Source organism: Syngnathus typhle, linkage group LG2, assembly GCF_033458585.1.
Source record: "Syngnathus typhle isolate RoL2023-S1 ecotype Sweden linkage group LG2, RoL_Styp_1.0, whole genome shotgun sequence".
Lineage (NCBI taxonomy): Eukaryota > Metazoa > Chordata > Actinopteri > Syngnathiformes > Syngnathidae > Syngnathus > Syngnathus typhle.
The window spans coordinates 5,986,423-6,126,475 of record NC_083739.1 but is presented as its reverse complement, the minus strand read 5'-3'; the positions used below and the strand labels follow the sequence as shown (position 1 = coordinate 6,126,475).

The 140,053-nt window shown below is 42.8% G+C and overlaps 11 protein-coding genes and 1 long non-coding RNA gene across 30 annotated transcripts; 7 read left to right on the top strand and 5 right to left on the bottom strand.

Moving 5' to 3' along the window:
• Positions 1-4,224: 4,224 nt before the first annotated feature.
• LOC133150163 (sodium- and chloride-dependent GABA transporter 2-like) lies at positions 4,225-12,937 on the top strand. Of its 4 annotated transcripts, none has more exons than XM_061272512.1 (15): positions 6,043-6,578; positions 7,281-7,522; positions 7,686-7,820; positions 8,160-8,300; positions 8,385-8,475; positions 8,549-8,681; positions 8,757-8,891; positions 9,064-9,167; positions 9,482-9,606; positions 9,853-9,965; positions 10,043-10,180; positions 10,309-10,390; positions 11,202-11,302; positions 11,484-11,654; positions 11,736-12,937. In XM_061272512.1, exons 2-15 carry the CDS (start codon positions 7,306-7,308, stop codon positions 11,862-11,864), a joined length of 1,815 nt encoding a protein of 604 aa, XP_061128496.1. In that variant the 5' UTR covers positions 6,043-6,578; positions 7,281-7,305; the 3' UTR covers positions 11,865-12,937. The 4 variants fall into 4 exon arrangements, with proteins under 4 accessions (XP_061128493.1, XP_061128496.1, XP_061128494.1 ...); XM_061272510.1 differs by having other exon boundaries at positions 10,288-10,390; XM_061272509.1 differs by lacking the exon at positions 6,043-6,578 and adding an exon at positions 4,225-4,402 and having other exon boundaries at positions 8,160-8,475; positions 10,288-10,390.
• Positions 12,938-14,946: 2,009 nt separating this feature from the next.
• LOC133149909 (A disintegrin and metalloproteinase with thrombospondin motifs 5) lies at positions 14,947-25,534 on the top strand. 2 transcript variants are annotated; one of them, XM_061272143.1, is made up of 9 exons: positions 14,947-16,302; positions 20,006-20,138; positions 20,350-20,517; positions 20,697-20,980; positions 21,061-21,244; positions 21,722-21,897; positions 21,973-22,148; positions 22,745-22,881; positions 22,946-23,157. In XM_061272143.1, the coding sequence occupies exons 1-9, from the start codon at positions 15,211-15,213 to the stop codon at positions 23,011-23,013; spliced, it is 2,418 nt and encodes an 805-aa protein (XP_061128127.1). In that variant the 5' UTR covers positions 14,947-15,210; the 3' UTR covers positions 23,014-23,157. The 2 variants fall into 2 exon arrangements, with proteins under 2 accessions (XP_061128127.1, XP_061128126.1); XM_061272142.1 differs by having other exon boundaries at positions 14,952-16,302; positions 22,745-25,534.
• A 2,454-nt stretch (positions 25,535-27,988) lies between these two features.
• Positions 27,989-34,310, top strand: LOC133148029 (A disintegrin and metalloproteinase with thrombospondin motifs 1-like). The gene is made up of 8 exons (XM_061271369.1): positions 27,989-28,963; positions 30,157-30,497; positions 30,583-30,715; positions 30,802-31,259; positions 31,332-31,518; positions 31,603-31,781; positions 32,259-32,434; positions 32,702-34,310. Exons 1-8 carry the CDS (start codon positions 28,333-28,335, stop codon positions 33,435-33,437), a joined length of 2,841 nt encoding a protein of 946 aa, XP_061127353.1. The 5' UTR covers positions 27,989-28,332; the 3' UTR covers positions 33,438-34,310.
• A 1,187-nt stretch (positions 34,311-35,497) lies between these two features.
• Positions 35,498-41,193, top strand: LOC133148045 (A disintegrin and metalloproteinase with thrombospondin motifs 1-like). Its single transcript, XM_061271370.1, has 8 exons — positions 35,498-36,206; positions 37,609-37,949; positions 38,035-38,167; positions 38,254-38,711; positions 38,784-38,970; positions 39,054-39,232; positions 39,494-39,669; positions 39,924-41,193. Exons 1-8 carry the CDS (start codon positions 35,588-35,590, stop codon positions 40,642-40,644), a joined length of 2,814 nt encoding a protein of 937 aa, XP_061127354.1. The 5' UTR covers positions 35,498-35,587; the 3' UTR covers positions 40,645-41,193.
• Positions 41,194-43,069: 1,876 nt separating this feature from the next.
• On the top strand, positions 43,070-64,582 carry appa (amyloid beta (A4) precursor protein a). 2 transcript variants are annotated; one of them, XM_061266209.1, is made up of 17 exons: positions 43,071-43,244; positions 53,584-53,751; positions 54,380-54,509; positions 55,030-55,142; positions 55,244-55,434; positions 56,138-56,403; positions 56,614-56,781; positions 58,083-58,216; positions 59,047-59,121; positions 59,204-59,362; positions 59,742-59,870; positions 60,026-60,125; positions 60,663-60,875; positions 60,950-61,003; positions 61,535-61,626; positions 62,106-62,252; positions 62,351-64,582. In XM_061266209.1, the coding sequence occupies exons 1-17, from the start codon at positions 43,185-43,187 to the stop codon at positions 62,450-62,452; spliced, it is 2,301 nt and encodes a 766-aa protein (XP_061122193.1). In that variant the 5' UTR covers positions 43,071-43,184; the 3' UTR covers positions 62,453-64,582. The 2 variants fall into 2 exon arrangements, with proteins under 2 accessions (XP_061122201.1, XP_061122193.1); XM_061266217.1 differs by lacking the exon at positions 59,742-59,870 and having other exon boundaries at positions 43,070-43,244.
• An 856-nt stretch (positions 64,583-65,438) lies between these two features.
• Positions 65,439-66,972, top strand: atp5pf (ATP synthase peripheral stalk subunit F6). The gene is made up of 4 exons (XM_061272225.1): positions 65,439-65,529; positions 65,999-66,168; positions 66,449-66,573; positions 66,878-66,972. The coding sequence occupies exons 2-4, from the start codon at positions 65,999-66,001 to the stop codon at positions 66,904-66,906; spliced, it is 324 nt and encodes a 107-aa protein (XP_061128209.1). The 5' UTR covers positions 65,439-65,529; the 3' UTR covers positions 66,907-66,972.
• Positions 66,973-67,736: 764 nt separating this feature from the next.
• jam2a (junctional adhesion molecule 2a) lies at positions 67,737-76,889 on the bottom strand. 3 transcript variants are annotated; one of them, XM_061272222.1, is made up of 11 exons: positions 76,510-76,889; positions 73,098-73,163; positions 72,871-72,981; positions 71,787-71,936; positions 71,523-71,710; positions 71,259-71,361; positions 70,890-70,997; positions 70,713-70,728; positions 69,494-69,565; positions 69,308-69,341; positions 67,737-68,626 (listed from the first exon to the last, which is right to left on the bottom strand). In XM_061272222.1, the coding sequence occupies exons 1-11, from the start codon at positions 76,556-76,558 to the stop codon at positions 68,588-68,590; spliced, it is 936 nt and encodes a 311-aa protein (XP_061128206.1). In that variant the 5' UTR covers positions 76,559-76,889; the 3' UTR covers positions 67,737-68,587. The 3 variants fall into 3 exon arrangements, with proteins under 3 accessions (XP_061128206.1, XP_061128207.1, XP_061128208.1); XM_061272223.1 differs by having other exon boundaries at positions 70,713-70,725; positions 76,510-76,888; XM_061272224.1 differs by lacking the exon at positions 69,494-69,565 and having other exon boundaries at positions 70,713-70,725; positions 76,510-76,887.
• A 3,622-nt stretch (positions 76,890-80,511) lies between these two features.
• Positions 80,512-85,035, bottom strand: mrpl39 (mitochondrial ribosomal protein L39). The gene is made up of 10 exons (XM_061273218.1): positions 84,886-85,035; positions 84,382-84,582; positions 84,168-84,307; positions 83,930-84,029; positions 83,664-83,731; positions 83,476-83,588; positions 83,326-83,391; positions 82,283-82,436; positions 82,049-82,096; positions 80,512-80,655 (listed from the first exon to the last, which is right to left on the bottom strand). The coding sequence occupies exons 1-10, from the start codon at positions 84,920-84,922 to the stop codon at positions 80,581-80,583; spliced, it is 1,002 nt and encodes a 333-aa protein (XP_061129202.1). The 5' UTR covers positions 84,923-85,035; the 3' UTR covers positions 80,512-80,580.
• A 1,097-nt stretch (positions 85,036-86,132) lies between these two features.
• On the bottom strand, positions 86,133-93,696 carry LOC133150574 (ras-related protein Rap-2a-like). The gene is made up of 2 exons (XM_061273219.1): positions 93,054-93,696; positions 86,133-87,199 (listed from the first exon to the last, which is right to left on the bottom strand). The coding sequence occupies exons 1-2, from the start codon at positions 93,365-93,367 to the stop codon at positions 86,962-86,964; spliced, it is 552 nt and encodes a 183-aa protein (XP_061129203.1). The 5' UTR covers positions 93,368-93,696; the 3' UTR covers positions 86,133-86,961.
• On the top strand, positions 87,195-88,824 carry LOC133150575 (uncharacterized). Its single transcript, XR_009713798.1, has 2 exons — positions 87,195-87,593; positions 87,953-88,824. It is a non-coding gene; the product is annotated as an uncharacterized LOC133150575 (long non-coding RNA).
• A 721-nt stretch (positions 93,697-94,417) lies between the features above and the next one.
• Positions 94,418-123,615, bottom strand: LOC133150572 (muscleblind-like protein 2a). 12 transcript variants are annotated; one of them, XM_061273208.1, is made up of 10 exons: positions 123,388-123,615; positions 115,888-116,554; positions 106,278-106,442; positions 105,971-106,174; positions 104,899-105,144; positions 102,001-102,054; positions 101,497-101,647; positions 100,731-100,766; positions 99,920-100,014; positions 94,418-97,283 (listed from the first exon to the last, which is right to left on the bottom strand). In XM_061273208.1, exons 2-10 carry the CDS (start codon positions 116,059-116,061, stop codon positions 97,269-97,271), a joined length of 1,140 nt encoding a protein of 379 aa, XP_061129192.1. In that variant the 5' UTR covers positions 116,062-116,554; positions 123,388-123,615; the 3' UTR covers positions 94,418-97,268. The 12 variants fall into 12 exon arrangements, with proteins under 12 accessions (XP_061129192.1, XP_061129196.1, XP_061129188.1 ...); XM_061273212.1 differs by having other exon boundaries at positions 99,920-99,972; XM_061273204.1 differs by lacking the exon at positions 99,920-100,014.
• A 6,457-nt stretch (positions 123,616-130,072) lies between these two features.
• LOC133149875 (zona pellucida sperm-binding protein 3-like) lies at positions 130,073-138,959 on the bottom strand. Its single transcript, XM_061272073.1, has 12 exons — positions 136,583-138,959; positions 136,391-136,493; positions 135,531-135,649; positions 135,338-135,456; positions 135,138-135,241; positions 133,780-133,957; positions 133,595-133,712; positions 133,046-133,137; positions 132,861-132,955; positions 132,641-132,754; positions 132,468-132,562; positions 130,073-130,192 (listed from the first exon to the last, which is right to left on the bottom strand). Exons 1-12 carry the CDS (start codon positions 136,919-136,921, stop codon positions 130,073-130,075), a joined length of 1,596 nt encoding a protein of 531 aa, XP_061128057.1. The 5' UTR covers positions 136,922-138,959.
• Positions 138,960-140,053: the final 1,094 nt, after the last annotated feature.

Genomic DNA, 140,053 nt, shown 5'->3' with positions numbered 1-140,053 from the left:
AAAATATGCATTGTATACCTTCTGCAATTGAATGACCTCACTTGGACGTACTGGTGACTGAGTTCTTTTATCCATTCTTTTCCTTTTGAACGGAACCTTGTACAGCTGTTTCATGTGGATCTGATGTTTCGTCCAAGAAATGGAGGTCATTTGTGACACTGATTGCATTGATGTTTCAAAAGACCTCATCGTCTTCCAGAACTCTTGTCTGAATTTCCTTGAGTTTGATTTCATTGTTGGCCACCAGCATGGCCATAATGGCCGGCTCCTGCTATTCAGTCAGGAGCCTTGCCCTGCCTCCTGAGCGAGGCAGACGTTGGATCCTCACAGGAGCAAAAAAGCTATTTGGGATGAGAACCACAAGTCATATGACTGTGAAATTCCATACTGTAAAAAGATCTATAGGAGACACATTTGCCTTACTGGATGGTTTCTCAAAATATCCGGATAATAGTTGTCATAGTATTCCGGCTGAGATTGGATTGTTTGTCCAGCTTCTCTGTATGAAAGGTCAAGATTGATGGTCAATTATGGTTGCCCAAATTTCCACAAGGAACCTGAAGCCCAAAAAAGCGCTTCTTTGAATGCCACTACATTCTCAAAACAAAGCCACATGACTTGGCTTGCAATGAAACCGAGGAAGCAATAGTCCCCCTAAATATTTTTGTGAATGTGTGAGAGACGGAAATTGCTCTTAGTGTACAAAGGGTGCACGGTAATTGTATATCCATGTGTGCACAGAAGGACTTGTCTGGTTGCAGCAATAGGTGAAGGAGCCATCCTTTTCAACTTTGTTTCCTTTGTCTCACACCCTTTTGGATCGCCACCTAGGTTTCTGTTGGAACGATACAGGCATTTCCCTGATTGTTCCCCTGTGTTGCTCCGTCACGGTTCTTCCTCTTAGAGAGCCTGGCCAAAAAAAGCATTGCACTCACTGCTTATATCAAGGGCGAGTGTTTTTGCTCTGCGGCCATGAAGGTGTGTCAACTCCCACTGGTGCCCACTGGCAGGAAGAGAGCAAGGAAATGACCCTCATCTATATGTCTTCGTGTGCAGATTTATTAACCCATTGCCCTTTCATTATCAAGCTTCAAACACTATTTTTTCAGTGTTACTTATCGAGAAAAAGCAAACCCAATGTTTTTACTGTCCCAATTTACAAATAATTATATTGCATTATGAATAGAATAATACAAAAATTATTATTAATTTCAGTTTTAACAGAAATATTTTTCTTTATGTAGTGATGGCAAAATGAAGTTTAAAATTTGCTTTATGAGCCACACGTATTCATTTCTGCTCTGTCTGCTCTGTAGACTTTAAATCAGCCTCAACATTCCTTTATTCTTAAGCAAGAAGTACAAATCAAGACTCTTTCTGCTGCATCCTCACCTTGCTGTATTTTCAGTTCTTTTTGAATTCATTTTGTCATTCTCTTTTAATTGTCACAAGCCTAGGGACTTATAGGGCTAAAGTTTGGGTATTGTATTTTTCCCCATGTAAAGTGGAAGCTGAGCCCCACTGAGCGTCTCAGCTTTTTCTCATGGCCGATGAGTGATCCGTTCATGCATGCAGACTCGTGGTATTTACCATATAGGATGATTGTTCACTTGGCTTGTCAGGTGATGCATGATGCCAACTACCTGCCGTGCAGCCCAGGAGGTGAAAAAAAACACTCCGATCTTTCTTCAGCAGAATGAGGATGCTAGATGTGTGCACTTAATTAAGTATAGGACAGCTCGTCAAGAAATCGTGTGTGTGTGTGGGCCTAAGAGTTACGACGTGCGAATGTCAATGATTTAATGTGATCAGTCACTGTCATTAGCGCATTTTTGATTCAATGCCATCATCTGTGCCTCATCTAGGAAACCTTCAGTGCCAAACCTTCACTCTTCCTAAATGGCTCAACTCCACCACTGGTGTTCCAGATGCTGCCTTGCGATCTTCTAGAAACTCGTTCAACTCTATTTAGCCACTCCTCCATGTAGCTTTATTTCATTCTTTTGCGATTTTTTTACTTTGCGGGATACATTTTTTTCCGCCGTTGTTTGGCTTCCCATTATTTTCTAGAATGCATATCCTGTTCAGGGCTACAGAAAAGCTGGAGCCTTTCTTAGCCCGCTTAAGGTGAGAGGTCGAGTACACCCTGTACTGATCGCAGGGAGACAGACGACCATTCACACACACTGGACACCTATCAAATAGTCTCCAATTAACCTCACATACATCATTTTGAACTTTGATAGAAAGATGGCGGAACTGGAGACGATCCCCACAACCACAGGCAGTATCCAACTAGTCATTTTATAGTCACAAAATGCTGATTTTTAAAAAATGAAATCACACACGTACTGTATTTATTTTGCTTTCCCTTCATTCATCTGGATGTCTGGTCTGGGGTAATATGATACAGGTCACACAGCGGTGTGTTTGATTTTCTCTAAACGTTACCTCGGTCGAATTTGACCATACGTTTTTTCACATGGCATTCCGTGCAATCACTGCATTAAGGAAAATTAAGTTCGTCAACAAGGAGAGAGCTCATGTGTTTCAGTCAAGATTGAGATTTTGAAATTTTGCACGTGCATGTGTGAGCAAATTCCATGAACACAATACATTACAATTCCTTTTCAACGATACATCTCAACCTAATTTTTTACGAATTATAAAGATTTCTATTTCTGTTAAGTAGCAAGATATTCAAATAATAGCACCTCTCTGAATGTACTAACCTAATAGTCCTAAATAAAAGTCATGTTTTAGTTTTTTGCCCTCAACTTCAGTCTTGCTTAATTAAAAGGTGATTTAAACCGCATTACGCATTGTTTGTGTTTTAGTTTCAGTACATATTGACATACAGAAGTGCAATTACAGATTTTCCAAAGAACATGGACTTGTGTCTTAATGTGAACATATATTGTTATTATTGTTTGGGACTTTGAATCAATTAAAATAGTAACATCTTGTCCAGGTGTTGCTGTACATTTCTGTTTCGATAAAATATCTGAATAGACAAACTCAAAGGCATTGTTAAAACTACAATATAAATCTGCGAGCACCTTGAAATATATGTTTTTATTAAATTGTACCAAATGGTGATGCTGCTTAGGAAAACCATCTCAGTTGACAAATGATATTTTAGAAACCCCTCCGAAGCCTTTTAATTTTGCTCCTTTTTTTTAAGCAAACACATACAGTACCTTACCGAAGGCCAACTTGTTCCGTTATTCTTGCCTCCCTGTGCGTATTTCATCAAGCAACCCAATTTCCTGCATACTTTCCATCTCTCTCTCTGCATGTTCAGTGGGGGAAAAAAATAACTGAGGGAAAGTGGAAAAACCTTAAGAAGAGGGATGAGTATCGATACAATTTTATCAACACCACTCATCTTAAGGTTAATCTTTATCAGTCCGGTGCCTAATTCATATTGGTACTTTCTTTCTGTAGAGAAACACCAAAACAAAAATAGAACATTTAAATAAGTGTCTTACAACTACATTAATGTCAAATACATTTTGAAAAGAAAATAATTGATCAACTCACTTATATTTTTAAACATTCATTCATTCAGCTTCCAAACACTTATCCTCACGAATTGTACATAAACGGTTACACATTCAACTGAAATCTGTAAGACTTCATTTGACTTACCTTTGTCCTGAAGTCAAGATTGGGACATATTCCCTCCCTGTGCTTTTCAAGTGGTCACACAGAGCTGAAGGGACAGTCGGCCTCCTCGCTGGAAGTCTGATGCTCCAAAGCTTTCCCAAGTCTTGCAGTTGTTTATCCTCCTGCTCTGGCTGGATAAATGGCGGGCAGCCGTAACAGTGTGGTCTGGTGAACAATGTGCCTCACCGGTGGCAAACACAGTTAGTGGTGGGTAAGAAACTTTTTGTTTGGGGTGTCGGCAACACAAATCTGGCTGGTGAGTTGAAAATTGTGTGTTTTGCTCATAGGAGCTGAAATGAAGTAAATCCAGAATATTGTGTCCAACGCTTTCATATTTTCACAGGTTGATGGAAACAAGAGTAGCAATGCACAGAATAAATTTTGGTGGCAATTATTTAACATTTCAGACACTAGGTGATAACAGAACATGACAAACCAAGCCAAGAAATACAATGTTTGCCTCCCTCCTGGGATGAAAAAAACAAAACAGGAAGTCGAGTTTCAAAAGTGGGTGGGCCCGTTTGCTAGAAATTGGAAAAAAAAAAAAGCCGTGTTATGTCCCTTTAACCTCCACAATGAATGGGAAAGATTACTATATAATCACAAACAAAACAGGATGTACAGAATTTTTGTCCGGTAAATGATTTCAGAAAAGTGGTTAGAAAAAGTAATCCATATCATTGAAGTGCAACCTTTGGGACTCATTGGGACTCGACAGGCACAGAAAACAGAGGTGGGTGGCAACTGAGAGACCGAATGTATGTAACAAATCTGAGAAAAATAGCACATATTAAAAAATGGCAGAAAATGATTTGTAATATTTAATAATGCATTTTCTTGCTTGTTCCAGACACATTTTAAGAGACATTTTTTACTCTTTTCAGTCTACTTTGATCTAGTGAATCATGATATATTGCAATGCTATTATTGAAACCAAATCGCATTATCATGCTGTTACATTATTTATTGTTGATGTTTCTATGGAAATCAAACAGCTAATGAATGAATGACATGAGATTTAAAATAAAATTAAGACAGGACATGTGTTGTGGTTGATAATAATATTAAGCACACTTTATTTAAATTGGGTTAAATTCAACAAAAGAGTCATATAGCTGATTGCTCATAAAATCTTTATGAAGGAAAATCAGGAACAAATAAGTGCTTCACCAAGAGTCTCAGAGGCGATATATGCAATGTGTGGATGATTAAGTGATTTTTGTTTTAAATAAAGCATATGAGTTTCTAAAAGAATAAAGAGGAAGGTGAATGCAGCCATAAATTTTACTCGTGCCCATAAAAAAAAAAATCATGACACATCGTGACAAGGAATGTTGTAACACAGTTTACGGCAACTGTTTCATATATCAGAATGTCAAATTTCTGGCTAACGTAATCATACATTTAAAGAGTTTTGTCAGAATTTCACAGTTTCTGTGAGCTGTTTTATTTTTCCTCAATGCTCACCTCTCTTTGTAATGACTCCTAGATACCCGACACTAATTACAAAGTCCATAAAAGCCAGCAGAAGTTGTGTTGCGGACTTTGCCTGGTCTCCATCGCATATATTGGCAGCACATTAACAGGAGACGCACATTTGTCTGTGCAAAACAGTGAATCTTAATGCTGGGCTATTATTTGGCTCCCGAGGGAAGGAAAGCCTCATGCAGCATGTACAATTGAATGTGTGTGTTTGTACTAATCGTATGTGCGTAGTTGAGGAATTCGGGCATTGTATAACCGCCAATTACTCTTGACCTGTAACCGTTTTATTTTCTCCAGGGAATTTGTGTCATTAATGAGGGAGACTCAAGTACGGTACCTAGTTGACGACTAAATCTAGACAAAGAACACTACGGCTTACAACACAGTCACCCTAATTACCTGGGTTGATGTTGCTATTCACTTTAAACCGTGTGGTTTGCATATTTGTCAAGACAAACCATTGACAAGAGGCTTGTCAGAGATCAGCTGTGAAGTCTTCCTACCCAATCTTTCATGGCCCTATGTGACCCCCACCCCCTTCCAGTATGATGCTAGAATGATGAGGGTTTATATGAATACTTTCAAAGCAGTACAACATTACTTTTCAGAGCCATTTATTTTGCAGAGATTGGGTATTTAATGTTTGCCTTTCTTGCAACTTCCAAGGTGTTTGCAACAATGAGTGATGTATAATTTCAGCAACAATCATAAAAGTATACAGACATTATAATCCTTTTTTTTTTTTGCCAAATAATACTGTATAATAATACTTCTAAAAAGAGTGCGTTGCCCATTAAACATGACTCCACTCTCGGCTGCACCAACTTGATCCAAGGGAACGCTGCGCATTACATTTGGAGCTGGTTTAGCTGCAGGAGCTGCCGGAGAGATGTCGACGTCGACTATCCAACCGTCTTCGGGGCTCCACTCCGGATTTTTCCTCAGGGTTGTCTCCCAAAGCCTTTCCCGAAAATAGGTAACCCACAAGGCAGTGGGGGTTTGAGAATCAGGGTTTTCCGTCCCCTAGATGGATTGCCCTCCCAAGCTGACGAGCTCCATCTACCCGAAGCAACTGGTTTTGAGGCGCCAGTCACACGCCTTCGCCCCTTCTCCTGTTAGTAGAAGCAGTTCCGCCAGGCTTTGAGTCGAAGCCAGGCGTGCAGGCCAGGAGTTGGACTTTGGTTGTCAGAGGCTCTTTGAGACGCATGCCTTATGGGAGCTTTTTATAGGCAGTGGGAGCTTATCCCCACCACCACCCCCTTTGGAACTGTTACCCAATATCTGCCCCCTAAATAAACTGTCCTGATGGTGTGACGTCCTGTTCTCTCTGCAAACGTGCGCGTGTCACTGGAATAAGCCATTTTGTTGATAGGAATTGGAAGTACCTGCTGTGTGAACTTTGGAGCCTTATAGTGCACGCAGAGGTAGGCACAAGCGGTTTACGAATTTACATGTCAGTTTATTATAGCTCTTAACCGAGCAAAGGACTTAAACTCAGTCATGAATTGTAGATTACATTTCAATTTGGACTCAACGAGGACGTTCCCTATTACCTATGTGCGTGTTTGGCTTTCCGTTATCAGTAGAGGTCATTTTATGTCACATGGCTCCCCCCCCCCAAAAAAGAACAAACATTTTGCACCGCAAAATGGTTTTCTATTATTTGCAATATCCCTGTGTGCGCAATCCGGGGTCGCGGGCATGCTGGAGCCTATCCCAGCAGTCATAGGGAACCCCATTGTGTGCGGCCATGTGTGTTTTTTGTTTGTTTGCTTGTTTGTTTTTAAAGTTGAATGGTGCTCGTTGAAATTGAATCATTTCATTCATTTTCTACCGGTCAACCTTAAAGCTTCACACCCGTCCCGTCGTAAGACAAACATCAGCCTCAGTTTTATCGTTTTTTTTCTAGATCGTGTGTGAGGGGCAGATCATTGTCCCCATAAAACTGCCCGCCCCATTCCCAGTGTTATCTACACCTATGCTCATAAACTCCAGCACGGACAAATAAGCAATAAGAAGAATGGGAGAAAGGACAAAAGCTCAAAACGCCCTCATTTCACTTTGCCCACAACTACATATGTAAATCTTTGGATCCACCTAGCTTACATTGTTCTGTATCTTTCAAGGGGCTGTGTGTGTGTGTAACCAACGATGACGTCCCAGTCGCTGCCACCTCAAATAGAGCCAGTCCTGAACAACGTTGAAAATAGAAGAACCTCAAACAAGACAACAGAAATCAACAAAGTTGACTTGCATGCCAGGGGCCAATGGGCCAGCAAATCTGAGTTCCTTCTTGCCGTGGCAGGCCAGATCATTGGCCTGGGGAACGTGTGGAGGTTTCCGTACTTGTGCTACAAGAATGGAGGAGGTAAAATAAATGCAAGTAATGAAGCAATAGAAATGAGCTTCTTCTACTCACATCTTTTGCTTTATTTTATCTCTTGCTAATCTTTTTCCATAGCTTTCATAGACTTTACAACATCCTCTTCACAGAATGAACCACGGGAAGTAAATGTTATCTGTGTGTCCAGGTGTGTTCTTTGTACCTTACCTTTTGTTCCTGGTGCTGTGTGGCATTCCTCTGTTCCTCCTGGAGACTTCTCTGGGCCAGTACACGAGCCTAGGCGGTGTCAGCGCCTGGAGAACCATTTGCCCAATATTAGGAGGTACATTTGTATTGTACTTTATACTGTATTTAAAAGCTAGATTCAATTATATTAATCAATTGTATCAATCAAGCAAAACAGTAAGACTGCATAAACAACATTTGTCGATCACTTGCTTTTCTTGGTCCATTGAGTGAACTAAAAGGGAAGAAACTAAAAAAAAATCTAAATTAATAATTACACAAGATTTATGTAAAGCTTTTTCTACACCATATTTATTCCATTGCTCTCCAAGGTTGGCAAAAAATACTGCATAGTAAATGCATTGCACTTCAGGTTTCTGGTTGCGGTCACCAGATAGCATCAGTAAGATTTGCTTGTTCTCTTGTCTGTCTGCAGGGCTCGGCTATGCAAGCCAGATGATGATCCTGCATGGATGTGTGTACTACATCGTCATACTGGCTTGGGCTCTATTCTATTTATCGTATAGTTTTCAGGAAGAACTGCCCTGGTCACACTGTAATAACTCGTGGAACACTGGTCAGTTAGTACAGTCGCTGCAATCAGGTCCACGCGGAAGGCATGAACTATATATAATACACGTATTTGTGTGCTTCCCTGTAGATGCTTGCTTCATGTATGACCATCGTAACCATACAGCCAATGTAAGCAGCCTGCCTGAGAACACCACGTCACCTATCATGGAATTTTGGGAGTCAGTGCATCCTCGGATTCATTGGTAATTAATTAATAAAGCTTATTGTAACAACTCTCTTTGTATGCTGTAGGCGAGAGGTGCTCCAACTTTCCGATAGCTTAGACGAGCTCGGTCCTATAAGCTGGAAACTTGCACTGTGTCTTGCCCTTGTCTGGTTCGTTTGTTACTTCTGCGTGTGGAAGGGTATTAAGTCCACAGGAAAGGTAAATATATAACGATGTCATGTTTTTCCCATTGTTACTAATTGTCATTCTTCTCGTTTCCTTTGCACTTTCTAGGTTGTGTATCTCACAGCCACCTTTCCATATGTGATGCTGTTTGTTCTGCTGGTGCGTGGTGTCACTTTGCCTGGAGCAGCCCAGGGAATCATCTACTACCTCAAACCTAACCACACTCGCTTGGCAGACCCGCAGGTGTAGACAGACAGTCGTGTCCGTAAAATATCAACTTTAGGTTTTGGATCAATATCAGTTTTTAAAGGTTACCGACAGAATTTAGATTAGATCAAATTCCTAATCTGTTTTAAATTATGGTAAGAAATGCTTGAAGCTTGCACTGTTTCTTTACTGTCTTCTTTTTTTGCAGGTATGGATGGATGCAGGAACCCAAATCTTTTTTTCGTATGGAATCTGTTTGGGGAGCCTCACAGCCCTTGGCAGTTACAACAAATATAACAATGATTGCTACAAGTGAGACATTTTATCACACAGGCAGCCACTCGAACCACACTGTGTGAAAAACTAGAAGCTAATGGTCAGATGGGTTCCAGAAAGAATGAACGGAATGGCCCAAGAAAACATGCTTGGACACAGCCACACCTTCAAGAAAAGCCTTAGCAACCCAATTTCCCACACTCAAGTCAGTCATGCCCGAAAACAATCAAGCACTTAGCTTTTGGCTTCAGCTAATGCAGAATGCAAGGCCATCAACTACTGCCAGATGCACTTAAATACACGACTCAGTTTTACGTCAAATATGATTTCTTTTCCTTTTGTGCATACAGGGACTCGTACTTTCTGTGCCTCCTGAACAGTAGCACCAGTTTCCTTGCAGGCTTTGCCATCTTCTCAGTGCTTGGCTTCATGGCGGAGGAGCAAGGAGTGGACATCGCCACTGTGGCTCAGTCCGGTAAGAACACATTCGATACAAATATCCCAAGATTTTTGATGAACCTTTCTTTTGTTACTCCACTGGTGGGCAGTTTTCATTCTAGTTTACGTCATGTTTGTAGAACAAAGATCTATTTTCTTCAAAGTAAACTATTTTCAGCCTCAGCAGACCTCATTTCGGCTACCAACGGAGGATTACCACTGACTCTTTGTTGCTTTGGATTTACTTTTATGTTTGATACTCTTGCGTTTTTTTTCATCCCAGGGCCTGGCCTGGCCTTCATCGCCTTCCCCAGAGCTGTAGCCATGATGCCCATTCCTCAACTCTGGGCCATCTGCTTCTTCCTTATGATCATCATGCTGGGGCTGGACACACAGGTTGGTAGCACAATATGACATATTACGTGAAGCGCCATGAATGAAAAAGAAACAGAAATCTTCTTTCTGTCTTGCAGTTTGTGAGTCTAGAGGCGTTGATGACATCTGTGACCGACTTGTACCCCCATCTGATCAGACGCGGCTACCGCAGAGAGCTCCTGCTGCTATTTATCTGCGTTGCATGCTTCTTGATCGGGCTGATTATGGTGACGCCGGTAACATGACCTCTGTGTGAACGCGTTGAACTAACCACTCATTTTGGATTTCATGATATCGAGTCGTCCACTTTGTGTGTGTCTTTGTCTTGCTGCTGGCCATGCAGGGTGGTCTGTATGTGTTCCAGATATATGATCATTTCTCCTGCAGTGGAGCCAGCTTATTACTTCTCTCCATCTTCCAGTCTATTGCAATTGGCTGGATCTATGGTAGGAAACAGTCACATGTTTTTAGCACTCATGCGTTTGAGATTAAAAGGAAATTGTATTAGAGCAGGGAGCAGAATGACATAAAACCAGTTTTGGTTATTACATTACTCACATACTTTAGCTTTTCTCCCACTCATGGTCAGTAGACCGAACATGGCCGCAGCTTACCCTCTGTTGCAAGAAGATTGGCTCAAAGCCAGGCTCTTGTCTGTCTCCTCTGGACGCTCAATCAAGACCCCCAGCCTCTCGCCCTCACAGTCTGTGTGGCTCGACATAGCCACTATTCTAGCCCGACCCAGCCCGGAGACAAAGGCATTTAAAAAAAAAAAACATTTACACAAAGACTGTTCCATGCCATGTCAGCTAAAAAAAATGCAATAAAGACAGAAGAGACTTTGCAGGTAATCATGATTAAGGGAAAAATATAGATCCAACTGAATACCAAAGCAACTTTTTTATGACTCTCCCAGTCGGAGGTGAATGTTTAGGAAACGAAAAAATCTGAGGGGGAATTTCACAGGAATATCAACTCCACTACACGGTTTGCTCCTCATTTGACTTTTTTCCTTCATGACAATGGCTGTGACAGTCAAGAATTAAAATGTCTGGTTCATTTCTCATGTCACCCTCAAGTGAGTTTATGGCCATGTGAGCAGAATAATAAAGCCAGAGCTTACTCAAATTACAGAATCTCGTTAAAGAAAACTACGTCTCATTTAGAATTGTATATAATTGTATATCTGCTTAAAAAGGACTTTTTTTCCTATCATTGTAGCAACAAAATAACTACAACCACTTCTTTTGCGCAAAGGTGCCGAGCGCTTTTGTTCAAACATTAAGGACATGACGGGCCACAATCCCCTGCTTGTCTTCAAGCTGTGCTGGAAGTATCTGACGCCAGCCGTGTGCACAGTAAGTGAGCTGCCATGAAGAAAATGTACGTAGATGTTTCCAGAGATGACCACTTTACCCCATTTATTTTAAGTCCATCTGTCCTTTTTTAAAAAAACATCTTGTCCTCCATCCTCAGCCTACAAAATGGGCGTGGGCATCTGTCTGGGATATGTGAAAACTTCTTTCATGTGACTTGTAGGCTACCTTCTTGTTCTCCTTGGTCTGTTGGTCTCCATTGAGCTTCGGGAAAGGCCTGGTCGCTCCAAGTTGGGCAACAGCACTGGGCTGGCTCCTCACCTTATCCTCTGTGTCTCTGCTTCCAATCTGGGCCATCTATGCACTCGCCATGACGCCTGGCACCCTCACACAGGTTCTGACTTGTCCTTCAGTCACTTTGTTCTTCTTGTGTCCACTTCTTGACACGCATTTAACTTCTCTGTGTGCTTCACAGCGTTTTCACACCTTGTGCAAACCCACCATAAATTCTCCACAAGCCTTCCATCCCGGCATCCTGCCCGAATACAGATCTGCAGTTCCCCTCAGCGAGAAGCCAAGGAAAGTAGTTGACGACGTCATTTGAAACGACGTGGCTAAGCATCAATTTGTGATGCACGTAAACTATCCAGATGTGATCAAAAAGGGTGGAGTTGCTTTGGATCTGTGACCTCTCCAGCTATGCACGCCAAGCAAGTACAGTTTAGTTCAATTTGTTATGGCAGGATTGTTTTTTTGATTCTTTCTTAACGGTACATTTTGGTGCGGGATTCTCAACGATAAACGTTTACGATACCAGTTTCCTAAACTTTACGTTGTAGTTGTGGTGGCTACAAATACTACGGTTAAGTGATGAGTTGATAGTCTTCACTTCTGCGCAAATCAAATCCTTTTATGTTTCCTGTTAAGGGAATGGCGGGATGTTAGCATCACTGTACTGTCATGTTTTTTTATTTTTTAATATTGAACAAATTGGTGGGTAACACTCTTGCACAGCTATGATTTACATGGCACATTGTAGTTATTGCCATATTGGCTGCAAGCTCAGCAGTTGAGAATCAGGTAAATCGATTTTAGGACACAACAACAAATCATTTCTTTTCTTGACCTCCATTGTATCTTAACATACAAAGTATCCATTGCTTATTAATTCTTTGAGTTCATTTCTACAAATTTGGTTGTGAAGTGGGAAATGATACCGCCAAAAAAATCTCTGAGTTTACATATCAACAGTGTCTATTTAAGAATTGTGTCTCCTCCTGTATTTGATCATTTGGTAAATGTGTCTATGTGTTTCCTGGCTGGCATCCAGTTTACAATGTACCCCGCTTCGGCGCCGACTGACCAAAGTCGTGAGCGGCTCAGATAGTCGCTGGATGGATAATTTTGTTTCACATAAATGTGTGGGGGAAAATTGTGATTGTAAAATATGTGATTCCTATTCAATTGGTATCGAGGCAGCTAATAGCAAAACTTTCTATTATTGTTAATTAATACTGTACTGTAACCAATTGTGACTTTGCAAAGTAACTGTACTTCAATTATTTCGCTGAGACATAGAACCTAGTTGCAATATTAGGGCAAGATATTTCTGGCATGATTGATATTTACTTAGCTGCATACACGATGTGAATAAAAGAGTGTGCACATGTTCTTTTATTCATGGAAGTGTTCCTGATTCGACATCTAATTTCACCTGTGCTCTGGGCTAGAAATAAAGCCTACACAAATTTACTTAAGTCATTCCATAAGAAGCAAAGTGAGTTCCCCACCTTCCATTTTGATCTTAATCGAAATTCTGGTTTTAGCAATGATGAAAGCAGGATGGAGAGCATCCATGTGTGCATTCCAAAGTTGCTGGCGGGGGTTAGGGGGGGTTCTGACAGCAACACTTAGTAACAAAGCTTGGCGGTTACGTAAAAGGATCGGCTTGTCAATGAGCCGTATTGGATTCTCTCCTTTCCCAGTCACGGTAAGCGGCGGGCTGGTTCCATACACGTGACGTGGCACGTGGAGGCCTTCCATAGTTGTTTTGGTGATGTTCTGTATGCAGCATGTGTGTGTTGGCAGGGGGGGTTGGCGGTTTATGTCCATATGGTTGCTTTGGCATACATCTCCGTCTCAGATGATAAGGATTAAAATCATCCAATGGGTGAATGTGAGGTATTCATAGAGGGAGGGAGCGACCATTGGAGGGATTCGAGCCAAACTCTGTGTACTTCTGCACACACACACACACACACACACACGCGTCTGCCTGACATCATAGCAACCTGATCAAACATCCTGTATCACACAAAAGGTTTTATTTGCTTTGACTTTACAGACTTTTTTTTACTGCCGTTAATACACTTGACAGTTTGGTGTGATGATCAAGCATCCGGCAAGACAAGGCAGGAGAAAAAAATAGAGATGGGTAAGGGGGAGGGCGGGGGGCTATATTGCATAACAGCTCAGTGAAGTGGACATGTGTTCTTTTTGAAGGCATCACATTAAAATGAATAAAATTAGCGCAAGAACATTGTGAGCCCTAATTGTTTTGTTTTACAATGCGTCTGTTTGTGCAGGAGGTTAGTTTGCCGTCACCACCCCCGCACACATTTAAAAGTTCAACAAAATCACAACTTCCAAAAAGGAATAGTAAGAGAAATCTCCACAATTCCACACTTTAGAGACCTTGTAAAGAAGAAGAATGCATTCTTGGAGGCTTTGTTCTCGCTCGGCTAGGCTGACAGCGGCAGTGTTCCATGTTTGCCCATTCTTCGCATCCTCTCTTACACGCTGCACCTCTCAGTTAAGATATGCGCCGATGAGAATTCAGATTAGAACGCCAACCTGCATGGGCTCTCATTACTAAGGTACTATGTGATGCTTCCAGGGACTCGTCACTCTGCATGGTGCAGGCTTCCATTGGTGACTCTGTCAATACGACAATATAAAATGGATGTTTTAATTACTTGTTGAAGTATAATTGGGTCTCTGGAGCATCGAGGCTATTTTGAGCATGTTATTCAAACACCTGGGGTTTGCTTCAAAAAAAAACAGGTGGTGCTTTGTGTCTTCTTTAGGATGATTTAGAAACTACCTGAGCTCCAGTGAAGCATGCACAGACTACACCTAAAGCTCTGACCACAACATGTTGAACTCTTCCTCCTTCATTCAGACATACAAAAGCCACAGGGTGTGTTAAAGTCACATTCTCGAGTGGCCCTCTCTGACATTGGCCCTATGCCATTAACATCTCTCACAGGAACAATAAGTTCTTATTCATGGGACAAGCATAAATTATCTATCGCTGCCTGGTTTGCTGAAACTCGCCACTTAAATCCTGTTTGAACAGTTTGAATTATTGAAATTGCCAAGCAGCAAAGGCTAAAAGCGACAGGGACATTTTTATTTTGTTGAGTTGAAACAGGGTGGCGAAATGGCTTTTTCCGTGTGCGCAAAAATTATTACACCCCCAACCAGGTTTTTCATTTATTCATCAATTTGTCAAGGTGGGTGACGCTTGCGCTGATGAGGACGGAGAGTTGACCTGAGAGAGACACTTTTCTCCTCAAATATTATTCAGGTTCCTTTTCTATCTCTCCTCGCAGCACTTAAAAGATTTGAAGAAGCGAGCTAGAAGAAAGGGGGTGGGGGTGGAGGAGTGGTGATTGAGCGCAAAGGGGCAGGACTTTTTCTCTCTGGGTCCTATTAAGAGCAAACTTTGTGATTTGTTCTCCAAGTTCAGCCCAGACTGCGCACAGTTTCTCTGTGCTACGCCTTTCCCCCTCCATCCCTGCTCCTCTCTATGATTTTGTTGACGCTGTTTTACAGGACATGGCAGGATGCGCTTTTGGGAACAACAAGTAAGTTGTCTCCTCAAGCTTCGCTCCTTCGTGTTTCAGACGTCATATAATGTTTACATGCTGCCCTGTGTGGAATGAACAATGGTGAGGCTCCTTGGTGCTGCGGCAGGCGGCATGTTTTGGTTCCCTCTACTGTTGCTGTGTGTGCTGCTGGAGACGGAACTCGGAGCCGGAGTCTCCGTTTTCCAGGGTTTCTATCTTCCACCTGCAAATGGCTCGCTGATCACACCAGCCAGGAGGACAGATGGGGTCGTACGGACTATTGATCGGATTTATAACGGAGGGGGGAAGGCGGGGTACTTGATCTACCTGGATGGGAGTCGCTTTCAACTGGACATGGAGCGTGATGGGACCGTGATGTCGCATCACTTCAGCCCTCAGTATGTACTCGCCATGATGGGAGGCAGCTCGGAGTCTTTGCAGCGGGACTGCGTGTATCGCGGAACGGTGAACACCAATCCGGAGTCCCTGGCTGTTTTCAACCTTTGCGGTGGAGGTTTGGAGGGCTTCTTCGCCGTGCACGGTGTGCGCTACGCGGTCACGCCGATCGTCCGAGCCAAGGGGCACGAGAATGACGCGCGCGCTCTGCAAGACAAGGACGCGGAACACGCCCTCCACGTCTTCACGCGTGAGAGCTTCACGTTTGAAGCCGCACGCGACGGCCGTGAGAGCTGCGGGACGCGCGATCGTGGCAGAGGGCGCCGGGACGCAGCGCGGAAAAGTCGGCGCAAGGGTCGCTCGGGCAGAAAGAGGCCGGACAGAGAGATGCATGATCTGGGAGCGCGCGGGCGGAGATGGTGGAGCCGGCTCGTTCCAAATGCAGCTGCGGACAGCCACATGCGACGCAAAAGGTCGATCTCTCGCTCCAGACATGTTGAGCTTCTTCTGGTGGCAGATGAGACCATGACCAAGAAGTACGGCAAGGACTTAAACCACTATCTCCTCACCCTGGCCTCCATCGCTTCCAAGCTGTACGGGCACGCCAGTATCGAGAACCCCATCCGGCTGTCCGTGGTGAAAGTCACCACGGTCACCGACAAAGACAAAGGGCTGGAGGTGTCCAAGAACGCAGCGGCAACTCTCAAGAGCTTCTGCAAGTGGCAGAACCAGCAAAACCCGCTGGGCGACGACCACCAAAACCACCACGACGCCGCCATCCTCTTCACTAGGCAGGTAAACAAACTTCCACGCTCGACTTCCCGTCTCGAGGCGCCGGGTCGACCGCTTGTCCTCCAGCCCGCACAGCAGCTTAGCGCCTCGGTGCGATGCCAAGGCAACCGAGTGACGCCATCGCTTGTTTTGATTTCTATGGCTTCTCGTTGCGCATTTAAGCACACGTGAAATTTGCTGACATGTTAGTTTCCCCGTGACTCAATGCGTAAAGGACACACATGAAGACCAAAGCAAGTCTGGAGAACCTCATGCAATTGCTACCACCACTTTTCTGTCTTCCTCTATGTGCAGAAAATTGCGTGCGTAACACTGCTCAGCATCTGTGAAACAGCCATAAAAACTGTATTTCCTGCATGTGGTGTTTTTCTGGGCAAGTTCTTCTGTCTCCAGCCTACCCTCCCAATCCCTTGACAACCTTCAAGCCTCAGAGGCTGAGACCTAATGCCTTTGCAGACAAATTCTTCCCAGGAATGTTAAAATTAACTCGAGGGTGCACCCCAGAAACATCCCTAAAAATTCCTATGCGACTAAATAAGGCAGTCAACCCCAGCCTTGTATTATCCTCCTATCACTCCAGTCTGCACATTTTTCCAAGTTCATTTTACAGCATCTGTCAGCTGAGGCTGTCAGAAAAACAAACAGTCTGTATGGAGACCACACGAATTTAGCCTTTCTTTCTCTCTGCCTTATTTTAGACTCCCTCTTTAATGCTCTGCTGCCTGCACCACAGCCACACCTTTCTGCTCTTCATCCTGACTTTGGATCTGTAAAGGAGTAATCGTTCATTGGCAGCTATGTCAAAAGTAGTTGGCAAAGAGTCCCAGACCATGCGTGCCAACCACCTACATTGTTGACACTCCACCTGCTTGGGCAAATCCGCAGAGTAGACTGGTGACCCATCGCCCCACAAAAAAAAGGAAGAAAGAAAAAAGGGATGCCCTAAAGCCAACATCAGCAGATAAGACCACAAAGTCAAACTACTACGTAGAAAGCTGAATAGCAGGTTTTATTTGCTTTTTGAAAGTAAGTGTAAGTTACATGACCTCATCTTTGGGGTCATGCCCTTCATAAGCCCGTAAAAGCAGTCACCAGTTTACTTTGAGTTTGACCCTTGACCTATTTTGCGCTGTAAGTCCATCTTTAGGATTCTTAGCTGAGCACTAAAATTGATGTCACTTCAACCTGTCAATCAACGTGATGGGCAGACGTGCACATCTAAACACTGCAGGAAAGTAGAGAGTGAAACAGGAATGCACAAGCATAAGGTTACGGTTTCCCTTGAAAGAGCACTGCCGGGAAATAACTGCAGTTGGCTCAGGTGTCTTGGATGAAAAAAAAAAAAAAATCAAAGAATTTCAGCATGTGTCACAGTTATTTGAACCACTTCTTAATACTCTCCCTCTGGACATTTCGTTTTCTTCTAGAGTTTGGCTTTATTGTTATGTTCTGTTTCAACCAAGATTTTTCAAAATTAGTGATTAAAACAACCAGGAAAGAAAAATAATAATAATAAAAATCCTGTCGGAAGGCAGCACAGTGTTCCTGTGGTTGGCATGACATTCCTTTTTTTGGAATCTAGGCTCCGGTGGGCTTCTTGTCTGGAGTTTGCATGTCTACCTGAATGTTCACAACATGCTTCATGGAGCAGACTAAATTGTACATAGGTGTGAATGTGTGCGCAACTGTGAATGTCTGTCCATATGTGCCTCATGATTGGCTGCTAGCCAGTTCATAAAAAATAAACTGGATGGACGGCGAGCGCATCATGTCAAAGCGACGACCTCTGTTTCAAACTCAATAAGGTTAGATGTTGCAAAACCTGGACAGACACCAAAGTTGCTCCTGTTTTCACATATTGTTTCATTATTTGGATCGACATTGCAAATCATCCTAAAATGAGTTTTGACCCATCTGGTTTGTTTTTAGATGTTAGCTCAATAGTCAAACTAATTGGGATGTATGCTAAATGACAATGTGATATTCTGGGATGCCTTGGGTGCATACCGATCCTTAAATGTACAAATTCCTACCCTGCTTTGCACGTCTGCTGACTTTATCCACATAGTTATGTCATTTAACCTTTTACATGGAATTTGCACGTGTGGCGGCGACGCCTCCCTTTTCCTGTGCACTTGACAAACCCACAACCCAGCACGTCCATGACTTTTTGTCTGCATCACAGTGTACATTTCCCAGCTCCCGCCGGCGTCGCAGACGGCTCTTCTATTTGTTTTAGCCGTTCTTGATATTTCACACGTTATACTTTGTCTGGCATCCGTCGACGACCTGGAGACAGCCCAAAAGTCTCGACCTTGGCCGGCGGGCACAGTGCGTGGCATCGATCGGTGGATGTTGGCTGTTCTTCTTTCATAAGTTCGTTTAGCCTCTCGATTTTTCTTACCCGCGACCATCCCGGTGCATTCTTATCGCTGAGAAAGTTTCCTTGCACTTTAGCTTGTTAGCCAAGACAAACTACTTCTCTGCTAAAACTCGCATGACTCTTTAAGGACAACCTTTTCCACACATGCTGTACATGGTTTATGCAGATCCAACGGGTTAAAGTTCAGCTTTGGTGGTGGTCTCTGTTGAGTCATGACATCAGATGTGTAGTTTGTTTTCAGTGGGAGCTAAACTAGCTTACTCAGACTTTTAACATGTGTGTCTGGTTGGCTGTTTGTTTAACTCAAATCTTGGCTAAGACCGGTCAGGCTCTCACGCGTCGGCACACCACCCGGCTGACTTTTTCATCCAGTCTGCCACCTGTTCCCCTGTTAGTTCTGCCAATACCTCCGTAACTCTACGCCCCCCCCTAACCACACCCGGTTCTTCTCTTTCATTTCCGGCATCTCTCCATCGCCATTTCCTTTGTTTGTTTCTTCTTTTTTTTTTACAGCCATCTTTCTTTTCTTACTTGAAAAGAAAAACAACGTCGGAAGAAAAACAAGCAAAGTTTCTATTATTCCTCCTTTGATTCACACTTTTCTGAAAACACAAGCTTTCGCACCAGGGTCCTGGATGGGTTTGGTGAAGAAACAAATACAAAAGGAATGGGTTGACAGAGTGTAAGAAACTTTCTATACACTCCCACTGTTAGATTCAAGACAAACATTGTACTTGAGAGGAGAGGCCAGCGTTTCCCCTCACTGACCGTGTGTGTGTTGACCCAAACCAAGTCACTATTTTGTTGTATGGGCCATGTCCATCCTGTTTGTTTCCTGTAAGCACATACGCTGTATTTATTTGAATGAACGGGAGTGATGTACATCTACATGTGCGTGTGTGCATATGGTTCCACCCAGTCAGTCAAGTGTGAGTGCATAACACAAGGGAGTTTGTTCCGAACTGGTCCACCCGGAACGGGTAAACACGTTCCCCGTAGAGTCTCTCCCCTGAAACCCAGCAAGCCTGTCAGCACCACTTAGCATGATGGTTCATCTTCATGGGACATGCTTTTCCCGTTTTATGTGCACATGCAAGGATGTTTGTTTGTTGGTATGCAAACATGCCCTTTGCTGTCTGGCATGATGGGTGCAATCGATTTGCCGTTCCGTGGCAAGACACCCCGAGGGCTCGTCTGCATGTACGTGCAAGAATCAATTATCATGTAACCACTGGCAAATGGTGGTGGAAGAAATATTGACAGAACACAGTAAACATCAAGTCCTTGGGCTGATTTAAAAGTCTTTGTTTTGCATCTTTGCAGGACCTCTGCGGCCATCACTCCTGTGACACTCTAGGAATGGCAGACGTTGGCACTATCTGCTCTCCGGAGAGAAGCTGTGCTGTCATTGAGGATGACGGGCTTCACGCTGCATTCACAGTGGCACATGAGATTGGTAAGCATGGATTCACTTGTTAGGACGTAGAGAAACAGACAAGCTTGGGCTGGCTCATCTGTCAGCACCTTTGTGGTTGTTGACTATCACATGAGTATTACCTGAGTGTTGATTGTGTTTTCTTTTCTCAATTTTGCTGCATGTGTAAACCTGTGGCATCATTTCTTGTCTCCATGGACCGTAAATAATGTTTCAATTATTTCCACCTCAGGCCATTTGCTGGGTTTGTCCCATGACGACTCCAAATTTTGCGAGGAGCGTTTTGGAGTGAACAGTGACAAGAGGCTCATGTCCTCCATCCTCACCTCCATTGATGCATCCAAACCTTGGAGCCGCTGTACCTCGGCCACCATCACAGACTTCTTTGATGATGGCAATGGTGAGAATTTTAAAACAACTTTATGAGTGACCGAAAGCAAGCATTATGAACTTCTACAGTATCCATCACTGAGCAAGGAATGAGTTTGTAGCCTCAGCCAAAGATCATATAACCTTCTTCAGCATGGTCATAAAAGTTAACCTTCCACCAACATCATCTTCTACTTGCCCTTTTTGCAGCCGAGTGTCTTCTCGACTTACCTCGTCAGCCCCTATTGGGTCCTGAAGAGCTTCCGGGGCAGAGTTATGACGCCGTGCGCCAGTGCCGCCTGGCTTTTGGGCCAGAATACACCGTGTGCCCCGGCATGGATGTGTGCTCTCGGCTTTGGTGCGCAGTTATTCGCCAGGGACAGATGGTGTGTCTGACCAAAAAGTTGCCAGCTGTGGAGGGAACACCCTGCGGGAAGGGACGCATCTGCCTGCAGGGCAAGTGTGTGGACAAAACGCGCAAGAGACATTACTCGGTAGGAGGTGATTCCACTTTCCGTCTTTCTAGCAGAGCGGCGAAAGCTTGATGAGACTGACCCTTTCCTCTGTGCCACAGTCATCCAACCATGGCAGTTGGAGCTCTTGGGGTTCTTGGGGTTCATGTACCAGGACATGTGGTGGTGGAGTGCAATTCGCCCAGCGGCTATGCAACAACCCGCCCCCACGGAACAACGGGCGTTACTGCACTGGGAAGAGAGCCATCTACCGGTCTTGCAATGTTACGCCATGCCCACCATCAAGTGAGTGCAGCATCGTGTACAGCACAGGTGTCAAAGTCAAGGCCCGGGGGCCAGATACGGGCCCCCCACATCATTTTAGGTGGCCCGCGAAGACAAATTGCGTATTGAATTCATGTCAATTCTAGAATTTCTAATTGTTTTCACTTTTTAAAAATAGTGATAGTGTTAGCAATTCATTTTTTTAAATAATTTTAATTTTTAAATATTTTATTTCAATATTTCACTTTTAAATATTTGAACAGCTTTTATTAGTCTCGGTTTTGAAAACTAGTTATTCATCAGTTTGTTGTGTAGCCTACACTATATATAAAATATGACACGTTCATACATTTATTTGGGTTGACAATTTTAATGGCCCTTTGAAGCAAACTATGATTATGATGCAGCCCGCGACAAAAATAAGTTTGACACCCCTGATGTAGAGAGCATCATCACAACCCAATACAAAACGTTTCTTCTCATGCTGTTATCCTCCAGATAAGAGTTTCCGGCAAGAGCAATGTGAGGTGCGCAATGGCCCGCAGACAGATCCTAAAGGGGTGAAAACCTTTGTTGAGTGGGTGCCCAAATATGCTGGAGTTCTCCCAAAAGATGTGTGCAAACTCACCTGCAGAGCGAAAGGAACGGGTTACTATGTGGTGTTCTCACACAGGGTGAGTTATTGCCCCCCTAAAAAACGTGTCCTGGAACATACTAGTGGAGAAGTTAACGAAACTCTCTGTGTTCAGGTGACAGACGGGACCGAATGTCGTCCTTACAGCAGCTCGGTGTGCGTGAAGGGGAAATGTGTGCGCACAGGCTGCGATGGCATCATAGGCTCCAAACTTCAGTTTGACAAGTGTGGAATATGCGGAGGCGACAGCACAGGATGCATCCGAGTTGTGGGCAACTTCACCAAGAAAAGGTACGAACAAAGACAATTTACTTTTTGTAGACATGTTTGTGTAGAGAAGAAAAATTCATTTGCATGATGTAACAAGAAACCTGTGGGATACCGTGTCCTTATATCGATGTCAAACAACCCTATCGCATATCGCATGATTTTCCAATATTGTCCAACGATATTGTATATCGTCATATCGTCATCTTCTGCCATTTTACAGATTTTGCACATAACGATGAACATCGGCCCAAAATGCACATCTGCTAAATTTTTACTAACTCCAAACATTTTACTCATTGATTCAAACAAGTTTCTTCCAAGTGGCATCTAGGACTCGATGATACCAAAACTGCCTTTTTTTTCCCAGCATAATACAAGTAAAAAAAATTATGAATGTAGAGCAGAAAGTAAAATAGACGACAGAATGTGGTAGCCAGCCTAAAAAAAAATTAACTAAATTAAGTGAATAGACATGGAAAAGCAAAAGTTGTCTGGTGACTTAAATATGCTTGCTGGTTTTGAGTTTACATTACCACAAAAACTTTTTTTCTGTAGCACATAGTAACATCTGCTTCCTGCTTAGCTAACCCAATCTCTACTTTCACCCTGACAAACAGTAAGGGCTACACTGATGTAGTGAAGATCCCTGCAGGCTCCACCCACATCAAGGTTCGTCAGCACAAGGCCAAAGACCAGACCCGTTACACCGCCTACCTCGCCCTCCGGAGACCCAATGGGGATTACCTCCTCAATGGCAAGTTTATGATCTCCACCTCCGAGACCATCATTCCGCTCAACGGCTCTGTGCTTAACTACAGTGGCTGGAGTCAAAGGGATGAATGGGTCCACAGCATGGGCCCCGGGGCCCTCCAAGAGGCCTTGGTAGTCCAGATCCTTGCGACAGACGCTAAAAAAAACCTGGATGTTCGTTACAGCTTCTTTATGCCACGCCGAGCGACTCCACACCAGCCACCGCTACTGCTTGTCCAAAGTCTGAATCTGGCCCGTTTGCAGGGCACGACAACTGACACCAAAACCACCACCACTAGCGCTACGACGTCCTCCCCCACTCCCACTATTCCGGTCCCTTCACCAACGATAGTTCCCAGTTTGTCTACACCACCGCCCGGACCCCAATGGGTGACAGGAGTATGGATGAGCTGCTCCAGGACTTGTGACACTGGTTGGCAGAGCAGGACAGTTCAGTGTAAGGACCAGGGCGGGAAGCTGTCCAAGGGATGTTTGCTGAATTCCCGTCCCTCCGCTTTTAAACACTGTCTTGTCAGAAAATGTTAAAATAGCAGAAGGATGGGAAGAAGACTTTGTAGGACAAAAGAAGTGGTCCGATAAAAGTGCTGCATGTTGGAATATGGACCAATGAATTTAAGACATAATCGAGAACCCTAATCAGGACTGTGAATGTTGAAGCAAGTCTCACAGAGACTCTGCTTAAAGAATGTCTCAGAATCGTAAATCGTTAAGAGAGGACCCGTTTGTTTTCCAGTCAAGGACTTTTGTTGCATGTTGACGACTCAACCTGTTTCAGCATCCACATGTACTTTGTCTTATTTTGTGTCTTTGTTTGTGTGAGTGTAGAAGTCCTGTATTCTCCTAATTAAGGGAGACACGTGTCTTTTGCCCTCCAGCTTACTGCATTGCTTTGACCATCCAATTATCCAAGGATGGGGGCAGACGATGACCAACAATGGACGGGGAAACCCGGACGTTCGGTGTTTAAATGGTGCTTTACACTCTGTCCATTATGCACAATAATGTATTACACAAAAGTAGGGGAAACAGATATACTGAGGTTGAGACTTGCTCAGGCTCTCAAAGTTCCTTGCCTCTGCAACAACTCGGGAAGAATGACACAAGTGTTGATTGCATCTTCTCAAGAACAGAACAGTGTCCTTGCCAAGTCAGCTATCAGAGGGGTAAAGTAACTACGACTCCATGATTGTCCTTAAACTGGAAGTCAACCCCAACATTTTCTTTGGGATAATATCTTCCGTGCAGCCCAATTAGCCAAAACACGGTGCTCCGATTCATGTTTCCTTTGTGGAAAATGAATTAAACAGGCAAAATCCATCTGTTTTTATCGGTCGCCGGGGGCGGCCATTTTGCCACTTGCTGTCGACTGAAAATGATTCGCATATTCTCAGGTCTCAGTTCATAACCAATCAAGGCTCAGCTTCAGGAAAACTGGTGAGCCATGATTGGTTGTGGCGACTGTGATGTCATTTACACTCGACAGCATGTGGCAAAATGGCCGCCAACTGAGATGGATAAAAACAATCGGATTTTACCAGTTTAACTCATATTCCAAAAATGCAATATTTATCAGAACGTTGTGGGTAGACTAGTAAGGGCACATGCAGCATATTACTGTAAAGAAAATTTAGGGGTTTACTTCCTCTTCAAGATTGACGTTCTTGGAGGTTAAAGATGCATCGCTTATTTTGCTTCATTTTTGAAGTGTGTCTGTGTCTGTGTGTTTGTGCGTCTGCTGACTTGCATTGAGAGTGACATTAAAAATGCAAACAAAGACAATACACTGGGAAATTTCCATTGGTGTGCACTGCCTTTAAGCGGGGTACACACATACTAAAAAAATGGACCGAATATTTCCCACCACTTTTAATCAGTCAGTGAAATCCCAATTTTCAGATCTCACTGAAAGATCCTGACCAGTGAAGAAATGATTTTATGTGTGGTGTGCTGGCTTGGTTATCTCAAGTACGCCACACGATGATTTCTTTCCTCATCGAGTAGGACCCCTCATATTTTCAAAATCGGTCGAGATTTTCAAAATCTGTGTGTGTGTGTCCCGCTTTACATGTTAACAACTCAATGTAAACCATCTTGAACAGTGAATGATTTCAATGTATGTGTTAGTATTCCAAACAATTTGCAGAGCCATATGCACATTGGTACACCTCATTGAAACACACGGCTTCTTCCTCTGAGGAAAGCCCTCTCGCTGAACAGCAAAAACGGCACTGAGCTTGTAATTTATTCTTTGTACGACTGCTATGTGTGAATAACAACGCAACGAGATGAGGTTTATTTATTGTAGTAATTTTGTATCAGATTACTATTTAATTTAGGACTATGCAGAATCCTCAGTGTCAGGATATAGTGTTTCTTTTCCAGTCGTGGGATGTACATAAAATATCTATATTTAAAAAAAAATCTCACTGTGTGTGATGTTTTTTTGTTAACTATCAATACAAACTTTTTTTACAATTTATTCTCTATTGACTCTAAGGACGTAAAGTAAAATGTATATGGTTGCTAAACAGCAAGTGCTACAAATCCAAGTATGTCCCAAATGTACTGAATTTGATGAGGTATGGAGAAGTAAATGTTAAAGATGAATGTACACAATAAACTACAATGTTGCATTACTTATTGTAGTCTCCATTATAGTGAGCCCTGTTTGAGCTTAAAAATGACCAACTGCAGCTGCCTGTTTGCGCCGAGTTCACAGATTTGGATCTCAGCTTAGGCTTCCCTGTTTGGTATTTGAATGTGCTCCTCTAACTCGTATTTCACCCTGCATACCAAAACAAATTCCAGGAAGACTAAATTCTCCATAGGTGTGAATATGAGTTTGAAGGCTTGTCAATATCTGTCCTATGACCTGCTGATGACCGGTCCAGGATGTAACCAACGTCTCATCTAAGAGTTATCTGGGACTGGCTCCAGCTCTAATGCAATCATAACAGAGTCATCCTGTCATAGGTATGTGGTATACCCTGAACTGGTCACCAGGATATTAACATAGCCAACTGTTTCCCTTTATACAAAAGAGCCGTCGTGTAAAAAGTACCTGAAAGCATCACTTGATCCAAAAAAAGAAAAAACCTTGAGTAAAAGTTAAATTCCTTTTGTATAATATTACAGGCATTTGTTCTGCTTGGATATCAAATGGCATGTTCAAAGATTAAATGTATTGGAGTAAAATTATTTTTTTGAGTCAGTTATTACAATTTTGACAATGTGCTTATTTTAATCGAATTTGATTTATTTAGTTTACTTTATTGGTGGTTAAAAAATTGTGAGATTCAACATGAGTTACCAAATGGACTAAATGAAATACAGGCGTCTGTTGGCCTCAAGCTGGCACAGAGAGAACGAGACAGACACGCATTAGCAGTGCACACATAGGCAAGGGCCTCTTTGGAATGTCGAATCTCCTAACCTTTACACCACATTTCCGTAACCTTTATGGAAAATATCATTGGGTCAAGGAGAGATGAACTGCTGCCTCCTTTCAAACACAGAAAAAGACAGCACTGTTTAAAATGAATTTGCCTAAACTTTTCCTATGATGGCAAGTAATAATGACACTAGCGTGAAACCACCATTTTCTGAAGATGGACTACACAAAGTTTTCCTTGGATCCATGCATGCTTGTCATATTTATTGGGTTGTCGATATTCCCCATAGTGTCAAAGGCAAAGTGACGTCAGGCAGCACCAACAGTGACCAGACTCAGTCTGAAAGAAACCAGGGAGCGAATTGTGCATTGGGTCAATAAAGCAATAAATCTTGGCTCCAGCCTTCCTGTTTCTCCAGGTTATCCAAGGACAACACTCCCAGAACATATTTTAGCTTAATTGACGACTACATTAGTATATATAGGTGTGAAATTGAGTGTGAATGATAGTCTGTATGTGTCCTGCAATTGGCTGGCTACCTTTCCATATCCATATTCCAGGTCACCTGCCATGCCAATAATAAAAAACGGTGGAGAAAATAGATTGGTGGCGAGCCTGACTGCCAGAAAAGCGTTAAGCTTCCAATGTAATACAATGTCGCCATCTTGTGGTTTAACATTGAATTGCATTAAAAACCGTTAAGACGTTATTTAGGTCGTTTCTGACATCTCGTGGATATATGTTGAATTACAGTCACTCTTTTTCCTTGCTCTTATTTTTAAGGTGGACTAATCAATTAGGTAGTCGACACTTAGTTTTACAAAAGCTTTGCTATGACGATAAAGCAATGGACGGACAGATGGATGGATGGATGGAGGATAAGGAATATATACCAACATTTTTAGTTGCATTTGCGAGAATTCTGTTCATAATGTTAACCTTGCTTTTATAAAGACAGAGAAATTGTTTCTAACAGGCCAATGTGATTTTATATTTGGAGTTAGGTTTAAGTGATAAAGTTGATGAGAGAAATGAGGTTTTTCTTCAGAGTGCTGAAGTAGTTATTTAGGTGAAATCCTAGGCTGCTCTGCTCGCCGACCATGCAGAGGAGGACAAATCTGGGCGGGAGGGGAAAGAGATCCACGGACGGGGGCTGAATATGCTTGAGTTACAATGCAGGAGCTGCCCCGGTTTTAGAAGCGTTCCACCTTAAAAACTCAGCGGCCCCTCTCAGCTCCCTCGACCCCGAAAGTTGCACTCGCTCACTGCCTGGCTGCGGCTCAACGCTGTTAACTTGGCCGGGAGAAACTGAGCAGTGAGTGTGAGCACGCCACTCGGAACCCTGCCGAGTGTGATGGTTACCATTTTTTTTGTCCATTTGATTTTTTTCTGTTCCCTAGTCGCACACTGCACAAGATTAAGAATGTACCTCGGAATTCTTATTTTAATGAGTCTCAGTTACTGGAAATGCAATATGGGAAGGGGGGTAAACTGTTTATATTTTGGGTTAAAACAAACGAAACTCGGGGCTCCGCTGGTGGAATTTTCCTTTGCTGCCCTCAGCCCCTTTTTTGTTAACAGTGATTGATTATTATGACAACGTGAAACGTTTGGTTGCGCACATGACTTGGCCCCGAGAGGGCCCTCAAAAAAGGGGGTGGGGCACCGTGCCGGGGCGTATTTAAGGCCGGACAATTCTGATTGCCCGTCAAAAAGCAGCGAATCCATCTGGGGGTCAGCAGAAGCAAAAAGAACCGCTGCATCTTAAAGACAAAACCAGGCGCTGATATTTGCTCAGTTTGGGAGAAACAGGGAGAGCGAAAGACCCGTTGGATTTACTACTGAGAGTCAGTTTTTATTTTCCCTGACTCAAATAAGCTTTTTGTCAGCGTGACAGTTAACTTTAAACAAGATTTGCACTGGATTTCTTTTTTTTCTTTTTTAGCGCAGTGTGACGAGATTTTTGGAACTTTTAAGTTAGTAGGACTTTACTAACGTCATCACGCGAACGTTTCCATCTGCTTGTTGGATTCCACTTCTGTATGATGTGGCTTGTCTGTGTTTCTATTGGTTTCATGGCTGGTCTGTGCACCGGCTCGACACAAAGCCCTTGGGAAGAGAGTACCGTAGTGCCTGTCAGGCTTGACCCAACAGTCCGGCTGGCGAGTGACACCCAACCGAAGCGAACCTACTCCCCTGAAGAAAAGCAGAAAGTGTCGGAGATGAGAGTGTACAGGCTGGACGCGTTTGGTCAAGCGATTATCTTGCAGCTGGAGCCGGATCAGACGTTCCTGTCCCCGGGATTCGTCTTCCACATTGTGGGGACTCCCGAATCCGAGCTGAGTCAGGAACCCAAGCGCGCAGACGCGCACGGTTGTTTCTTCTCGGGCACGGTGAACGGAGAAGAGCACTCCGCTGCTGCGTTAAACCTGTGCCAGGGACTGAGTGGTGGATTTTACTTTCAAGGGCAAGAGTATTTCATCAAACCTCTCAACACAAGTGACTTTGTAAATGATGAGGAAAAGGACGAGGAAGTCCACCTCATCCGCCGGAGGGCTCGGGCAGAGGCGGGTGAGAGCAGCTCCAAATGTGGGGTCAATGAGGACGAGGATCGAGTGCCAACAAATCTGGAGAAAGAGCCTGAACGTGAAGCCGTCAAGAAAGACCAAACAGGTAGCGTTTGTACACACACTCACGCGCACACATATAAAATTGTATAAAATCTCCACGAGCATTAAAATCTGTTTATAGCTATGAAATCTTTCTTTCTTTCTTTCTTTCTTTCTTTCTTTCTTTCTTTCTTTCTTTCTTTCTTTCTTTCTTTCTTTCTTTCTTTCTTTCTTTCTTTCTATACACAGATTTAGTCTATTCACTTTACAAAAACGCTGTCACATCAGTTTCTTTTTTTGTACGTTTGTGTATATATATATATACAACAAAGTGTGTGTGGGATGAAATAATAGTTCTATACAATAACCGTGCGTGCATGTGAGTGTACACGCAAGTGCAGATATTATTGACGACCCATCAACAATTTGACAGCACCGTACACGCTGTGCCAACAGGGGCGGAGTATGGGCGGGAGTGGGTGGCACAGGTCCTTCATTCTCATGAGGAAGGAGGGAGCAAGAGCAGGCAGGGGTTTAAGCAGAGCCAGTCGCAGCCCGGCAGCGCTGAGACGTGCTAACTCACCTCCTGGTACAGAAATGTGTCCCCCTACAGAGGATTTTTTTTCCCCCCGTACAAACTATGTCAGAATTTTCCAGCAGAAAAGGTCATTTTGAGAACAAGAAGTAGGAGGAGGAGGAGTCATGACGCTAAGTCATGGCATCCTGCCTCCACCCCCACACACACACATATACACTCACACACACTTTCACATACACACACACACAGAAAAAAGTCTCTTTGGAACTTAATATCCATTCAGCCATCTGCTTTTCCCAGCATCTTTGATTTTTTGCTGATGCAAACGTGCATGAACGGGGGAGGAAGTTGGAGTACTGTGCCCACACAAAAAAAAGGGGAAAAAAGAAAACCCACACAAGCGGAGAGAAAGTTCAAATTTCACACAGTCGGACCTCAGCCAGGGATTGAAACAAAGAACCTCTCTGCCATGATGTGCTTACTATTGGCCACCATGCTGCTTTTATTAACAGCAGATTGTTAAACACAAATCAAATGCAGAAAGCGAGAAAGACCATTTTGATTTACTTGAGTGTTTTTCTGCCCCTGCTACTTTTCACATTTGCGTACAACACTGAATTTGACCTCTTTGCAAAAAGTATCATTAGGAACATCTGCACAAAAAAATGACGACAGAACACATTGTAACAAGTTTTCTTGACCCTCATCCCATCCGGCAGGCCACCACAGGAGCAAGCGTTTTGTTTCCACTCCTCGCTATCTGGAGATTATGCTGGTGGCTGACCAGTCCATGGCCGAATTCCACGGTGCCGGGCTCAAGGCTTACCTCCTCACCATCATGGCGGTGGCATCTCGTCTGTATCGCCACCCGAGCATCCACAACTCCATCAGCCTAGCTGTGGTGAAGCTGCTGGTGGTTTACGAAGAAGAGCGAGGCCCTCAAGTGTCGTCCAATGCTGCAATGACCCTCCGCAACTTCTGCCAGTGGCAGCGGCAGCACAACCCCCTCAGTGACCGCCACCCTGAGCACTATGACACAGCTATGCTCTTCACCAGAACGGTAGGTTGGAGGAGGATGAGAAGAATTGTGGGGAAGACGGAAAGAAAAAATGAGCATGTTTTGACTCCTTGGTCTGTTTCTTCAGGACCTGTGTGGTGCCCATTCCTGTGACACTCTTGGAATGGCTGACGTCGGTACGGTGTGTGACCCAGACAGAAGCTGCTCAATTATCGAAGATGACGGACTCCAAGCTGCATTCACCGTGGCACATGAACTAGGTGAGTAGAAAAATGCTCAGCTCTGATGTGTGACAATGATACGTCGTGAGCACGACTAAGTGTGGTTTTGTTGTACTGTCCCGCAGGCCATGTCTTCAACATGCCTCACGATGATGCCCAGCTATGCTCTGGGGTGAACGATCCCCACTGGGGCTCCCACATGATGGCCTCCACCCTGTCCAATCTTGACCAGCAGCAGCCATGGTCCGCCTGTTCCGCACTCATGGTCACCACTTTTCTCGACAATGGCTACGGTCAATGTCTGCTTGATAAACCAGTCAAGTCTCAAGCGCTCCCTCAGCCCCTCCCCGGGACAGTCTACGATGCAGACCATCAGTGTCGGCTGACTTTCGGCGACGACTCCCAACATTGCCCTGACCTGAGCACTACTTGTGCAGCTCTGTGGTGCACCGTTACAACAACCAACGGTTTGCTGGTTTGCCAGACCAAGAACTCCCCATGGGCCGATGGAACGTCCTGTGGGCACGACAGCTACTGCCTGGCAGGGCAGTGTCTCACAAAGTCTCAAGCTTCCAAACATCAGGTAGAAACGTAACTTCTTTTCTTCTCATGCCTCGGGTATAAATCAGACCGTAACCCTGTGTAACATTTCCAGATTCCTGTCAACGGTGGCTGGGGCGTGTGGGGTCCCTGGGGTGACTGCTCTCGGACATGCGGGGGAGGGGTGCAGTACTCCTTCCGTTCATGTGATAACCCTTTGCCAAAGAATGGAGGCAAGTACTGTGAGGGCAAGAGGATCCAGTACCGCTCTTGTAACACAGACCTCTGCCCTGACACCAATGGTGAGTCAGCAAAAAATTGTCACTTGAGTGGGAATTATTCAAAAGGTGCAAACTCGATCACTGAGAATTCTCTTTGCTCTTCAGGCTTGTCATTTCGGGAGGAGCAGTGTCTGGCTCACAATGACATGTCAGCCCAAATGTCTCTTGGATCAGGCGAGGGTGTTGAATGGGTGCCCAAATATGCCGGTGTTTCACCCAAAGACCGCTGCAAGCTTGTGTGCAGGGCCAAAGGAACAGGATACTTCTTTGTCCTCAAATCCAAGGCAAGGATTTTGAAAAATATGTTTTTTTTTGTTATATTTTGAACGTCTTGACAAATCCTAATTACCCTCGTGCTGACATGTAAGACGAATGATCAGGTTTCGTCTTCCAGCACCCTCACTGCCAATGTACTTTTTTTTTTTTGAACATGCAAAAAAATAAAAGTGTAGCAAAATATAGTTACTCGTAGAAAAAAAACCTGTCAAATTAAAACATTAACAAATAAAACAAGAACATAGATTAAATTTCAACGTATCTCTTCCGACACTCATATACAGTATTTCTTTCATTATTAGTCGTGATGTTAGGTACTACACTATGAAGCTGATTTAATTCCATCAAACCAACTTTTTGCTTCCTTAATTCTGAGGTCATTATCCCAATACTGACATCTGACTTTCTACCTCTTGACATACTGTTCTTAAATAACTCATTCAAGGCAAGATTTTAATCTTGAGATTTTTGTCTGTCGCCCCCAGGTGGCGGATGGAACACCCTGCAGCCCCGATTCCACCTCAATTTGCGTTCAAGGCCAATGTGTCAAGGCTGGATGTGATCGTGTTATTGGCTCCAACCAGCGCTACGATAAATGTGGAGTATGCGGAGGGGATGGCTCTACCTGCAAAAAAGTATCAGGCTCAATGGAGCGTGCCAGGTAATAATCCAGGATACTTTTTGTTCTGAAAAATAATAAAGATAGGCAGTTTATTTACAGCCAGGTCAAATTAAATATCAAATCACTGATGGAATATCTTTATGTGGAGTTTGCATTCACTCCCCGTGCTCACGTGAGCTTTCTCATGCGTGTTAGGTTCATGACAACTCTAAATTGTCCATCATTGTGATTGTGCATTAGCGATTGGCCAGCAACTAGCGTAGTATAGTTGTAGCCTAAACTAAACAATTGTTGTCTTTGTTACAGGCCTGGGTACCAAGACGTGGTGACAATCCCAGCAGGCGCCACCCATCTTGACATCAAACAGCGTGCCCCTGGTAACGGTCGTCATGACAACAGTTACTTGGCAATGCGCCGACAGGATGGTACCTACCTGTTGAATGGTGATTATAAGCTAATGACCATGGAGACGGACATCACTCTGCGAGGGGCGCTACTACGCTACAGTGGTTCTTCTGCCAGTCTCGAGCGGATCCGCAGCTTTTCCCCCCTCCCCGAGCCTCTCACTATTCAGGTGTTGTCTGTGGGAGAAGCCCCAAGGCCCAGAGTGAAGTACAGCTACTTTGCCCCCAGACCCAATAACGCTGCTTCTTCCAACAACGGAGGTCGTCGGCATTCCATCAATGCTATCCGAGAGTTGGGTGTTGCTGAGTGGGCTCTAATGGAGTGGGGTCCCTGCTCCCAGACTTGCGGAGGTGGCATGCAACAGAGAGAGGTGGTGTGTCTGGATCCCCAGGGCCGTCCATCCAAGGATTGTCCAGAAGAATTGCGGCCTTTGGCCTCACGATCCTGTGCCTCTCAGCCTTGCCCCTCTTGGCTTCTCGGAGAATGGTCCGCATGCTCAAAAACCTGTGGCAGAGGTTTCCGAAAACGCCAGCTCCGATGCATTGGCTATGATGGCCTCACACTGACCCATGACAACTGTGACTCCAAAAACCGCCCGCGACCCCTCCTGGAGCTGTGTTATCAAGGTGCCTGCTAAGGACTGCTTTGACAATCTGACCTCCTTTTTTTTTTTTTTTTGTTCTTTCACTCCCCATGTCAGAGACTGCATCAATACATTACACAATGTCGGAAAGCACACTGACTGTGTCAAACACTTGGAGCAACAAAGTCTGCCACCTGTCTTTGGAGTGAGGCAGTGGCATCTCAGCAAGCATCATGGACATTAATGAGTTTGAGCACGCTGTTTACAATTGCAATAGTATGCTTGCGTGTGAAAGTATGTAAAGATTTGAAACATATATGTTGTTTGTCCAAGCTGGGCTGGACAGATTTTAATGCTCGTGGAGATTTTATACAATTTTATATACAAAAATTAGCTCATATTCTACTTAGTCACCCCATCAGGTATGGAAATTGAGATTTATTCTGAACGATCAGTCAGCATTTATTTATCACAAACCTGTAGCACTTCACTTTTGTTTTTACCAGTGGCACATTGTTACACTCATTTTCTCTCTATGAATACCTTTTGTTTTGTCATTTCGCCATATGTTGAAAACCAAAGAATTTGTGAGCGCTCGTAAGTGTGTGCGTATGAGTGTGCTTTTTGTGTACGTGGAGACTTAACGAGGGACTTGTCTCCTGCTACTACTTCATAAGTAAGTCTCTCCTGCCTTCTGCGAAGGCATCTTGTTTAAGCAGTTTTTCCTCTTTTGTACAAAATATCCAAACATTATTTATTTTTGTACAGCCTGTTAAATATAATCATGTGGCCATTTTGATATTATTTTTATTTGTTAATGAGATCACAGAAGGAAGTATAGACTATAAAGAGTATTTATGCAATGTTTTATATATGTATATATATATTTGTTTCTTGGTTTATGAATAAAATATTGACTCTGGAGAAGTTTGTCATTTCAAAGTTATTGCACATGGGTATTTGACACACTTGTGAAAACACACTTTTGCAAGCTTCTCGTCTTTTTATGCCACGGCATCATTACTGCTAAAAGAAACATCTGGAAGTCATTACGGGTTATTATTACTGCACTGTGTAGGTGTGCATGAAAAATGGACATGCGGTGTGGAATAATTCACGACGCGATTGTATTTTAAAACCTGAAGTCAAAATCATATGAAATAGTAATTTAGGGTTAGGGTTGCACTCGGGTCGCTGCCTGGTTGCGGCTCAACTCAGTAAACTTGACTGGGAGAAACGGAGCAGCGACACACGGAACCCTGCCGTGTGATATGCTGACCATTTTTCGTCCGTTTGATTCTTTCTGTCCCTTAGTCGCACATTGCACATGATGAAGAATGTACCTCGGAATTCTTACTTTAATGACTCTCAGTTGCTGGAATTCCAAACCATATATGGGAGGGCGGGTAAAGTGTTTATACTTTGGGTTAAAACAAACGAAACCAGTCGCTCCGCTGGTGGAATTTGCCTTTGTTGCCCTCAGCCCATTTTTTGTTAACAGTGATTGATTACCATGTGAAACGTTTGGTTGGACACATAATTGGCCTTGACAGGACCCTCAAAAAATGGGGTGGGGCACCAGGGTGGGACACAGGGCAGGGGCATATTTCAGGTCGGACAATTGTGACTACCAGTCAAAAATCTGCAAATCTTTCTGGGGGTCAGCAGAACCAAAAAGAACCGTTGCATCTGCTTGTTGGATTCCACTTCTGTATGATGTGGCTTGTCTGTGTTTCTATTGGTTTCATGGCTGGTTTGTGCACCGGCTCGACCCAAAGCCCTTGGGAAGAGAGTACCGTAGTGCCTGTCAGGCTTGACCCAACGGTCCGGCTGGCGAGTGACACCCAACCGACGCGAACCCACTCCCCTGAAGAAAAGCAGAAAGTGTCGGAGATGAGAGTGTACAGGCTCGACGCGTTTGGTCAAGGGATTATCTCCGCTGGTGGAATTTCCCTTTGTTGCCCTCAGCCCATTTTTTGTTAACAGTGATTGATTACCATGACAATGTGAAACGTTTGGTTTCACACATAATTAGCCTTGACAGGACCCTTAAAAAATGGGGTGGGGCACCAGGGTGGGGCACAGGGCCGGGGCGTATTTAAGGTGGGACAATTGTGACTACCAGTCAAAAATCTGCGAATTTTTCTGGGGGTCAGCAGAACCAAAAAGAACCGTTGCATCCGCTTGTTGGATTCCACTTCTGTATGATGTGGCTTGTCTGGGTTTCTGTTGGTTTCATGGCTGGTCTATGCACCGGCTCGATGCAAAGCCCTTGGGAAGAGAGTACCGTAGTGCCTGTCAGGCTTGACCCAACGGTCTGGCTGGCGAATGACACCCAACCGAAGCGAACCTACTCCCTTGAAGAAAAGCAGAAAATGTCGGAGATGAAAATGTACAGGCTGGACGCGTTTGGTCAAGCGATTATCTTGCAGCTGGAGCCGGCTCAGACGTTACTGTCCCCGGGATTCGTCTTCCACATTGTGGGGACTCCCGAATCCGAGATGAGTCTGGAACCCAAGCGCGCAGACGAGCACGGTTGTTTCTTCTCGGGCACAGTGAACGGAGAAGAGCACTCCGCTGCTGCGTTAAACCTGTGCCAGGGACTGAGTGGTGGGTTTTACTTTCAAGGACAAGAGTACTCCATCAAACCTCTCAACGCAAGTGACTTCTTGATTGATGAGGAAAAGGATGAGGTAGTCCACCTCATCCGCCGGAGGGCTCGGGCAGAGGCGGGTGAGTGTGGGGTCAATGAGGACGAGGATCAAGTGCCAATAAATCTGGAGAAAGAGCCTGAACGTGAAGCCGTCAACAAAAACCAAACAGGTAGACACACACGCATACACGCGCACACACACACGCACACACACAAAACACTCTTTGAAACTTAATATCCATCAAGCCATCTGCTTTTCCCAGCATTTTTGAATTTTTGCTGATGCAAACGTGCATAAACGAGGATGGAAATTGGCGCACCCACACAAAAAAAGGGAAAAAGGAAAACCCACACAAGCGCAGAGAGAACGTTCAAACGTCACACAGTCGGACCTCAGCCAGAGATTGAAACAAAGAACCTCTCTGCCATGATGTGCTTACTATTTGGCCACCATGCTGCCTTTTGTCATGGAGTGAATGGAGCTGGGCGACCAAATGCAGCTTGGACCAAGGTTTATTGAGAGACCTCCAAAGACAGACTATAGAGGCTCGAGTAGGGATGAGAATAACTGAACAGAAAAACAAGAAAGACGAAACCAGAAAAAAGACGAGAACTGACTAGTGACTAGAAAAACAAGAGAAACAAGAACAACCCGACGGGGTGTGACAGGCAGGCAAGACTTAAATACATGATAGGTATGGAGAGGGAGGTGACATAGATTGTGAGCAGACACAGGAGGGGAGGGGCTAACCCTACCCCCCCCCATGGACAGTTCCTGACACCCCAAAAAAGAAAAATCAAAAACTGTCCAAATAGGGGCGGGAGGGAATGGGGAGGCGGTCATACGTCAAACGCCGCCGAAGGCCGACTGGTTGACGGCAGCTGGATCCCCGCTGTCGGAACTGGGTTGGGGGGCGGTCGTGCGTCTTGCCTCGCTGGAGCCCAGCTCTGTGGCGTCCATGCCGCAACTGCGGGAGCCGGTAACCGTTGGTCCAGGCGCTGGTCACTGAATTGGTCGGATTGTTCTGTCAAGGAGTGAATGGAGCTGGGCGACCACAAGCAGCTTGGACCAGGGTTAATTGAGGGAACTCAAAAGACAGACTATAGAGGCTCAACCAGAAAGACAAGAAAGACGAAACCAGAAACAAGACGAGAACAGACTAGAAAAACAAGAGATACAAGAACAACCCGACAAGGTGTGACAAGCAGACAGGACTTAAATACTTGACAGATAAGGAGAGGCAGGTGACGGCTATTCTATAGGTTGTGAGCAGACACAGGAGGGGAGGGGCGACACAAACAGAAACCATGGCAACATTAAAACAAGACAACAATCGGAGACGGATCGTGACACCTTTATTAACAGCAGATTGTTAAACACAAATCAAATGCAGAAAGCAAGAATGACCAGTTCTATTTACTTGAGTGTTTTTCTGTCCCTGTTGCTTTTCACATTTGTGCACAACACTGAATTTGACCTCTTTGCAAAAAGTATCATTAGGAACATCTGCACAAAAAATAACGACAGAAAACATTGTAATAAATTTTCTTAACCCTCATCCCATCCGGCAGGCCACCACAGGACCAAGCGTTTTGTTCCCACTCCTTACTATCTGGAGATTATGCTGGTGGCTGACCAGACCATGGCCGAATTCCACGGTGCCGGGCTCAAGACTTACCTCCTCAACATCATGGCGGTGGCATCTCGTCTGTATCGCCACCCCAGCCTCCACAACTCCATCAGCCTGACTGTGGTAAAGCTGCTGGTGATCTATGAAAAAGAGCAAGGCCCTCAAGTATCGTCCGATGATGGAACGACTCTCCGCAACTTCTGCCGGTGGCAGCAGCGGTACAATCCCCCCAGCGACCGCCACCCTGAGCACTATGACACAGCTATGCTCTTCACCAGAATGGTAGGTTGGAGGAGGATGAGAAGAATTGTGGGGAAGAAGGAAAGAAAAAATGAGCATGTTTTGACTCCTTGGTCTGTTTCTTCAGAACCTGTGTGGTCCCCGTTACTGTGACACTCTTGGACTGGCTGACGTCGGTACGGTGTGTGACCCAGACAGTAGCTGCTCAATTGTTAAAGATGACGGACTCGCCACTGCATTCACCGTGGCACATGAACTAGGTGAGTAGAAAAATGCTCAGGTCTGATATGTGACAATGATACGTCGTGAGTACAACTAAGTGTGGTTTTGTTGTACTGTCCCGTAGGCCATGTGCTCAACATGCCTCACGATGATGCCCGGATATGCTCTGGGGTGAACGGTCCCCACTGGGGCTCCCACATAATGGGGTCTAAACTGAACATTATTGACCAGCAGCAGCCATGGTCCGCCTGTTCCGCACTCACGGTCACCACTTTTCTCAACAATGGCTACGGTCAATGTCTGCTTGATAAACCAGTCAAGGCTGAAGCGCTCCCTCCGTCCCAACCCGAGATAGTCTACGATGGAGACCATCAGTGTCGGCTGACTTTCGGTGCCGACGCCAAACATTGCCCTCACACTCCTACTACTTGTGCGGCTCTGTGGTGCTTCGTTAGGGCATTCAACGGTATGCTGGTTTGCCAGACCAAGAACCTCCCATGGGCCGATGGAACGCCCTGTGGGTACAACAGCTACTGCCTGTCAGGGCAGTGTCTCAAAAAGTCTCAAGCTTCCAAAGATCAGGTAGAAACATAACTTCTTTTATTCTCATGCCTCGGGTATAAATCAGACCGTAACCTTGTGTAACATTTCCAGATTCCTGTCAACGGTGGCTGGGGCGTGTGGGGTCTTTGGGGTGGCTGCTCTCGGACATGCGGAGGAGGGGTGCAGTACTCCTTCCGTTCATGTGATAACCCTTTGCCAAGCAATGGAGGCAATTACTGTGTGGGCAAAAAGATCCAGTACCGCTCTTGTAACACAAATCTCTGCCCTTACAGCAATCGTAAGTCAGCAAAAATTGTCACTTGAGTGGGAGTTGTTCAAAAGGTGCAAACTCGATCACTGAGAATTCTCTTTACTTTTCAGGCTTGTCATTTCGGGAGGAGCAGTGTCGGGCTCACAATGACATGTCAGCCCAAATGTCTCTTGGATCAGGCGAGGGTGTTGAATGGGTGCCCAAATATGCCGGTGTTTCACCCAAAGACCGCTGCAAGCTTGTGTGCAGGGCCAAGGGAACAAGATACTTCTTTGTCCTCAAATCCAAGGCAAGAAGTTTGAAAAATGTATTTTCGTTATGTTTTGAATGTCTTGACAAATCCCAATTACCCTCGTGCTGACATGTAAGACGAATGATCAGGTTTCATCTTCCAGCACACTGAATGCCAATGTAGTTTTTTTTTTTTCTGAACATGCATGTGTAGTAAAATACACTTACTCGTAGAAAAAAAACAGTCAAATGAAACCGTCAACAAATGAAACAAAAACATAGCTAAAAATCTTAATCTCAAGATGTCTATTGCTCCCAGGTGGCGGATGGAACACCCTGCAGCCCTGATTCCACCTCAGTTTGTGTTCAAGGCCAATGTGTCAGGGCTGGATGCGATCGTGTTATCGGCTCCAACCAGCGTCACGATAAATGTGGAGTATGTGGAGGGGACGGCTTCACCTGCAGAAGAGTGTCAGGCTCACTGGGGCGCATCAGGTACGCCATGATACTTTTTGTTCGGAACATTAATAAAGATGGACAGTTATTTATTGCCACGTCGAATCAAAGATCAAATCACTGATGGAATATCTTTTTGTGGAGTTTGCATTCACGTAAGCTTTCTCATGCGTGTTAGGTTTATGACAACTCTAAATTGTCCATCATTGTAAGTGTGCATTAGCGATAGGCTAGCAATTAGTCCAGGGTGTAGTATCATTGTGGCCTAAATTAAACAATTGTCTTTGTTACAGGCCTGGGTACCAAGACGTGGTGACAATCCCAGCAGGCGCCACCCATCTTGACATCAGACAGCGCGCCCCTGGTAATAGTTACTTGGCAGTGCGTGGACAAAATGGTACCTACCTTTTGAATGGTGATTATAAGCCAATGACCATGGAGACGGACATCACTCTGCAAGGGGCCCTACTGCGCTACAGTGGCTCTTCTGCCCGTCTTGAGTGGCTTCGCAGTTTTTCCCCCCTCCCCGAGCCTCTCACTATTCAGGTGTTGTCTGTGGGAGCAGCCCCAAGACCCAGAGTGAAGTACAGCTACTTTGCCCCCAGACCCAATAACACCGCTTCTTCCAATAGCAACGGAGGTCGTCGGCATTCCGTCAATGCTACCCGAGAGTTGGGTGCTGAGTGGGCTCTGACGGATTGGGGTCCCTGCTCTCAGACCTGTGGTGGTGGCATGCAACAGACAGAGGTGGTGTGTCTGGATCCCCAGGGCCATCCATCCAAGGATTGTCCAGAAGAATTGCGGCCATTGGCCTCACGATCTTGTGCCTCTCAGCCTTGCCCCTCTTGGCTTCACGGAGAATGGTCCGAATGCTCAAAAACCTGTGGCAGAGGTTTCCGAAAACGCCAGCTTCGATGCATTGGCTATGATGGCCTCACACTGACCAATGATAGCTGTGACTCCGAAAACCGCCCGCAAACCATCCTGGAGCAGTGTTATCAAAGTGTCTGCTAAGGACTGCTTTGACAATCTGACCTCCTTTTTTTTTTTTTTTCTTTTTCTTTCACTCCCCATGTCAGAGACTGCATCAATACATTACACAATGTCAGAAAGCACACTGACTGTGTCAAATACTTGGAGCAACAAAGTCTGCCTCCTGTCTTTGGAGTGCGGCAGTGGCATCTCAGCAAGCATCATGGACATTAATCAGTTAGATTTCTTCTGGACTATCAGTCAACATTTATTTACCACAAACCTATAGCACTTCACTTTTGTTTTGTATGAGTGTGCTTTTTGTGTACGTGGAGACTTAACGAGGGACTTGTCTCCTGCTACTGCTTCATAAGTCTCTCCTGCCTTCTGCAAAGGCATCTTGTTTAAGCAGTCTTTCCTCTTTTTTCATTATTAATTTTTGAACTGTTATATATATAGTCATGGGGCCATTTTGATATTTTATTTGTTAATGGGATCACAGAAGGAAGTATAGACTATAAAGAGTATTTACGCAACGTTTTATATATCCACACATATATTTGTTTCTTGGTTCATGAATAAAATATTGACTCTGGGGAAAATTGTCATTTCAAACTTATAGCACTTGTGTATTTGACACACTTGTGAAAACACACACTTTCCACATCCCATATGGGAAGCTTGTCGTCTTTTTATGCCACGGCATCATTACTGCTAAAAGAAACATCTGGAAGTCATCACGGGTTATTACTGCACTGTGTAGGTGTGCATGAAAAATGGACATGGCGCCAGGGTTGGTGTGTTCAGCACATCATACTTTGACGCTCACATGTGACACGGGGCTACCCAAATTTGTCCCCACTCAAATTACAAATGGCCTCTGTAAAGGGGTCTGTTGAATGGCTCAATGGAGTTAGACGCCATAGTCTCCACTTTGCTGCACCATTTAATGGTGGTCTTTTAAAAGAGTGATGAACTACAAAGCTGCTCTTTTGATATTCTAAAAATATTATATTTTGAGCAATCAGAGCCTTTAAGTTTGAGCTGGAGCTTTCTTCCTTCCTTCTCAACGACTTTGATAGTTAAAGTGGAAAGGATAATAACGTTTGCGGTGCTAGCATCCTACCACTAGAGGGCAGAAAAGGCTCATCAAACCCATTAAGTGGATGGGTATTTTAGAAGTTTATTCCACAATAATTGAAATTAATCATACGAAAGGCAAGTTCATTGTGGTGACGTGATAGCTAACATGCTTTTAGGAACACAAATGTTCCTTATGTCGGACATTTTCCGTATCAAGAATCAAATTAATTTATACTTGAAAAACATTATACTTAAATTATTGTGCATCCCTAAATTTTCTACAGGATGACTCAATTCAGCTAATGCTTTGCCTTAGCTCGAGATGCTGCAATATTTTTTGCAACATTCCATTTTGTTAATATTGTAATATCCCCTCCCACTCCTTACCCAAGGTGCACCAGTAAATGATTACATGGATCTTTCACTGGCAGCAGAAATGAAGCTCTCCTGGCCTGGTTATGTAGGCCAGAAAATCACCTCAGGTGTATTAAGCAGGGCCCAGCACAATAATGATTCAGCACTTAGATTACCTGAGCAGTGAAATGTTCTGCTGAGTAAATTGAAACTTGACCATGGTGTTGAGGAAATTAGTAATAGTTTAATACAATGTAGGACAGGACAATGAGGCACTGCAACCGAGCCTGCAGCCATAACCAAAAGCTTGTCTGTCTCCGGCTGTGCACTTCAAAGGGTCTGAGAAGTCTTTTTTCTATTGAGGACTACTTTTCGAAGCATACGAGGGAATATTATTACACCAGCAAGCAAATCTTCACACGCTAAAACACAAGTGGACTTGTTTTCTTTATTCATTTTTTTTTAAATTATTTCGTTGACGTCATTGTTTCTGGGATGTAACTGGATTCAGGTATTTCTGAACAAAGTGTCCAGGATGGAAAATGAAATGGCTTATCACACTTTAACTTGAAAATGCTAAAACACTGAGGTTGAACTGAGGTCACAAGATGAGCAATTCTGAAATGACAATATTGTGTCATTTCAGTATTACTACATCAACTGCAGTTGTGTTGAGTCAAACAACTTTTCCAAAAATAAATAAATAATAATATGATTGCTTGTGGCTGAATGGTGAATCTGACTTTATTGTTCGAAAATATATCTTAATTTACTTGATATAGCTAGATACAGAAGATAGATAGATAGATAGATAGATAGATAGATAGATAGATAGATAGATAGATAGATAGATAGATAGATAGATAGATAGATAGATAGATAGATAGATAGATAGATAGATAGATAGATAGATAGATAGATAGATAGATAGATAGATAACATTTGGGATAAACGTGCGTAAATCTATAACGACAACGGGAGCTGCGCGTGTGTCACGCCTCCGTGGTCACGTGATCCGGCACGGAGCATCTGTGCGGTTTGGGTGTCGCGGGTAGTCAGACAACGGGAGTCGCAGGCGCTGAACATACGCAGTCTCGGACCCACAAAACGTGTAATTGTTCGGAGAGTCGTGTCCACGAAAAGACATGGGGGATCGAGTGGCCTTATTGTTACTGGCCCTTGCGGCGTCAACTCTGGCAGTCGAGGTAAGTTTGTGATTTTACACCGTTACAATGCACGACTCCGCTTCGATGCGGCTGTCATTGGAAGTAAGCTCGCTGACGTTAGCCGCTGCAAGACCGGAAATTAGGCGTCCAGGCCTTTCACAACGCTCTAAAACCTATCACAAAAGAAGCCATAAATAGGCTGTTAATAACCACTAAAAAGCAAACAGACCAAATTAGATTTATTTCAGTTTTGATCAAGTCCATGTTATCACCTGAAAGATTGGCCAACATACTATTTTGGATATTGCCTCTATTTTAACTGTGAAAGAACCGGAAGTGTCACCGTAATAACATGTTATCTTACACCCATTGTTGAAATGCGATTTAATAACTAGTCCAAGCATATACCGCATTGCAAAATGTTGTCATGCAACAAACGTGAGATATGGCTGTCCAGTTTAATGCAAGCATGTTCTATTAACACTTGAGTTTGCAAGACGCAATATGTTTGTTTTTTTTGTGGCGAAAGCCTCAGGTCAAACCCATGGTAACTGTTTTTGTTCCCTTTAAACCATTCGAATGGATGGTGTCCGTTTTCATATGTTGTGGCTCACATTTGTCCCTAGTATAAGTTAATTCTTAGCTCGCCAGTCTCCACCTCTAATTCGTTACTAGTTAACGCGACGCGGTGGATTTTCTGTTGTTTACCTCCAACACACCGCTTAAGCGAAAAACGTTTTGTATCCTTGTTCAGGAGCCGAAGGCTAATTTTAGGCGAGTGGGCGTGTTTGGGAGTGAACTGAGGCGTCACGACATATGTATATCGTATGAAAGATCATCATGACGTTAAGACACTAAGAAAAGTGACCGTGTGGGAAGCGACAAGATGAACATTGTGACCGAAGAAATAACACATTTTAATCGTTTGATGGAGAAAAGCGAAGTAAGATGGCGACGGTGCACTGCAGCATTAGGGTCGAGAGAGCTCAAGAGCTGGGAAGCCAAGGGCGCTATTGTTGCATTCCTTCCCCTTCCTCCTATTCTTTTTTAGCTCCAGCCTTTTTGTGCTAAAGTACTTGACCAAGTGACTTGCAAAATGCACTTTCCATAAGCATGTAGAAGAAAATAGAAGATAAATGCCCCAAGCGTTCTTGACGCAATCGTGCCAAATGAAACGCATGCACCTAAGTCGGAACGTGCAGTAGACCTGCAGTATTTAAGTCACAATTTGCGTGTAGATGTTTGTAAGAACAACTCTAGACCACCACAATATAAAACAACATCATCAGTAACTTGGTATGCCTTCTTTAGGGCCACGTGACGACCTCCTCAAAATGTACAGTGTCGGTACCATCATATACCGAGTACCTGCTGGAATGAAATTTTCAGTGTACCCTCTTACTCAGACATATGTAGCCAACATTATTCACAGAGATGAGTGCATTAAAAATAAAATGTCTCCCGTTATTGCTTCCGCCTAGCAGGGTACAGTCGTCCTCAACCTTTTTTGCGCCACGGACCGGTTACGTGTTAGAAATATTTTCGCGGACCGGCCTTTATATAAAGAAATAACACATTTATAAAAATATGATGAAATAAAATGGTACGACTGGCATAAAAACAAGTATAAACGACATGAAAATAAAATTCACCATTACGTTGAATTCGTGGGAGCACTGAGCTTGTTTCTCAGAAACGAGCCGGCTTAATCGGAGACAATGACACCCGAAGTGGTTAAGGTTTGTCTTTTAATCAAGTCACCTGTGGCGATAAATCCATATTTTAAGTAGGACTTTCTTTTAAATGTCGCTTTTCTTAGAAGTCGAAGACTTTTCTTCTTCCGTCTCCTTATTGGGGTTTTTACCCTTTCCGAAGAAGCTTTCCAAACATTTCTGTTTCTTGCTCATTTTTGTTAGCGTTGCGGGCTCGACTGGGGGGGAGGAGCTTCTTGACCTGAATTAACCTGTGTCAAGAGTCACGGATGCACCGACGGATGTAATTGGGAGCGAATATATTTTTCAAAATAAAGTTTTACTCATTTTTGCTAGCTTTGCGGGCTCGACTGGGGAAACGTCACGTGACCGGGACGAGGGTCTTGACCTGAATTAATTGATCGTCGATTAAAAAAATAAAATAATTCTGTGTGGCTTTGGGGGCCCGGTACCTAGTGACCCACGGACCGGTCCGCGGACCGGGGGTTGGGGGACACCTGAATTAAAAGACAGGATTCTGCAAAACAACAAACAAGTCTCCATATAATATCGGAGCAAATCAAGGAAAGACACATTGAATGTTGAAATACCAAGACTTCAAAATAAAGATTCATTGATTGGTTATTATGAGACTTAAAACACACATTAACTTTCTCCTGAATCAACAAGTTTTTAGTCCCAAAAAACAGATGTGTTTTATACAAGATAAATTACATTACATTAAATTAGGATTAACAGATTCCGGTAATATCGGGATGTTTGTCCTGGTTCTAGTCAATTCACGAGACTCAATGCCCAACATTAGCCATAGAATACATTACAGACCTACCAATAAAATAGCACACGGTGTCCCCCCCTTCATATAATTGCCTTGTTTAATTCAACTTTTAATTTAATTCATTAGCAAACAAATGGCAATGAAAGCATAACTTTGTTGCTGGACATAATATCTGTAGTCGTTTTAATTTTTGGGTTACATTTGTCCCTCACATGTTCAATGTGTGAATAGCGAGAGGGCCTCACTGCGCAAGTCTGTTGCTTTTCTTGTTTGGAACATTTGCCCACTTTCCTATCTACTCCTACACGCCCCTTGGAATGAATCATTTGGGCTGCACCTTAAGCAGGGCAGCCAGTATCTTTGTTCCTAATCCTTTGCTTACATGACTCATGACTTTCCTCACGAGTTTAGAGGTTAACACTGAACCCAGAAAATCTCATGGATTGAAATCATGAGAGGATCACGATGAAATCCAACTTGAGAAGACATAGCTTTTTCAACAACTTGATTACCCTTTGTGCGGTGACAAAAATATATATTTTTTTCTGTTGCCATTGTCCCAGTAACTGAGGATGATGCAAATCTTTTTTTCCTCCTCAACGTATTGTAACAACGTTTTTTTTTTTTACATAGTGACACTGATGCAGAGCCAGGAGCCCCGATCATGCGCTTTCGTGGGCCCAAAATGTACATTACGTCCTACTTCTTCTCCACAACGAGCCCCATTCATCACTGTCCGGGTGTGACACCCGTCTGTAAATGTCAGCAGTGTGCTGCTAGAGCGTGCCCTTCATTTCACAGCTGGCGAGTAGGCATCTGTTAGTGGCGGATTTGATTAATAATCGCGAAGTGAGTTGCGCTGATCTGCATCCTTACTCGGCGCAGGCATGTAGCTGTGCACACTCAAGCGTGTTTCTGCCATTTCACGTCCAGATGACTGGGCCGACCGGCATGCTTTTAGAGTGATGATGCTTTGCTCACATCAAGGCTGTGGTGTGTGTCAGACCATCCTTTTTGAAAGGCCATAAAATCAAATTGGACCATCTCTTGGGCCACATATACCATATATCACTGTAAATAACTGAGCAGGGGTTTTCCTGGCCCAAACTTAGGTGGTACCATTCTGATTACTATTTGCAGCTTTTCTATGAAATAGGGTTGCGTAATTACAAGACCAATATCCAACAACAACACTAGCATGGCTCCCACACATACAAAATGGAAATTTTGGAAAACTGTTCTGTATCAAGCCATTAAGGCCTAAAGCGCTTGGCAAAAATGCCTCCTAAATCTAAGGGTGACTTTAAAAGCACTCCCGAAAACCTGAAGTGTTACTGGAAATTCAACCCCATTGTCAACGCCTACTAAATAATTGATATCTCAGCCTCTGTAGTAGATAAAAACATAATTTCAAAAACAGAGTTTATTTTTATAAATATTGTCCTCAAGCGTGTCGTTACCTTGACATTCCTATAAATTGACCATGCTTCAAAAAAGAATCCCAAGAATTCTATGAGCCAACGGCACCGTCACGTGTTGATTGGCTACGAGATCGAGATTTAGTCACGGAAAACAAAAAAGGTAGAAATGCATAACAGCGCAGTAATGCACACCCGGTTTAAATGGGTAAAATGGAAAAAATAGATCAAATGTTCTCATGTCCTCCCTGTCTGACCCATAAATGACAACTTTGCAGCTTAAGTCCAAGTTCTTTGCTTTGAGTCTGGGGCACAAGGGTGTCTTGAAATGAAAAGAAATCGTAAGAATTCATTTATTAATCCAGAATTTATACCGAGATACCCCTGTGAGTATTCTTGTATGGTGAGTTTGTGTGGCTGTTTTTCTCGTTTTGTTTTTTTAAAGATAGAACAGCTGTGAAGATCTTGGTTAGCTTGTCTATTACGTTCCACATCTTAGTTTCAAGCTAACAAACTCTTGTCAGCTCAGGTTGTGTGGTTTGGCCTTAGTTCCAATTTAAACAAGGTGAGTCAAACAGCCAGGAGCAAGCACACATTGCCTCTTATTTTGGAGAACTGTTAGCTATATTGTGTACAGGTTCAGGTAGAGCAGTGCTTCTCAATTATTTTCTGTTACGCCCCCCCCTAGCAAGAAGAAAACTATTCGCGCCCCCCCCCTCCCCACCGTGACTATCCTAACTTGTCTTGTAAGTCGTAAAATGTTGCACTGTCGCAAACGTGACAGAAGTAACAATGAGAGCGCCACTGCCCCCTGCTGTAGTAAACGCGCAATTACACTTTATTCTAGTACTGCCAAAAAAAAAGCCTGTTCCCCAGGGTCACACGCGCCCCCCCAGGAATAGCACCGCGCCCCCCAAGGGGGGCGCGCCCCACTATTTGAGAAGCACTGAGGTAGAGCAAGGCTAGGCAAGTCCAGTCCTCGGGCGCCACCGTCCTATGTGAAGAAAAAACCCTGGTGGGTATTGATGACAAATATAGTATGATATTGCTTGTTTATATTGTCACAAATTATAACTGTGTCTATATATAATTTCAGTCGGGCTTTCAATAACAACATTCCTACAGCTCCACCTTTTTCTTTATTTTGGCTCAGACAGCTTGCATTTTACATGGCTGCACGAATAATCACCACTGCTGGAGCTTTTAAAGTTCCTAAATTAGAGTTTCAGTTCCTCAAATTTTGACTGATTGTTCCTCCGACAACACAGTTGAATCTGTATTTTATTTTCGAATAACTGAACTGATTGTTATCATGTTACAAAATGGCCTATATTGTGATAGACACACACACACTCTCCCATATGGGCCAGCTCGATCTGAAACCAAGTTTGAAGATTGTAAATCTGATATTTGACTGGGAAGTCCTGAATGCAACACCCAAATGAGAAGCCTTGCAGCTTACAGATACAGAAAACACATAATGATGAAATTCACGCTCTCAAGTGACGCAAGCAAAGGTGTTGCCTCGGTTGCTACAGTGATGATTGCAGAGAAGAGAGGGAGCTCTCAGTTTCTCACTGCTAGGGAGGGTGGATGAGTGCAGCCTCCTTGGCAATTATCATTTAGGGAACATGGAGTATCTCCATCATATGGAGACAGATGGTTGGAAATGTTTTTCATCCACGTGCTGAATGAATCTCACACATTTTTTACATGATGAATCTGATCGTCTGTCTTTCTGTCATTCATTCATTAGTGGCTATTCCGGGTGTGCATCTCTCCACAATTCTCGACTGATTTTAAAATGTAACGGATTGAGATTTGCTTTTAGATGTGACGGCTGCAGCTTTTGTTGTTGTTATCATTGAGGCTGGATATGGCTGAAAATAGGAATGTTCTGATCAGGGATTGGCTGATATGGATCACGTGGCTTTTACAATGACCAATTTTTCTTTACTCTGTTTCAGTTCTATTTTTTAAGTAAAAAAAAAAACAATTGCTAAATGTCTAACCTTTATTTTTTGAGAACAGGCTTAGAAAATAACACGTAACTTGCTCAATTCTCAAATAATTTCCTTAAGGCTGACTTTTTAGTCTATGCCCAAACTTGTGCCATCAATACATTACGATTCGATATTTATCTCAATACGAGGGGGTGGAATACGATTCAAGGATGCGATTCGTTTTGTCAAATCAAAATCGATTCCAATTGTTTTTTTGTCACATTCCAAGTGGCTCCCACTCAAGTCTGTATTTGGCAATGCCCTGATGCAGCTTCTCCAAATAATTATAACTCGTCATGTTTGGCGGAATAAAAACAAAAAAAAAATGCTACAGATTGTACGCATGCAGTTCTGGGAGTCTTCCCCTTGGGATAAGAACAAAGCACTAACAACCTCCCTCCCACCACACTCACCCTGCTCCCTACGGCAAGCATGGACCACACTGATAAGGCTGCATAATTAATAGCACAGAATGGGGAGGTCATGACGGGGGAGACTTTATAGAATGTGTGCTAACTAAGGGTGTCGTTATCGTGCCTACAAATACAATCAACCCTTTCAAGGCCTGTGTGTGAGGAAGAAGATGTATCACGTGTGTACCTCTTCCTCTTGTTAGTTGCCGTGGAACCTTATCTTGATGCACCACACCTTAAAAAATGCTCCCAGGAGAGCTTGTTGCTTTATCTGAAGGACAACTTGCATCACACACGCAAAAAAAAAAAAAACTGGGAATGCTGTGCTGTAGTTTGTCTGAAAGACTTCAACTCTTAAATTTTCTTTGTAATAACGTCCCACACAAACAGTGACAATCTGTTTGAGCAGGGCTCACCACATGACTAGCCCAGGGCTAAAAACAGTTAATCGTGCTCACGGCATTTAGCGCTCACTCTTTGAGATCTTAATACATCAGGCCCCAGTTGTTGCATGCAAGGCTTAAGTCACTTCAGTATTGGCCGTGCAGTATAATTCCCTGTTCCCATTTGACCCATCAGCGTCATCCTGCACTTTCTGTTTGCAAATTGTAAGGGGTCAGCTAAAACTGCTAATTGCATAGCAGTCTATCTTCTCTCCTAAAACAACTCGGAAAAATATTTGAACAGTAAGGCCAGTTTCAATTCTGTTGACTCAAAACAGTTACACCTCTATTTAGCATCTACATATGCAAACATTTTATCTGTTAACCTTTCATTGACAGACATTGGGCACTTTTTGTATGAATAATCAAAGCACAGTAAGAAAAGTCCTAATATTTTTGCTGAAAAGGTTCAAATGAAATTTGGACTTTTAAATTGTGTAGCATATACAGATGTACAGTAAAAACCTGGAAATAAATCTAAAATTGGCTTGCATTCATTTTTTGAACTCATTGTCTTTACTTTCAGGTGCTGCGTCATATTTCATCAGATAATCTCGCAATAGTTTTGAAAGCATTTTGATCTGGCTGCTTTTGTAGCATCATGTATAATTTCTACTGCAGGAGAATTTGCACGCCTTGCAGTTGTGCCTGGAGTTTCTGCTGACTTAAACGGAACCATTTTCCCCAGGTCAAGCTCATATAACAACAGCCCCAGTTCGCCTGGTTTATTCCCTGCAGATATGGCAAAATATATCATGGCAGATTGAGACAAAAGGGAGATATTTTCTCTGGCTGGGCTGCTGTCCTAATCCTTAAAACCCAGATTACCACACCCCCTCTCTTTACTGTCCTGCACAATGACACGACTGAGTCGCAAAGCTAGAATGGATAACGACGGAAAAACACATCAGTGAAGTAGTAACAAGGATTTGGGAAAAGATGATGGGCGTAGACATGATTAATGGGTTCAAATAGAATAGGATGAAACAGCCCTATTTTCATGTCACTTGGAAAAGAGCTGCCTACTCTTTGCCCTAAGACTGAATTTTTGCCTCTGGGTGTCTTAGTCTCAGACTGTAGCACAAGAAGCAGAAAAGTGGAACCCTTAAATGACCTGGTGGTGAGCAGATGGCATCGCGTCAAAAGTCTTTGTGTCAAAACTGACGGTGGTGTTAGGTTGCTGCTAGTGCGGTGGGGGAACACTTGGGACACTTTTGCTATTGTGTACCTCCGGAGCTCTGTCATTGAGATGGGTAAAGGGAAACAATGTTGTAAAAGTTTGATATATTTCTAGTGCTTCAATCCACACCACCCTCCGATATGAAAACAGCACCTAGGGCAGGGGTGTTAAATTCATTTTTGTCGTGGTTCGCATCGTAGTCAAAGTTTCCCTCGAAAGGCCTGTTTGAATATTTTGAAAAGACAAATGGTAATAAAAATAGCAAGCAATATCTCTAATATTATTTTAGAAGTGAAGACAATTTGTAATTTTAGTAAAGACACACAGTCGATGCAAGATTTGTCTCGCGGGCCACATAAAATGATGTGGTGAGCCGTATCTGGGCCCCGGGCCTTGAGTTTGACTTCTATGACCTAGGGGGATCACTAACATTAAATGACATCGAGTCTGATTATTTTTCCACATGAAAAAAAAATCTTTCATTGGATAATGAAGATTTCATTTCTTTAGGTATATGTTGACTCTCGCGGTTTGCAATATTCTGCATCACATGTTTTTTCATTCAGCTCGGAAGGGTCAAAGTCATCAGCATATTTCATTTGCGTGGATAGCTAGAAAGCAAAAAAGATCAATACAACCGTTCGATCGCCACAAGCGAACTAGTAAAAACCTTTTTGCAGGGGAAAATGTTTTTTTTTTTTTCCTCCAAATCTCATATACTTGATTGATAGAAAACACTCAAGGAAAGTCAATCTCACAAAAATCTGTTTTTGTAAAAGGGCAGGTTGTGACTTGCGACCTAAGGTGCGCTCTGGTTCAACCCAAACCTTTCAAAACCCGGAGCATTGTTCAAATGTGCCATTGGGTAATTCAGAGTGCACCAACACCGGTATGCCCGCACACGCTCTTGGCGCACCAACTGGAGACACACTGCACCAGTTCGTCAGGCAGTACAGATGGAAATAGTTCAGTAGCTGATTGGTTTGGAGAATGATTTACATTTGTAAAATTGATAGATGGGGAGTGCTCTCTGGCAGGAAATTTCCGAACGCCGCATTAATTTCTCTTAATGTCTCTGCATTGCCTTTTATGGGAATGTTAACCTTCCCAACAGGGCCGCCACTTGGGCACACCGGAGCTTCTAAAGTCCTCTATTCACATCTAGGAGAATCTGAACATGTCTGCCAAGTACAGTGTAACTTACGTCAATTGCCAGTTTAAAGTGTGCGTTTAATGACAATTTATCAACAAAAGCCCGGCGCACACAAAGCATGTTTTTTTGAGCGCCAATAGTGCTCAAGGTACTTGACTGGGAACTTCTGAACGTACTTGGCTTCTCTGCACATGAATCTTTTTTTCCTCGATTATCTTTTAAACAAACCAAAATGAAAATCGCGATTGAAACCTTGATCACTCGGCCAGCCTTGATATCTTGGGACGATGGATGGATAGATTTGTTTTTATCTTCACACTCACTAGGGGGGGGAAAGGAATCTTCACCTCATAAAACAACATTTGTTTGCCTGCCAGGGCCTTCAAAACCATTAACAGGATTAGGCAGAGCACAATGCCACTGGCCACTCTCACACTTCCCCCACCCCTCAGCATTCCCACTAATTTTGTAAAAGCTGATTTGGAAGTACAATGCCAACAGTGTTTTTCCTGCAGTGCCTCTTAAAATGTGCACACAAGCCTAAAAAAAGCTGAAAATTTATTAAAATCAGGCAGTCCTCTGCTGCAGCTCACACACGCCACCATGTTGCTCTTGCGATAACAGAGAAATGTTGCAGATTCGACTCGAGATATTATCAAACTAGATACATCTATATCTATGTATGTGTGTATATAGATCATATCTGTTTGCAAACGGCTTTCTTGAGAACATTTGCAAATTGGTCTGTAATTACCGAAAGCATCTAGTTGAAAATTAGATTTTTAACTGCGTATTCTGTTGTCCATATAGCCAGTTAATTAAGATTTGTTGATCATCTTGATGACTGTAGTGCTAAACAGGAGTAGAACATGTTTAAGATTCAGATAAAATACAAATTGATGAGTTAGAGAAAGAAATGATAATGGTCATAGCAAAATTACTGATGGGACTTAAAACTGTCCAAGTATATTATTGCCACTTGACTATGCGCACAACACCTGGAGCATGGTTAGTGACAAGTAACTGAAGGAGATAATTGATTTTTTCACCAATAGTGATTTTTTCCAAGCAAGGTGAGTAATGAGGTCCTTTCCGTATCATTTACTATTCATGTTTCTGAGCAGCTTTCAGTTCCTCCTCCGATCCCGAGCATTTTTGTGTTTTCATCCACCCACGTCTGGCCCAATCCTGCATTAGTCAAACAAATCGAATTTGATTGCAGGCGTGTGTTCAAAATGTCTCTTGGAGAGGAAACCAAACTGTCACCTTGTCTTACAGGTGCCCGCAGATGGTTTGACGGGACTGCTAGCTGAGCCCCAGGTGGCCATGTTTTGTGGTAAACTCAACATGCATGTCAATGTGCAGAGTGGCAAGTGGGAATCAGACCCTTCAGGCACCAAGAGCTGTGTTGGTACTAAGGAGGGCATCCTGCAGTACTGCCAGGAGGTAAGAGAATTTAAATCTATTTTCTACCGGGGGTGGGGGTGGTATGGAGAGGGGGAAAAAATAGGATAGCTGATAAGCAGTCAGAGAAGTAATTTCCTCCCAGGGCATTATCATCATCTCCACCTTTGATGCATTCAGTACATGATCTGCATTTAGCCCATTGTTAGCTATAATAGCATAGTTGTTTTTCTCACACCCAGCAAAAAAAAAAAGAAAGAAAAGATCCTAGATCATGATTTTCCACTAAATTGACTGCAATAAGGGAGATTTTGCCACACATTGTGTTTCCAGCAGATTTACTGCAGAGGCTCATTGTTTAGGAAAAGTGTGTCCCCAAGTGTGTCAATTTATTGTTGTGTGTGTAAATTAATTGTTTCAATTAGCTGTCTTCACTGTCTTTGTGGTTGTCTCATTACTATGTGTGAAACGCTTTGCTATAGCTGCAGCTGCTGTGAAATGCGCCATATAAAGTATTGCATTGTGTTGTACTCAGTGAACCAACCCATTACAGTAGCACAGTCAACAGCGCATGGAGCTCAGCTTTACTTTTCTGAGCGGATAAGGAAGAAAGCATTTAGAGGTCAACAGTGTGATAACGTAACCTCTGATAAATTCCCCACATGTGCAGGTTTATCCAGAGCTCCAAATTACCAATGTGGTGGAGGCCAACCAGCCAGTCAGCATCCAGAACTGGTGCAAGAAGGGTCGCAAGCAGTGTCGCACTCACACGCACATTGTAGTGCCCTACCGCTGTTTGGGTGGGTTCAGTTTCACATTTCAAGCCCCCAACAATACTCTGTCGCTGTCTAAACAAAAGGCACTTCTGATAGAATACTATTTTTGGATCTTACCCACAAGAGTGCTCATGTAAATGATTCCTACCATGTGTACAAATTCATTGTCATGACAAAGATAAAAATACTTTATTTTGTTAAATTACATCAAGGGTGGGGAATAATTCAATATCAATATATGTTGCAATTAATACCTCAGCAATAATATACCTGATCAATAACTGATATTATGTATAGCTAATCAATAATATAATAGCTGATCAATGATATAGTTTTGGTTGTGGTGGCCAAAACCTGCTGCAAAACCCCTTTTGAGAAAGTGCAAATGAAGCAGAGTTATTCAAACATAGGACAATAGACATATGGTCGTTTCCATAGCTGCACAATTAATTATACGGGGAAAGTGTTGCTATGATACCAAGCGGAAGCCGCCTCTTTACGATGTGTAAAATACGGATGAATAGGGATGTTATCTGTGCTGCAGTCGGAGAATTTGTGAGCGACGCCTTGCTGGTTCCCGATAAGTGCAAGTTCTTGCATCAGGAACGTATGGACCAATGTGAGAGCCACCTGCACTGGCATACTGTGGCCAAAGAAGTGAGGACCGACACACACATTCCTACTGCGTCAACCAGGAAAACAAATGGACCTTTCCTTTCCCACTATCCTATCTAATTTTGAGCTCTCTCTCTCTCTAGTCCTGCACAGACAGAACCATGAATCTCCATGACTACGGAATGCTTCTTCCATGCGGTATCGACCGTTTCCGTGGGGTGGAATTTGTGTGCTGTCCAGCCGAGGCTGAGCGCGACGCTGACAGCGCTGAGCAGGATGCCGACGATTCTGATGTTTGGTGGGGTGGAGCGGAGACCGACTATTCCGACAACAGGTAGCTACTTGAAGCAGCCAGGATCTCCATAACTTTAGTGCTCGAGTTCTCATATATGCATCTATGTGTTAGTTTTTAGGAAAATGGTGTGAGTTGATTAAAAAAAAAAAAGAAAACACTAATACTCAGAACATCAAGGGAATCCCTAAGAACCTGGTGAACATGTAATTAGAACTGAAGAATTTAGACAGTGAAGTTTAGCTTGAGAGCGTGCCAAGCAAGAAGGAAGCCTGATCCATCTTTGGACTTGACCGAAATATGCTGCTTCCCTCATGGACGAGCCAAATGTGTTCTGGACCAAAGCTATTTGGTCATGCAAGACAAAGATTTGGCAGCAAGACTGAGTTTGTTGGAAGGTGCACTGCACTGGGTGGAGTCATGAAGGAGGAACCGCCCCCTTAATATTCACTACAAATACCAGCTACTGTAGATGGCTGAAAGTTGGACACCTTAGCTGTATTTTTCAAAAATCTACCATCCAAACATGTTTTTTTCTCATTGCTAATGATTGCTACAAAATGTGTCTAAACAAAATATGACATTCCTGCCCCTTGACGGGTGCCTGCAAACTTTAGACCTCAACTCGTTAACTAATTGGGACATGTATAATCAGACTAGTGGCATCATCCTCTGTTTTATTTTTGTTGCCTTTTTCCTTCCCCATCTTCCCTTCCATGGCTCCTCATTCCGCTTCGTCTCCCAGTATGGTGCGGGAGCCCGAGCCAACAGAGCAGCAAGAGGAAACCAAGCAATCTGTGTTGGAGGCAACTGAGGAAGATGATGAAGACGAGGACGTGCTGGACAATGACCAAGATGGAGATGGGGAGGAGGACGAGGAGGATGAAGAGGAGGAGGAAGACATTGCTGACACGCTTGATGCCGACGACGACGACGATGAGCCAACCGCCAATGTTGCCATGACAACCACCACCACCACCACCACCGAGTCTGTTGAGGAGGTCGTCAGAGGTGAGTTAGCCCTTCTGCTACACTTGTTCTGTTTTCTCTCACCTGGGAAGGGAATTAAACTCTAATAAGCTCCTGTGTGTGTGTTTTGCAAAAAAGTACAACCCCTTCCGAATTCAAGTGACATTTTGCCGATGTACGATATCACATTGTTACTGACTAGGTGCTGCAGCGGATGTGGATGATGAGAGGTTTGTGTGTGTATTTTCCAAGATGTGTGTTGGGCCAGTGCAGAGACTGGTCCATGCCGGGCCATGCTGCCTCGCTGGTACTTTGACCGCCAGGAGGGCCGCTGTACTCAATTTATCTACGGCGGCTGCGGAGGCAACAGGAATAACTTTGAGTCGGAGGAATACTGCCGGTCTGTCTGCAGAAGCGTCAGTAAGTTCTGCCAGGAGCAGACGACCCAGAGCAGCTCTTGAACGACTGCCACTTTCTAACATCCTGCGAGATGCTAACTGCTCCTTCTGAACTTTCTCTATCACATGCCTCCATTGCTGGCTAATACCTCATTTCTACCTTGTGTGTTTTTAATATATTATCTCCATTTAACTTGATAAGAGATGCTGCACAAAGGTTGTTTTTAAAGTTTAACATTAAAATTATATTTACGTCATAAAACTTCAGGGAGCTAAATTTACATTGAACCTTATAAGAGGTGCTGTTGAACTTTGGAATTCCCTGCACTTTTTGTTTTTGAATTTTAGCACCTTTCGTTCCAAATTTCAATACAATACAATACAATACAATACAATACAATACAATACAATACAATACCATACAATACAATACAATACAATACAATACAATACAATACAATACAATAGTTACCGTTTTAAAATATTGGTTATTGGCCTCCTTAACCTCTAATAATCCATATCAGTATCTGCCCTGAAAAAAATCATCTCGGTCTATCACCAGTTTGCAAAATCAGTCCCACTGCCTCCGTCTGCCTCTAACTTTATTTTCATGACAGTAAATGAATGAGTTGTGGGTTTAGACAAAGTGAGTTTACTGCCGCAACCTATTAATACTAATATTCACACGGATGCACCTCTGCCTTCGCCAAGAGTCTAAACGTGTCCCGAATTGTTGCGGCTTGCCACGAATGTGCCGGCGAATTTTTTTTCATGGAGTTTTTTTATTTTCTTTGCTTTTACCGGCGATTTAACTGTTCTTCAACGTGACTAACATTTTATAATTGTTTTTCTTGCGTCTTGCCTTGCACTTTCACTTGACTTTCATAATCCATCGTAATAGATGTCTGTCTGACCTTCATGCCTACACACACAGCATCCATCTTTTGATTGGTCTTACTAAAGATAATCAACCCTGCTGATTACCAGTAATTCAGCTTTCACACCGTGCATGTGTCTTGGCAAGAAGTTAACGGTCAAGGCTGTGGGATTAATTAGAGCTCAGTGCATTCGGATGAGAGAAACTTCCCCCTGCTATCTGAAGCTTTGTACTTGGGAGGGGCTTTTTACATTTGTCATACAAAAGATGATGGCTGACGTGAGGTGCTTACTTCCTTTTCAACTATTCAGGTTCCCACTTGCTGGCTTGTTTTCTTCCTCTCCTGACCTATTTTGAGCTCCATGTCCTCTATCAACCAAATGTGACAATACATGAATGCTTAACTTGTAATCCCATCTTCCCCCCATTTCCTCTCGTTGACATAGTCCCCACAGCCACGCCCGGCTCCCCTGACGCTGTGGACCACTACCTGGAGACACCTGCTGATGAAAATGAGCACACCCATTTCCAGAAAGCTAAAGAAAGCTTGGAAGCTAAACACCGTGAAAGGATGTCCCAGGTAGGCCTAAAATATGGATGGTGGCATTTTTGCATAATTTCATATTTAGTCACTACTTTGTTAGAAGAGTCAAGAAAGTATACTAACAAGTGTGATTTCAAATGAACAGTGCTTTATTTTTTAATAGGAAATTGAGGGCGGAAAATGGATTGTGCCTCTGTTAATCCTCCCCCGGTGGAATGCCCCAACAGATTATTTATTTGACTTTATTATTTTAATTGGATTCCTTAATGAAGTGATTTGCAGCAGATGGCGCACACTGCACAGTAGCAGCTTCAAAGCTGCGCTTGAGAACACCTTAAGCTGAGCTTTGAATGACATTACCTTCTGCTGGAGTTTGTTCCGAGCGTTTGTTTTTTGCTTGGCTGCCTTCGGGTCCTGCATCATCAGGTTTAGCACAGTTGAGTTCCCCTTCACAGACAATGCTGTGTGTCGGGTAGAGGCCTAAGCGAGTCAGAGGGGATGCAGCAGAAAAGAGATGATATCATCTCTGTAGTCGCAACGAGAAGTGGAACATTTGTGTAATTTTGTGACTCCTGAGAGATCCTTACTAATGCTTTTAGTACAATATTATTCTGCTTTGTTTTGTTTTCCACTTTTCTTGAATGCCCTATAATTGCAGCACAGTTTTTCCATTACTTTTTTCATCCAAAACATTTTGGTTCCAAAAGGTGAGATCATGGAAGGGAAAGGAGTGGTGCAGCAACGACTTGAGGGGGCGGGGGGTCATATCTTTGTGCTTAGTGGCAGCATCTTTCACAAAACACACAATTAATTGCAAATTCCACTTTTGATGTACATACATGATGTCGCTTTCTACTTGCGCTCAGGTGATGAGAGAGTGGGAAGAGGCTGAGAGGGAAGCAAAGAACCTTCCACGTGCAGACAAGAAGGCAGTCATCCAGGTAACATCTTGCACATTTGGAACATTTAAAAACGCTGGCTCGGGGCTATTCTTGACCTAAGGGTTTCCGCCATGCATTTTAGCGTTTCCAAGAGAAGGTCGAGACATTGGAGCAGGAAGCTGCCAGTGAACGGCAGCAGCTGGTGGAGACTCACATGGCCCGAGTGGAAGCTCTTCACAACGACCGCCGCCGCCTGGCTCTCGAGAGCTACCTGACAGCTCTGCAGCAGGACCCCCCAAGGGTACACAGCAAGCACACACACACACGCACGCACACACACATAGACACATAAATGGTCTATTTGAAATGCCACGTTTCGTTTCTGTTCTCCTAACCTGTGTCACTGTTATTTTTTTCTTTTAACAGTCTCAAACAGTATTTTTGCACTGTCGACTTATAAAGGAAAATCATGTGCGGCCAAGTCTGCTTTGTTTATTGTCCTCAATTGCTGTTTTCCCTCTATCTTCTGAAGCACTGAGACCATGTCAAGGCTAACGCGCTAATGGAAAAGCTTTGTAACCGATTTAGAAGCCTCAATTTCAATTTCACACTTGATAAATTCTAGTTTCAGCCAATGCGTTTCCAATCTGAGCCTAGCTGTCGACTTTTGCCTATCGCAGCCTCGTCATGTCTTCAGCCTGTTGAAGAAGTACGTGCGTGCCGAGCAAAAGGACAGACAACACACCCTTAAACATTTTGAGCATGTCCGTATGGTGGACCCAAAGAAGGCGGCGCAAATCAGGCCTCAGGTATCACACACAAAATTATCACATTGAATTAAATGAGATGAGGTCATCATTATTTCAATATTTAAACATTTGGTGACATTTAAGGGTCGTGACTCAATAAAGGTTAGGAAACACTGTATTTAATGCACTTTAAATGTGTGTGTGTGATGCTGCAGGTTCTGACCCACTTGCGTGTCATTGAAGAACGCATGAACCAGTCATTGGGACTTCTCTACAAGGTGCCTGGTGTGGCTGATGACATCCAGGACCAAGTTGGTACGTTTTACACGTTTCACTCCCTATTGTGTTATGATGAAAATGTGACATTTAAGTTGTTGTGCAATCATCTGGTTTGTTTTGCTGACTGATTCCAAACCTTGTGAGATGTCATGCTGATTGTGTTACATGAAACGGTGCGATTGAAAGCACTAAATTCCATGCAACCCCCCCTTTTTTTTTTTTTGATAAGGACATTGCAGCTATTTGACCCAGTTCTTCAGTACATCCAAATTAAATTGTTTGTTGGGAAGATAAATCTGCCTTCCATCCCTTACGCCCCCACCAACCTTATTGGAGTTACATGCGTCACACAACCATCTGTCTCTGAGACTGTGGCAGTCCGTACTCAACTGTGGATAATGTACTCAAACATTAGCAAGATGATTAAGCAATAAATCTTGCAAAAATATATTCTTGGGATCATTTAACTGGAACAGAATCACTCGTGTGCATCAGTTCTATTTATTTTGTGAGATAATATTCCAGAAGACTCTCAACCTTGACCTATCCGCTTGTTATTTTTCCTCCCATCAGAACTCTTGCAGAGGGAACAGGCCGAGATGGCCCAACAACTGGCCAATCTGCAGACTGACGTGAGGGTGAGCTACGGTAACGATGCACTGATGCCCGACCAGGAGCTGGGAGATGGCCAAACCGAGCTGCTGAATCAGGAGGACACACTTGGCTTGGGAGGAGTTGGCTTTATCCATCCCGAGAGCTTCAACCAGCCCAACACTGACAACCAAGGTGATTTAGTACAACATGTGGTCATCTGTGATAGTCATGGTAATGTAACTCAAGTGTTGTCTTCCTCCTTCCAGTTGAACCGGTGGACTCCCGCCCCAGTCTTGAAAGAGGAGTCCCCACACGGCCAGGTGGGCCTGAGAATTACCAGTGGGCTTGATAAACAATTTGGCTCTTGTTGAAATTTGAAAAACACTAAAGATAATAAATGACTTCAGTTCAATATACAAGTATATAATTACTAGTCGATTGAAATTTTAAAAACTGCTTTGTTTTATGAGGTTCATATAGCAGTATTGCTGTTAGTGTGTATAGGATGCTCTCATTCTTGCATGTTCAGCTAGTACAGTGGAAGTCTTAAACTCTTTTCCAATGCTAGGTTTTTAATTTCTAAAATTAAAAAAGTTTTCTGAAGCTGAGCTGTGATTGGTTGTGACCTGAGACCTGGCAACTGTGATCTCATTTTCAGTCAACAGTGGCAAAATGGCCACCCCCTGGGATGGACAAAACCAATTGAATCTTGCTGCTTAACTCATATTCCACAAATGTGATATTGATCACAATGCCGTGTCTAGACTAGTGGGGCACATACAATAAAGAAGAAATTAAAATTTGGGGATTGACTTACAAGTTTTGTAACGTATCTTGGTATCTTTTGCCAGTGACCGGGATGAAGATGGATGCTATTCCTGAGCTCCGAATGGAGAAGGGGGATAGGCAGAGTACTGAATATGAAGTTCACCACCAGAAACTGGTAAACAAACATGAGCCCTCTGACACACACACTCATGATGCACTTTTGCAAATCTCATTTGAAAGGCACCCTTATGCTTATACTTGTAAACGAATTGATGGAAACAAAGGGACCGAAGTGAAAAGATGCATTCACTGGCACTTGCAAGATTGGCCTTTGCCTCTCTCAGCAAACCCGCACCCACCTGACTCAGCTGTGTTCTGGTAAATGTCAGTGGTAGTTGCCATGGAAATGGGTATCCTTAGATACAATTGTGTGGAGTGGAAAGCCCTCAGTCTTCACACCAGAATTTTATTGTTTGTACAGTACACCATGAGACTGTGAAATTCATTCTGTCAATCATCTCTTTAATTTGATATCCGAGAAAAAATCGTTCATATCAATGAAAAATTACCATGTTAAGATGCTAATTATCTAACACCTCACAAAACACAAGTCCAGCTGGTAAATGCATCACATGACAAGTTTCTCTCCGTCAGGTCTTCTTTGCCGAGGATGTAGGCTCCAACAAGGGTGCCATCATTGGCCTCATGGTTGGCGGTGTTGTCATAGCGACCGTGATCGTCATCACTTTGGTGATGCTCCGGAAGAAGCAGTACACCTCCATCCATCACGGAGTCATCGAGGTCAGAAGCAGCTGTCGCATATATTGGGGCGGGTGATGGGCAAGCTATTATGGTCCCTAAATGTATATTGTGTGTGTAACCTGGCATCTCTGCTCCAGGTGGACGCTGCTGTGACGCCTGAAGAGCGCCACCTGTCGAAAATGCAGCAGAATGGCTATGAGAACCCAACCTACAAGTTCTTTGAACAGATGCAGAACTGAGGGGGATGTCATACACACACACACACACACACACACTGACATCTCATTCCACACCTTAACCCCCCCCCCCCCCCCCCCCTCCTTCCCAGAATAGAGTGACGTCAGCAGTGTGGCATGAACCAACCAGTGACTGAGTATATGTAAATGGAGTTTTTGAAGCCCAGGTTTCTTCCGCTACTGCCTTGGCGGATATTGCGGCCGAGTTAATTTGCACCATGTTTGTTCACTTTATTAGAGTGACACGCCTTTGACTTAGAGAGTTTTTATGTTGCTCGATTTGGGCCTGCTGATGTAAGGGAGTAGTGCAAGCAAACCCACCATTAATGGAAGAAGCCTGCTCTCTCGATACTGATCTGAGGCCAATGTGTTTTTTTTGTTTTTTTGCTTGAAGCAAATTTAGGTTTGAGCATCCAAATCTGGCCTCTGATCAGCAGGATATGATGGGTTGCATGGACCTCATGTACGCAAAATTTAAAGAGAATTCATATCAAATTAGTTTGAAGTTAATCTGCATTTTCCCAGAAATGTTCAGTCTATTTTTTCCCCTCTTTCATGCACCACTGCTGCACTCTACTCTCTACACTGGAGAATAACTACTGTAATCTACCTAAACCCAATCAACCACCACCCCCAAATCTCCCTCGTTCCTCTTTTGTGTATTCTTATGACAGCTGGGCTGTGTTAGGTCACACAAGGCTCTAAAGGCTAAATATATGGAGTTGATCATGACCATGTTGATGATGATGCTAGTTATTATATGTATTCTGAATGAGCTGTTTTTATTTTAGTTTTCTCTATGGGTTCTTTTTTTTTTTTTCAAAAAAAGAAAGAAAACAGAGTAAAAAAAAAGATGTAAAGTCATTTTTTTAAACTTGTGTGTGATGTACTGAAGTAATGCTGACGTTGTAGTCGTTCCTATGTAGTGCATGACAAAAAAAAATGACAACAAAATTTTGAAAGAAAAAAAGAGATCTTAACACTGCTCTCTCGAACGTCTCTCACTTATAGATTATGCTAGCAAGATTGTACATTTCGTATCCTCTCGTGATCGCGTGACTTCAAACTATGATGAAAAACATATATGTCTAGATCAACAGGCTCTGCTTTGAAATCTAATACACACTTCTAACTGATCTGTGACTTTTGGATTTTGAGTGTGTTTCTTTGTCGGTTTCATTTTTTCTTAAACATTCTCAGTTTTCCTGAAGGAAAAGGAGGAGCTGGCTTCATCTGCATATTATTTTCTTTTACTTCAAGTATATATTGTATCGTCAAAAATTCCAATGTTTTAATTTTTTGCTTTGACTGGATTTTTTTTACTGCAAGGTATCTTAAATGGGTGATGGTTGACAGGAATCTAGCAAAAGATGGTTTAGGACTTCGTGTGTGAGTTTTGTCATCTTCAGTCTAGTGTTTTAGCTGTCTTTGAACTGGCATTTTATCCAATTGTGCTTGAGCAAATTTTTTTTCTGTCTGCTGATAGGCCAGGTGTAGCCCGTATGGCAAGGAGGGGAAACATGAGTGAGTGAGGTAGAAAGGAAATGACTTCCAGTTCTGGATGGATAGCCAAGCTGGCAGGCAGTCTGTATTTATAATGGGTTTTACATTTTTTGCTACCCCCCACCCCCTCACAATCCCCCTCGCCTCGCTCCTTTGCTTTTGTTTCTCTTCAGGCATACTGCTCACCTCTCTATACCATCCATGCACATTTTGAGTTATCTGCTGTCTGTTTGTTGATCATTGTGCTGGAGCTGGCAGAGACGTTATGAAGGCATAGCTCCAACATTCATTTGATTCTCATGATAAGCAACGCTCACAAAAACAGACAGCACTTTCCAAAGGCTTATAGCATCCTATTATTACATTGAGGTTAAAGTGGGACCTCGAGTTCTGTTAAACATTTCAAATACTTATGAATGGTCATTGAATTTATCTTTGGCAACAAATTTGTTGGCATGCTTTCACACAAGTGCTCAGAAGAAGCATGACGGAGGGTTGTAAAGAGGAGGATGCAGGATTTTGTTGTTGATTGCATTTGTTCACTCTGTAATATTCTGCAGGCCATTTGCATTGACTGGGGAAAACGCTTTCTACACCCTATTCCATAATAAAGTTTTGAATGTACCTACAGATGCTGTGTGTGTGTGTGTGTGTGCTTTCCCCTAAATGGTTTTAATGAGTTTGATGTTTGTAATGAAGTGCGGTGACTAAATCTGTGGATTTTCTGCTGCTCAGGTAAGTTTGTGTTTCACTCTTTCTGGTTGGAGTTTCATTGTTTTCTACCTGTCCAAATTTTGGATACTGGGTATAATACTCCTCAGTCCTCCTCTAGTACAAAAACATCAATGTGTGGTTTACTGGAAATTCTAAAATGACCTTAGTAGTGTCTGTGTGAATAATTATCATCGTACCGTATGAGTACTAGGTTAAGCTGTATATCTGTAAAATACTGGCACATAAAATAAAATGACATTGTCTCTTGTAGGTCTAAAAGAGACCTGGACAAATGACAAATTATATTAACTTATATTAACTGCTAACTCACATTAGCCAGATTTAATCAAGACTCAGAGTATATATATATATATATATATATATAAGATATATATATCTTAAAAAAACAACAATCATACAATCACCATGTCCACCTTGCAATTCCAGCGATTCTCCATTTTATATAAAAAATAAATAAATAAAAATTATTTTTTATATAAAACGGAGAATCGCTGGAATTGCAAGGTGGACATGGCGATTGTATGATTGTTGTTTTTTAAGATGAAGATCAACGGACCGATTAAAAAACCCTGAGGCCCGTATTCGGCCCGCGTGCCCTATTTTGCATCTTCCTCATTTGAATACTAAATTCATATCAGTATTACCCGTACTCTAGATATATTAATTCATGTACATTCTGTATGTCTAGCAATAATTTCCACAATAAGGACATTTATCTGTGCTTTGTGCACGTATTTATTTGAAAGCTGAATAAACAGGTCCAGCCCACAATCGATGTCCCACAATCCACCGCGCGCGGTCTTCCACATTTCGCCTGCTGGATCGCTAGTGTCAAATCCAAGGTGAGTGTTTTTGTTCATTAATGGCATTAAATGTTTAACGGGACCACTAATGCTGGATATGAGGTCAATTGGAGTTTTTGTGTTTTTACAAAGCCCGGCGTTAGTGTGGCTCGCAAAAAAAGTCATTGAAATACGTGAGCTTAAGCCAAGCTAAAGCTAACTAGCCTTTAGCCAAACTCCAACGACCTTGTATTGTCGAATGGCTATTATTGTAAATTTAAAGAATAAACTGTGATGGTAACCGGTCTTGACGCTGATGGACCATTAATGACATTGTAGTTTTTTTAATATAAGGATTGTGCATTGTTGTCTATGTTACGTACATACTGTACATTCTAATGCTTTGCAAATGCATTCCGTTTGCTTCTCCGTGACTGAACTTCTGCTCTTAAAAATTTAGCGTAGTTAGAATTAATATCTGTCACCAATTGAGGTTTTTCGTAACGCTTTATGTTGTGTCCGCCTTCAGATGGCGCTCCATGGTTTGCTCCAGCTGTCCTCCATGCTGCGTTCTGCTGTCAGTCAGACCCTGCGCAGGAACATTGGCCTCTCCGCTGTTGTGATGAACCGGGCCAAAGAGCTGGACCCCGTGCAAAAACTGTTCCTGGACAAGATTCGCGACTACAACACCAAGAGCAAGTTAGTCATTGATAGGCGAAAGACAACTTGCTTTTCAAATGATGTTACGCTGCAGGTCCAAGTGCACAGTTCCACATTTTGTTCAATTGTGTCACAAAAGTATCTTAATTGTGTCACTTGAACCTTGCAGCGTAATTAATGAGTCACGTTTGAACGTAAATGTTGATGGAAGCTACCGATTGAAGTAGCCCGATCTCAAATTTTGTATTCAAGAAATTTCATTCCCCCTTATCATTCTCTGCTCATCTCTTTCCAACTTTTGATGCTGTGGCTCCTCCAGGGCTGCTGGTGGAATTGTGGATGGAGGACCTGCTTATCAAAAGGTCATGAGTGAAGAGGTTTCCAAACTGGAGAGGCTATACGGTGGGGGAGACCTCACTAAATTCCCGGATTTCAAATTCCAAGGTGAGATTTTGCCTGTTTCCATTTTCACTCTTGTCCTTTCTTTGTTTTGTTTTTTTAGGATATTTTCAACCATTCTTTTTTGTGCCCTGATTTATCTCCATCTAAAAATACTCAAGAGTTGTGACGCCATTCAAGCAAGATATCTTTAGACTTCAAGTTGTTTCGGGCGCATTTTATCTATGCACTTCAGTGTTCCATCCTTTTCCTCTTCATACCACATTTCTTTTGTCAGGCAGATCAATCCACCTTGTCTACTTTGCACTAATGTTTTTTTTTCTGCTTTTCTTCCCACCACCCTCCATAGACCCCAAGCTTGAGGAAGTGGCCAAGTGAATGCTATTCATCTTGTAAATCGGCAGTGTGTTATATTTAATAATAAAAAGATCTAAGATGATTGAATCTTTCAGTTTTCATGGAGTTGTTTGTAATGACAAACTCTAAATGTGTGATAATAATGCATTGCTACATCTCTCTCCAAATATCATATGCATGGACACATTATTCAGTGTCATATAGAACTATTTAAGAATACATCTATAATTTTATTACAATAGAACTGAAACTTCCCTTGTTAATAGGGTAAAATGTCTTTCCCTTCTTGCACTTAAGCAGTCGGACCTGCTGCTCTTAAACTGGAATAGGATCAAATTAAACCCACTATGTTTATCTGAATATTTTTTATAGATTATGGAGTGAAGTAATAGCTTGTTGTAATACTATGTGTGCAAACTCGCTGATAACTGCGAGCAAGCCAAATGTCAACTGACCTAGTTGAGCGTCTGCTGTCACATTGAATCGTTCTGAAATGACATCACTTTAGGCTCTGAAATGCATTTTGTCCTCTCCAGGATGAATAATTGCAGCTCAGACTTGTGTCGCATGGGGCCATATTTCCATCTGACCTGTTACCTTTCTGTGCAGCTTTAATGTCAAGCCCTGGAGACGCACCAAACAAAAGGTTGCTGTGATCTGTGGAAAGTGTGATCCACAAAATAATAAAAATAAAAGGGATAATGACATTTTCCAGTGGAATGTAGGCTTTAACTTAACCTGTGGTGCATCAAGCTAGTCAGCATTTTAATATATTATTTATCATCGTGTGTTGGGATACTAATAAACAAACCCAGGATTACACAGTTTGTCGCTCTGTGCAAAAAACACAATTTAAATAGAAAACCTTTTTTTAATTACTGTGACAACATTCAAATAAAACAACAATCCATTCACACTGTCCCAAAACAGACACAGCTTTTGATTAACAGTGGCACAAAAAATATAAAGACAGAAAAGTAAGGCAAGTTTTTTCTTACAAAAAAGTATCCATTGATAAAGACAAATAAAAAAGGCACAAGGTATATATTGTATATACTGTATATTAAAAGACCATGCAGGCACATCAGGATGGAATGGGATTGGTCTTTATAAATGACTGGAGTGACTTATTTTCCTGGGCTGTATATATTTTTTTTATGTGTTGTAACTATTAACACGGTGGACATGAGGCCTAATGTTACAGAATGGCGTGCGGAGCAATACTGAGGTAAATGGTATATATATTTTTGTTTGTTTCAAAAGATTGACATTGCAATGGAGCATTATCTTCAGAAGACTGTTGCAACAGAATTCCTCAAGGGAAGCCGGTCTTTGGTAAACGAAAACATAGGCAATTAAACCGATTGGTAGAAACCGAATCTCAGGAGAAGGATGGGGGAGGTCCAGTTCTAATATTGGCCACCAGGGGGTAGCAGAGCGACATCAAAGTACATTATATGTACGTACTGGAAGTCCACATTAGGCGAAACCGAACAGGCCATGCACACAACAAAGCAAGAGTAAAGCCCTGCAAATGTCAAATTGGCCCATCAGCGCCGCACCAAAACAATAGTTATTAAAAAAAGAGCATATAATTGGAAGATGAAAAGCCCATTCGGAGTCTGCAAGGCTGAGAATGAATTCAATGTTGGCACCTTATCAACAGGGTAATTGATGTCTTGTCAAGAGGAAGGCCAGCTTCTCAGAGCATGAATGACTGCGTGTGTTTGAAATCCTGCGGCTGACACAGACAGAAAAGAGGATTTGAAACACAACAATAGCTCAAACATTTATTTGTCCGTTTGTGCGTGCATGCTCTTGTCAAATAATGTGACCTGCTATGATTTCTTTTATTTTTTTCAATTCTCCTCATTACATTAACAGCATAAATATGACTCATTTAGCTCTGGTTAAAATGTTTTCTGGTCTCCTTTGAAGTGAGTAAAATGGAGTCCACACATCTCTATAATGAGGACGGATTTGAGCTTTTCTTTGATTAAATTTGGAAAACGCATTCATGTTGGTGAACTAATATCCTACTCTAGTGTAAGGCGTGTTAAGAGAAACATATACTGTAAAACAATGGATTGTATTTTCCTGCCGAGTAAAGTCGCAGGCATGCTGGACCTTAATCCAGCTGTCTTCGAGCAGCAGGCGGAGTGGACCATGAACTGGTACTCACCCCCCCCCCCCCAAAAAAAAAGAAAACACACTGTTTAAATCCCCTGGCAAAAAATAATGGAATCACCAGGATGTTCATTCAGTTGTTTAAATTTGTAAGTAGGGAGAAAAGCAGACATAACACAAAACTAAAGTCTAACTAGTTTGGAGGGGGAAACTTTGCTTCTGTAATTGTTTTCTCAGAATTAAGTGATTCCATATTTTTTCTCTCTTTTTTTTATATCGAGAAAAGAAAACTTACTTCTTGCGGCGGAGGGATATAGTTCACATTGGACCTGAAAGACAAAGATGATTATGATCACTTTGGACCGTTTGACGAGAAGAACCTTGATGTCAGTCTACCTTATCCTAACTCATAACTTGTCCTGCACAATAATGCATATCTATCGGTTTCAATTTCTATCACGCCCCTCAACGTTACACTCACGTGTCCTCAGTTCTGTTCAGGTTTTGGCTGCTGATGTGAGCGGCACCGTGACACTCGGAGATCCAAAATGACCTGTTGGGTTCAGGGTGATGATTTGAGGGCCTGATTTGGGACTGGCACCGCACACCATGCGATTTGAGATCATTAGCCGCACGTGCAGCCCATGCAGCCACTCATGATGCGGCAGCGCCAATGGAGATGCAAAGGTGAAGTGGTCGAGTGATGAGCCATTCACATGCAGCAATCCAACCTATGAATGCTTTTTAGTTGGACTGTCTCCTTTTTTTTTTTCCTCAGATCTTGCTTTGGTGTTACCCAAGGCTCTAGTTTAGAGCTACTAGCATTGTCTGTCTTGGTTTCTCAAAACATTGCTGTGTGAGGGGACTTTAAGAACGCCCTTTGTGATGGACTAATGTTTAATTCATTCCACTCAGCATTCATTTGAAAAATCAAACTACATAATCGAGCCGCTTCTCTGCCCTATTCAATCGTGCGTCGGAAATTGTGTTGCATTGTCTTGGAGTCTTTGTGAAGAAGTCGGTCTATAAATAGGAAGTTGACACTGACAGCTCCAGTTAGCTCAGTGGGGTAAGCATTAGACTCTAACCAAGACAAAGAGCTCTCGCATCAGCGCTGCCTCTCTCCGTCAAATGCTGCGCAGTAACAAGCGACTAATCGAATAAAGTCAAGCGAGATGGGCCAGTCACACCAGGGCGTGCATTTCTGCTTCTATGGTCAGCCAGGCCTTTCACTGTATAAGAGCATCCTTTCACTGTGTGTTGCGATAGCAACGTTTTAAATAATCAATCTCAAGTCCAATCAAATAAAAAGGCTGCAGTGATCTTAGATCATTTTGCCGATAAAGACTCGCTAATTATTCTGCGATGAAGTCGTGCCGATTGTTGCTCTAGGCTCAGCTTGTCTGCCGAGCAAAAGTTTTGACACTTTCACCGGATGAACTGCAGATATTTACATTTGTCTGCGCCAGTGGGCCAGCAGAAAGCAAGCCGCTCATAAATACACACATATAGACACACGCACAGGCACAGCTGTCACTCTGCTCAGGCCTGACTCAGCACGCAGACGAGCGTCTAAGGGCGACAACAAGCTAAAGTCAACCCCCCCCCCCCTCCCCACTCTTACTTCCCTTCAATCCTCTGTTTACGATCGTAGGCCGTGTTTGCTCACGTCAATGTTAATGCAATCACAGAGCTCTTACCTTCCTCTGTGTCCTGCTGGCGGATGATCCGACACAATCGTGGAATGGAAAACAAGAGTGGACATCACTTATTATCCAGAAGAAAAAAAACAGGCTCCCCAAATAATAAATGCACCGGCCGAACGAGCAAAACGAGAGCCTGGAATAAATGACGGCGCAAAAACCAGACAAACTCACGGGTGAAGAAGCCGTTGCGGTGCATCAGGAACCCCCCGCATCCGCAGACCAGCAACGCCAGACAGACCACAACCACTGCCACCACCACCGCTGTGATGTTGACATCCTCTGGAAGGAAAACACAAACATCTTCAGTTTTTAAAGTTGAAACATCAGTCTGACGTGCGTCTTATAGCATAAAATTGGACCTCGTTCTATTCAGTGTTTCATACTACTAGCTAGTTGATAAAAGTGAGCGCTTTTTAATATTTTAGAAGCGTGGCCAACAATGTTTGCGGGCTTTTCCTCTCCACTGCCCTTCTGATTTTGTCCTGTGCTGAAAGGTGTGGGTGCAAACACACAGCTAGACACACACACATACACACACACCTATCGTCATGTGCCTGCCCTCACACTTGGTGGGCTTTCCCACCCCGTTGGAAGCCCGGCAGCTGTACTGGCCACTGTCCTCTTTAGCCACAGCTTTGAACTCCTGCACACCAGACAGAGAGGAGACTGAAGACTGATAAATGAACATCTGACGTGTCCTAGAGCATCACTGTGGTCCTGCTATCAAACAACAATGGTTATCTATTGTGGCGTTCAATGGCAGTTGTTGTATTTCCAAGGACACAATCAAATCTGCTCACGCACCAGCACTCCAGTGTGTGTGTTGATAAGATAGGTGGCATTGGCATGGCGAGGGGCGATCATCAGCTGATTGTCCTTGTACCAGGCATATGTAGCGGGCGGGATGCTCTGGAGGTCTCTACAGCGCAGCTGCACAGCAGAACCCGTCACGGCTGAACTCGGGATTTCACAGGACGGGGTGTTGGGGGGCACTGGGGGAAGGGTGTGAGCGCAATGTACGAGCCATTCCCATCAACCTTTCAATGCTAACTTTTAAATGGTTCATACCTAAGACTTTGAGTGTGATGTTGGTTTCGCCCAAATTCACAGAATCAAAAGGAGCGCTGATCTCACAACGGTACTCGCCGGCATCCTCCTGGGTCACCCTGCGCAACGTCACTGTGGCACCCTCGATGCTCGCCCGTCCCTCGAATGGACCTGAGTACACGTAGAGTTATAGTTACAGTACATGTACAGTGGAGTGGGCATGAGCCACATGTGATCTATCTATCTATCTATCTATCTATCTATCTATCTATCTATCTATCTATCTATCTATCTATCTATCTATCTATCTATCTATCTATCTATCTATCTATCTATCTATCTATCTATCTATCTATCTATCTATCTATCTATCTATCTATCTATCTATCTATCTATCTATCTATCTATCTATCTATCTATCTATCTATCTATCTAGCCATCCATTATTTATTTATTTATTTATTTATTTATTTATTTCTCTATCCATTTATTTATTCATTTATTTATTGGTCTATCCATGTATTTATTTATTCATTTATTCATTTATCTGTCTATCCATGTATTTATTTATTTATGTATTCATTTATTTATTCATTTATTTATTTGTCTATCTATTTATTTGGTTATTTACTTATTTATACATAAACATAAACTCTGTGGGCCAGATGAAAGAATATATAGCCCACAAACCATACTTTGCCCACCACTGGTGTTACTGGAGAAGAATAAATGACAAGCAACTTGGACTCCTTAAATCAGTGGATTAGCATGTGAGATGAAGCCAGCAGCTAAAATTAATGGACAATGGAAGAAGCATAACTCTCTCTCAGATTAACTGAATTAGAATGAGGCCAGGTGATGGCCATGATTTATTATTGTCACGCTCCCCCACACCACCCCCCTCCTTAAATCTGCTTTTCTATCCTTAATGAGGATGGAGCAAGGGTAGGACACGCATGCCTCGGCACAGGTGAGAACTCAGAGTTTGAAACATCACTCCCATTACGAGGGTCGTGAACTCCTCCCAGCAGGGTCACCAAACTGATTAAAGCAAACATCCCGTGTGTCACCACCGAGCCGTAAAAAGCAACGGGCGCCTTCTCACCTCGAAAGTGTCCGTCAAAGTATACAAAAGAAACATCTTTGCCCTTCTTCTTCCACTCGATTCGTGGGTTCTGGTCCCGCTCTGTTCGGAACATGCAGGACAGCACCGCATCTAAAATAGGCAGGTGATGAGATATTTATTGCACCAGTCACAGTAAAAAAAAAAAAAAAATCTATTTAAAGCTGTATCCTGTCAAGGAAGCATCAAGTCAAGATGGGCAGCCTCACCTGAGAACTCGTGCACCTCCACCTTTTGTTTGTTGGTTGATACGGTGACAGGAAGGGAGGGGCAACCTGGAGGTGGTAGAGAGAAGAACAAGGTGAGTTAACAAGGAGACAAACGGAGAGTGCACAATGCAATATTGCTCGTCATCCATTAGGGGGCAAGGTGAATTGGGTAATGTGCGCCACCTTGCCCGGCAACTGCACGAGGAGAATACTTAATGCCGCTGTCGGCTAGTGTTGCTTTAGGGAGATGTGAAGGCGGGATTACTGTACTCCCTTGTCCACTTTAATCCGGCTGGGTTAAGGAGCAGCCGCCGGCCATATGTCTACTTAAGCACAGGTTAGGATAAGGGCGCCCAACACCTCGCAGAGCTCAGTGCAGCATCTTGTCCAGATTAACTTGCTCAAAGGAAGCCGTTAGCATGACATTGGCACCAAAGATGTTTGCTTTCTCCGCCACAGGGAAGGGAAGGAGCTGCAGGCTCTCCTGCGTGACGATTAATTGAGCAGTCCGATTATGGTCAATTTTACAGGTTGAATATGGGTGAAGGTCACCTGAAGGGGGAAGCTGGTTAGAAGAAGACATTAAAGTGCTGCTGCATGAAAGCTGCTGTCCCGTAGGTCAGCAAATTAAGGATGAGCCATGTGGGGTTTTTTTTTTTTTTTTTTGAAAGTACATAAATATGAGATGAGTCTCAAGAGAACTTGCTTCGCATTAAGGCTTCTAAAAAAGTTTAATGTGATGCTGAAAAACTTGTCCATTTTTCACACAACCTTGGATCTCATTGGTTCTCGACATGACTCATGCAGAAAACTCCCTCCTGTTCTAATTTCGACATGTCTCAGTTTCCTGAGCTACTTCCCGTGCACAGGCCCATTGTTCGGCATTTACCAAGTTTCACTGTGATTGGAAAGTCTGCAAACAGCAGCCATGTTGGATTGTCTTTGTTTTTCCTTTTAGTATTGCGTGCACGTAAATAACACACACTCCAAATGCGTGGGCTTGGACGCTTTGCCGTTGGACTCAATTTGCGCCACCCTCGCTTGTCAAACTTTCAATTAAGCGAATTAAAACTGCTCTCAGTGACTTCCTCTCCCCTCCCCTCATCGTGCAACGTGTCTACTCGCGGAAGTGTTAAAGGATTAGGATTGTAGCCACGACTCACGCACCCCTATGGCCTCGGAGAAGCATTGTCTCACCGAAGGAACAACCGAGGCGGGAGGCTGATACAATGAGATTAAACCGGGACGGGAATGAATGACAAAGAATAGCCGATTGGCCCTGAGAAGGGGGGGGGGGATTGGAGGAGCATGAATAAAAACGGGATTGAAGGCGAGGGAGATCCACTCAGACAGGAGGACAATGAATGGGAGAATCTCTTGTCACAAAGCGAGGCACGGTCCTCCGCCACCTTGAAGGGTGTCTCTTTGAGCACCGGCGGCCGAACTGACAACATGCGTGTCGTAGAAAATGAGCAAAGCGTTGGTGCGTGCGTGAGAGGTCTCACTTGCTTTGCACTCCGACAAACGCTGTCAGCTTCGATGGCCTCAATTAGCTACAATGGTGTTGAGGCGGACAACGAACACATTGCCTCCTTAAGCTTGGCTTATGCTTGACGCTTGCGTGTTCCACGTGGAAACGAGACGTGCGGAGCCTGGCCGGCACCACTTTCGTAGTCTTTCGTAGTCTCCGTGGCTTGCGGCAAAGTGTAGTTGATATTGTCCCAGACGATAAGGGAGCAGTGAAGAGCGTCTACGGCAGGGGTGTCAAACAAATTTTTCTCACGGGCCGCATTGTAGTCATCGCTTCTTTCGGAGGGCCATTATGACTGTCAACCCAAATAAATGTATGAGCACCTCATATTATATACAGTAAAAGGTACAAAACAAACTGACAAATAACTCGTTTTCAAATCAGAAAAGTAAAAACTGGTCAAATATTTAAAAAAAAAAGATATTCAAAGTGAAGACAATTTGCAATTCTAGTCATGACACACGAATTTGATGCACAATTTGTCTTCGCAGGCCACATATAATGATGTGGTGGGCCGTATCTGGCCCCCGGGCCTTGAGTTTGACACCTGTGGTCTACCGCAGACATTTAGCATAAATAAATGGAAACAGTAGAAAACTGTTGTTTACAACCGTTCTTGCTCGTTCGTCATGATATCCGCACGGGAGCTTCCGCTTCAGTCACCAGTGTTATTGCTAACATGATAATCCTTTATTAGAAGACCCACATGGACGGCCAGCTTTGATGTAAACAAGCTAGAGCCTGGAATTTGAGGTTTTCTGAAGAATTTTCCTTTCTCGAAGTACTTCCTCACTTCAGAACAACGGCCCTCTGGTGGCACCAGGTATGACGCCGGTGGGCCAATAGGCCCGTTGTGCCTTTGAAGGCATCAACCGAGCACTGCGACAGCTCAGACTCGCTGAGGGACAACCTCCCTGCCTGCCTGAGCAAAAAATAGAAAGATGGCACGCTCGCTGCTTGGCACACAGCTTTAGCCTCATTACCGGAGTGTTAGAGACGGACGGGCCAGGGTGTTGCCAGTACTGTGGCGGGGTCAAAAGCATGGCACAGTAATAATTAAGGCACTTATTCAAATGAGCAGGGAACATGTGGAATCGAAGGGAGGAGGTGGATCCACAGGAAACGTCCTGCCTGGCTGTGTGATAAAGATAACGAACAGTACACGGGGGTCAGGGGGGAAACAGGGACAGGAGAGCGTGCCGTGAACAAAGCCCCTCTGTAACCAAGTGAGCAACAGCTGGCAGAGTATGGGGGGGGGGGGGGGGGGGGGCTACGAAGACCCCTCCCCTGACACTTCCTGCTGGACTCCAGCTACAATGCAACCTGCGTCAGCGTGAGTGGACTCAACAATCAGAGAGCGAGATGATGAGTGAGTTCTGCCGGGTTGCAAACACACGAACACACGCATGCACATACTCATTCACTCCCACCCCTGAACTCTTGACCTGACAGGTGGCAAAATAAGGACTTTAAAAATGTGCATCACTCATAGCAATGTCTCATCACATCCATGTCAATGCCACATTGCCACTTCCCTCACGCTGCCTTCCCTGATTTCTTGTTGACATGTTTTCTCCCTCTAACACGCACGCAGGCACACGCCACACGTTATTTTCCAAAATCAGCCTCTAGAGCCAATCTAACCACTGACCTCATCCAACAAGGCAGGTGGGCAAACGCCACCACAAACCTGCCCACGCACTCGAGGTGCCAAAGTTGAAGGAAAGCTGCCCTTGGCTGCAGCCTCCACAACTTGAGCGCAGAATGTGACTAGCCTGTGGAATCAAACATTTCTCGCGTGCATTTTTTTTTTTTTGACAGAACACACTAAGCGCAGATCGGAATAGTTGCGAGGAAAAAGACTTTCAATGACCCACTTACATTGCATGATTAAAATGAGAATCGCCACACATAGGGACGTCTCCTCCATGGTCGTCCACAACTGTCCTTTCTTCTCGCGACGGAGCGACGAGGCGGATCCGGAGCCTCAGTTTTCTTCTCGCACTTATTCACAACTCTCCGATAATTCATCCAGCTTCCAGGGGCAACACCTCTCTGCCTGTGAGGGTGCGGGGGACAACGACCGGACCCGCCGTCCAGCGTCACGCGGCGCGGTCGTTCGATAGACGAGCGCGGCGCGCCTACGCGGAGCTTTCGGAGACGCGATGCCGGCGTCCTGGTCAGCGCAGAACGGCGTGAGAGCAAAGACGCGGGTTAATCAATGTTTTTCCTCTCTCGTCTATCGTTTAAGGTGGAGATGAGGATGGAGGTGGCGGGGACGGGGCGGGGACGGGGTGGGGTGGCGCTTACTGAACGCGAGCAGAGGCGAGAGCGCAACGCCGTGTCCAAGACGCGCACTGCAATGCCAAGTGGACACAGCATAGACTGGGCATGAACCAGGCATTCTCGTTAAATCGGACCAACAATTTAAACAATAAAAATCATCTGGCTCGGAGTCTTCCACTGACGTGAAAGCTGACATTTTGTGCGTTTCTCCCTATTTATTTTTGTGAATAGTTTAAAATGAAAAAAGGCATAATTTTCTATTCAGTGCCATAAAGATGAATGAGAACGAGGCAGATGTTGAATAGAAGCAGGTTGAGAGCACCAAAGCAAAATATGAGGACTTGGGAGGCACCGCTTTTCCAAGAGTACACAGAGCAGAAGAGATCACTACTTGAGGATCCTGAGGCTTAAAGTAAGTCTGAGCCAAAGTCAATGCGTGGGGAGAGATTTGTGTCAAAATTATTCCCACAAATACATCTATAAATCTTCAAGTTTTTCAGATCTACAAGAAAGAAGCAAAGGTGCTGGCTATAGTATCATTTTTGATCCTATGGCTTGCCCTCATAATTCTTGACAATCATTCAAACAATTAATGATTATTATTTATTCCTTTTGGATTCATATAACTATTTATAAGTATACAAACAATTTATTTCCTTTATATATTATGATTATTTAAAAGTATACAAACAATGATGAATAAGGACAAGAAACTCCTTGAGGAAAATCCAACAGAGTAGGAGAGGTTATGTGCACGGTACATCAAGTGGGAGAATAGGACAGAAGTTAGCATAGCACCAGTGGAATCAGCAACATGAGTAACAGGCACAAGTAAGACAGACACACCAGATTGTCCTCAGCATGTGGATTCAATCATTTCCAGCAATGGCGACAAAAAAGTCAAATTCCTTGTTTGGCACGCTCAAACATGGCGAATAAAAAAACTCTTGAATCTTTTCCACTCTTGAATCTCTTGATAAAAATGGAGGACAAACAAAGACAGTTAAGTTGCACCAATACAATATTACATCATCTTCAAACAAGCATGAAGTTATAGAAAGCAGTGATTTAGCCACGTCTCTTATTTGGGACCCTAGAGAAAAAGAAATTGGGAGGAATACACAACATTTCTGCGACCAAGGATAAAAATAACATTTGTTGTTGTGGTAAGGTGAAGAAATAGCTGAAAGCAATCAAGTGAAGCTCACATTAAATTACGCCTTCTTGCTATCTCTGTCATGATCGGAATGGAGCAGGGCGACCAAATGCAGCTTGGACCAAGGTTGATTAAAGAACCCAACAGACAAACTATAGATGCTCGACTAGGGACGTGCGGAAATGAACAGAACAGATTGGAAACTAGAAACAAGAAGACAAAAGACCAGAACCATCCGCAGACAGGACTTAAATACATGACAGGTAACGAGAGGCAGGTGACGGCGATGACATAGTTTGTGAGCACAGGAGGGGAGGGGCGAGCACAGACACGCAAACCAAAACTATGACATTAAAACAAGGAAACAAACTGTGACAGATCTTGACAATCTCGGAGTCTGACTGTGTTTTGTTTTGGTTTTAAAAGCAGGTTTGAGACCCCTTTTTCAAATTGTGCATTAAACTATTTATTGGTTTATCTTTCATTTGATTGTGTATTTATAGTGTATTTCATCTTTATGCTGCTTTTTGTACTTTTAGGTATTGTATTTAAATCATTGTCACAGATTTTTTTTCTGTAGTTTTACATTTTTTAAAGATGAATTATTTTGCTGTTGTTGAGTATTGCAGTAGGAATTGCAAAGGGTGCGGCCATGGTCCTGCCCTTTGGCTCTGTATCAGTGTCCTGGGGCTGCGGTCTGTTGGCTACTCTTGGTGCAGATGGCTCCTTATGTTGGTGTTTCCTCACTCTGTGTCAGGCTGCACGGCATAGGGTCACAGATTCATTCTTTTTAACCTGTGCATGTTTACAGTAGGTGGGGGGTTTGTTTACAAAGCAGAGTTACATTTTTTTGTATGAGAATTGGTTTGTAAAAAAAAAATAAAAATGTCCCAACTTCTTTGGAATTGTGGTTAGTCTTTGAGATACTTGTGTGTTTATCCATGGAGGTGCAAATGCAGTATTTGCATTTATATTTCTCTCTCTCTTTCTGCCTCTGTGCAATATTGTCTTTATTACACTCCTGATGTGGTGTCATTCATCTCATCACAAATCATCTCAGGCCTGGCAGATAAACGCTCTAACGGCAAATTACCATAAGTTGAACTACATCAAGGTTGACGGGATGAGTGGAGTACAGTAACATGGCGACTACTTCCCATCTGACCAATTGGGTGCAGTGGCCTTGCAACAGGGAACAGGACAAAGGAGCAAGTGCATAAGAGAACACATTAGTGAGTCATGTATGAGCTGCAGTGTGGCACGTGCGTGTGTTGGACCGATTGATTTGGTGAGTGAGGGTTGGAAACAGCTGCAAAGTGGACATTTCATGACCAGCCCCCTTCCTGAGAATTTTGTGCTTATAAGATTGTGGAAAAAGATGATGCAGGAGTTGAAAATGTTGCGGCAAGCTGAGCAAAGACTTACAGCTGTCTGCTGCTTTCCATGAAGCTCAAATATCAAAAGGGGATTTGGGAAGTGATGAAAAGTTTGGAATCATACGTGAAGCCAGAAGATTTTCTTCACTTGCCAGTTGTCCACCAGCACCTGCACTCTCACACATGGCTGACCTCAGAGAAATCAACTCCACAACTCATGTCTCAATTATGAGCAGCAGCCGTATTATGTCATAACGACAGCAAATATATTGTATGTATGGCAAAACGGCGCTAGTGCATAAAAAAAATATGTAAACGCAAACTTTTTGTGTTTTGTGATGACATATGTTTACGCAACTGTACAAACGAGTTAGTTTATAATCTCAAACTGCACTTTTATATTGTAAACTGAGAACCACATGGAAAGTTTTCTTTTGCCTTGAACCTTCTTTTAAAACAACAACAAAACATACAATCATGACTCTGTAGGATCAGCGTTGGCAAAAATATCCTCTGGTGGGGACTCCTTCATATTCAGCGTGTTAAGTTATGAAATGTGTTTTGTGAGGTCATGACAACCTTGACTACCAATCTAATCACTTTTTCTGCGCACGGATGCCAGATATAATAAAACTGCCCGAGATGTTGCTTTTACAAGAACGTTCGGAGGGTAGGGGGGGGGGGGGGATTGATGACGGGATAAAAATTAAAAATAGATGCAAGGTTTTTTTTTTTTTCTGATGAAACTCGAGGCAGAAAAGCTAATGAGTTGATCCTCCATACTGCCACTCGACATATACATTATTAACAAGTGAAAGTGTACAAAGCTGACAGAAAGCAGGAGTCTTGGGCGTCATGTGTCAGAGGCGACAGCCGTCGGGCTGACAAGTGACGTGCACGACAGCTGCCAACAAGACAATCTCGCTGCAAACACTCTGCGTTTGTTGTCGCAAATTGCTCAAGCACACGTGCGGAACACACACTCCCAATAGTTCCAACACCCTCCGCTCAACAACAAAACCACTGATTTAATTTCATTGAAAACAAACGGAGCTTATTCAGCACTTTCTTTTGTCAATTTTTATTGTTCAGACAACACACGGCGAGTGTGTGTGCGTGTGTAGAATTCAGATGTTACTGGTTGCTTAATTGTGGAGCGGGAGCAACAACAGGGGGCGGAGTCGCTTCCGGAGGCGGCTGCACCTCTACCTGTGGGCCGAAAACAGGATATTTTTCGTCTTTTTAATCTTTTGCTTTAAATATATACTGTCAATTGTAATTATCAAAAGGTGACATAATAGACTTTCCGTTGTATGACATCAGGTTTACGTGGAACTCAAACAAAATGACAATGTTCCATATAAACACTTCAACTAAAATAAACAAGTCTTAAGCAAAAGAAATTGACATCTCCTGGGGGTATATTTCCGACATAATTCATCTGTGGGGCCCGATCCGAAGTTAGCGGCATGCTGGCTGGTAACAAAAGATGTACTCTCCGTTTGCATGAAATAGAAGCGCCCCTCCCCTCCAGAGTGAATGATTTGAACCAGCGTGAAGAGTTGATGTCAAGTATGACTAAATTCTTTATCATTTGTGTATTTGGACAGACAGAATGATTAAGACCCTAGCGTCCCGTCTTGGAAAAAGAAATGACATCAATCGCATCGCATCCTTCAGCAAGGCGGCTTCAGTTTAGAGCCCCCGCTAGTGATTGTGAGAGTGATGCTCTGGGACAAAAGGGACACGCTAACATTGCAGGCTGGGTGAAATGACGTCCTCCAAAGCCATAAAACAGAGCGGCGGTTCTCCATGCTAATCCCGTGCGTGTCAGAACTCCACCAAGAACTGATCCACATATCATTTACTTTTGACGTTCATCCAACTCCATACGCTTGTCGTTAACAAAGCGCAGTTTCAATTCCCCAAATAACAGTGGCCCCGCGAAAAGGAAATGTAGGCCGCCGAGCATAGTATGTCATCGGCTGCCAAATCAAGTGTGCCTATTAATGAGTAGTCTTTTTCCTGCACTGGACAGTCAGTCAGTGAAGCACAGGGAATGCCAGAAAGGCTGCAGCAGCAGCAGCAGAATATATTCTGCCTAGATGGCTCCATCCAAAATTAACTCAGCCTAATTTAAATAGCAGAAGATTTATGCATCTTCAGTTAGAATCGACTTGTGTCGCGATGCACCTCGTGGAGTGTCTGGAGAGATTTATAAATAGTTTTTTTTTTCTTTACTGGCTCCTTCATTGGTGTGTTTGATGTTAACTTCAGAAACAGGCGGTTTGTCCTTCATGCAAAGGATGAGAGTCCTTTCCCAGCCTGTGCCAGAAACGTAAATGCAAAGCCATAAAAAAAAAAAAAAAAGATGACGTTAAATCCTAACCTCTGGCTACAGTGTGAAATCTGGAGGGATGAGGGGCATCCAGGGTAAAGGGCCTGGCTGGATTTAGAACAAGCGCTAATTTGGGCAAGCATCAAGCATGGAGACCCGAGCGCTGCCTCGCAAGTAACGTCCCTGCCTGAGTTGGCAGCTTTGCTTTAGCTTTGATGTTCTCTCTGTTGGATGTGCGCGTGAAACGGGAATGTTTGCTCTCACCAATTTCTCTGCCCGCTGCCTCAGTTTCCTCCAGACTGTGTGGTGGGCCTGCGCGAACGAGACAACGTGACGAGCACTCACATGGACACAAAATTCTTGGCAATCGCACTTGACAGTTAACATATCTGGGAGCAACATCTCATTCGTAGCCATCTGCTAAACTCAAAATCACAGTTTTCCCTTGTGTTCTTTACATTTGCAATTGCAAAATGACAAAAGCAGCATCCATCCTACCTCCAGCTGCAGAGGCAGTGAGAGGCCCTGTGCTCGCCGATGGAGGCCCCAGGGCCCTGCTCCCAGGCTGTGGAGCGCTGTCACCTCGTACTGGAAGCACAGACCTGTTCGGGCCACTAGGGGGCCCCCGCTCAAAAGGACATGGTCCCCACATCTAGAGGGTAGACAGACCGAGTCACCTTGAGCTTGTGATTTTTCATTGTTAATGACCAAAACAGCAGTTTGTAGTATTTTAGTTTTAAATAGAAATAATAATGACTCGTTTGTAACAAGCATCAAGTTCAGCAGGCAACGTTGGTAAACGTGTTCTTTATTTAGGTATTTATTTGCTGTCAATTAATTAACATTTTTTTAAATAAATAAATAAAACAAAAAACTGTCACCTTCCCAATAGGCGAACAGTTCAACACAAGACACATTTAGGACCACCCCCTCACTTGAATAACATTTTATTCTGCATTTTGTGTTGACATTGTCTGCGGCAGAAAATTGTTATATTGACTGATAGTTCTATTCATATTTATTATACTATTCATGTCCCTTTTATTTTTAAGTCTTTTATTCTTGTATTTATTTTTATGTTTTGTATTTGTAGTTGTTTTAATACACCTACCCACACGCACACGCACATGCACACACCTTACATAGTGTACACGTATGCATGTACTATGTACTATGCATACACACGCACGCATTGTATAATAAGATAACGGCAGCTAATTAATGAGTTTTTATATACGACTCAATCCCACTCAACCGAGGCCAACCACAAGTTATGTAACATTGATTGTGTTATCGCTTTACTGAGCGTAGTCTGATTTTGTGTTGTTGTTCAGTCTTCAATATATGTTTCATGCGTTGAATGCAAACACAGATGTGATTTAGTTTCCTTTTTTTAGTCGTGCTAACATGACTGGCTAGTTATACAGTATACGTCCAATGTTCCTGTCTGTAGATGCAGCTTCATATAAATCCGTACAAAGAGAATTCAGTCTGTAAATACAACCATGCTCTGGTGTGTGTGTGTGTGTGTGCAATGTCACCTGTAAAGTGTCACTGTCCCTTTGGGATTCTGGGCTGCCCTCTGCTCTACCGCTTCCTGCTGACACCTGAAATGGCGAAATAAATGTCAAATTGTGTAATTGACCTCAAAAGTAACAAAATTGAGCTACATCGTCGTCTGATCCATTTACCTGCTGTGTGAGAAGACTTCAAGTGCCAGAGAGGGGACCACCTCCAGAGGCTCCCAGGGAAAGTCCTGGAAGATAAGCTGCTGAGCCCCTATTGTCAGAGAGCGCAATGACTCCTAGAGCACAAGCACAGGCATGTGAGATACTGGGAGTTCCGAAGCGCAAAGGCGAATACACCAAAGACATGAAACCTCATTGGGAGTCCAAGAGTCCAGCTGAGGGTCCAGGACAAAGTCACAAAGAAAAGCCCCTGAAGTAACTGCAGGGGAATTTATGAGTGAAACAAGCTGCAGGACAAATCCAGATGAGCTCATATATCAACAACCACTGCGCAGCGAACGTTTGAAACGGTGAATGGCTTGCGTGTTTTGAGCCACTTAGACTTTTATACGAGTTCAAAAATAACATTTGCGACCTTTCAAACACTTTGCCCCTCAGTTGGTTTAAAGCAGCATACCTGGCACCTCTGGTGTGCAGAGCAACTCCACAGACAATTGGTCCTTGAACGCCGTCTCCAGCACCTGACCGAGAAGGGCCGCACAGGAACGCCAATATGCCTGTCGATGGGGAAAAGGGGCATAGGTTGGCTAATTTTTAGGAGCAGTGAAGACTTCTAGTGGCATGCACACATGCAAATCGACTCAATTTGGGCAAGATAATGTCTCCTTTAAATAGAAATGACTTCCACAGTTCACCTGGTTGACCAACGTGGGGTCGCTGTCTTTGAATGTGAGCAACGTAAGCGTGCAGGAGTGAGTGAGCGGCTGGTGGAGAGGCCAAGGCTCGCCATCCACGAGGGCCAAAGCAGAGTTGGTCACGTGATGTTCTGTCAGGTCTGCACGACATACAGGAGGTTTTTTTTTTCACAGTCTATGCATGCAAAAGAGAACAACAGTCCTTTTAACTCACGACTGGCACAGCTCAGCGGCGTGGACATTCCTCTGTTCATGATGAGCAGAGTACCATCCAGCCCCGGCCCCTGCATGGACACCTCGATCTTCTCCACGCGGGGGTAGAGAGCTCGTTGCCGGGCCTGCTCTCTAGAGAAGACTGCATTGCGGTGGCTGAGAGCCTCGTCACGCACTGCTGCTGCGGCAGTCGACCTGAAACCTGCGAAGATGCAAAAATTGACAGGTGCTGGAATGAACAGATATTTACATCAATTAGAAGACACCTCACCAACTTTAATGGACTATTGGAATTGGGACAGAACAAAGTCGTAATTTGAAGACCCTTGATTACTAATACTTGATATAGAAAAATATGTTCTTAATAATTGCTGTTTATGCTAAGAATACCCTTGATGAAGGTTGAATTTAATTGGGGTGCATCGGTATGTTTTTATATCTTTCTACCAACTATTTATTTATTTCTATTAATGCGACTTGTCATTTCTAGTAGTTTGCAACTTACGGCGTTGGATTCGCTGGAATACAGTCTTAATCAGCATCGTGAAGTAGTTTTCGATGACTATTCGTCTATTCTGTCGGTCTCAAATTGAAGGACGCCATGCCAGGTTCTTGTGCACCAACATTGGGTCCGGCAAGAAACGAGATCATGAAGCTAAAGTTCCGTTTGTCTCACAAGACCGCAGTTACAATTATGTCCACTAAGCGTCGCTGTGCGCTGTAAATTCGACGCTTACGTAAACGCCCCGCTACCTCCATGTGAAGTAGCAGGCCACGTCATGGCTTTTTAAAAACAGATTTTTACCCCAGTGTTACCCCAAAAGACACAGATGAGCTGTTGCACAATACCGATTGAATTGCATCCAAATTTCTGATCTTTGCTGTGGTGTCTCGTGTCCTCCAGCTTCATTAATGACACTTGAATGGAATTTGACAAATGCTGGAGTTTGAGGTCCAAAATCTGCAGGAAAGAACTGGAACTAATCGCAGCAGAAAATGAGGGACATCATCCGCAGGAACAAAATATAAATCAACCACATCACAAAGCCTCTCGGCAGAAGAATGTCTGTTTTCACAAGGAGACTGGAAAGGAGTTTGGATGGAGCCAAGTGGTTCCTAGTAAATAATAGCCAGATGGAAAAATATGTGGATATTTTCTGCTTCATATTAATTTCAAGCAGTCTTTGTTTTGTTGTTTTGAAAAATGGTGCAAACAGTTCTCCTTTCTTTGTTGTTGCCTTGACTTGATCACTATTGGAAGTTAGCATGGAAATTGAGGATGTTGCAAATAAAGAAAGATTTGTCCCATATCTCCATCAACAATGGTAAATTCCTACCCTCAAACAACCTTGTCATGGTACCATGTGAGAAAGCAGCACGGTCCAGAAGTGCAAATAGAACAAAGAGTAGTTGTAGAAGAACAAGAGCAAACCGTCAGATGATCAATTTGTGCTTCATTTAGCATCAAGTCTTCTTCTCTCTAGCTTCAGATCACTTTCTTATTGACTATTTTATAAGCATTTGTGATTGGTAATATCGAATAGGTTTAACATTAATGACTGTCAACTACTGACTGAAATTGCTCTCAGCAGGATTATCACGAAGGAAAATATTTCACTGACATGTCAATGTGGCCTTTTTTAAAAAACTTTAAGGGGGATTCGGGCTGCACTTCATCCAGATTATCAACCCAGATTAACATGCATGTTGTTGGACTGACTGCACAGAGAAAAGGAACACAAAACAACATGATACAGTGGTGCATAAAGATGTATGTTTTTATTTATTTGAGTTGAAAATAAGTGTTGATGAGATCCACTAACTAATGCAATTCAAGACACACTGTCACTACCATGTTAGGCATACAAGGCATTTGTATCATCTGTAAGGTGTCAAGTGTCTGCACATTTCAATAATGATTGATTGACATTGTCTCTTTGGGTGAGATTGTACTCGAGGTCAGCGTGAGAGTATGACTTCATGCACACATCATCCATGTTTGGGATATCTCCTCAAGAGGTGCAGCTTTTTATTCTCGGGACATTCATTCATCTATTCATTCATTCATTGTTAGGCGGGCCGACTGCTGGGCCGACCTCTGGGGTGACACCTTCACAGTGGTGCTGTTTGACATCGGTGTAGAAATCTGCCGTTTGATCTTTGCGCCGTCAAGAGGAGTGCAGAAAGGAAACAGGACAGACGTTATATATTTGCCGCTGTCTTTTTCTTGGCTTCCCAAAAATGATTTAGGGCTCCCATCCTCTTTGTTGATGGCTTTTAAGGTGGTTTTTGGCACTGCGCCGCCTTTGGGAAAGCCCCTGAAATTGGCTGTTTACCAGGAGGGGGCTGATGGATGTGGAAGTTCAAAAGAAACTCCACCCTGTGTCCAAGGGATTAGATTTCATCTCAATTGTCTGCTTCACCGAGTGCTTTCCTACATTTCCCAGCATGCCTCTCAGCCAAAGCGCGTGACTGACACGGAAATAAGAAATGGCAACAGTGACATTTTTCCTTGAGTCCTCTCCAACTTCACTCTCTCATCATGATTTTATTTGTCCACGTCTTGGGATCTGTCGACCCGCTACTGTACGCTGCAGGCGGGGCAGCACGCCTCTCTGCGGTCTGGCAGTGGGCAAAAATCCATCTGCCGCACGATCTCGGTGAAAAGCTCATCCACCATCGTCTTGCTCTTGGCAGACGTCTCCATGAAGGGGCAGCCCCAGTCTTCTGCTAGCGCCTGGCCCTCGCCGGGCGACACCTCCCTCTCGTCCTCCAGGTCCACCTTATTCCCCACCAGCACCACCGGCACCTGCTGGTACCTGGAAAGAAAAGACAAAGCCATATTAGGTACAAAAAGGAACTTCCTTCCCGATGTCGCCGAGCGAAACTCATTGATGCGGCGAGTGTCAGCCTACATACTGTCAGTTGCTGAAACCACAAGAACCAAGCACAGTGGAGCAAGAGGATAGCGACAAAAGCAGCTTCCCAGGAGGCTTCCAGTCCTCCGTGGGCGTCTAATATCTGTGGGCGGTCCCATTAGAGAACTGTCACGACAAACGAAAACCTCTCTGCGACGCATCATCTACCAACGATTGCTATTGCACAATACGCGTGTCTCTCTTCCCCCCTGGGCCATCGCTAGATGGAGCCCCAGGCTGGAGCGAGTCATGGATAACGGGAATACTAACTGAAAACGGCTACTGCGAGAGAGAAGTAAAGACAGCTTCTTTATTTATTCACTACCATTGACGACTATAGACGTCAAAGATTCGTTTTGATTGGCCTGGCCGTGAATGAGTTGATAAAGGTCTCTGACATTCGGAGAAATTCCAATGGGATGAAGTATTCCACACTTAGCATCCACTTGTCACGCTTTGTGACTGGTGCTAGTCAATGGTAGGGAACACAAAGTAACCAGCCAACCGTTCATGCTCACTTTCCAACCATGAACACACAATGCCTGCATTGAAAGTGCTTCACTACACCTCACTGACTCTTTTTAGAAAAAACACGTTTACCAATTCTTTGTCTTTTTTTTTCCCGCTGGTTGTCTGACTGACACTATTCTCCAGGTAGTGTCCACCAATAGGATGCTGATCTGTGGCTTCCTGCCTCTGCTTTTGTGAGATCCCGGAGGGAAGGCGGCCGCATCCCTTACAAAGGACGGAAGAGTGGCCATGCTCGTCATCCGACCTGTGTGTGCATTGAGGGTGTGAACAAGGACAAGAGCCACGTGGGCAAATGCAAGCTGACTGTCTCGGAGGAGAAACTCTAAATATATCGACAAAGACACAGGGAGTGATGTAGCGGCTGAAGAGCTTGCTTGTTGCCATGCCGGGCTGCACGCTGCCGCTGCTCCGCCTCGCAGGGATTCGTCGTCTACTGCGTGGCGTTTCATTGGAATGCTCGTGTTGCCCCCCAGTAGGAATACACTGGCGGGTCAGCGATCAATTGGCCAAATTATGTTCGCTTACACAATTAAACAGAAGGTGCCACTTTGATGCAGTTAGTGTTTTTGGGTTGGAAAACATCATGTGAAGGCGATGCACCTCATCATTTCAACTAACTAGACTCACGGGAAGTCTGTAAGATGATTTGATGTCCGGAGGTGGAATCGAACCTGCACACTCCTAACTGTGAGGCAGACGTGCTAACAAGTGTGCCGCCCTTTTGTCGTAAAATGCACTATATAATTAAAGTTGTTTTGTATTGTATTGGATAGTCAAGGATTTTGATAATCGGTCATTTAACGATTGACGCTTTTGTCATATATTTTACTTCCCATGTTCTTGCCCTATCTGAACGTCAGTTATTGAGATATGTCTCAGTCCAGCTATTGTACATTTTATTTGGTATGATTTTAGTTGTGCTAATATATTTGCATGTTAAAAGTGCATTTTTCACTGTAACTAAAAAAGCAATTAAATGTAAAGTATGTTTAACATTTGACAATTTCTACTTGAGATGCAACTTTCTCTGCGCCTTGCGCATGTAGCTCACCAACCCTCATGTTTGTTCTTAATGTGGCTATAAAGCTCCAACATGCTTCATTGTCATTAAAATACTGAGTCACACTTTTATTGGAGCTAATTACCGCTAAGGGTTGCTGTGCCGGGAAAATAACACAAAGAGCAGCAATGTTTACTTGCAAAAAAAAAAAAAAAAAGTTGGGAACTTTCGCTTATATCTTCAGGGCAGACGTAGCCTTATTAAAGCTACCTGCTGTGCAAAATTGCCATTTCACAAGCCTCAAAGCAGCAGCAAACAAATCAGGATGAAGGGCTTGAATGCAGAATTCTGCATCTGCTGCTAATTAACTGCAGCTAATCTGTGTGTGCCACACACAAAACACACAAACAAATCACACAACATCAGAAGTTGTGTGTGAGTTCTAGAAGAGGTCCTCCACTAATCTTCTGGCTCTCTGTGCAATTTAGCAATTAAAAAAAAAAAGAGATTTGACCAGTCCAGCAGACCCGGTGTGACGATTTCAACCACTTTCTCATTGTCGTGACTCGTCAAAAGAGTCAGAGAAGTAATATTAGTTTATTTCTTTATTATTGGTGGTCAACAGATATGAGAAACATGTTTAGTGGGCTGCGTGCACTTGACTGATGTCCCTTCATTGCTTGCTTTCCAAAAGACTGACCGCTTTAATGACTTGCTTTTTGCTCTTGGCCAACGCTAAAAGCCTGAGGTCCAAATGCTTCTTTGAGGCCACACTGGGGAGCCCCCTGAGATGCGTTGTTTTGGTTTCCGCCCTGTTCCCACTCCCCTCCTGCTATTAGACACAGCATCAGTGCAGCGTGAAAAGGCAACTTTAAAGCGGCTTCACCCCCAACCGATTCAGCACAAGCGCAACGAGATGATCCGATTGTGTGTCGGGAAAAAGTACGACGCTGTAAGTCACAGAATGGCACAATGCTATTTTGTAACCTGCGCCATGGAATAGCATGCAAGCTGTTGTGAGAGCAGATGTCTGCAGCACACATTCTTTCCCACATAAGAGCCTCGCATTCCAGTTTACACGACTCCCTAATGGACGCCTGATGTCTTTTTGGCTTCAAACCCAACTCAATTCCATTAAGTTCTGGTGAGTGGGTTCATGCAACTTCACCGCATGTTGTTGGCTGGCTCAGCAGAAAATTGGATCAGCAGGATGATCTCCTAAAGGGTCCATAACGTGATGTCGATGCCCCGCGAACACAACGCGGACAGGGTGCCTTATTAACTCTTTGCGACGGGCCAATCGAGCCCCTCGTCTGCTGCAAAATTCATCTGGTGCTCGTTGGAACGTCTGCACCAACGGAAAAGCATTGTTGTTCTTTTTTCCTACAGTAAAAGCAGACTCCAACAGCGAGTCGTTATCATCATCATGGGACCTTGTGAGGCCCTCACATGACAAGGAAGAAATCAGCCTGCAGTTTGATCTAAACGGTCCTAAACTGCACTGAAATAATTCTTTGTTGAATTTATTCACATTTTTAAAGTAGATGTATAGTCGACTTAAATAAACTGAATACATCGACTTGACAAAATAAAATGGAATAAATAGAAAAAAAATTCAACACATTGTCTCTCTGCTGGCCTGGGAAAACCTTGGGATGTCTCCGGACTGGCTGGAAGAAGTAGATGGGGAGATGGAACGTTGAGCTTCCCTGCTGAAGCTGCTGCATCCTCGAGCTGACCCCGCCCGGATAAGCGGTAGAGGGATGAATGGATGGATGGACGGATACTATTTTGGAATCCATTCATCCATTTTCTGAACTGCTTAAAGGGTTGTGGGTGTGCTAGAGCCTAACCCAGATTTTAAATAAAATGCTGGCGGGGCTTAACTAGCACTTTTGCACACCCTGGTGTCACACTGTCTCTGCTGCTAACTGACTGACAGTATCATATACAAACACAAATCAATCAACACTCATTTATCCATAATCCGAACCGGTTGTGGTCCTCATGAGGGTCACGGGCATGCTGGAGCCTATCCCAGCAGTCTTCAGGCAGTAGGCGGGGGACGCCCTGAACTGGTCACACTCACGCCAAGGGGCAATTGGCCTATCAAGCATGTTTTTGGGATGTGGGAGGAAACCAGAGTACCCGGAGGATACCCACACGGGCACACACAGGAAGGCCGGAGCCGGAATTGAACCCTGCACCTCCGAACCAACACTATCTATAAAAATTTCCCTCTGTGTCGAAAACTTTCAGTTCCTTCACCATTTGTACAGTTGTCAAAAGGTGACTCCATGTTCTTATTTGACACTTTACGTTTACTGTTTACTCGCACGATGTACTTTTAATTGAGCATAAAATGGATTTGGTCATAAAAACCAATACATACAAAATATTTTTTACTGTAAATAATGTCTTAAATTAGAATAAATTGGCAATCAACATAAATTGTGTGTATGACTTTCCAAGGCATTGCTAAGGTAATTATGTAGCATAAATATCAAAATGACATTATTGTAATTTTTAAATTCACATAGCATTTGTACTGAATCTCAGTCCGAGTGTGCAGGGCCATCTTGTTTTGTTGAACCCTTCATTCTTCTCATTCTAAATTGACTTTTGCAAGCTGCAGTGCATTTTGGAAGGAAAAAACCCAAACAAGCATCAATTAATCAGACAGATTTTATGATTATATAAGAATGCGTCTCTTACAGCGTAAGAAGCCACTTGAAAAGCAAAGTTGTGTGAAATAAGGGTATGTACTATTCATATGCCACATGCACACTTGGTGGGCACCTGTGCTGTGCACAAACATATCGTAATTTGTTCATTTGTTCAATTAGACATGGCATAGTCGATTATCGATTTATAATTTTGTGGATTCGGATGAGACTTGCCGGAACTGCCATTTTATTTACACGGATGCCGTCGGCGCTCTGGTTAGCTTTGAGCCAACTACCATAAAACAATACGAGCAGATTGATCTAAAATTGGACCAAAACAATAACCAGTAACAATAACCACCCTGAATAAATTATTATGTGAGTCACTGATGGTGTCGGGGTACAGTTGGTCCGTAACTGTCAGACTAGCGCTAACAACAAAACGGCAGTTGCTGTGATGTCAAGTCAAGTCAAGTCAAGTCAAGTTTATTTGTATAGCCCTAAATCACAAGCAGTCTCAAAGGGCTTCACATAGACAGAAATTGACAATTATTCTCAAAGCATCCCCTGATCTTAAGCTCCCAAATGTCACACCATCTTATCCGAGTGAGAAAAAATAAAAATCTATATTCATTATGCCATGCCCAATCGAACGAGTGGTCGAATTACGACTCGTTTGCGCACAGCATAAATACACAAACACACTGAAACATTTTTTTTTTCATTCAGGTTATTTAGATTCTTAGCAAAATGAGTTGCAAATATGGTGCAAAAATATCTTTAGTTGAGCTACTCCTCACAACATAGCTGCTCATCTCAAAACGCTCTCCAAGGCTAAGTTGACCACATGTGAGAATTTGCTATCTCAGGAATTGAACAGATTCTTGGCTCAATTGTTTTCCGAGCCCATTGGGGAGACTTTATTACACTCGACACAACTTACACCCCAGAATCATCACCTTAGCATAATTGCAGAGACATCTGATATAACGTGACCTTTTATTACTTTGACTAGTAGTCTATCTCAGGGCACATATTAACAGACAACCATTAACATGCAGTGACACTAAATGCACCAGGAGCAAAATTTGCATATTTTTGAATTGCTCATCAAACATTCCTCATCCCAAACTGTTTATAATAGATCAGTGAGTGTTGAGCACTACAAGGTTAGTCACATGATGTTTCAAAGGGAGTCTTGTCATCTTATGAAAGCCATCCAAGATAAGGCCCAACTGTGCTTGTGGGATGAGCTCAGTGGATTTGTTGAGTAATGGTCTGAACTAAGTGATCAGAAGAACATCCCGAGCTAGTCATGTGTGCGGGTGTATAACCGCAGGGCTCAGCAGCTGCTTTTTAACACAAAATGTCACTGTACTCATTGTGTTTATTTATGAATTTATCTTCTTCCCATTTTTTTTCTTTTGCTTTCAAGCTTCCCATCCAAGTACTAAGATAGCCTGATGCTGCTTAGTTTACAGTAGAATATGACCTGTCTGTCTGTCTGTCTGTCTGACCGTCTGTCCGTCAGTCCACACCCTGCAAATTGCAAACTCACCTCTTGACCCTGATAATCTGGTCCCTCATGGGTTTGATGTCCTGAAAGCTCTGCTGGTTGACCAGACTGTAGACCAGGATGAAGCCTTGGCCATTCCTGATGTAAAGGTCCCGCATGGAGGCGAACTGCTCGGTGCCGGCCGTGTCGAGGATCTCCAGCACCGACGGGGACGAGTCCACCTCGATCTCCTTCCGGTAGAAGTCTTCGATGGTCGGGTCATATTTTTCGATGAATGTTCCGGTGACGAACTGCACGGTCAGGGCCGACTTGCCCACCCCGCCGCTGCCGAGCACCACCACTTTGTACTCCCGCATCGCGCCCCGCTTTCACATCCGCCACATCCCGACCTCGCGTTGTGCGCTCACGCCGCGGCCACGACGCGCCGAATGCGGTGCAGGCGGAGGGGATGTTGCATTCAGCCTCTACGGAGACGTTCCCACGCTATCTGGACGGAACCCCCTTCCACGGGCATCCATAATGCAATAGGCAGAAATAAGACTGGCTATAATTAGAAACGAGCTGGCTGCACATCTTGCAAATGTGCTAAAACGACATTTCCTCCCTTCAGTGTGCAGCGACGATCAGTGGAAGGGAAGGCGAATGTCTTTTTGTCCCCGAGAAGACAAAAAAAAAAAAAGTGCAGGGAATCCACGCCTTTGGATTCCGTGCATCAGGCAGACGTTTCCGCCATGTCACGTATAATAGAAGGGAGGTAACTCTTACCGGACACTTTATTAGGTACAGCCACGAGCTGCACTGTAACGTAAATATAAAGTAGAAGATATTACTGAAATAATATATAATAATGAAATAACAACGGAAAATATCACATAAAAATTGCCAATAACAGACTACTTATACTTGACACTCAGTAAAGTAGATTACTGATAAATGGAACACAATTAATCCAAGGGTGATTTTAGTAATGATGGTTCTCTTATTTGGACTGAAAAAAATCTGAATAATCTCTCAGTCTAATTATCAAAATGATTATTGTTTTGACCTAGAAGTATTTTCCATCCAGTGTTTTTCATTTTCAGTAACCATGAATTTACAATTGCGCTAGTCCGATAAACAAGTACGATTATATTGTTGCATATTGTTATGACTTATAAGTGTTTCCCATTTTCAGTAATCATGAATAAAATATATTAATGAATTGGTTTCATAGCCACCCACTATTTCTGAGTCTATAGCGAAAAAAAAAACCTGGAGCCGTCCTTGCTGAGGATCATTCCGATATATTTTTAAAATATTCCCATTTGGTGGAGTATTATGGTAAATGTTTCTTGTTATGGATAATATTTTTATGTATTTATTTCAACTGGTCCAGCTTTCCCATGGAGTGATGAGAGACAACCACAGAGGTGACATTGATTTTTATTTCTTTCTTTCGATAGAATTTACACTGCCTCGCTGGAACCAAAGCACATTTGACTAAAAGGAACATAATATAAAGAATACATTTCTCCCAAAAAGATTACAGCAAAACTATTGAATGGTTGGTTGGGCGCACAGAAGCAAGGATGGCACAGTCTCCAACCGTCTCGCGTGTGGCCCCCTCTGTTGGCCAAAACAATAAATTACACTTTCTCACACAACACGGGTCAACAAGTTCCTTATCCTCGACTGGTGACTCGGTTATACTCAGCCATTTTGGCTTCCACTCAAAAAACATGGCTTCACATAGCAATAGTTATACCTTTACTTGAAATGAAAGTACGAAGGGGTCGAGTAAAGAACGTCTCTACAAATAGTTGACAAAAAAAAAACCAATATACACCCAACAGACTTCAGATAAGGCAATGAATTTGGATACCCAGAGTCTGCTCAGAGAACCAAAGTTCTTCCGTTGGCCTTCTCTTACCATCCACTGTCTATGCTTAAAATACACGTCAAGGACTTTGTGGGTAAAACAAGGACGTCTCAAGTGCACCGTCCCCGCAACTACATTCACTTAAAAAACACATGGTTGACTGTTGCGAATCTCCAGTGTGAAAAGTGCTATCCTTAACTCTCGCATTACACTGAACGAATCAAATCAGGGAAGAGCCTGAAGGTCCTTATCAACGTTGATAGATTTTGTTATTGTGTGTACATATTTATATACTTATATGGTGATTCATTCTAGTGAGTGTCACAGCTCTACAGCGGCTGTTGTTTTCTAGTGAAAATATTAGTTTGTGGTTACAATCTCAGTGAAGAATAAGAAATGTTAATGTCTTGACTACGATCTAACTTGTGTACGTAATTCGGTGGGGGTAGGTCAAACAATGTCTTTTACAAAAATACCAAAGTTTAGCAACTGCAACATTTGGTTGCCACAGCAACAACTTAATATTGTTATGAAATACTAGCATACCAGAGTACACCCTTTTTAAAAGCTTTCCTTCTCTTTTTTTTCTCGGCTAAAATGTCATCTATACAATAAACATATTTTCGTTTCTCCAACAACACAAGCAACTCTATTCTTACACTCTCACTTCTGAAACATCATTATTTTTTTTTCCTCCCTCTTTCCAGCAAGAAGGCCATCTAGGTCTAGCAGCTTCCAGCAGTCTATAGGTGGACTTGGAAGCTTCCACCTCCCCACCGCTGACAAAGCACGGTGTGACACAGCTCAATAAGTTACATTCATTTCAAATATTTTTACAACATAGTAATTAACGTGAGGGCGAAGATCAATAAAGAGTAAAGATAAATTAAGAGTAAACCTTTTAAGCCCCAATCCCAAATAAAACACACAACGAGATGCATGAAGACAATCAAGGAGAATGAAACCCAAAGTTGTGGATTGTCAATGGTCATCAAGCACCATGAAATTACATTTGTTTTGGGCTAGAACAAACACAAATAAAAATAGTTTTCCCTAAATTATCTTTAAAACTTATTACACTATGAAATATGCTGATTGGTTTAAAAAAAAACAACACAAGAACATTTCATGTCCTTGACTTGCTTGAAGTGCAGGTGGAGCCAAGTCCAAACATATTTTGAAAGGACACGTAGCACAAACTTTAAACACAATTCTATAACCAGAAACTAAATTACATATATACATTACACGCAAGGTTTTTTTTTTTTTTTTTTTTTTATAACCTTCTCACTTATATATATTCCTCTTGTAAATTACCGGTAATAAATGATGGTACATTGTGAGAGCTAGTTGGTGATCCAGAAAGACACTTGTGATCTCAATGGACAGTTGGTAGAAAAAAATATATTTTTTTCTTCCCCCACGCTAAACGTGACACCAGCTTGTCTGCAACTGGCTATCATCCAGGTGAGCATGTTTAGGCACTTCTACAGTTTTCTAGGGTGAAAGAGAATTGCGGGTGATTGTGGAGCCAGGTAGCCCTCGAGTTCAAGTCTTCAGCATTTGGTTAAGCACCAAAACATGCCGTCACCGAGTCCGCCATGCTCCCATGTCTGCCGGCAGACTATCCGTTCTCATGCGCACCCACAAACACACATGGCTTGGGATGTCTGGGACTAAGCCCCATCAAGTCCTTGGCACTGACTCGGAGCACCAAGCCGACCACCCCAGCTGGATGCAGTTTAAAAAGGCGGCACCTCCACAAATCATTGTTGTGTTGTTGTTCCAAGCAGCTTTGGGACATGATAAAAAAAAAAAAACATCTTCTCCATGTCGGGCTTTGGCAAAATGCTTCCAGGGTTGATACGATTCAGGTCATCGAGGGCAGATGCAGTATGTGCGGGGACCCCTTTTGAGCTGCCACATTCCATTCTGAGGAGAGCCACTCTCACACCACTGGACAAAAACACTTGAGGCCATCAAAGCGTGTCAGTGTGGTTACAAGTTTCCCGTGACTGTCGAACTCTAAGTACAATAGAGTGCACCATAACGTCAAAGTGCAAATCCAGCATATTGTGGTTTACTAAACAAGGACAGAAATTGTGTGGAAATTCCTCAAATAAATAATCAAGAAAGGGTTTCAATGTGGTGTGCCTATTCTGTGTCAACCACAATACGTACATTACCATTATATTTGACTTTTAGAGTCACTAAAAAAAAATCATACACACTATGTGGTGCCTGTGTGTTGCACTGACACTGCCATAAGTGCATTTCTGTGTGAGACTCTTAGCATGCAGGTTGCTGCACCTCTATGGGAGAGGTAAAATAGTATTTACACGTGAGCAGATTGGAGTTTTGGAGTGCACCTCCTTCACAATCCAGCGCTTTTGTGGCGTTTACTTTAGAATGATCTGCAGGGGAGACACACAAAGACAGAGAGAAACATTTATTGCGATATTTTACCCAGCACACAATTGCATTTTCCTCAGAATCCAAAAATGTATTTTTCTGTTGCCCTTTGGACCTTTATCCAATTACTCATAGGAGAGAGACAAATCTCTACTCCGCAGGTCAGTGTTTGGATACACAGTTCAGTTGTATTCCATATGGAAAACGTGAAAAAATTCTGCATGCAAAGATGCTCAAATTGCCCATCAGAAATGAAGTAGCGGAAATGATGGCCCAGTTGTATAAAACCAACTGAAACAGAAATTTTAATTGTTGCAAACAAACGTAATGTCTTCTCAAAACCTTAGCTGCCCAAACAGAGTGCCTGACATAAAACATATGCAGCACAAACTCGTACTGTGTCCAAATTCAAAGACTGTGATCTCTGAAAGTCAGTTTTTCGGCCGCAGTACGTCACAACCCGATCGCAATTGGTATCTAAATACAGATTAATCTCTTTCCCTCCATGAAATCTCAAATAATACATGCACAAAATACAAATACACATTTTAGGTGTAAAATACAGGTGTCCTGAGAGAAAATGTAACTGGAGCTGTGGTGAAAGTGATTCCTAAATATTATTTAAAATTCCAAATAGGGCTTAAGAACCCTTACGAATTGCTTTTTGATCTTGCCTACAACCAGAATGGAGTAATAATTTTGGCAATAGCTTTATAGTTCTTTGGGAAGGAGTCGTGTCACTTGGGGAGTGTCATGGGATAAAAATCCAGCCTACGGCAGAAGGGGGCGCTGTCGTATAATTTGTAACCTACGTCCAATAGCTAGTAAAAGTAAAAGCATTTTAAATCTTGTCTGTCTTTATGTGTAAAAGGGAATGTATATACTTTGTCCATTCATGTCAAACACATATGTGATTGAGACAGATAAGAGCAGGTGTCTTTAATATGTACCTAAAGTTGTGGGCAGTGTGTCTTAGCAATATCTAAAAATAATTGTTTATTCAATGTTGCCAGGGAAACCACCTCTCATGAGAGGGGAGGGGCCAGCCGCGAGGTCACACGGTGGCAGACAGAATGACATCACCGTTTTCACTTATCCCACGTGCACGTTTAAACTGTGGCACCACTTCCTGCAGACAATTACTGGAAATGTCCCCACAGAGCTCACATGTGGCAGGAAATGACAAACATTGCCAGATCGTCACTAATGATTGCACAAATAAAAATCCCTGAACCAGGTTGGGTGAGTGAGGAGGCTATCTCCAGCGTGGTGATGTTCTTCTCAGCTAAGAGCTGTCAGATGTTCAGGGTATTTGATATGGTAAAGCAACCTGGCACAACTCTCACACCATCTTGTGCACTGAATAAGGCGGACATTGCTGGATCTCTTGGGAAATGCGCTAATTGATCAACTGGCCCACATTAGAAGGGAAAACGTGTTGTTTGCAGAGCTTCAGACTTCCCCTGAATGCATTTTGCTCCTAAATGTGGAGACAGTGCCAGTCCATTACTCGCACGTGGGCGATCAGTGCATTTTCTAAGCATGAATGAATGAAAGGAAGTACACAAATAATCTCTGTGACATTTTTTCCAATGTGAAATATGCACCTTGGTACAATGAAGGTTTGGAAAGAGTAGTTTACGTCACTCAACAGAACAGACGGATGAGGTCAAGCTTGCATTGCTGGTTTGTATCCGGTCTGTGTTAATGCTCCACTGGCGCTTGGACTGGCAGATATCGGAGTGGTTAGCAGATTTATATTCTCATATGAAGGCGGCCTGATTCTGAAATGAGGACATCTTTGATTCCATGTATTTTCTTTTCCTCTTTGCGCTGACACGATATATGTATATCTTAATTGAGCAAAAAATTGGGAATGTCACTCCAACCATGCAATGTAAATTCATCCTCGGGCTACTACTAGCTTTAGTTTGAACCATAATGATAAACAAAGTGTTCTCCATAACATTCTGACAGCTTTGTTGTTTTAATAGCAACACATTACAGTCTGTGGTGACTGACGACTGTCACAATTAATGTCACAATTAAAAAGGAAAAAGCAACATTTAAAATGACTGTGGATTCTGCCCGCAAAAGGAATTTATGCTGTTTGTGTTGCTTGCCAGGACATAATGTCAGCACTTGGCAAGTGATGTCGCACTGCAAAGATGTCACACTATTTCTAGCGCAGAACAAGTTTGAAACCAGTATGTCCCGAATGTATGTATATGAATGTGCTAACTGTGTGTGGTTGCGTAGCACACAAGCAATAACAAGTGATTCCCCTGCTGCAAGATGGAGGGGAGTAAAGTATTGGACAATCAGAGACGTGAAAACTAAAAAAAAGAAAAAACATGCAGAACAGAACCAGGAAGTGGTGCTACATAGCGCAACTACTACATTGCAAATGTGGGAGCTCTGAAGAAGTACTTGACCAAAGCGCATTTCTCGGGAAATTTGATAGGCCGTGCAGGAGGCTCCTTTGCTCCCCTGGGAGACTCCCATTTGCTTGAGTGGCACCAAAATGGTGGAAGAGAAGGAGGGGCTTGGCGTGGCATTACGACCACTTTGTATTTTGAGGGCAAGACTTCTTCAGAGCTCCGGGGACTGATGAAAGAAAGCTTTAAAAAGAGCAAACCTGATTGGCTTGGGCTGTTGCTGCGTAGGGGACACTTGTGGCTGGAGTTGTTGCTGCAGAGACAGTAGCAGGCGTAGCACTGTACATCATTGGGACTTTGTTTTGAGGATGAGAAAGAGCAGGGCGAGAGCGCAGGAGTTGGTGCAGTATGACAATCATGGAAACAGGCGTGTCACGTGCGTGTCAGGGTTGTTGTTTGTTTGTTGTTGTCGCAGATGGCGGTGGTAATGGCGGCGGATGTTACAGTGAGCCGGCAAGCCGTCGTTAGGGTTACACCAGCAGATGGCATGCAACCAATCACAAGGCAAAGCGAGGAAGAAGGAGGAAAAGAAAACAAGAGAAAAAAAAACCCATGAGGATAAAAGAGGAGACAAGCAGATTATAATCACAAGTTAGGATCGAGGACTGAGTCAGTTGCCATGAGTGACTCAAGAGTTTCACTTACTAGTTCTGTTCTTGGATCTAGAAACCCTGATTTCAGGCTTACCAACCTCAGAGAACCTGCTTTCTGCTCATCTTTCCAAAAATTCTGCTTCATTCAGCCTTTACTCATGATTTGTTAGCGTGGACATTTTTTTATTCCCATCCTGCCCCAAGAAAGCTAAGAGTCCCTCTGAGTATCTAATTGAAGTTCTCTGATCAACAACTTAACAAGGCAACGCCTCTGTGTTTAAAACAAAACAATCACTCGAAGTTTGGTTCACGCGGAAATTAAATAGTCCAACAACATGCAATTATCATGTGCGTGTGGGTGCCTGGCTGCGTGTGCGCTAAGAGAAGAAACAAAACGTAAGTGAAGGCCAGAACCTACCAAGACTGCTAGCAGGCGTCATGCACAGGACTGACCCTGGTGTTTTCATGCAAAGAGAAAAGAGGGAGTGGGGAGGGCGTATGAATTAATTGACACAGAGGAGAGCCACAGATTAGACAAAGTTACAGTGTTGATGGAATGCAAGCAGAGGGGTTCCCGCTGACCAAGTCGATTAGCAACAAAACGTGCAGCCAAACATCAGCAAGGCCAAGTCTCATCATTTAGCTAAGGTGACTTAAACAGCTCCTTTAGTTATCAATCTGTACTAGATCTCTGCTGGATTGTTTGAATATTATATTTTAAATCCAATCTGCAGCCGTACTTGAAAATGAAGATGGTGCTTTCCTGCTTATACACAATATCACATTGAACCTGATATTAGTCCACCCATCACCCCTCTGGCATGAAAACACAAACCTGATTGCAGATGGGCATGGTTTCATGTTTTAGCCACAGTTCGGCTGACTCAGCTGGACCATCAAGGTGAGACTTCTACGAAGGGCGTAACGGAGCTCATAGCGTTGAAATGAAAACTCACGATGGTCCTCGAAATACTTGACATGATAACGCTATCGGTAGCTTCTTACTCACAGAGACACAACATTCAAGCCCTAATTTACGTGTTTACTAAAGAAGAAAGGGTTCAATGTAAGAAGCCAAGGGACCTCATGACTGCGTGTCACTCTGAGGCTTTTCACCGGTTTAGGTACTTCAGTACAGTCTGCGGTTCCCCCGAAATGGCCCATAGTAACTTGTCTTCACTTACCTGTGGGAAAGAAAGCATGCTGCTGGAGCTGTGCGTTGGCCAAAGCCTGCTGATAGTGCAAGACACTGGGGTTAAATACGGAGTTTGCACCATTGCTCTTCTCCAGTGCCGCTCTCTTTGGTAGCGGCTGAAGGACGCTGTGGGGAAAGGCCTGGCCACCGGGGAAAAACAAACACGAGCACACCATTTATACGAGGAAAAATCAACAAGGAAATTGCAACTCTACAGTCTGATTATGCTCAACGTATAAAGGCAAAAAAATGGACAAGAAACTACATCCTAGCAAGAATATTCAGAAATTTGTACAGATAGAATTATTTTATCATTAAACTCTTTTCATTAATATAAAGCTGCAATTGCCACTGGTGTACGTTAATAGACTATGAAAGTTCCAAGTGCATTACAGCGTTTCACAAAAGCAAAAGAGCCAACTTAAACTTTGTGAGTGGCTACAGAACAATTAAAGAAGCTACATGCAAAGCAAAAGGTGAAAGGTCAAAGTACCAGGTCTACAGTTGCCTCGAGGGGTCGCTTCATTGCTTTGGCAGTCGACTGAGTCTTTAATTAGCAGGCAGCGAGCACATGATGGCAGTGGGCCAATGGGATCAAGCGTATTAACATACAGGTAACAGCAAGCAGAGGTGCATCATGGGGGACGGCATTGCATTGTGGATAGGTGAGAAGGAAAAAAACAAAAACAAAAAAGAATCTGAATGCAAGTATACCGCATACAAAACAATAGGCATGCACATCAACAAAAAACTCTTTGGTCTAAACATTTGCTACTTTTTGAATTAGTTCAAACATTTAGAGTGACGAAAGCGAGGCTGTCGTCGGCCATTACGACTGGACAAACAATTTAGTGGCGAGACTAACTACAACTTTTGACGGCGACAAAATGCATCAGGATGAATACAAACCGGAACTAGATTGTTTTTTCGGATGATGTGAGGTGGTTGTTTGTTCAAGCCATCCCGCAGCGTGTACTCGATTGTGATTTAATTCAATCATTTCATGTGGAGCGCTGTTTATTCTCCAAGAAATATTTGGGCGACAGTATCACAGTTCTATCAAGTAGCAAGACAAAGTTGGCCGTGCAATGATGACCCCATCTCAAAGAGATGGAATTCAAAAGGGGGTCCGTGCGGACGCCTTGGTGTGTTGTGTGCAAATTGCATCACAATATCGTACTGATGTGCTGTGGCATGAATAAACAGTGAGATTAGTTCATAATGGAGGATGGAGCTCGGCCATGAAATGAGAAGCAAAGGCGGCAGCACACCACAGCGTATGAGCGAGCTCTTGGCAAGCGACAAAGACTGTGGCACACTCAAACGACACCCAAAACAGAAAAAATCCACTTTAGTTTTCCTGTTTTAGATTACGAACGTGATCTATGGATAGTGACCTTTACAACGGCAAAGTAATAATGGTTTCGTGGCTCTGGCTCAAAGACAATTGGATGAAAGGTGCTGACTAAACAACTCAACCCAAGGTTAACCTCACTCACCTCCAGCACGGCATCTAACTGCGGCTGGCTGAATATACAATTCAAGTTGATAAGATGGGGCACATGAGGACCATGTAGTAAAGTGAAGAGGATGAACAGAAATGGGGGACTTAATGAGCAAAGGGACTGTGCAAATAGATTGCACCGAGGGGTCGCCGCTTTGTCCCAAGTGGCCTTAGCTTTGGATTTCGTCTTCCAGCCACTTTGCCTAGCCCACAGGTGTCAAACCCAAGGCCCGGGGGCCAGATACGGCCCGCCGCATCATTTTATGTGGCCAGCGAAAACAAATTGTGCATCAAATTCGCGTGTCATTACTAGAATTGCAAATTGTCTTCACTTTTAATATGTTTTTTTTTTTTAAATATTTGACCATTTTTTATTCGTCTGATTTGAAAACGAGTTATTCGTCAGTTTGTTTTGTACCTTTTACTGTATATAATATGAGGTGCTCATACATTTATTTGGGTTGACAGTCATAATGGCCCTCCGAAAGAAGCTATGACTACAATGCGGCCGGCGAAAAAAATACGTTTGACACCCCTGGCCTAGCCCATGATGGAGGACGGGAACAGGGAGAGCAAAGCAGCAATGATGTTTGCCAGCGAGTTAACGTGCCGGGAAGGGAAAAACAAACAGGCGTTAAAGAAGGCTAACGGGAGTGCTATAAAGAGCCTGGGAGAGGGCGAGGCTAACGCTGACACACACGCATGTCCACCATTTTGCCAACATTTCCACCTGTCTCTTGGCCAGCCTAGCTGGGGGAAGTGATGTGACTTTCTCATCCATCCTTGATTTCATTAGTACTGAACTGCTGAGAGCTGAACTCATCAAGAACAGGGAGTGGTAACGGGAGGGGTGGGGGGGTGCTTTATGTACTGTCTGAACCCAAGGGCATTGTACAATAAAAAAAAAAGCTCAGATTGTTTATGCAGTGTTATTTTTGAAAGGACCTCACTTTGGGAGGATCATTGTCAGTGGACTGTACACTGGAACCTACTGGAATGAACTTGCAGAGGCGGGCGGGCGGGTGCTTGATACAGTAATGGCAAAACAGGGCTCCACATTTAATGTTACTGTGGGGGCATCACAAATGTGTGTGCGAGAGAGAATGTATTCAATTTAAAGGCGATGATGCATCTGTTAAACGCTACGTACATTACTGTGCAAATGGCCCGCATTGTTATTTTAGAAAATTCCATAATAAGGCTAGGTTAAAAAAAATGAACATATGTGTTGATTTGGCTGGTGTTATTATGATTCTTCAATGGGTGGTTTTATAGTCAGTAACACCCAAAAGGGAACATGAAATCCTCTAAAAGTACCTACTTCTGATTTCTTGAAATTATTTCTGTATCTTTTACATGATCCAAGATCCTAATATCCATCCATCTCTTATTTGAACCGCTTTTGTATTGTTTAATTATGTCAGTATTAATTCTGTCATAATAATTATTCAAATAAAATGACTAGCCTACGACTTTTGCACTGTACAGTAGGGCTGCACCGTTTCGGAAAAGCATGCAATATGGGTGGGTGTTGAGTATTGCGCAACTGATGTGACTTGGACATGTACCCAAAGAAATTACACTTTTATGATCAAGTGAAAGAAATATATATATTTTTTATGTTAGCGCATTAATTGTAGTACTTTAACATTTGAGTTAGTAATGCCCCTAGATACCGATCTCTTATTGGATAACAATGTGGATTCAAGGATGCATCTGATTGGTCTATGTTTGATGCATTAAAGCAAAGATTCCATTTGAAATTTCTTGCACGTCTTTGCATGAGCAATATTTTTGTGCAGCCTGACTGTACAGTATAGCTTCTATATGTTTTATATCACAAAGCTACGCTGTATTGCAATTTGTGAATCGAGACTGCGCTCTCACCATGGCCGCTGTCGTAGCCACTGCCGTCTGGTTGGCTTGGTGTTGGGTAGCCTTGATCTTAGCCTGCAGATGGGCCGGCGGGTGGAAGTACTTGCACTTCTCACGGGAACAACGGCTTTTGATGTAGTCCATGCAGACAGTGACCGTATTGTCACTGGTGTCGATCATGGGGCTGTCACACGGGTGGGCAAAGCGGCAGTCGGTCTCGCCTCGAGCACAGTTGCCCCGCTGGAACTCACGACAAACCTGAACGCGCATACAAATATGAAAAGATACAGGAATTGACAGAGAGAGAAAAAAATGTAATGCTTGCAAAAACTGTAATAATACATCATTTCATTGATCACCTCGTGGATTTGCGTTTTCCTTTTAAATCGTGTTCACGCACGATCCCCGTGGGAGTTCGTTCATACATGTCTCGGAGGGATGCTGTTTCATTAGTGAGCTTCATTTACAGTAGTTGCTAAGTGATAGCACCCGTGAAGACAAACACATCGAGGCATACGCCTACGCCTCACCAACAGTACTGTATATCTCAGATGGAGATGACAATTGTTTATCCTTCTAAAGGTTGAAGTGGAAAAACACGGCCCTTCCCCCTGACAATTAGCGTCTTCTCATTCAGTATTGTCTGCCAGTAGGTACGTCAATATAATCTCATAATCCCGATACTTTTATTCATTACGTTTTATAGAGAGGATCACATATTTCCAAAAGGTCATAAACATAAGACTGTAAAGGGAATACCTCGAGGACAGTGTTGATTAAAATTGATCATAATTATCTTTGTCAAGGTAGAATTCTTGATTGGATACATGTTAAAAAAAAAAAGAACTTGAACTAGTCTAATTGCTGCCTGTGTGGAGACTGTATGTTCTTGTTTGCTATCAAAATGTTATAAATGATATACATAAAATAATCAAAAATAGGGAAAAATTATGTATTATTTCTGACCGATTTATGCTGATAATTTAGGTTCCTACAAAGTTTTTTTTTTGTGCCAAGTAAATACAGGTTGGTCTTTGACACTAACAAGACCCTTCAAGACAGAAGGAATGTTGAAACGGGTTACCTCCAGCTTGTCTGTTCGCAATAATTTTTGGTTGGCGGATGAAGCAGTAGCCAATGATGCAGGAGGGCTGCCTGGGACAATCATGGGTGTGCTGGGCAAGATTTCTGTAGGTACCAGGCCCATACTGTGCGACATGGGGGTCAGGTATGGCGTGTAGCTCAAACCTGCACTGGAGCCGAGACCCTGGCTGACTGGAAAAGTCTGCTGCAAGAGAAAGACAATTAACACTCATTCATTTAGCCACAGCCATTAAGCAGAATGGAAACGGCGAAACAGGATGAGGTCATTTCCTTTAAGCAGCACTGACCATAGGTTGCATGGTGGTGCCGGGAATCATAAACTGCATCTGATGGGCCAGCATAGCAGCCGCTGTCTTCTGCTGGATCAGGTTATTGCGTCCGTTGATCTCCAGCTGGGTTTTCAGGTGAGCGGGCGGGTGCAGGTACTTGCAGTTTTCTCGCGTGCAGCGGCCCTGAAAAAGATGACAAACAGACAGGGGCTCAGTATTTTGTGTAAATCATAAGGAAAACATTTGCTGTGGAGCGCAGCGACGCTTAAAATTCTTTGCGGCATCGATCGCATTAAACGATGCATTTGGTGGGGTTTTGAATTCATAACGATTTCTGCTGTTCCTTACCGCTTATGTCCAAAAATTTGCGATGGGAAAATAAAGCTTCATGAACCAGTTGTTTTATTCTTTGGCTCCTCTAGATGGGAATGTTGGTTTAAAGTGAGGATTTTAAGAAATGGCAAGTTGGTAGACTTTCAGCTCTTTGGTGAACAGAGAGTGCCATCTAGAGGTCTAAGTAAACAACAATGGGTTCACGAATCATCTTGAAGCTTCATTTGCCCATCATTACCAAGAAGTGCATTGGCTTTGGGGATTTAAAGATCCATTTCTGTATTTTTGTCTTTCACTTCTTGTAGCAATATCGCAATCCTACCTAATAATTATGACCATCGAAATGTTCATTGCATAATCTAACGGCAAACGGTAAGACAAGTATTTGATGCAGCGCTAACTGCGAGCAGAACTTAAGAAAGAAAAGGTTATGGAGGAGTGAATGTGAGTCGAGGTTGTCAGAGGGACACGACAGCGCTGAGAGCAACATGCTGGCCATGACATAGCACATCTTGTGAGGGGCGGAGCCAAAGCCAAGCGTGATGAGAATCACAAACAACTCAGAAGCTGTGTTCCTAAGACGCTGTTCCTGCTGTCTTCTTCATCATTGCAGGAAGAGCAAGGAGAATCACGTCGAGCTCCTTTCCAGAGATATTTATTTGCGTAATTTTATAATACAATTCAGACCATCTCAATGAGCACTTCTAGCGAGATTAAGGGGCCTTTTTTTTTTTAACTGCTTCATCGGAAAGATACAGAAATGGAATACGTCCACAGGAAGAATGCCAGATCCAAATTATTTTTTCCCCTCAACCTGTTTACATACATGCTGTCAGCTATGTTGAGTTCTGGGATTTAATCATAGAAGGCTTCCAGCAAGGAAAATTATTAACAAGAGAAACCTAATAAATAAAACTGTGTATTGTTTTCAAATTGTAACCAACTCCATAAAACATTACTCATTTGGCAATGTTGATCTATATATTTTCCACCCCAAAGTAAATCAATAGGACTGTATCGCTAAGACTAAAACCTAGGTGTGAGTGCCTCAAAGCCGGTGGCGTGCAGAGAGAGCTGCGATGTTTCTGTAATGAAGAAGCGACTCATCCTTACTGACCTCTACACCCCGCAGTGAGCTGCTCAAACCTCCTCCTTTATATGCCTCACACCTGCCCACACATATGCATATTAAATGCCTGGATCACAACAAGCATCACCCACGCACACCAACACTGCCATGCTTGAGGACACACACACGCACACAAACAAAGCGGCTATGTCATAAAGGAATACAATGTTTGCACGGAAATTCAAAAAATGGACACGTTAAAATATACACACACGCACACTGCAGAGCCACACTTCATACTTTGTCCATTATGTGGACTTTAAGTGGAGTCATTTTCTCCTGAATGTTGCCACTCACAGACTGCTCATTAATATTTCTTTCCCATTTAAAAGGATGAGGTAAATTGTGGCTACGTTCCATAGATGTTTCCTGAGGTACAGCTCAGTCAAACCGAATGCAGCCTTTGCTAAATTAGTTTCAAACTTTCTGCCTTTCTCACTTGATTTTTGCTATAATTAGATTGATCTATTTTGTCCTTGTGGCAAGTTTAGTGTTTCTATTCAGGGTGTCAACATAGTGTAATTGAAACTACTTAGTATTTCATTCTAAGAAAAGTCCCAAAACTTGAGAGGACACAAACTGAGGTGATATATCTAAATTGTGGGATTCCAGCAGACAGAGTACTCATCAAATGACAATGCAACCACTCATGTAAAATGATCCATTCATTCATCCGAGAGGGAGGTGTTAAATGCTATTTTGGATTGTAGCGAATACAGACATTACCCACATCATCTAAGTCTTAGATTCTAAGAGTTCAAACATTTACTGCATGGTGACTGCTTTACCCCCTCCCTCCCCCCTCCCCGGCCGGGGAGGTGGTTAGGTGGTACCCATGCTGACAGCGGCTATCTGGATTCTCGTGGCCAATTCAGGATAGGGGAACTGCAGCTCAACCTCCTCGAAGAGCACTGCCAGGACAATTGAGGGCTCCTTTCGGCAGCCCTCTGCTGTGACATGGACATCCACTTTTTATTTAATTGATTTTCATGTTGTATCATTTGTGCCCTCTCTGCATCCATTTCAACCTGGTGATCCTGAAAGGGGGATCCTTCCATCTGTGGTCCCTTCTCAAGGTTTCTCATTTTCCCCCTGCTAGGGGTTTTTAAGTTTTTCCTTGCCCTTTTGGGAGCTTAAGATCAGGGGATGCTTTGAGAATAATTGTCAATTTCTGTCTATGTGAAGCCCTTTGAGACTGCTTGTGATTTAGGGCTATACAAATAAACTTGACTTGACTTGACTTTACTTTTGGCTGTCTGGGATTAGTAATAAAGCTCATTATCAGAGTCGGTGGTCAGCCACACTAACTGCAAAAAAAATAATGCACCTCATAATTTTGTGCAGTGCTAATAGTTCTAGCCTCGAAATAGATTGCAAAAGGTCAAGTATCCCTTGAGCAAGAAACATCCTTTGCTAGCTGCCGCACTGTTTATGCGCCCCTTTCACCCTGACACTCCTTGCACAGATCTGACATCCCCAGTTTGGACTTGACCTTGACATCTTCATGTGTGGTGCAAAACATCTCCGCCTCCTTCATCAGTCTGTCTGAATGGTTGGAATGATAAATGCTGAAAATCTGTGGGTGGCACACACACAGAAGGCCAGTCTTCTATCAAGCCTGCAGAATAGTGCTTCAGTTGTGGCTCCCTCCCTTCACCACTAACAATTTGCATTTTGCCTTCAATGCTGACTCTATCCTCCGGCCTGCTAAGGCACTAGCGGAGCGACGAGGGACTGACTGTAGCATCAGGCTACAGTAAATCTTCCGTACTCACAATAATTAATGTAATTTTAATTAGTGCTTAACATATTATTTAACATTTGATGATCCTAATTTCCCAAGTAGCAGCTCATTGAAATGAACCAATTAGTTCTTTGTATGCTGTCATGGCATTTAATTATAATGGTTGCCGATCAGTTTCCAACTCTTGCTTGATGACTGCTGGGATAAGCTCCAGCACGCTCGCGACCCTAGTGAGGATAAGTGGTTCAGGAGATGGAAGGATGGATGGACTAAATTAAAATGGAACACAATTGAGGTTAGCGTGTAAGTATGGCCCTCGACAACTGTTCCAATTTCTCACGTTCGGAAAATAAATTCCCCACACCTTTTGCAGGCTTTTCATACATTACATGGACGACAAAAATTTCGCCAGGCAACGTAATCAGTTAATGAACCAGCCGGGTCTTGGGCTATACAAAGCTTTCGATCTTATGGGAGCACTTTTGGAAGGATGTTTCTGTTGTGCTGGACTGTGTATAAATTGGCATGCCATCAATTCTCCTAACCTCTTATCTTCTAGTGGTGCATAGGTGTGCTGGACCCCTTCCTGTGTATTTTAGTTGCACCCCACAGGTAGAACCAGACCACACATATGAAGATGCAGGCATGCGAGGAGAGATGTAAGATGGAACACACAAAGGAAATACTGTATACAGTGAATGTAATGCAGTAAAACAGGTGACAAACTCACTTTGCAGTGTGTTTAAAAGAATCAGATTGTTCCAGCCAGCATACTCCCCCTAAGTAGCCAAGCACTGGATGCACACGGACAAAGTTTCGCTTCATTCTCCGAATCAGAAAGAAAAAAAAAAAAAGCTTCCTCTAAAGGATTGTGTTTCGTTTTAAGCGAAATGCAGATTTCAAACGGTAAGGACTCTTGAACCGCAGCGTGAAAATCCGGAAGAACTGATCACCAAATGCTTACTGCTGCCATTTAAGCTTGTAATGGAGAATGTTGATCAGTGGCGGAAAAACAAGTCAATTAAGGTGACCCTACTTTTGTTTCCTTGATTTAACCCGGTAAAAAAACGCTTTTAATATGGAAAACTATAATCATCAAAAATATCGTAAGCACTAAGACCTACTAGTGGAAACAGTCCTTATCAACCGCCGCCATTGTTGTGACTACAATATGAACATGTGGCGTAATATCTGGTCAAAACATGTGAAGTGGCATCTGATCCTTATTTGCAAAACTTGTTTCTATTGCCAAAATGTGCATTTTCCTTTTCTTAATTTCCAGCAGGTATATTCTCGCAATCCTTGAAAGTTCTAATAAAAATAGGTGGATGGAAACCCTCCGAGTGACTGATCCAGATCATCATCACTTGTGAAAGGTTATGGCCCTGCAGTTTTGAAGAGCTGGTCATCTTTAATCCAAGTGGAGCTCTGCTTTAGCTAATCTGATCATCTGTGACCTGCTGAGACATGGAACCCATCATCCTAGGCGTCTCTAATCTACACTCGCACAATACAGCACAGTACACAGACTCATTATCTAGGAATCCCTTTTACATGGTAGATAGAGTATTTGCAGCCTGCGCATGTGATGCCGTGAAAAATAAAGGTGGCAGAACTCCTGTCAAACACGAACTTAAACTCGCCAAATTGGTGAGACTTCAAAAAAATGGGTTACACACTTTTTATGTCCTACTTTAAAAGAAACTGTGTCACAATCCCAAGAGAGAACAGCAGGCCTTTTTCTAATTTTGTTTCAGTCACTCTTGGCTTTCAAGGCAGCGAGTACTGGAGCGCTCTAAAAATAAAAATAAAATCTACTACAAATGCAAATGAAACCACAAAAAAAAAGTTCGATTTCGTTGCTTCATTTGAACGCATGTCAGGGCATGCTGAGACGTTGTTTAAATCCATTGGACAGATAAAGGAAGATAATGAGATGGAAGGAAGAGCGCAGATCTGTGCATCAAAGCCTCTTTCGAACATACTCAGCAGATAGGGGCCCAGGCTGCTTACTCCCCCACTTTGGAGATTATTAAAGCTTTGGTTGCTGACAAAAGAAAGTTAGAGGTATCGGTTCATAATTGAAAAATAGAAGGTAAGCAAGAAGCAGGTGAGTGAAACTCATTGAAGTCGACGGGGCCACAGACCAATTTGATGTCAAGAAGGCTCGACAGATAAAATTACCAGGTAACCATTAGCCGAGAAATATTTATTTTAAGAATGACATTAGGGAATCATTCGAATAGAATGAACTAGCACAAAAATAAAAACAATCTATGATTTCTGAGGGGAAAAGTGCAATTTGCTTCAGTTTATCGACATATTAAAACTGATCACAGTGATTTTCTTGAAAGGCACAAAACTAGGTCACACATCATGAATACATTGCAGTTCTTAATTAAATAAATTTGTCAAAATTATATTAAATACATTTTCTACACCTACACACATACACGCAAGTTTATATAAGTTTTACAATAATAATATATAGACATATATATATATATATACATATATATCTTTATTATTAGATGATCAGATTAGCCATATATTTATTATTATATAACAATAATATATATAATATATATATTTATAATTCATACTTAACCGATCATCAGAGACCGCTGGAGACTTGAAAATACAATTTTGCAGATGTTCACCTTTTTATGCCGAAAGGAAATGGAGCCTTGCCTTGATCGGCTTGTTGTTTGACAGCTGTGATAAGTCCCCAAGGATGCTCTCTTGTGGGTTGAAGGCATCCTGAGGCGTACGTGCGGTTAAAAAAAAAAAAATAGTCTGCATCAAGCGAAACCACTCAGGGCTAAAGTGGAAGTAGCTCTTTCGGCTTAAGAACCATATTTGATAACTCAAAATGGAAGGCATGTCACACTTAGAAACTGCTCCGTGTGATTTTCTTCTACCTACCAATCGGTGACGACAAAAATGTATTTAAAAACAAAATTGACAAAAAACTGACTGGCAATCTTTAAGTCAGCTTCGAAAGGCTCTCAATGAGGACAAGCTGTAAAGAAAATAGACAGATGGAAACTTTTTGTTTTTCAGAAAAAGAGATCTTGCAGTACTAGTGTAGGGTTAACGTTTTCATCAATTTCAATAAATTATGTAGTATAAGGATTGCCCTAAAGTGCCCTTTATTGAAAGAGACACGATCAATACGCCAGGGTCCAGTGACTCAAACAGCTACAGGCTGGGTTTTATTTGAATACCGCTGCATGCAAGTAAACATATTGATCATACTTTTCAGCCATGTCATTACTTTGCTTTTTTTCCTGCTTTTTCAATGGAAACCAAATGTTTAGAGGAAAGCAGTTTAAAAATAATGTTCATTGATATATGCGGCATCTACAATTCCAAGTTTGTGTGTGGTCAGTTTTAAGTGATATTAATGTCGGAATAGCATTGTTACTATAAATGAATGAATAATAAATAAATCCAATGTTTCACTCAGACAAGAATGAATACATAAATAATGTTTCTTAATTCTGACACATTTTTACATGTGACTGTGATGTTATGCTCGGTTCATTACAGCCTGTTTTTTTTTTTGGGGTGAAATGGATTAAAACCTATTTCGGTAGGAGGCCCCTAAAGATTGCTTTAGTTGCCTCATTAGACTGAACCAATTAAGAAGAAATCTGTCTCATTATAAGTGACGGCCCTTGTGGGACATTTGTCTGAATTGTTTGTAACTACCTAATACTGTGTGTGCACTTGCATGTGAAAAGATGAAAAGGAAATGCATGACTTTTCATTTGATTAAAAAATAAAAAGTCTAAGTGTCTGGTGATTCAATTCAATTTCCACTTCAACTAACCCTAACCGTTGAAATGCAACAATAATTTTTGAACCGAAAATCATTTCTGAATTGAAAATCGTTCCTGAATCAAATCGTGACCCTGAAAATCACAATTGAATCGCCAGAAACTTAGAGATTCGCACCCACAATCAAAACCATTGTATTTAAAATCTTGTCTGTTGTTATTATGACGACGCACCAGAGGGTTAACCGTGATATTAAAGACAAACCGGTGTTTGTATACATCTGTGACCTTTCTGAAAAACAAATACATGACGAGAGCTGTTGGTTTTTCATGCATGATATAGAAGTTACCAGAACCGAATAGAAGTGAGAAAGGCACAAAGATCAGACTGAGATGTAGAAATTAGATGAGGCAAAAATAAACATCAATAATCCAAAGCAGCACTAAAGTTCAAACATACAGTAAACCTCCCACCTACCCACCCACAGATCACCTGAGGTGCATGAAACATCGACAATACAGTAGCAGGAAGAATTTCTCTGAAGCTGCCTTCAACTCATCAAATGTGAGGATAGTGTTGAGTCTGGAGAGCAAATTTCAAATAAAAATGTTTTCCATTAAAAAACAAATCCTTTTTCAGTACTGTGGCTTGCAGTGTGATGGGAAATGAGGATGACTCAGAGATAGTGGGTGGACTGAGACCAGGTGAGACACTGGTACAGCAGATGGGCAGAGTTCTGTGCTCATTCGAACCAACACATAACCAGCTAAGAAGGCAATTCTGCAGAATATTTCTTCTAATCAATCATTTCTGTTTTGTCTTCAGCGTTTGGGCCAAGGAGGCAAAAAGCGTTGCACCCTGCAATGGTTCCAAGACCGAACAAAAAAATCTTCAGCCAGTAAAAATGATCACCAACCAGCATTTGACATAAGGAACAAGATACATGCAGCATTGTATGGACCAGGCTTGCTAAATTCAAGCTTATAAAGCTTTACTGCCAATTTTATGATTAACCTTTGAAAGGACAAATAATAAATAAACTGCAAAAACGCTTCGACTCTGTGTCAGACAGAGCAGTCGACTGCCATCGCCATACGGAACGGCCATCTTGGACATGTGTCATCAAGCCGGTTACATCTTCCTCATGCCAATACATCAATAAATAAATGAATAGATCCACGGCAGCTTTCTTAATCTCCCTCATTCACCTGCTTTAAATGATTTGGACTCGATGGCATGATGTTGTCACATTCCTGAATAAAATACACTCCACTGTAAAAGCGATATCATGAAATACGTACATAGGTAAATTCTGGATTCTGGATATTAGTCAACTTCTTGCTTATCTCCTATGGCTGGACATTTTTTTTTAAATGAGCCAGCTGAGCTTGCTTGTGTCTGCATGTGAGGAGGACCATTCAAGCAATAGATGAGGTGGGGAGTCCACCATCCCGGTGAGTACCTCACCGTGTATGTGCAAATGACCTCAGGGGATCACTGGCTCATACTGCACTGCACCCACACATTCCCCACCACGTTTGCTTAGTGTGGCCCATTGCAAGAGGATTACATGGAGGAATGCAGCCAAGGCCATATTTTTAAACTAGAGCGGAGCAGGGGTCGAAGAGCAGAAGTTCATGTACACTACAGGCCCTATTTGTGTTCCGAGCGCAAAAATTGACATTTGTAGAGGGGTGTGAAGACTTTTCATATATACTGTGTATAACTTGCAGCCACAGTACATCTTTCTCTAAGTCTTGTTGTTCTGCCCCAGTTTGCTTGGCTGTTTGTCACTGTCATGGCTGGTTCTCCCCCTACCCCCACCCCGGCGCCATCATATATCTTGATATGAATGGGCGTTTCCTGAATCTTGTCATCTTACTTGTCCACCACGTACTGGCACACTACTTGATTTTGTGAGCACTAATTACCGTAATTTCCGCACTACAAGGCGCACCGGATTATAAAGCGCACCTTCAATGAACGGCCCATTTTAAAACTTTGTCCATATATAAGGCGCACCGGATTATAAGGCGCATCTTCAATGAATGGCCCATTTTAAAACTTTGTCCATATATAAGATATATACATTTTGGCCGGACTTTGGACACGCCTGCTGTAGTGGCTCAATATTAGTCCATATATAAGGCGCACCTAATTATAAGGCGCACTGTCGGCTTTTGAGAAAATTGGAGGTTTTTAGGTGAAAATACAGTATTACAAAGTAAGTAGTTTGAGGTCAGTTTGTGTTGTGCGTTGTTTGATCTTGACAAGGAACCAGGAATAGAAGTCCTGCAATGACTTCTTGAGTAGACCAGACATGTACCCTAACAGATGATGGACATTAGATAGGCATGGTGACAACTGAAGAACTTACCAAATAAAACTTCAAAAGCATCTTTGTGGTGACAGTGAGCATGACAAGAGACCTCTCTGGCCTTTAGCGTCAAAGGTCAAGATGATCAACTAACTGCGGCACAGCATTGAGCTAATTTGAGCATATGACAGAATACACCAGTCAAGGAACTTCAAAACTGTAACCCTTAAATTGGACTCAAATTATTTTTCCAACATTGTTCACATTCTTTGGAGGTCCTATGAGGTTGAGTGATACTATAACTGTAAAAGAATATCCTTACCTTTAAAGAGTCAAAACACGCAATCACTCTCCCATTTTCCACTTGGCAGCTTTTAGATGGGTGGGCAAATTTGCACTCTTCATCACTGCGTGAGCAAGTCCCTCTCTGAAACTGCCGACACACTTCCAAGGTCAGCCATTTTGTGTCACGTATAGAGGCAATATTCAAAGCCATGGCTGCGTTGCTGGCTTGGTTGTGGGAGAGCTGCTCAGTTAAAGGAGGAGGCCCGTCCTCTGAGGAGCAGTTACAACGTATTCCAGAAGAAGAAAAAAACAATTGATATAAGTTACAGCGGAAAATTATCCACTTTCAGTCAGTGGATTTGATTGGTCTCTGTAGACAGGAAAGGGACAGGTGAAGTCTTGAGCGTTAGCAGAGCATGGGACTGCACTGCTGCAGTCGTATTCGCCTGTTAAACGGGATTGTTCATCATTCAGCAAGACTCAAGTGGCACCTCAGGCGAAGCACACAAAGCATGGTCCTAGATGAGTTTAACTGCTTGTCCCAATGTCTCCAAAAATGTATCCACAATGGGGAACAGGAAGAAGTTGAAAGTGTTGAAGTGAAGTGTCCTATCGTGACTAGAGGCGAACTCAAGAACTCTTCAAAACTAGCCAGGGATCATCCAGTAGGAATGCTGTCTCACATGGAACCTTCTGTCAGCAATCTGGAGTAGAGAGAGAAAGATAGACAGAAGAAGAATATTGGTGAGATTATGGATGTTTTCATCTTTTGTGGCTCATTAAAATACATGACAGTCAACCAGTAAAGCAACATACAAAGAAGGGAATGTCCAAAACTTCATTCAGTGAGGGTCAAGATGAGAGAACCTCTGGATCTGATCTACCTAGTATAATCATGCTGGTTTGATGACGTAGTCAAAGGAAAACCAACCAGCACAGAATTATTCTGGGCAGCTGTCCAGAAGCCAGAGAGTGACTGAGACAGATGCATATGCCAGTGCTGGACATGGTTATGACCCAGGCCGGGGTCATAAGACATTCACTGGTTGTCAAATATCAAAGTTAGATATCGGCTGACTGACACATCAGTTTATGTTCATACATATATTTGTATCAATTTCCTCTATACAAAAAAAAAAATATGTATCTGGGTGCTACGGGTGTGGATCTTTGTGTAACTAGTCCACCAACACTATGCTGCCCCAACTCACTTGAATCCAGGACATTGTCTTACAGAACCTGTCCCACTTGTCTGATCACAGCTAACGAAATGAGAACCTTCTCAGCCAAATGGTCCAGAAGAGTAGTTTCACTCTCCAAGGCATGATTTAATTTCACGATGTCTCCCCACAGGAGAGGCTTTTGCTGTAGAGGAGACATTCAGGTGAAAATCATGCCAGAGCTGACCTTTAACAATTAAACCTCATTATTTTTAGAACTCATAAAATGTCTATCCCACTTTGTCCGAATGTATGTAAGGGGCAGAGTGCCATTTTCTCCACTTTAAAACTTTACGACATTTCAGTCAAATAATTAATTTGTGGGTTGAGAAAAGATCCATCATATAGTTTTAGTTTTGTGGGTTAGGGTTAGGTTAAGGGTCCTGGACATTCTCGATGTAAATCCGAAGACTGCTTTGGACCACTCCAGTATAAATTGTGCACACAGCTTTGGTTTAACCTTGGGTTGATTCAGGTCTTAATACAGCATACACTTTGTTTGGCTTAGCCTAGTTGAGCTCTTGCTAGTGTCTGCCGTAGTTTATACAGAGCTGAACCAGTGGTCTTCAGGCATAACGAAGGAAGTCAAGACCCGATGGGAAAGCCGAAATGACCTGTTAAGCAGGACATATGTACATATAGAAATACACCACAGTAGAAGACCTTATGGATTACTGATGCTTACTAAGTCCAGATGGCAAGGGCATTATCTGACTAGTCTGCTTAATTGTGAGACTCAGCGGAACTGGGGAGTCTCAAGTGAAAGTCCTTGACTTGACCTCTGAATACCTCATACGTAAGCTATTAGTCTGGTGTGCACTCTATGGCTGTGTTAGATTTGATCTGAGCTTATTGTGTTCATTGTGACTATAGGTTAGTTGGACAGCGGCCAGGTTAGGCTTACTGAAATTATGATATATTACAATTACAGTTATGGTATATTGTGATTCATAACGTGCCAGACATTTTCAATAGGAGTGATTTAAGAGTGTGTGATTCCACAAGGACTAAGCTAATGTTGAGATGCAACACAAGAAGCATTTTACAGAGTCAGCGAATTGGCATCATAATAGCCTTAGCTCGTGACCCAAATGGCCCTGTTCATGATATGGGCCAGGCCTTTCTCCTTATTGGATGAAATGACTAACCACTCTCTATCACACATTTTGAATACTAAAATAGGCTGCATTTTGGGATGTAGTTCTTAGAGTACTAACTAGATTCAGGCAAGTAATCACCTGCAATTGAATTGACAATAAAGCTGACTGACTCTGACTCAGAATTACAGCATTAGTCAGAATTGGCAAGGAAGCATGACGAAATAATGTTCCTGAAATGTTTTATATGAATATTGAATAAATATTTTAATTGGAATTTATTTGGCCACTAGATACCGGTGTTTCGTTTATTTTATTTTTTTATTAAACGTTTAATCATCATTACATATCATGTATGGTAACTTTTTGTTCATATCATACAGCACAACTCCAACTGCTTGTCTTATTTTATTTCTGCCAGGAAGGCGCCATAGTGTCAGTCTTCAAGAGCTGTGTTGTTTTTGTCTTTTTTTTTTTGGCGTGCTGTTTTTTTGTCTTGACCCTTTGTGAACTTTTCCAGGGCTTTGGCCGTGACATTCCTGGAAGAAACGAGATCTGATTTCGATGAAGGGAATGTCTGCGCTATTTGGCTGTGACGGCCACGGGGCGTTCCGATTATTTGCTCCTGTGATGAGCAGCATTTTTCACGGCCGTTTTGTTCAGCACGTGTCAGCACTGTTGGAAAGTCTGCATTGGTGAGGCTGAATGGATGGCTGATGGAGTTGAGGATGAGGAGAGAGACCGCGGATGTGTGCCTACAACTGTGAGTCCACGCTTGGGCATGAGGTGGATTAAAATGTCAAGTCATATTTAATCACAAAAACGTCTCAAAGGGCCTTCCATGCCCACTGTTGGCAAATATTAACTATATTCCCTGATCCTAGCCACCAGGAGGGCAAGGAGAACTAAAAAAAACAACAACGGGGGAAATGAGAAATCTTGAGAAGGGACCCCATTGGGAGGATTCCCCTTCCAGGACGACCAGGCCTGCAATGGATGCGGAGTGAGCAACACCATCCATCCATCCATCCATCCATCCATCCATCCATCCATCCATCCATCCATCCGTCCATCCATCCATCCGTCCATCCGTCCATCCGTCCGTCCCTCCGTCCGTCCGTCCACAAATGCAGACACATTCCAGAAATTGTACATGTGATGCACACAATCATCATCATGATCATCCTCATCATAAAATTGTATACAACCAGACAACATCTCGAATCACAACATAAAAGAGATCTCTCCCTTAAGTACATAAAGGGATGAAAGTCTCCTTTGACCAGTACAAGGAGCCAGGCTCATGGATAACTTTCAGGCAGAGTAGCTATATCGTTCAAAATTTTAATTATCTACCAGAATTAGCATCTCTGAGAGGAAGGTAAAGACATGAACCAGAAAATTTATTTTTCTTTATAGGAACCAGAATTTTTTTGTTCTTTGCGTTGTACAATAAAGTCGCAGTTTTACAATTGTTTTACAATTCTTTGGGCAATATATTAATACCACCGATAAGAATATAATTTTGGTCATTACAATCTTGCGTCAAATATTTCTAACGTGTCATCGCTCAAACGGTTTGTTCCACCGCCAGATATACGATATCCCTCTGGCCTTGGCTTTTATCATCCACTAATCGATCAAAGCAAGCCCAGATATTGTAAATGATAGCCTCATCCATACTCAAAAGACTAAATATCAAAACTGTGACAAGATTTATTAGTAACTACACACTGCGTGCTGCTAAATATTTTCAAGCCACCTCATCCAACTATAACCATCAGTGATGTGGGCCCCCACATACAAGTGAAAAATCCATGTGACCAAAAAAACCTCCTGACATTTGCACTGTTGGCAGAGTGAAATCCACCGCTGTGATAATGCCTCACTTCGCTCTCAGCCAGGAGTTGGTGCAGAAAGCCCATTACAAGACTGGAAACTACAGTCATGGTCCTAACTGGGAGCTTCTCATTTTCAGCCTCACGCTCTTACACAGATAAAACATCCCACCTGAACCGGTGTGCAGCACACTGCAGCAAACTCATAAAAGATGCTTTCCCACCTGGTTTGGGCAGGTCCCCGAGCTTGGCCGTCTGCTGTCCCCGACACAGGAGGCACCTTGTGTGGCAGCTACAGTGCGGCTGTCTGCCTCAGCAACGGGAGTTAATGACCATGTGAACTGTTGTCATTCCTTGCACGCTGCCTAATGCCGCAGTCAGAGGTCCATGCCGACACGGGTTCCCTCTCAATATCTGTCTCACGCTCAGCCACGCAGCAAGCGAGGCAGGCAGGCAGCGGGCAGGCAGGCAGGCGGGCGGGCGGGCAGGCAAGCGGGCAGGCAGGCAGGCAGGCAGGCAGGAAGCAGAAGAGTGCCGACTTCAACTATTTGGCTGAAACATCTCCAGCAATCCCACCCACTGCACACACACACCCTAGAGCCAGCCCCTTCCTGCCCAACAGCATGACACACCGTACCGCCCATTCAGTTCTCCAGCCAATTGGAGAAGAGCAGCTATGAATCAATGCTGTCTGTGCATCCCAATTGGAAGAGAGTAAGCAGTGAGGTGAAAACTGCGCTTACGGTAACATCCTCTGAATGTTAACTTGTCGGGGTATTTCCCCAATTTCATGCCCTACCAAGCGAGCTGTTATGCCATTCGTGTCAGTCAAAGCCATAATATTGAAGAAATAAGTCTAGGGACTCCGCACGTATCTCTCAGCACGTCACGACTTGGTTCATAAGGATGATCCTCTCTGTCCTTGCCTGTGTTCTATTGATATGTCACACCATCCCCCCCAGGAAACAAGAGCTCCGCACCTCCTCCCCTCATCATCCAGACAGACACTCCAATTATTCACATCTCTCTTCCTTTGGTCCTCTAAACTGTCTTTCACGTCAAATTTTACCATAAATCCGATTGACTGGACTGGATAATCGTGGTTCTTTCAATGTTTGTGTTCCCGGCGCTGGGTCGGCCCACCCGTTTCAACCACCACCTCGCTCCATCCAATTGATGACATACCGGTTGGCATCATGTGAGCCGTGGAAGCCGGGGGTGTCACAGAACTGATGAGTCAGAAATCCAGATTCAATCGAACAGCTGTACCGTCAGTCTGAGTCGCATACAAAGTCAAAAACAAAGGCTGTGAATGACACAGCAGCCTGGGTGCTTCGTTGATATCGGTGGGCCAAACCTGCTTTACAATTCCATACCCAATTAACTGACTAGTAGCCATGTTTCCACTGGATTTCTTTACTGGGGTAAGGCGCTTGTGAAATGACGCCGATCGCTACTGTCGTCACTGGGTTGGAAAACAGAGTCTCACGCTCTGCTGTTATGTGACACCCACGTGGCTAGGTAAGGTTTTACCAATCCGGTGACCTCTAGTATTAGTGCTGTACCCAATGCAAAATTGGGCGCAAACTTGCAAACAGATGCGGAAGCTGATCGACTGACTGGTCCAGCCAGGACTGTATTTGCCAGATGCCCCAAATTTGCTTTGAGTTGTTCATATTTCAGTTTTGCCTCTCGTCGGTGCTGCCGGATTGTCTGCAACGGTACAGATCCGAGGAGCAGGACCATGGGGACTTTCGGCCTCCCGGCACGGAGCAGAGTGCGTACTAAAAGTAGAGTAAAGCAAGAGAGACAACTAGATAGTACAAGAAAATTGTTGCCAATCTTTTTGTATTGTGTTTTGCTCGCCAACTGATGAACTATTGTTATGACGGAGAACAGTGATTGGTCATTACTTTCAAACTCAGCTTGTAGTGAGTCACATCACGCATGGCGTGATTGCGACATCTATGATCCCAGCACCTAACACTGTCCAAAGGAGACTCATCTTTTAATGGTTGGGTGAAGAGAGCTACAGCGAGGCACATTGTAGTTCTTCTCCATCCGTTCTACAAAAATGCACCAGCACACGTGGCACGGACGGTGAAGAGCGCCATTGGCGCCTCATGTGCGCTGGGCTTAAAGGCTGCTTTGGAGCCGGTCCAAAGAAGGCGTCATGCCATATCGCCTTTGACACAACTCCCTTCAACTTTGCATTTCCTTTCATCCTGGTTATTTCAGCGCAGTGATGCAATGCTCTTCCAAATGTTCCAAGGCGAAAAGCAGCAGAGCTCTTTAAACCTCAAAACCGTCTTTCAAATATAGTCGTCTCCACTTTTACACATTTTGTCAATGGCGCAGGAAATCCATAAAAGTGAGTGAACATGCAATTTAATATCCATTATCAGGGATCATCTTAGTACTTCTCTTTCATTTGATTTCTAAATAATGACTAATTTGGCTCATGTCCTATTTCCTCCTACAGACCGCCTATCTAAATAGATTTTTTTCCAGCAGGAAAACAGATCACACAAACAAAGGCCTCGCAGATAAACAAGCTGAGCCACTTCCTTCCCTTATATTATCGCCTCGCTTTTTATTGTTTGACCCTAGTTTACCTTGCTCACTCGAAAGTAATGCTATTTAGGAATTCTGGCGAACTTAAATGACTTTGTATCCAAATAGAAAAAAAGTCCTGGTGGTCAATTCCATATAAGAGAACGTCTCTCAAAAAGTGTAGGAACAAACAAATGTTGGCTAATCATGACAGAGAAAACCATGCAGGCTCGGAAATAGGCCACTAAACACTGATCAATGAAAAGGCAGCTGTCTTTTTTTCTATTATTAGCTGAAATCAAATATCAAGCAGCAGTGGGTTGTCTTTGGTTCAGTTTGAAATCCATACTGAGTGGATGGTTTATTTGTATTTTAATCTAAATCTTTAATCCCATTTTGGACTGTTAAATTTTAATTACAATTGTAATTCATTGTGCTTCATGTTTCACACATGGATATAGTTATGATATTTTCAAAAGGATTTATTGCACTTCAAAGTAAAACTTATTTACATGAGCAAGACATGGCGCTATCATATTTAGCGTGCCCACACTGAGAGCACTTTTAATAAACTGATACTAACACTTGACAATGTGTAATTACATTGCACGTCAGAATAATCAACACGTTGATCCTTGAGAACTTAATGCATCAATGCACCTGCAAGACAGCGATGATGACTTTATACAGTTCAACAAAAGTGAATAACAGAAGGACCACTGTGACTGTTTTCACTTCTTCCGTTACCTTTTATCAGCGCCCAGTGGACGCTTCACTTAAAGCAATGGTAAAAACAGCTAATGGCTAAGCTAATTTCCTTCCTTCCTACCTGATGGCGAACCTGTCACATCCAGCTGCGCGGGGTAGCGCTATTCCGTCGGTCGAAGAGGTGCAGGATCCGCTGCCTATCAAATGACATCAAGCAAAAGTGACCATCCTCAGACCTCACGCTACGTTTGCAACAGATAACTTTTTTTTTTCGCGTTTCAAATATGCGTCTGTCGTAAAGCTCACAAGCGCACTCACTACTTTTAAGGCGCAGGAGGAAGCAACAAGCGATTTTGACAGTTCATGGACGCAAGTAAATGCTTCACGCTAGGGGTGGGTGATCCTACGTCAAAACTGTACTAACACATTAGTAATCAGTAATTACACACATCTTACGGTGTTTTATGATTATTGATTACTTAACGGCGTAGTTATGTCCGACACTTATTTCATTAGATGGGCAATAAAGAGACCTTGATCCGAGGATAGATATATTATTACCCTATTTTAAGCATGGAACAGTCCAGCAGCAGCAAGGGTAAAGGAGGGGGTGTCTGTTCCCTAGGAAACAACATTGAATCTCACTGAGGGGAAAGATGTAGCCACTGATTTCTGAACAAATCTGTCTGTCTTTCAAATATGTATGACAGAAACACTAAATTTACTACATATTTATTTAAGGGCCAATAGCGCTCTCTTAGACAAGTTTACTTTCTTTTTAGAGGGTAGTAATAAAGATGTGATCACTACATTTTCACTACACAAAGCAGAAACTCAAATACTAATACTATTTTTCTAATCTTTAATAATGCTCAATTTTGAGAGACGTCTGAATTTAATAATACGTTTGTTGTTAAAATTTGTTTTATTCTGCAGTGGTGTCGTGCAGACTTCTAACATTTTGAAGCCATTGTATAGCAATAGAAATATTAAATCTATTCATGTTGCATTATTGCAAACTATACCACCCACACATAAAATAAAGGAATAAAGTTATTTTTTTATTGTTATAGAATATGTTTAGTTTGTCTCTTGTATCCCATTTGTACTATGTCGGTATGACTGCAAAACACTGCAAACAAAATAACAAATTTTGTATATTTGACTCATAACACAAATTTATCAGATTAAAAGTACACATTTTTATTGAGATGTGTGAAGTGCTATTTAATAAATGTACTGATATCAGCACATATCAAGTCTCCATGGACAGTATGCAGACACAAATTGACTGATTGCTGTGCATTTCCTATTGAGTGCATGAACAATGCACACAGCAGATGCACGCTGTTCTGTCTGGGTCAAGGCGGAATGCCATTAAGAAACATCAGAGTTTGTCTGGACACAGACATTAAAAAATGGAAGCCATGAGGACATTACTACTTCACATTTCTTGGGGCGGATTGGCAAACAAGAATTCAGTTTCAATTCTGTCATCTGGCATTACTGCATATATACAGAGAAAAATATAATTCTCACAAATGAACATTATTCAAAGTAATGGTTAAATGTCTGATATTGAAAACAGAAACGAGAGTGCTTTTATTTTGTTGTTAGTAGCGCAAACAAGAGAATGACTTAAACCAGATGTTAATGTAAAATGGATTGCTTTGACAGGAATTTTGGTTTTGGCATTTGTGACTGTAGCATTTGTGCTGAGTGGACCTCGAGCGAGTATATATTCACCACAATTAGTTAGTGATCCCATTTGGAAGCAGTTTGCCCCCGCAGACAAGAAACAGACACCCACACATGCTCAAACAAACAGAGCCCATAGTCAGAGTGGCCTTGAGCGAGAGCCACTCACTCGTGTGGTGGGCAAAGCTTTTACATCAAATGAGGATAATATTGATCTCGGACATTACCAATTGAGAGCGTATACCTGATTATGAAAGCTTTTAACCCAAATGCTTATTGCAGCAAATGTTAAAAGGAAAGAGCTTACTGCAGACTCAAAGCTCAATCGACTGTGAGAGAGAGAGAGAGAGAGAGAGAGAGAGAGGGAGAGAGAGAGAGAGAGACTTGCTGTCAATTTGATGGGTTGTCAGGTGATCACCCGAGCAGTTCTCCTACTCTCTATTTAATAACCAGTGGGCTAGCGTAAGAAGCTATAAATTGAAAATGCATGCAATAAGTAGGCCAGTGTCTTCAGAACATACGACAGAAATTTTGAAGCATACTCCAATTCATCATAAATCATCTGTGACAGCTCAGCTCGTTTTACCTAGATCACTTGGCTCACTGGTTTTTAAAAGAAAAGCGTCAAATGTTTGCCATCAGAACTTGTATGGCTGGAATATCGCTGCTTTGCATATTTGCTGGAATCCTCATTGGTAAACAAAATTGTGACTGCATTTTGTCTTTCATTGATATACACACGTAGGTAATGCATGCTTTATTACCATGCCAACATGGCTTCTTGCACATTGAGGTTTCCATGCGGCGTTCAACTGCAATAAGAACCAAACAGTGATGATTGCGCTCAGCTGGGAATCTTGGCTATAAATATCCCATTTTGTTTTTTCACTGAACTTCACTTGACTTCTTCCTTGACAAAAAAAATCAATGTGCCTTCATCAGCTCCCCCACCCACCACAGTGCAAAGTGCTTCCAAATACAGTATCGGAATGTGTATTATTCATGAGCTTCAAGCTGATGCAACGCCAACAGCTCAGGCTGGACTCCTCGATGTCTGAACTTGCCGTCATCACCTTCGAAAAGCTCCCTGTGATCCCGACCTGGCAGTCTAAATACATTGATACTTTGTAATATTCAATAACACACTCAGGATCAGAGACCCTTTTTTTTAAATTGCATCTTATTAACAGGAGTAATGAACTTTTCTTTTCTCTCTTAAAAATTTGATGATACAGTCAATATCTTTTTTCTAGTGCTCATTCCAGGCTTTCAAAATGTAGGCCAATTAATTTAATAGTGATTCCCAACCACTGCCCCGTGGCACAGTAGTGTGCGCTATAAGATTATCAGGGGTGCTGTGAGAAATGAAATATCACTAATTTAGTCGGAAAATTCACATTTATTACAAATAGCGTCTCTGATCCAACTTCGCCACTAGATAGCATCGTGCCTATTCCCATTTATATACAACAGAGCTTTGTGTTAAACTAAACAGGTCCAGATTTTACATTTGTAAGTAAATTGAACAAACTCACCAATATTTCAGTAGATGTAATTTTTTAAACATATTTATTTCGTGCAATGTGCCATGATATATTATTTTAAATGTAAAATACGTGCCATGGCGCAATAAAGGTTGTGAAATACTATAGTGTTCGAGGATGGTCATTTGCTTGGAACTGCACGTTGCACATTTTAACTCTCACCATCGATTTCTAAGTGACCACTCAGTGCCCCTTCCAACTACTGTGATTATTATATTACAGTAACCATGGTGATTTATTTGCTACATGATTTCCAGTGGAAATGTATTTATAGAGGAGATTGTGGGTGGACGATCAGTGAGCTTGTGCTTGAGTGGAAGAGCGCTGGATGAAGCCTAAATCAATTACATTTTGCACTCGTGTGCCCAAAAGCACACATATACAGATAGCTGCAGCAGAGTCAGTAAATTACGTTTGCATAATCATACTGGTGTACAATCATTTTTGCAATTGTGCAATCGTGTGTGCATTTATGCATTTTAATTTAATTTATCGTCACGGTCATTTATTAAAAACAAATAATAATAATACATTTAATTGAGAAGCGCCTTTCAGGTCACTCAAGGTCACTTTAAAAGAGTTGAAAAGTTAAAAACAAATCATGTTCAAAAGACATTCATTCATTCATTCATTCATTCATTCATTCATTCATTCATTCATTCATCAACGTACAAGCCTCATAAATATAGGATAGGACATATTGAAAGGCATTAATACCAATGATGGATTTATGTCTCCCTCTACTGGTTGGATATTAAAAAAAAATAACTTCTAATAGGCTATTCAGCCAATAATAATAATAAAGCTTCGTTTCTTTATAAATTGCACAAACGTTACCTTTTTTTTTGGTAAACATATTAAGAAAAAAGTATGATATTTTATTTATATCTTATTTTTAAACTGATTACCATACGCGTAACTTTAATTTTCACTGAAGTAAGAAGTGGTGTCTCGAAGTCGCATTGTTCATATTTAATGCTTATCCACAATATTAATAATTGCCGTAAAATGCATTTATTTGTTTTTGCTGCAGGGGGCAGCGTTGCGCTGCAGGAAGGAGCACTGGTTTTCTTTTGTTAGCTTTCTTTTATTAACTTATTAAAGAGGGTGGAGCAAATTTGTCCCTATTAGTTGGCAGCCAGGCATCTGACGTCAACTCAACATCGACATCGAAGCTTGAATCAAGTTTGATGTTGAATTGACATCATCCACTGGGGTGAAATGGAGACCCTATGAAGGGACTGTTCATAAATCTCATTAAAGTCAAAAACTGGTAGTTATCATTCTCAGAATCAAACTACGTATAAGCAGAAACATAAAAAAAAAATCAATGCTTCTTAAATACACAAGATGATTTTCATAGGGGACTGAAAACCAAGAGGATGGATTGTCGAGAAAAAAAAACAGGATTTTGTTTTTGTATGAGGGAAATGCAAACCAAAATAGAGGCGCTGACAGCTTCCTCTATCAAGACCCGGTGGGAGCGCTTAGTCAGTTTTGTGCTGTGAGATAAGGGGGAGATTTATTTATTCGGGTAGATAGCGCTGGCACATTTTGAATGATAAAGGGGTATGTTTGTGTGTGGTGCCCGCATTCACTTTCAAACTGCCAGTCAGGATTTGAGGTCACAACCTGGTGGTTAAAAATGTGGGGTCCATATAGGAGAAATTTCTAAAGTTGTGTTCTTCTTCCGCTTTCAAGCAGACTGGTGGTGCACCTGGGTGTTAAGATCAAATATTCTGCATGTTCCCATTCTAGCACGTGGAAAAACAAAATCCACATCAAACATAAGGATCCGATTATTTTCATCCATTGTTTGCAGGGGGGAAAAAAAACATCTAAAGCAGCAATAAACGGAAAAGGCACCTTTTGTTGTGGTTTATCCTCCTGGTGGTTTAAAGGAAGGTGGTGGGTCCACTATGGGAAGGAGCGTGTGTGTTGTTTCAGTGCAAAACGACATCTGTTCTGAAGTACATCACATCCGTGTTAACTCGCTGGTTCAGATGCTCCCCAGCTTGGTGATTTATTTGTCTCACATGTTTGGTGTTTAGGTCAGGCACAGCTGAGCTGGCGCCAAGGAAGTGAAGGCCTCCAAAGAAGCACTTTATTTTTTACACGGGAGTGGTTGCATTTGTCTGCAAAATACTCCATAATGGGAAGTGATCGATTCTTCCTAAAACTCAGAAAAGAAATTACCGTATTTTCCGGACTATAAGGCGCGCCGGACTATAAGGCGCACCTTCAAGGAGTGGCCCATTTTAAAACTTTGTCCATATATAAGGCGCACCGGACTATAAGGTGCACCATTAATGCATCATTTTTAATCCAAATCATTCTCCATTTTATCTTTTTTATTTCAACTTCAGATGCAACAAATTACTTTAAAATCAGAAAATAATGATCCATAGTCTTTTTGATTCATCATTTATAGTCTTCAGCGGGCCACTTATGATTGATTTCATGACACAATGCTTTGGGCCAGTTTAAAATGAGGGATTTGGTCCATATATAAGGACTATAAGGCGCACTGTCGGCTTTTGAGAAAATCTTAGGTTTTTAGGTGCGACTTATACTCCTGAAAATATGGTAACAATCAATTGATATTTTGGTCATCTGCAGTCCTGCTTAAAAAACATCATTTGATGTTGAGCTCCATAATCCGACAAAGGAGTCAATTGGAGAAAACTGAAGATCATCGTGGCCCACATCAAGGGTGTGTGAGAATGTCGCTTCTTGAGGTGCAGCTCTGTAGGTCAAGGCACCGCTTTCCTCTTCCGTCTTCTGGGACAAACCGCAGTGTCAGTTACAACAGGAAAAGGCTGAAGGTCAAAGCGCAGGCCTATTGTTTTTCCTGCATGTGACAGACGTCTGTCTGTTTTAACTTCCTCTGTCTGAGGAAAACACACACCTGAGCGAAGTAGAACGCAGTCAGAATCTTATCGCCTCAGCCCATAAAGCCCTTTGCAATACAAAGACGCAAATGGCTTCCATGCTAAGGGAGTTTAAGACAAAGCAAAGAGAAGCCTCTTCCAGCGTCTTCAGCAAAAACTATTAAAACATAACTTTCGGCAGATAAAAAAGGGAAGGCTCAGAAACCCTGGAGACACTCACTGGTGCCTTTGTACACTGATTAAGGAGACTGGCGGATGCATATAATCAGCATATTATTGATAGTCTTAATGAGAAAGGCTCTGAGTCAGTGAAGCCATTAGCCACCATAAGAGAGGTTTAATTGTTTTGTGTGCCCGTGTCGACGCGGTTGTGATGTTGTGCGGCGTGCACGCCTGCCTGTGCGAGGACAGAGCTAATTAAATCCACTCCTTTCCTTAGCAACTTTCCCCTCTCTTAATTAAGAGGGTTAATTATGGGCAGAGCAGAGGTCACGTGCATGTCTGTGTGCACACGCGTGCTTCACACTTGAGTAGGTTGCGATAGCTTTTAAAAAAGGCATAAATTACTTTGTGTGCTTACATGGTTTTAATTTGACAGCTTTTGATATTTGGCAGCGCACTTCAATAAAGGCTCTAGTTGTGTGTGAGATATTTTCGTGAATGTGTGTTCAGTCTAGCAATGTGTGCATCTCTCCATGATTATTCCACGATTGTCCTGCTCATAGCAGAAGCTTGTCGTAGTACCCACATTGACCTGAAGGAGGTAGCATGGTGCCACGTCAGGCCATTTAGACTGCCAGAAAATACAAAGAAAGAGGAGCAAAGGGGGTGTCAAACTTGTTTTTTCCGCGGGCCGCATTGTAGTCGTAGCTTCTTTCGGAGGGCCATTATGACTGTCAACCGAAATAAATGTATGAGCACCTCATATTATATACAGTAAAAGGTACAAAACAAACGGACAAATAACTAGTTTTCAAATCAGGCGAGTAAAAACTGGTTAAATATTTTAAAAAAAAAGATATTAAAAGTGAAGACAATTTGCAATTCTAGTAATGACACGCAAATTTGATGCACAATTTGTCTTTGCTGGCCACATAAAATGATGTGCCGGACCGTATCTGGCCCCCGGGCCTTGAGTTTGACACCTGTGACGTAGTAGATGAAATTGAAGTCATGCCTGGCAAACGCGTATCTGGTAAATACAATGTGGTTAGTTGTATCAGTGAATGACTGGGAGACGGATTATCCAAACACTCAACACAGCCAGTGGCTCAATTTTAGATGGCTTTTTAATGGGATTGTTTTGCCAATTTAACATCACAATCACATTCGGCCCCTCCATTGAACTCTTGGCGAAAGATTTGCAATCGTAATTATTGAACAGCTTTAACATTTATGATTGTTGGCCTGGGTCATTTTATAAGTAGGTTAGGGATTAACGATAGAATGGGAAATTTTTGAGAATAGTGTCACAAATTAGTGGATACACATGTCAATTATATACTTTCTGCCATATATATGAAGATCATTCATTTGTTCTGTCTGCCTTTGTAAATTACTGGCATAGCAAAAAATACCGTATTGGCCCGAATATAAGCTGACCCCCTCTTTTTCAAGATTTTTTTTGAACACCAAATTAAATTTTTATACAGAAGATAATTACTGTACATTTGAAACAAATATATTTTTCTTCTTCGTGCTACCGCTATTTTTATTTCTCTTCTTCGTGACGGGTTCGCTTTGGCCTGGGGAGTTGAGTTCAGCATTCGCTTTAAAGATATCTGGCACCATCTAGCGTTGTAATTACACCATCTTATATTCGTGCCAATACGGTACATGAATTATGAATTATTTTTGGACCAATTAAGCGAATAAGTCACCTACAAAATTTTCTTTAGAATAACATGTTGACCCCTACTAGTCTAAACATAGCATTCTGATTAATGATTAGTTTGTGTAATATGAGCAAAATTGACCAGTTTTTATTTGGTTGCCATTATTCACGCATAGTGTGCGCGTCTTTATCACAAAAACTCAGACGCCCATTTATCCTTAGCTTCTCTTAATGCTGTTCTAAAGTTTTGTATATACATATACCACAACACCAAATACATGGTGTGATGGAGAAAAAAAAAAATTTCAGGAGGCCCATTTCATGAGCATTGCGGGAAGATAACAGCTAAAATGTTTTCCTATATTGTCTCATTAACAAACCATCATAAAAAAGAAAGTCCCATCTCATCATTGATTCTTTTAAGGGAAAGGGGTTTTCTTCCCCACGTCTCAGTGTCGCTGTCATGCCTCCATGCCGGTGCATCATTAGATATTGCTTTTTACGAGCCTCTGGTGTGTTGGCGATGGCAGGGGGGGTCAGCGTTACCCCGGCAGTAAAGCGACGCATCCGTCGGTTCTGCACATAGGAGCAAACACTCCATTAAATCAGGCCTCCACATATTACTGTAATAAAAGCCTCCGCTTCGCTTTTATGGGCTTTTTAATTATGTCTATTCGTCTTCCCGGGCTCATGAGCAACAGTTCATGATGAGTCCCATTTTGTGAGGACTCATTCACTGGCAGAATGCTAGAGGGGGCTGCTTGGCCGGTGGGGTGGCGGAGACATTACTGGGAGAATGTAAAATATGACTGCTGTTTCAGCCATTGTAGTTAGGCTCGCAGCGTGGAACCACTGGTGCTACATTTCCATTTTGCTCATGGGGTTATCTTTCCGTTTGAGGTCTAAAGTGAGCACACTGTGCAGACTTGATCTCTTCTCTTTCATTACTCTGGAACTTAGTCGTGCGTGTAGCCATAACCAGCGCCAAGCCATGCAGATTGATGAACCAATAAGCTTCCTTGGAAACACACTGCACACGGTTTTATAGCCTAGCAATTGGCTGGACATCATTTAACCTGTTTTAAATCCAAGCAGCTCATACTGGTTCAAAAGAAACACCCGTGTACTGCATACGGTATGTTTAGCAGGAACATTTACGATTGTGGATCTCAGTTGGAGGATAAAAAGAACACGAGCCTTGGGCATGATTTCTTTATTTTCCTCGATTAGGTACCTTTCCAGCGGGTTTGTGCATTCTGCTGCAAATGGCAGCACTCATGACAGTGAGCAGCATCACCGCCAGCATTGTCCCCAACATACACAGTGTGGCTAAAGATCGTGAAGATGAAGAGAAACATAGCTTAGAACCAAGTCAAATGACATCACGTCCATGCTTTGGCTTTATACCCGATTGTGTAACGTCTTTTGTCTGAAGATTAGAACTGGATTCTGGCTGCGACATGTCCTCCTCCACTTGGATGGGGCCAAGATGATCTGTCCCCTCCCACTGTGGAAAGAGACCTGCCACTCCAAGAACAGAAGGGTAACAAGCACATCAGTGCATTTAGCCCAAAGCGGAACAGGAGACACTCCAACATTTCCCCATGTTGTGTTTCTGTCAACACACCGGCATCGTCTCCAAGGTTTCTTTTCCGTCGCTGCTCACTGCAGCTGCTTTCACAACAGCTACACACCTTGTTCTCCCCATCTGACGCCACCCATCTGCCCCGAGGCAAACATTTATACAGCATTAAAAAAAAAAAAACCTGTGTTAGAGATGCGGCTTCAAGGAATTGCTTTGTTAGCACTAACCTTTTGGCTTCAGCTAAAAATGAACAGGCTTTGAGCTGAGAGTTGACTGGAACAGAGAGGGTAGTTGCTAGCAGCTGACATGTGATGTAAAGCTACGAAGGAGTGGAATAAAAAAAAAAAAATGAGATGCTGCACATGTCTAATACGTACTTTACTAATGATGCCGAGAAAGTAGTGTACAAAGCTAAAATTCACCAATATGGGCTACACAACAAACTGATGAATAATTAGTTATGAAATTGGAGACTTGTAAAAATTGTTCAAATATTTTAAAACGGTGAATGATCATAAAAATTGCTAGTAACAGCTCCATTTTTTTAAAGTGAAGACAATTTGCACTCGATGCACAATTTATCTTCGCGAGCCACATAAAAGGATGTGATGGGCCCTATCTGGCCCCCGGGCCTTGAGTTTGACACATACGCCAAAAGGTTTCTACCATTCCAACACACTTGCCAGTCAGATCATCTGAAGGGAAAATTAGACCTAAATGTCTGGCTTGGATAGTTTCAGGTTTCAAACGAAGCAGATCACACAAGCGGCACTTACCGGATTCTTGTGATCTTGGTGGAAATTGAAGGCTTTCAGCTGGAAAACAAGTTTATTCTCACTGCTTCTCTGCATGAAGTATGACTTGGCTCCTGTCATTGTAGCATCTACTAGACACCTATTAGACACAAGGTCCACAGATGGTCATGCCGACTTTCAAGTAAAATTACATTGGTACGTCTTACCCATGATTGTCAATAAAGGTATATGATGGTTGAGAATTCGGGGAGGCGCTCATGGTGGCCACACAGCTGTCAGCAAAGACCCTCAATGGAATATGATAGCCCTGAAGGACCGAGGCTTCGATTTGCATCATCTCGCCCACGTCGTAAACACCGGGGAACCTCTGCGGCTGCCACTCCTCTAATCAGTCAATCCGAATACAGAAATGCAATCTTGAGGGCACTTGCACAATCGAATAAGATTAAGATGCATCAGATACAATGATAAAATATCCACATTCATATTTCATTTTAAGCATTACAGAGGGCACCAACCCCAAAGATTTCCTTAGAATAATATGTTTTATGTGCCCCCACTGGTCCTAACAACATTGTGATTAATGTTGTGATTGTGCAACACGAGTTAAGCAGCAAAATTCACACTCCCCCCCCCCCCCCCATCTAAGAGGGCAGCCATTTTGCCACTTGCTGTCGACTGAAAAGGATATCACAGTTGCCAGGGCTCATGTCATGACCAATCACGGCTCAGCTTTAAAAACTGGTGATTGGGTGTGATTTAGACCTGCCAACAGCAATTGTCAAAATGGAAAAAAAAATTCTTCTGGCAATTAGTTTAGAAATCATTATGGTTGTAGTTTGCACTGCATCACAAGAATTGCAACTAATATTTTGTTCTTCACGTGCAGCCAAATTAACCAAAATAGGGTACTGCTAAGTCAAATTTACTACTACCACTCTAGCCTCAGTACTTAAATAATAATAGTTAGACGTTAAACTTAACTTTAGGTTCTTTTTTCCCCCCGTCAGGGTGAAGGATCACATTTATAGCAATGAAAAATCAATTCATGAGTTTGAGTATGTTGTACACAGTCAAGAGTGTCCATTTACGGAAATTCAATAAAAACTCAATGAGAAAAATAGATTGGGACATTGCACAAAAAGAAGGCAGAAAGGAAAACACGCATCATGTCACAGGCCAGCGGTGCAAATAATGAACATTTGTGAGATCAGTTATTAAATCATGTTTGTTTAAATAAAGCTTATTGAAATTTTAATGAATAGATTTTTTTTTTCCCCCACATGAAGCCTATTTGCTTTCCTCAGAGATGTACCCACTCATTTTATTTAAACATAATTAGAAACTCAGTATGAAGCTGAGCAGTTGTACACTGCTGGAAACTACAACCAGAATAATGAACATCAATCATTACATTCAAAATTGATAACTTTTGTCGGTTCATTATCAATATTTAGTCACAACCAGGACTTGAGTTTGTAGCCCATCCCAGTTAATAGCTAGCGAGCAGCCAATCTGGCTGCAACTCAACACCATTTTCCTTTACAGGTTTTGATTTGCTCACCTGTCATGAGCCTCAGGGAGAAGTGTAGCTGCTGATCTGTTAACAGGCTAGACGCAAACTGCTGCCAATGAGGCAACATGGCATCACTGCTCACATAGTGCCTCCTTTGACAGTTAGAGCAAAGTGTGATCTCATGCAGGCAGCATTTTGGATTTGTTGTACGAACGTCTGTATGATGAGGGGACGAATCGAAGCTTTACCTCGGATAGTGGCATTCGATTAACGCCTCGGAAGGGTTTGTCTTAAAAATGAAGGTGCTGCCGACTGGCGTTGGCGAGTAGGTGAGTGAAAAGGTGTAGATGAGGGCTTCATCTGTCATCTAATGAGGAGGAAGAGGTGTTATAGTAGCTTTGAGCAGACAGGAAATAAAATGTCCAAAAATAAAAACCTGGCCTTTTTTCTGCTGCCACAGCTGTGCAGCTCCGTCTGGAAACGTAGCATGTGGTCGGCAACGCTCAGCAGGCTGCAGCCTCCTAAGGTCAGATCACTCGGACGGATCAGCTGACCGTTTCCTATAAGAACAAAGTCAGGCACCATTTACCTGCAGTCTATTTCTTGTCCTGCTCTGCTCTGCTTCAGTCAATAACACTCAGAGCAAATGCAACTTGCTTAATGCACGGCTGTGCCATTTCTCAGATTCTCAGAGTAAAGAAAAAGGACATCCTTATCGATTGGCAGCCTTGATTCGGTGCCATTTACGATAAGCCACACAGAATGTGCTGTCATCACACTTTGTTCAATGTTCTGATTCTAGTTTGCTTCGAGGACAATGCGTTGAGTCATCTTCAAGTAGAAAAAAGCAAAACATACTGAAATGGAGTGTATGGAAAGCGATCATAGTCTTTAATTTGAGCTTGTTTAATTTTGGCGGACAAGAATAAATGATCTCTCAAAAGCCATTGTCCACTACAAAATCAACTCGAGGTTCCCACCACACAGCAGATAAAATTGCTAAAAACAAATACAAAAATGTCAAAATTAATTAACAAAAATATTTTGATAATACATAAAGCATCTATAATAGAGTAGAGCATATATTTTTGATCATATAACAGCACCAATAATTGAATTTCATTTATCCTTGTGTCCTATTTTTGTTTGATATTTTTTAATCACAAAACAATAAACCAACAGTATATGGGGAAATGTTTTTATAATGCAGCCTCATGCAAAATGGAATGTATTTCTTTATATATATATATATATATATATACATATATATATATATATATATATATATATGCAGCAGTTACCTAAGAAGTTCTGCTTGACCTCTATGATGACCTCTCCCTCGCCACATTGCACCACCAGGCTGTCAGCTGGCACAGGTACCCGCTGTTTAAAGTCAACCGCCATCTAAAACACCATTTAAAGTCAGACTACACTTTGATAGGCAGTTACGCATGTGGAAGCCCAGGGAAGGGAAATGTTATTTCTTGAAATACCTTTGGATCCTCCTCAGCGGGCGGGTCAAGATCTGGACCCTCAATTATGGTCTGTAACATGTGATCTTGGACAGAGGGCGGTGGCTCACTGGCCTCCTGTGTTTGCGGCCTTTTTGCATGCTCTTCAACAGCAGGCCTCTTCAGCTGATAGATCCAGAGCCGCTGGTTGACAGGGGAGGTCCTATTTGACTGATGATCTGTTGTTTTTGGCTGCGTTGGCGGCTCTGTCCATGTCCACGCTCTTTTGGTTGGCATGGAAGTTGTGTTGAAGCTTTTTAAAGCGGCACAAAGACTCCCACCTGACAAAAGGAGCCCAAACAAAACTCCCCATAACTCCATTACAACAATCACACAAAAATGGGAGCAGCTCTGCTTTGGCCTTCTGAGGAAATGAAAGATATGATAGCTTGGCTCGGACTCCACCCACACCTAATGGCTTGATTGCGTTCCAGCCTGCAGGACTCATTCTCTGAGGCTTTAATATCCAGCGTTTCATAAAATAGAATTGCAAATGGGATGCTTGGCTGTGCACTCTAAAGGTCACATTCAAAGATAGATTTGAATCTTGGAGTCTGTGTCAAAAGCTGATGATTTCTTGCTTTTTTTTTTCTTCAGGGAGACTGCAGTAGTCAAGTCAAGTCAAGTCAAGTTTATTTGTATAGCCCTAAATCACGAGCAGTCTCAAAGGGCTTCACATAGACAAAAAATTGACAATTATTCTCAAAGCATCCCCTGATCTTAAGATCCCAAAAGGGCAAGGAAAATCTAAAAAAAAAACCTACCAGGGGAAAATGAGAAAACCAATAAAAAGCATGTTCAGTAATATAAGATGACTGAACGGAGACGCGAAATCAGGCTAAGCCGGTGAGCTCGTTCACAAATCAGTGAGCATTTTTGTCATCGGTCTTTAAGTCCTTTTTTAAAAAAAAAAAAATGCCAGCACTTATTTGCTGTATGTACGCAGAAGGGTGAATATTACTCACAATAAAAGGTGCTAGATTTTTTTTTTTAGACTCTTTTTTAATTTTTTAAAATGTTGCCAGTTGTCACTAAATATAGTTGGCAACACTCACTTCATCATGCCCTTGCTTCGCCCCTGTTGTCATAGTAATGAAAGCCAGATCTGTAAATGCATGAGATGGACCCCCCCTCTCCAAAAATAATATGTGAACCAGAGTGTGACAGGGGCTGTAAATTCTTTATCCTTTGCATATTTTGACAGGCAATGTGAATGATTTGTCATCAAGACACCTAAGAACTATTTTTAAATTGCAGAAAGAATGCGAAATAATATTCTATAAAATAACTCAATTATTTCTCCAAACATTCTAATCTGATTTGACCAACAGAAATACATTTTTTTTTTCTTGCCGATACACAAAAACAGTCTGCTGTGTGTCAGGAAGTAGCTTTTATCTAACACTGATCAGCGGCAAGACAAAGAAACGAGGCGTGTTTGTGCGATACGTATTGTTGTGTGTGTGTGTGTGTGTGGGTGGCTTGAGATCAGACCGTGCCTGCCAGTCAGGCTTCCTCCCCACATCTCTAACTCATTTTAGCAAACACTAATTTGCTCCCTAGAGAAAGAACCACCAATTCCATACACACAAAGTCAAATCTCATCATCCTCTGTTTGCAGTCGTCTTGACACATGTCCACGACAAAATGACCAGAACAGGATGTGGGACATTGATGCAAGATATAAAAGCAAGGCAGCTTGCAGCAAACGGACTACTGCTATGGAGCCTCATTAAAAGCATGTTGCGGGCGAAGGAGTTATTTGTGTGTTTTGTCAGCTCAGTTGGGGCACTGAGTAGATGTGTGGCGAGATATTTGCGTCAAAGTTTTAGCCTTGTTTTGTGCCACGCGGGAAGCATTTTAGTAGTTTGGGCAAATCGTCTGCCAAAGATGGAATATGTGCTCAGGGCAAAACTAGTGTGAGAAAAGAAAGTGAAAAGGCCTGAATCGAGAAGTGGGGGGGAAGGGAAGAGAATGTGAAAACAAAGAGGAAAAATATGGCTCGGGTCGAGGAACAGACAACAGCTAAATCCGGTGGGAGTAATGTGGAATAACAGCGTCCGCGGCTCCGATTCACGGGCCATCGGCGGCCGATTCCGCAGAAGGTCGCCAATGTTGTTCCAGCGCATTGGCGTGGACACACACACACAAATACCCCCACAATCATGCGCCCACACAAGCACCGTCCATTACACAAAGACGCACACGCTAATGGACTGTTATTAAAGACATGCATCACACCGCGTCGCCCACGACCACACACAGAGGCGAGCGGCGCATTGCTTACAGACACACACTAATGGGATTTCTGTGCACAGCTGTATCATTCAGGAAAGAGTCCTCGGTGACAGCGAGGCTCTCACACTACACTACACACGGGTCTGTGTGGGCGGACCCGCAACGACAAAAAACTTTTCTAGTTTTATCACATCATCCATGACATTTGTCATGAAAGGATAGGTGGCAAAAAGCATTGGCTTTTGTCACCATGCAAAGGTCCACAGCGCCGGATGATTGACAGGTGACACCGCCTTGTGCTGTGGCACTCGGAGGAACAATGTGGCGGTGAAATCGACCTTTAACCTTCACTCGGTATCACAGCCTTCAAACTATTTCTCAGGGGGATGACTCTCCTGTTACTCATTTGAATTTGAGTTTATTTTTGAACATGAGATCAACCAAACACATTTTGACATAATTTCATGTTATGCCAAGAAGACAAATAAATCAACATGTTCAAAAAAGGAGAAGGAAGATTGCTCACCTATGGAAAACAGTATCATTACATTTATTCAGCCTTCTTTGTTGTTCATTCAGGGCGAGATGGTTTACCATCACTTTTTAAATGATATCGGTTCTGTAAGAGTGAGAAAGAAGCGTGACTTCTCCCTGAACTGTTTGGTAAATGGTTGGACAGACAATCATAAATGTAATGGTAAGCTCCATTGGAACTTCTCATGTTCCACTTGTGTTTGCGTGGGATTTTGCCAGGGTCTTTCACTTCCAGATTTCAACTGAACTGGTAAAAATTAAGGTCTTTTTCTTTCTTATGCAATTGACCGGCGAGCAGTTTTTATGTTTCTTGGCTGTCCCCCAGAGTAAACTGGGAAATGCAAGGAAGTACTTGATGATTCATAAAGGTGGCAAATAATGTTGTTTGCCACAATCATGTAGAAAGAATTTTAGTCTGTTAAGTTTATTGTTTAGCACATATTATTAGTATATCAATAACTGTGCAAGGAGGGAGACGAAGTCTAGGGTTTGTAAAGAGCTCCACTCCTTCTAACCCCCAATTCCAACCCATAATGCTGAGTGCCAAGCAGGGAGGCAATGGGTCCCATCTTTACAGTCTTTGCTATGACCCGGCTGGGGTTTGAACCCACAACCTTACAGTCTCAGGGTGGACACTAACCACTAGGCCACTGAGCTGGCAGAAAGAGCTTTCTTCCAACC

Bases quoted from the DNA above. Each gene is read 5' to 3' on its own strand.
- appa (XM_061266209.1), top strand. From the start codon at position 43,185: ATGGGGGATCGAGTGGCCTTATTGTTACTGGCCCTTGCGGCGTCAACT. The intron at 54,510-55,029 runs GTGGGTTCAGTT...TCTGTGCTGCAG, and splicing joins AGTGCCCTACCGCTGTTTGG to TCGGAGAATTTGTGAGCGAC. The intron at 59,871-60,025 runs GTATCACACACA...GTGATGCTGCAG, and splicing joins CGGCGCAAATCAGGCCTCAG to GTTCTGACCCACTTGCGTGT.
- jam2a (XM_061272222.1), bottom strand. From the start codon at position 76,558: ATGGAGGAGACGTCCCTATGTGTGGCGATTCTCATTTTAATCATGCAA. The intron at 73,164-76,509 runs GTAAGTGGGTCA...TACCACCTCCAG, and splicing joins TCTCATTTTAATCATGCAAT to GTTGCCCCTCCCTTCCTGTC. The intron at 70,998-71,258 runs GTGTGTGTGTAT...TTTTCCTTCCAG, and splicing joins GGGCAGGCACATGACGATAG to AGGATGTCAACATCACAGCG.
- LOC133150572 (XM_061273204.1), bottom strand. From the start codon at position 116,061: ATGGCTTTGAATATTGCCTCTATACGTGACACAAAATGGCTGACCTTG. The intron at 106,443-115,887 runs GTAAGGATATTC...CATCTTTTTCAG, and splicing joins CGTGTTTTGACTCTTTAAAG to GGCCGCTGCACGCGAGAAAA. The intron at 106,175-106,277 runs GTCAGTGCTGCT...TTTCTCTTGCAG, and splicing joins GCACCACCATGCAACCTATG to CAGACTTTTCCAGTCAGCCA.
- atp5pf (XM_061272225.1), top strand. From the start codon at position 65,999: ATGGCGCTCCATGGTTTGCTCCAGCTGTCCTCCATGCTGCGTTCTGCT. The intron at 66,169-66,448 runs GTTAGTCATTGA...TGGCTCCTCCAG, and splicing joins GACTACAACACCAAGAGCAA to GGCTGCTGGTGGAATTGTGG. The intron at 66,574-66,877 runs GTGAGATTTTGC...CACCCTCCATAG, and splicing joins CCCGGATTTCAAATTCCAAG to ACCCCAAGCTTGAGGAAGTG.
- LOC133148045 (XM_061271370.1), top strand. From the start codon at position 35,588: ATGATGTGGCTTGTCTGGGTTTCTGTTGGTTTCATGGCTGGTCTATGC. The intron at 38,712-38,783 runs GTAGAAACATAA...TAACATTTCCAG, and splicing joins CTCAAGCTTCCAAAGATCAG to ATTCCTGTCAACGGTGGCTG. The intron at 39,670-39,923 runs GTACGCCATGAT...TCTTTGTTACAG, and splicing joins GGCTCACTGGGGCGCATCAG to GCCTGGGTACCAAGACGTGG.
- LOC133150574 (XM_061273219.1), bottom strand. From the start codon at position 93,367: ATGCGGGAGTACAAAGTGGTGGTGCTCGGCAGCGGCGGGGTGGGCAAG. The intron at 87,200-93,053 runs GTGAGTTTGCAA...TTTTCTTTCCAG, and splicing joins CAGATTATCAGGGTCAAGAG to GTACCAGCAGGTGCCGGTGG.
- mrpl39 (XM_061273218.1), bottom strand. From the start codon at position 84,922: ATGCTGATTAAGACTGTATTCCAGCGAATCCAACGCC. The intron at 84,030-84,167 runs GTGAACTGTGGA...CCCCATCGACAG, and splicing joins ACCCCACGTTGGTCAACCAG to GCATATTGGCGTTCCTGTGC. The intron at 83,589-83,663 runs GTTTCATGTCTT...CTTGTGCTCTAG, and splicing joins ACTCTTGGACTCCCAATGAG to GAGTCATTGCGCTCTCTGAC.
- LOC133148029 (XM_061271369.1), top strand. From the start codon at position 28,333: ATGATGTGGCTTGTCTGTGTTTCTATTGGTTTCATGGCTGGTCTGTGC. The intron at 31,519-31,602 runs GTGAGTCAGCAA...TTTGCTCTTCAG, and splicing joins CCTCTGCCCTGACACCAATG to GCTTGTCATTTCGGGAGGAG. The intron at 31,782-32,258 runs GCAAGGATTTTG...TGTCGCCCCCAG, and splicing joins TCTTTGTCCTCAAATCCAAG to GTGGCGGATGGAACACCCTG.
- LOC133149909 (XM_061272142.1), top strand. From the start codon at position 15,211: ATGGTGAGGCTCCTTGGTGCTGCGGCAGGCGGCATGTTTTGGTTCCCT. The intron at 20,981-21,060 runs GTAGGAGGTGAT...TCTGTGCCACAG, and splicing joins CGCGCAAGAGACATTACTCG to TCATCCAACCATGGCAGTTG. The intron at 21,898-21,972 runs GTGAGTTATTGC...CTCTGTGTTCAG, and splicing joins ATGTGGTGTTCTCACACAGG to GTGACAGACGGGACCGAATG.
- LOC133149875 (XM_061272073.1), bottom strand. From the start codon at position 136,921: ATGGAGTTATGGGGAGTTTTGTTTGGGCTCCTTTTGTCAGGTGGGAGT. The intron at 132,956-133,045 runs GTTAGTGCTAAC...GCCTCGGGGCAG, and splicing joins TTTTTAGCTGAAGCCAAAAG to ATGGGTGGCGTCAGATGGGG. The intron at 132,563-132,640 runs GTATAAAGCCAA...CACGATCTTTAG, and splicing joins AAAAGACGTTACACAATCGG to CCACACTGTGTATGTTGGGG.
- LOC133150163 (XM_061272509.1), top strand. From the start codon at position 7,306: ATGACGTCCCAGTCGCTGCCACCTCAAATAGAGCCAGTCCTGAACAAC. The intron at 9,607-9,852 runs GTAAGAACACAT...TTTTCATCCCAG, and splicing joins CGCCACTGTGGCTCAGTCCG to GGCCTGGCCTGGCCTTCATC. The intron at 10,181-10,287 runs GTAACATGACCT...CTGGCCATGCAG, and splicing joins GGCTGATTATGGTGACGCCG to GGTGGTCTGTATGTGTTCCA.